The 144,179-nt window shown below is 44.2% G+C and overlaps 6 protein-coding genes and 1 long non-coding RNA gene across 13 annotated transcripts in view; 2 read left to right on the forward strand and 5 right to left on the reverse strand.

Moving 5' to 3' along the window:
* Positions 1-5,086: 5,086 nt before the first annotated feature.
* On the reverse strand, positions 5,087-36,053 carry LOC121575156 (protein timeless homolog). 2 transcript variants are annotated; one of them, XM_041888064.2, is made up of 31 exons: positions 35,914-36,053; positions 30,096-30,152; positions 28,224-28,331; positions 27,803-27,956; positions 27,539-27,653; positions 20,199-20,261; positions 19,950-20,051; positions 19,445-19,600; positions 19,062-19,195; positions 18,607-18,694; positions 18,223-18,399; positions 16,838-17,055; positions 16,551-16,654; positions 16,267-16,436; positions 15,280-15,405; positions 14,724-14,875; positions 14,348-14,445; positions 13,788-13,908; positions 13,382-13,583; positions 9,691-9,836; positions 9,492-9,577; positions 9,215-9,338; positions 8,955-9,037; positions 8,557-8,717; positions 8,172-8,412; positions 7,904-7,972; positions 7,620-7,738; positions 7,120-7,366; positions 6,703-6,748; positions 6,539-6,603; positions 5,087-6,337 (listed from the first exon to the last, which is right to left on the reverse strand). In XM_041888064.2, exons 3-31 carry the CDS (start codon positions 28,318-28,320, stop codon positions 6,216-6,218), a joined length of 3,786 nt encoding a protein of 1,261 aa, XP_041743998.1. In that variant the 5' UTR covers positions 28,321-28,331; positions 30,096-30,152; positions 35,914-36,053; the 3' UTR covers positions 5,087-6,215. The 2 variants fall into 2 exon arrangements, with proteins under 2 accessions (XP_041743998.1, XP_041743997.1); XM_041888063.2 differs by having other exon boundaries at positions 28,224-28,360.
* Positions 36,054-57,503: 21,450 nt separating this feature from the next.
* Positions 57,504-64,865, reverse strand: LOC121575155 (plasticin-like). Its single transcript, XM_041888062.2, has 9 exons — positions 64,142-64,865; positions 61,486-61,546; positions 60,131-60,226; positions 59,825-59,989; positions 59,582-59,707; positions 59,028-59,248; positions 58,891-58,940; positions 58,635-58,708; positions 57,504-58,478 (listed from the first exon to the last, which is right to left on the reverse strand). Exons 1-9 carry the CDS (start codon positions 64,705-64,707, stop codon positions 58,380-58,382), a joined length of 1,458 nt encoding a protein of 485 aa, XP_041743996.1. The 5' UTR covers positions 64,708-64,865; the 3' UTR covers positions 57,504-58,379.
* A 9,382-nt stretch (positions 64,866-74,247) lies between these two features.
* On the reverse strand, positions 74,248-84,721 carry LOC121575154 (tubulin alpha chain). 5 transcript variants are annotated; one of them, XM_041888058.2, is made up of 5 exons: positions 84,609-84,721; positions 83,250-83,472; positions 82,717-82,865; positions 81,684-82,610; positions 74,248-74,441 (listed from the first exon to the last, which is right to left on the reverse strand). In XM_041888058.2, exons 1-5 carry the CDS (start codon positions 84,609-84,611, stop codon positions 74,394-74,396), a joined length of 1,350 nt encoding a protein of 449 aa, XP_041743992.1. In that variant the 5' UTR covers positions 84,612-84,721; the 3' UTR covers positions 74,248-74,393. The 5 variants fall into 5 exon arrangements, with proteins under 5 accessions (XP_041743992.1, XP_041743994.1, XP_041743995.1 ...); XM_041888060.2 differs by lacking the exons at positions 81,684-82,610; positions 82,717-82,865; positions 83,250-83,472; positions 84,609-84,721 and adding exons at positions 75,485-75,633; positions 75,723-75,945; positions 79,295-79,388 and having other exon boundaries at positions 74,248-75,368; XM_041888061.2 differs by lacking the exons at positions 81,684-82,610; positions 82,717-82,865; positions 83,250-83,472; positions 84,609-84,721 and adding exons at positions 75,485-75,633; positions 75,723-75,945; positions 79,076-79,244 and having other exon boundaries at positions 74,248-75,368.
* A 6,060-nt stretch (positions 84,722-90,781) lies between these two features.
* On the forward strand, positions 90,782-99,374 carry LOC121575153 (tubulin alpha chain). Its single transcript, XM_041888055.1, has 4 exons — positions 90,782-90,880; positions 97,530-97,752; positions 97,843-97,991; positions 98,100-99,374. The coding sequence occupies exons 1-4, from the start codon at positions 90,878-90,880 to the stop codon at positions 99,078-99,080; spliced, it is 1,356 nt and encodes a 451-aa protein (XP_041743989.1). The 5' UTR covers positions 90,782-90,877; the 3' UTR covers positions 99,081-99,374.
* An 11,123-nt stretch (positions 99,375-110,497) lies between these two features.
* On the reverse strand, positions 110,498-117,946 carry LOC121575152 (protein QNR-71-like). The gene is made up of 12 exons (XM_041888054.2): positions 117,801-117,946; positions 115,234-115,329; positions 114,989-115,135; positions 114,703-114,849; positions 114,287-114,448; positions 113,800-114,105; positions 112,741-113,652; positions 112,450-112,629; positions 112,232-112,334; positions 111,908-112,113; positions 111,688-111,778; positions 110,498-111,455 (listed from the first exon to the last, which is right to left on the reverse strand). The coding sequence occupies exons 1-12, from the start codon at positions 117,856-117,858 to the stop codon at positions 111,302-111,304; spliced, it is 2,562 nt and encodes an 853-aa protein (XP_041743988.1). The 5' UTR covers positions 117,859-117,946; the 3' UTR covers positions 110,498-111,301.
* Positions 117,947-138,417: 20,471 nt separating this feature from the next.
* Positions 138,418-144,179, forward strand: part of LOC121575150 (cyclin-dependent kinase 2) — a 27,435-nt gene continuing 21,673 nt past the window's right edge. Inside the window, exon 1 of the mRNA XM_041888053.2 lies at positions 138,418-139,059. Coding sequence (XP_041743987.1) covers positions 139,040-139,059 — 20 coding nt within the window. The 5' untranslated portion in view covers positions 138,418-139,039. The remainder of the gene's footprint in view (positions 139,060-144,179) is intronic.
* The window catches only part of LOC121575151, an 11,360-nt gene continuing 6,247 nt past the window's right edge, over positions 139,067-144,179 (reverse strand). Inside the window, exons 1-4 of one of the 2 annotated variants that reach the window (XR_006002292.2) lie at positions 139,822-139,930; positions 139,567-139,648; positions 139,345-139,437; positions 139,067-139,231 (exon numbers count right to left, since the gene is read on the reverse strand). This is a non-coding gene — a long non-coding RNA (uncharacterized LOC121575151). Of the gene's footprint in view, positions 139,232-139,344; positions 139,438-139,566; positions 139,649-139,821; positions 139,931-144,179 lie in introns of those variants that run through there. The other variant, XR_006002293.2, reaches the window with a different exon arrangement.

The raw sequence follows: 144,179 nt of genomic DNA on the forward strand, positions 1-144,179 counted from the left end.
ATACAAGACAATAAATTAGGAACAGGCAGGGGACCTGCTTGCACATGGGGGGATGGAGGGAGATATTGGCAAAATACTCTTGAAAAACAGCCTGGACTCCAACCCCACCTCCCAACCATCAAAAATCAACAGATAATTTTACACTTTCCATGTCAAACCTCAACCCTGTTCCTAACCCTACCACCACCACCCTCCTACTACACCTGGCCATAGAAGCCTTATCACCAGTAGCTTTACTACATTGAGGACTCTAACCCTTAACCCCTTTCTCATGACCTGGGGTTAATCTCAGCCTGAAAACCAACTGATTATAAATCAGTCACCCCACTAAAACAAAGCCTTACAACTTTTGCTTTTCAAAAGGTCCTCTGATTGTATATAATTATCTTGTTTTTAGGGGAGCAGTGTTCAAGGATGCAATATAATTTTAACTGAATTGTCTTTATACACAACCAATTTTAAGAGAAATATAAGTAAACATAGAACATTGCATTTTCTTGAGTCATATTTCTAAATTTTCCTAAATTCTACATCAAGCTCAAGAGGACATCTGCACGCAATGGCATACCTGTACTGTTCAAGAAGCTGAAGTACAGTATCATTCTGTGGTCAGTATTTGTTTGTAGTGTAGGTGTCGTCATTGTAACATTAAACCCTCATCTCTCTGTTCTGCAATGTTTATAAAGGTCTATGGCTCTATTTACTTCACCTGGGTTTGACTTGAAGCCATGTCATTTTGCATTCTTCTCTGTCAGCTCTGTGCAGTCCTGGGGTTCCAGTGCCATGAAAGACAGGCAGCATGGCCAAACGTAGAGTCTATAGGGGGTTGACGTGTCAGAGCAGTAGGTTAGTGTTCTGTACTGTAGCCTATACATATGGCACACATATGGGTACACAAGAAGAAGGGGGATTTGGTGTTCATGTTTACGAGGCATTCTGTTTGACTGGAGGTGCAAAGGCTTTGAACTGCCTATAAAACAACAGCTTTTCTGTACTGCAGCACAGGGAGGTGGGAGGTTCAGTCAATTTGAAGAGTAAATTAGTTCATGAGGGAACAGAACACTTCTAAAAAGAGAATCAAAGAACACAGCTAGATAACATCCCTACTTCTTGAAAATATCCTTCACAAAATATGCTCTTTCATACTTTTATACAGTCTTATAGACACCGGTTGACACTTCTCTTTTGATATTACAACTTGAAATATGTTGGTTTATTCACACTAATTTTTTTAAAACTAGCCAAGTCAATTAAGAACACATTTTTATTTACAATGACGGCCTGCAAAGAGGCAAAAGACCGGGGGCTGGGATTAAAAATATAAATGTATGACAAAACACACATCACGAGAAGAGAGACACCACAACACTACATAAAGAGAGACCTAAGACAACACCGCATGGGAGCAACACGTCAACAACATGGTAGCAGCACAACATGGTAGCAGCACAAACATGTTACAAACATTGTTAGGCACAGACTACAGCAAAGGGCAAATAGGTAGAGACAACAATACATCACGCGAAGCAGCCACAACTTTCAGTAAGAGTGTCCATGATTGAGTCTTTGAATGTAGAGATGGAGATAAAACTGTCCAGTTTGAGTGTTTTTTGCAGCTCGTTCCAGTCGCTAGCTGCAGCAAACTGAAAAGAGGAGCGACCCAGGAATGTGTGCGCTTTGGGGACCTTTAACAGAATGTGACTGGCAGAATGGGTGTTGTACAGTGAGGGAAAAAAGTATTTGATCCCCTGCTGATTTTGTACATTTGCCCACTGACAAATAAATTATCAGTCTATAATTTTAATGGTAGGTTTATTTGAACAGTGAGAGACAGAATAACAACAAAAAATCCAGAAAAACGCATGTCAAAATTTTTATTTATTTGCTTTTAATAGTGACCCCTCTCAATCAGAAAGATTTCTGGCTCCCAGGTGTCTTTTTATACAGGTAACGAGCTGAGATTAGGAGCACACTCTTAAAGGGAGTGCTCCTAATCTCAGCTTGTTACCTGTATAAAAGACACCTGTCCACAGAAGCAATCAATCAATCAGATTCCAAACTCTCCACCATGGCCAAGACCAAAGAGCTCTCCAAGGATGTCAGGGACAAGATTGTAGACCTACACCAGGCTGGAATGGGCTACAAGACCATCGCCAAGCAGCTTGGTGAGAAGGTGACAACAGTTGGTGCGATTATTTGCAAATGGAAGAAACACAAAGTAACTGTCAATCTCCCTCGGCCTGGGGCTTCATGCAAGATCTCACCTCGTGGAGTTGCAATGATCATGAGAACGGTGAGGAATCAGCCCAGAACTACACGGGAGGATCTTGTCAATGATCTCAAGGCAGCTGGGACCATAGTCACCAAGAAAACAATTGGTAACACACTACGCCGTGAAGGACTGAAATCCTGCAGTGCCCGCAAGGTCTCCCTGCTCAAGAAAGCACATATACAGGGCCGTCTGAAGTTTGCCAGTGAACATCTGAATGATTCAGAGGAGAACTAGGTGAAAGTGTTGTGGTCAGATGAGACCAAAATCGAGGTCTTTGGCATCAACTCAACTCGCCGTGTTTGGAGGAGGAGGAATGCTGCCTATGACCCCAAGAACACCACCTTCACCGTCAAACATGGAGGTGTAAACATTATGCTTTGGGGGTGTTTTTCTGCTAAGGGGACAGGACAACTTCACCACATCAAAGGGACGATGGACGGGGCCATGTCCCGTCAAATCTTGGGTGAGAACCTCCTTCTCTCAGCCAGGGCATTGAAAATGGGTCGTGGATGGGTATTCCAGCATGACAATGACCCAAAACACACGCCAAGGCAACAAAGGAGTGGCTCAAGAAGAAGCATATTAAGGTCCTCGAGTGGCCTAGCCAGTCTCCAGACCTTAATCCCATAGAAAATCTGTGGAGGGAGCTGAAGGTTTGAGTTGCCAAATGTCAGCCTCGAAACCTTAATGACTTGGAGAAGATCTGCAAAGAGGAGTGGCACAAAATCCCTCCTGAGATGTGTGCAAACCTGGTGGCCAACTACAAGAAACGTCTGACCTCTGTGATTGCCAACAAGGGTTTTGCCACCAAGTACTAAGTCATGTTTTGCAGAGGGGTCAAATACTTATTTCCCTCATTAAAATGCAAATAAATTTATAACATTTTTGACATGCGTTTTTCTGGATTTTTCTGTTGTTATTATGTCTCTCACTGTTCAAATAAACCTACCATTAAAATTATAGACTGATCTTGTCTTTGTCAGTGGGCAAACGTACAAAATCAGCAGGGGATCAAATACTTTTTTCCCTCACTGTATGTGGAGGATGAAGATTGCAGCAGGTATCTCAGATAGGGGGGGAGTGAGGCCTAAGAGGGTTTTGTAAATAAGCATCAACCAGTGGGTCTTGCGCCGGGTATACAGAGATGACTAGTTTACAGAGGAGTATAGAGTGCAGTGATGTGTCCTATAAGGAGCATTGGTGGCAAATCTGATGGCGGAATAGTAACGAACATCTAGCCGCTCAAGAGCACTCACCTTCCAATCTATAAATTAAGTCTCCGTAATCTAGCATGGGTAGGATGGTCATCTGAATCAGGGTTCGTTTGGCAGCTGGGGTGAAAGAGTAGCGATTACGATAAGAGGAAACCAAGTCTAGATTTAACCTTAGCCTGCAGCTTGGATATGTGCTGAGAGAAGGACAGTGTACCGTCTAGCCATACTCCCAGGTACTTGTATGCGGTGACTACCTCAAGCTCTAAACCCTAAGAGGTAGTAATCACACCGGTGGGGAGGGGGGCATTCTTCTTACCGAACCACATTACCTTTGTTTTGGAGGTGTTTAAGGGTAGAGAAAGCTTGTTGGACACCAAGAAAGCTTTGCTGTAGAGCGTTTAACACAAAATCCAGGGAGGGGCCAGCTGAGTATAAGACTGTATCATCTGCATATAAATGAATGAGAGAGCTTCCTACTGCCGGAGTTATGTTGTTGATGTAAATTCAGAAGAGCGTGGGGCCTAGGCTCAAGCCTTGGGGTATTCCCTTGGTGACAGGCAGTGGTTGAGACAACAGATGTTCTGACTTTACACACTGCACTCTTTGAGAGAGGTAGTTAGCAAACCAGGCCAAAGACCCCTCAGAGACACCAATACTCCTTAGCCGACCCACAAGAATGGAATGGTCTACTGTATCAAAAGCTTTGGCCAAGTCAATAAAAATAGCAGCACAACATTGCTTAGAATCAAGGGCAATGGTGAAATCATTTAGGACCTTTAAGATTGCAGTGAAACATCCATATCCTGAGCGGAAACCAGATTGCATACTGTAGAGAATACTATAGACATCCCCTAAAGTGTAACACATCAAAATAAACAGTTCATTCTATCATCTAGTATGCTACTCTACGGTTTCTTTACATCCCTCATTGCCCCAAAACATGTATAACAGGACACACAATCGTCGTGTTTGTACAGGCCCGGACCACTCCTGTGCCTCTCCCATCCCGACTCTGGATCTGTGGGATAGGGGCCTGACCGGATGCCAGCGACAGGAAGTGGCTAACATGCTCCAGATGTAAGGACCAGAGGGACAACCCCCACCGCAGCTGGGAAAGGTGGGAGATCGCAGGCCCTGACTGTAAACAGACTGGGATCCCTCTGAACCCACCCACCCTCTCCCTTCCTAACAGCAACAGGGTCTGGGGAAATAGAGATAGGTAAGTAGATGGGTAGAACCAGTAAAGAGACAGACAAATTAAGCCTACAGTTCAGAAGAGTTATTTTGCTCATTTGAGATAATTAACAAGGGGATAGTATGTAAAGCTTAGGGATCTTAAAATGTTTAAGGATTATGAAGAAAAAGGCATAAATGCTCATCTATTCAGTAGGAGAGAAATACTTTTAATATTGGTTCTTTCATCCACTGAAATATTTTCTGCTTTGCCCCTGAAAAAATCCACCAGGAAATTTGGAGAATCGACTCTATTCAGTAAAACAATTAAATGTGCCCCCTAGAGGTGAAAAGGGCACGGTGCTGGTGTGTGAAATCAGCAGGAGTGGATGAGTGTACTCCACAGACAACAAACTTTTCACTAACATTTCATTACTATTTCATTTTTTAATCAACATACGCAGGTTTCACCCTGAACTCTATATGCAACATGAGAAACAACATTCTGAAAATAGCTTTTTTTTTAAACAGAGCAGATATATTATTTCCCCAACTTGGATAAAAGTTTACTAGTAATCTGCTGATTACGGAACACCTGCAGTTGAAACAATCTTGAGTTTATATAGTTTGCGTCCCAAATGTCACTATTCCTATATAGTGCACTACTTTTGACCAAAACCCTATAGGCCCTGATCAAAAGTAGTGCACTATAAATGGAATAGGGTGCCATTTGGGACACACCCATGGAAAGAACAACCTAGTTTTTGAAGTAACACATTCTAAAACCTGGGCATTGACAGTACAATCCCTATATTGGCTAGGCTGGTCCTTTGAAATGCATACAAAACATTTTAGGATACTCAAAAAAGAGAGACTGAATAATATAAACGACAAACGCATCACAAAACATCCTTGAACGAACCTCCTACACTTCCTCATACTGCAAGACATCATTACTGCCAAAACAAAGAAAATCAATACACTCGCCCCACTATGGAGTGTGTGTTCTTATAAGGATAGTAAAATTTTGGGATGTGAAAACAGTGGATACAATAAGTGACTAGACCACACAACCAACCAGTCTTGCTTTAACCACATTAATTATACAATAACCTTACCATCCGCTCCTTACAACAATGATGAAACAAACGCATGAAAATATTTATAATGAGTCAACAGTGAATTGTCAATCAGGACTACAATCTCTTCCAAATTGGTCAGTCCATGCAACGGGGGAGGAGTCATCAACACATCATGTTACCTATAAACCTGGAGCCCTCTCCCTCTCTGGTCTTTTCTCTGTGAAGACTTGTATTCCGCCTTCTCTGAGAAATATCTGGTAAGTGAGGGTCCATGTTTCCCCATCCTCAGTCTGCACACAACCCTGTAGAGGCATGGTGCATGATGATGCTTCAATCAAATTGGGTCCAAATAGATGCCTCACATTGCTGGTGGATGAGGTGAGCTTCCCCATTTCTATATAAAGCACTTTGAGCACATAAGTGGAAAAGCGCTATACAGTATAAATCAAATCAATCCAACTGAAGACTTCTCCTCTAATCATCTTCATCACTCAGGACCCTCTGTCGTCTGCGCTTGGCAGGGGCAGAGTGAGCCTCCTCCCTGTCTGAGTCAGCGTCCCCATCTGCCCCCAGGTCCATAGTGAGGGAGTCCTCCTCTGTCAGGAGAGGAGATGGCAGTGTTAGCAAAACAGCCCCATGTTGAAATGTCGTACTAATCCTTTTTTAGCCTGGATGCCAGTCCGTTTCTTTATAACAAACAGCCGTCATTGCCTAAACAGACTGGCATCCAGGCTATCATTTCTAGTTTGTGGGTAAAACTAACATGACTAGATTATGAATAGACAAAAGCACAGTACCTCCATCCTCATCGCTGTCCAACACCACTCGGCTTCTCTTGGTGGAGGTCTTCTTCTCTGAAGATCTGTGATGGTAAAGGAGAAGAGAAAAGTCAGAACAGAACAGGCAGAGCTATGCTATTACATAATAGATACACTATGTACAGAACAGAGAACTGTCTCACCTCTGAGGTGCACTGTCTGAATCTATATCCTCAACAGGTGTGAAATCTGTGAAAAGAAAGACAGAAATGGCATGTCAGATATAAGTGGGTGTTAGCGAATATAAAGTAGTTATTCATATTCCCATTTTTGGTAAGACAAAATAGCATCAGTATAAAACTTTGACATTTATAAAGAGTTTGATGGAAATATTACCTCCCCTCTTAATAAAGTTATGGTTAACAAAGCAACAACCTTGGATCAATTCTACGAGACCTCCACAGTTCCTCAGTTACAATAGTTATAAACGGAGTATGATATAATGGCTAATATATAGTGCACTATTTTGGACCAGGGCCCATAGGGTTCTGGTCAAAAGTAGTGCACCATATAGTGAATAGGGTGCCATTTCAGACGCATCCAATGTCTAATCTGCTGACCTGTGTGTTCTGCTGAGGCAGAGGGCTGTTTCCTCTTGCGGGCCAACAGCAGGGCTCGGAGGGCCTGGGCTCTCTGCTCGTGAGAGTCTGCCTCCCCCTGCTGCTGCTCCTGGATGGGGCTCCCTGGGGCTGGCCGCTCTGACTCCTCTGCCCCCGCCGCTGGGGCATCCTGACTGGGGCTCAGGGCCTCCGTCGCTCCCCTCAGCTGGGACGGTCTCATCTGGGCTGGGATCCTCCAGAACGACTCCTAATCGAGCACCAGACACACAGAGGAAACAAATTACCTATACAGTAGTCTATGGGAAAGCATGTTGAAGTATTGAAAAACACATATCACTTCACTGCCTTTTCTAAATGCAACTTTTCCTAAGTTTGAGTGCCTCATATCAGCTGAATCTTGCATTATTAACGCCTTTAGTAAGTAAATAAGTTTAGGCTTATTCCTACCATGTGGGTAGGACAATTAACAACAAATAACAGAGTTCCCTTCTAAAACCCACCTGCTCATTAGCTGGTGCTCGGACCCCAATTTTCCGTAGTAACCTTTGAAAGCTCTTTTTCTCCATGGCATCCTCGTTCTCCTCCGTCAGAGGGACAAGCGGTACAGGCTGAGACAAGCCTGATGGCAAAAATAGAACATTAACTACCACAATAAATCACAAATGTCCTCAACCACACTTCAAAGACGCAGCAATTCACAATGATAAAGGAACACATACAAATGCTCACTAGTGCGTTGTTTTTCCCAATATTTTTTAGATCAAATTTTTGGATTTCCACTCACCTTCTTCCTCACGGTCATCTGCCGTTCTGTTCAGGCAGTTCTGTAGCCACAACAGGGGTCCTGACATACCTGTTACAAAGTACAGCTTGAGGGACCATTTATCAACTGTTGACCAACACCAACTGTTATGTGGCCTTCTTTCCCATATGAAATCTTCTTTGATTGGCTTGTGTGATGTTAAAATTAAAAGAACATATTACTATACAGATGCAGAGAAGGGGTAGTCTGTATTGAAAACGTACTGTGAACATGAATGCTCTGCTCTCACCTTCCAGCTGTAGAGTGTACACCATGGTCCTCAGGCTGGCATTCTTCTCAACCATGCTCTCCCGCTCTGCCACCCTGCTTTTCCTCCCTCTGGCTGCCGGAGCCTGCCTCTCCCGCTCCTCCCCCTCGCTCTCCTCTTCCTCCTCTTCTTCTTCCTCCTCCTCCTCCTCCTCCTCGTCATCTCCATCCATGTGCTCTTCTGTTAGACCGCCAGTGAGGTCAGCCAGGAACTCTTCTTCAGTCTAACAGATTACACACAAATACTTTCTTCAGTCATAATAGCGGTGTTAGTTTTATGACATTTCTAGATTGCCAACCTATTCTATAATACTGGACAGCCAGTATTACAATAAGAGACAAAAAAAGGTTAAATAAATTCCCGTCACCATTCCCATTGCGGAGCTCTTCCCTGGAGCGTTAGGGTTGTGGCGTCTCTTCTTGTGGAGTTCCCGTCGGTCGGAGACCAGGCCCATGCTGAGCAACTTCTCCACCAGGCGGGCACGGGAACGTTTAGCAGTCACCTTCTTCAGGATGTTCCCCAGCACATCTACGGAAATGTAACAACCACTCAGAACTGGGTTCAAATGCTATCTGAATTAAAAATACTTTAGCTGGGCTTGATTGAACTGTAATCAATAGAATGGTCACAAAACAGCAAACTTTGAAAGCTTTCCAACACAGGTCTGCAACCATTATCTCCACGGAGACAAAAAATACTGCAACCGTTATATCACCACGGTAACATGGTTATAGCATGGGAATCAAGGGCACCTTCAGAACATACCATCTGAGTCTCTGAACTCCTCAAACAGCATCTGTAGCTCTTCTTCCTGCTCCTCTGTCCACAGAACAATACGAGTGCCTTTCCTTCAGGGATGTCAGATCAGAGGCTATAGGTCAGGCTTTGTCCTTTCCATACTCTAACTAGCACTGACATGTAAACAGTATGTTACATCCACAGACATTAATATTGAATAGGATCTCTATAGTAAAAGCTTTCAGGTGTCAGGATGTAGCCTAGACATGAAGCCCCCCCAGACAGACCTCTGTTTCTTCAGGTCTTTTACACTGTCCACCAGTCCCATCGCCACCAACTGGGCCACCACCTGCCGACGAGTATGGGTGGTGTTGCTAAGCAACGGCAGCAGAGTCTCAACAATGTCTGGCACTGTATTAGAGCAAGAGTCAAAAGTTCAGAGACAATATGGGACAAGCATTCATGAACATATGTATGGGATGGTTACGCCATAAAACTGCAGTTAGATGAAAGGATTGGTGATAAAAGGACAGGAAATGAAGAGGAGTGATGTCCTCTGTTTACCTTCAGAGTCGCGGTGCTCCTCGTAGAGTGTTCGCAGCTCATCCTCTTCCTCTGGCGTCCATTTTACTTTCTTCTTGGAACCCTCTCTGAGACGAACATGAGAACAATAAATTACTTTTAAAAATGGAAACCTTAAAAAGCGTTTAATATATGAGCACACACACACTTATTTAATTGACACCCAGGCACATACACACACCCTTCTCCAGGCTTGCTGTATCCCTCGGTCATCTCGCGTACAGCGCCCACATTCTTCCAGAAGAGCAGCTCTACAAAGGCCTTGTTGTTTTTAGCCGCCAGGGCAAAGAAACGGTTCAGCACAAACTTAGCAAAGGTCACCAGCTCCTGTAGGTGGAAGAGAAAGATATTGGAACATGTAAGTGTAATATATTCCATGTACCTGGGTTACAGGATTTTATATCCAAACGGACGTGATATCAATGAATATAATTTGAGTTACATGTGAGTATCTCAGGTAACGATTCAGCACAAAGACGTGTCTTCACAGCTGGTCCGCTTGCTTACAAATGAACTTGTCTTTACAGTTCATCGGTTCATTAATCAACTTCAAAACAGCATCACAAGGAGTCCATTCCTCCCTTACTTGTGAGATGACACTAGAGCTCCCAGGGTGACACCCATCTACCCTGGTGTCTTGGTGGTTCAGGTTCATTCATTAGGCACCAAACGGGAGAAAACAGATCGAAACAGGGAGGGACTACCTGAACATTTTGCTATGGTGTTCCCTACAAGGCCCAGATCCCCGTCATTCGCGTGAGGAAGAGACGGAGATATCGTGGACGCAGATCCGGGTGCCTTGTAAGGATCCGACGGCGAACGAGTAAACTGCCTCTCCCATCAATCCTATTAGCCAACGTTCAAGCTTTTGAGAATAAAATGGACGATTTAAGATTACGGTTATCCTACCAACGGGACATTAAAAACTGTAATATCTTATGTTTCACGGAGTCGTGGCTGAACGACAACAATGACAACATTCAGCTAGCAGGCTATACGCTACATCGGCAGGACAGAACGTCTGACTCTGGTAAGACAAGGGGCGGCGGTCTGTGTATATTTGTAAACAACAGCTGGTGCACAAAATCAAATACTAAGGAAGTCTCGAGGTTTTGCTCGCCTGAGGTAGAGTATCTTATGATAAGCTGTAGACCACACTATTTACCAAGAGAGTTTTCATCTATATTTTTCATAGCTGTCTATTTACCACCACAAACCAATGCTGGCATTAAGATTGCACTGAATGAGTTGTACAAGGCCATTAATCAACAGGAAAACGCTCATCCAGATGCAGCGCTCCTAGTAGCCGGGGACTTTAATGCAGGGAAACTTAAATCCGTTCTACCTCATTTCTACCAGCATGTTAAATGTGCAACCAGAGGGGAAAAAACTCTAGACCACCTTTACTCCACACACAGAGACGCATACAAAGCTCTCCCTCGCCCTCCATTTGGCAAATCTGACCATAACTCTATCCTCCTGATTCCTGCTTATAAGCAAAAACTGAAGCAGGAAGCACCAGTGATTCGGCTAATAAAAAAGTGGTCAGATGACGCAGATGCTAAGCTACAGGACTGTTTTGCTAGCACAGACTGGAACATGTTCCGGGATTCTTCAGACAGCATTGAGGAGTACACCACATCAGTCACTGGCTTCATCAATAAGTGCATCGATGATGTCGTCCCCACAGTGACCGTACGTACATACCCCAACCAGAAGCCATGGATTACAGGAAACATCCGCACTGAGCTAAAGGGTAGAGCTGCCGCTTTCAAGGAACGGGACTCTAACCCGGACGCTTATAAGAAATCCCGCTATGACCTCCGACGAACCATCAAACAGGCAAAGAGTCAATACAGGTCTAAGATTGAATCATACTACACTGGCTCTGACGCTCGTCGGATGTGGCAGGGTTTGAAAACTATTACAGACTACAAAGGGAAGCACAGCCGCGAGCTGCCCAGTGACACAAGCCTACCAGACGAGGCTAAACCACTTCTATGCTCGCTTCGAGGCAAGCAACACTGAAGCATGCATGAGAGCACCAGCTGTTCCGGACGACTATGTGATCACGCTCTCCGTAGCCGATGTGAGTAAGACTTTTAAGCAGGTCAACATTCACAAGGCCGCAGGGCCAGACGGATTACCAGGACGTGTACTCCGAGCATGTGCTGACCAACTGGCAAGTGTCTTCACTGACATTTTCAACATGTCCCTGACTGAGTCTGTAATACCAACATGTTTCAAGCAGACCACCATAGTCCCCGTGCCCAAGAACTCTAAGATAACCTGCCTAAATGACTACCGACCCGTAGCACTGACGTCTGTAGCCATGAAGTGCTTTGAAAGACTGGTCATGGCTCACATCAACAGCATAATCCCAGAAACCCTAGACCCACTCCAATTTGCATACCGCCCCAACAGATCCACAGATGATGCAATCTCTATCGCACTCCACACTGCCCTTTCCCACCTGGACAAGAGGAACACCTACGTGAGAATGCTATTCATTGACTACAGCTCAGCATTCAACACCATAGTGCCCTCTAAGCTCATCACTAAGCTAAGGATCCTGGGACTAAACACCTCCCTCTGCAACTGGATCCTGGACTTCCTGACGGGCCGCCCCCAGGTGGTAAGGGTAGGTAACAACACATCTGCCACACTGATCCTCAACACGGGGGCCCCTCAGGGGTGCGTGCTCAGTCCCCCTCCTGTACTCTCTGTTCACCCATGACTGCATGGCCAGGCACGACTCCAACACCATCATTAAGTTTGCCGACGACACAACAGTGGTAGGCCTGATCACCGACAACGATGAGACAGCCTATAGGGAGGAGGTCAGAGATCTGGCCGTGTGGTGCCAGGACAACAACCTCTCCCTCAACGTGACCAAGACAAAGGAGCTGATCGTGGACTACAGGAAAAAAAAGAGGACTGAGCACGCCCCCATTCTCATCGACGGGGCTGTAGTGGAACAGGTTGAGAGCTTCAAGTTCCTTGGTGTCCACATCACCAACGAACTATCATGGTCCAAACACACCAAGACAGTCGTGAAGAGGGCACGACAAAGCCTATTCCCCCTCAGGAGACTAAAAGATTTGGCATGGGTCCTCAGATCCTCAAAAAAATTCTACAGCTGCACCATCGAGAGCATCCTGACTGGTTGCATCACCGCCTGGTATGGCAACTGCTTGGCCTCTGACCGCAAGGCACTACAGAGGGTAGTGCGTACGGCCCAGTACATCACTGGGGCAAAGCTCCCTGCCATCCAGGACCTCTATACCAGGCGGTGTCAGAGGAAGGCCCTCAAAATTGTCAAAGACTCCAGCCACCCTAGTCATAGACTGTTCTCTCTGCTACCGCACGGCAAGCGGTACCGGAGTGCCAAGTCTAGGTCCAAAAGACTTCTCAACAGCTTCTACCCCCAAGCCATAAGACTCCTGAACAGCTAATCATGGCTACCCGGACTATTTGCACTGCCCCCCCCACCCCATCCTTTTTACGCTGCTGCTACTCTGTTAAGTATTTATGCATAGTCACTTTAACTCTACCCACATGTACATATTACCTCAACTAGCCGGTGCCCCCGACATTGACTATGCAACGGTACCCCCTGTATATATAGCCTCCCTACTGTCACTTTATTTTACTGTATATATAGCCTCCCTACTGTCACTTTATTTTACTTCTGCTCTTTTTTTCTCAACACTTTTTTGTTGTTGTTTTATTCTTACTTTTTTGTTTAAAATAAATGCACTGTTGGTTAAGGGCTGTAAGTAAGCATTTCACTGTAATGTCTGCACCTGTTGTATTCGGCGCATGTGACCAATAAAATTTGATTTGATTTGATTTGATTTAATGAACAGGACCTTATAGGCAGCGGCGGCAGGGTCTCCTAGGATCTTGTTAAAGAGGCAGAAGACAGAAAGCTGGAAGAGCAGGGCGTCCATCTTAAGGTCGACGGCCAGGCGGTGTAGCAGGCGCGTGATGCAGTGGTTGGTGTGGGGGGTGTTCTGGGAGTAGGACCGGAGCAGGAGCAGGTAGGGACGCACGATGTTGGGGTTGGCAAACCTGGTAGGCGGGGCACATTGGACAGTGAAGAGTTAAAACGGTCAGTGTTATCAAACGGCAAATGGAGTGTCTGGGGCTTATTTATTATAGTTTTAACGTTCTGTTTTATAAAAATAAAATAATCTCCAGTTCTTCACATTCAGGACACTGGTGATGCAAATCTGAGAGCAAGTGTACTGTAAACACTGAATTTGTGTCCCTCACCTCTTGATGAAGTCCAGGAAGTTGAACTCTGTCTCAGACACGCGTACAGATTCCAGCTCCTCCTCCTCCTCCTCCTCCTCGCCATCCTCCTCCTCCATCCCAGGTTCAGGGGGAGGTGGCCCTCAAAACAAAACAAAAACAGTGTTTCTTAATCTACTTTATTTTAGTAGATATTAATGCATCTGCTACTGTACACATGTCAGATTAAATCATATTGATTCCATGTTTTATAAAGTACCACAGACCAGTGATTTAGTCAAGTCACTAAATCTCGAGTCCAAGTCCTTTATACTCGAGTCACTTGGTAGTGCTAAAAGCTGCAGTACAACCATTTTTAAAAGGTACATTTTGTTACATTGTTGCACATTTGTAAGGCTAACTACATAATACAGCTATATAACATTTTCTGTTGTAGCTAGTATGTTTAATTATACAAAAGATAGAGTCACCACTGGTCGAGTCCTAGTCGAGTCACGAGTCATGAAAATTGTGAATCGAGTCAGAGTCGAGTCAGAGTCCTGGACTCGAGTACTACAACAGTACCACAGACAGACACTCACTGGGCAGGTTGGCAATGAGGATCTGTTTGAGGAGCTCCAGTTCCTCCTCTGGCTCCACATCAGCTGAACCAAACACATCTCCCTCTGGCCACACCTCCCTATGAATAGAAATATAGAGAGAGAATTATGATTTATGACAACCATCATTTTTGTTATTGCTAAGTCAATGGCTCAAAAAGTGGGCTCAGAGCAAGATGCTGTTTTGACTATTGGTGGACCCACGTGGATGTAGGGCACTTTGAGTTTAAGAAAAGCACTACCGTATGTACATAAAACAAAAATATATATATAGTAGTGTTCAATGGCAGATGCATCTATAACCGACTTTCCCAAAAGAAGTCTATGGGAGCAGAGTCAGATTGAGTGTGTGACTGACCTCGCGGCTCGTAGCAGGCCCAGAGCCTCAGGGCCCTGTCTGTTGAGCAGGGCATCCTGGACACGCACCATGGCCTCAGTCCTCTGCTCCTCCAGGGGAGTCTCAGATGCAGCGTCAAATGGCACAGCGCTCTCTGTCAGAGCCTCCGACAACTGCAGCCACACAGACCCAGATTTAGCACTCGTACACGTACGGACAGCAACACACTAGGGCTGCAGCTCAATAGATATAACAGTATTCCTCTACACATACAATACGGGAAACCAATATGGCATTTGGAATTTGCTTTCACCGGTCCAGCTCTTTCCGACCAGTGAATATTATGAAGGAAACGAGACAAGGAGAGGAAGCCACTTTAGACAACTGAGATGCACCCATGAACTCTTCCCTAGCTGTCTGTTAACAGTGTAATGCTACAACATGAAGCCATGAAGGCGCCAAGCAACAATCTGCCTCAGTAAATGGAATGGAGTCTGGTGAGTAGACAAGACAAGCTAGCTGCTCCACGTGTTAACTGTCCCCTGGCTGATCCCTAAGGCTGATCCCCAACAATGACCTGAAAGCTGGTGGCCCTCAGCTCCTCTGCCACGGCCCCCCATGTCTCCTCCAGTGCCTCGGAGGTGGTCTCTGCTGCAGTCGGATTTTTCCGGCGGTTAGACTTCTTACGCTTCACACGCTTCTTCTGCAGGAGGAGGAAAGCAGAGTTGGATTTTTGTATTTATTTATTTTATTTTATTTCACCTTTATTTAACCAGGTAAGCCAGTTGAGAATAAGTTCTCATTTACAACTGCGACCTGGCCAAGATAAAGCAAAGCAGTGCGATAAAAACAACACAGAGTTACATATGGGGTAAACAAAACATAAAGTCAAAAATACAACAGAAAATATATATACAGTGTGTGCAAATGTAGCAAGTTATGGAGGTAAGGCAATAAATAGGCTATAGTGCCAAATAATTACAATTAGTATTAACACTGGAATGATAGATGTGCAAGAGATGATGTGCAAATAGAGATACTGGGGTGCAAATGAGCAAAATAAATAACAATATGGGGATGAGGTAGTTGGGTGGGCTAATTTCAGATGGGCTGTGTACAGGTGCAGTACAGGATAATGGTCCTCTGTAGCTCTGCTGGTAGAGCACGGCGCTTGTAACGCCAAGGTAGTGGGTTCGATCCCCGGGACCACCCATACACAAAAATGTATGCACGCATGACTGTAAGTCGCTTTGGATAAAAGCGTCTGCTAAATGGCATATTATTATTATTATTATTATTATAATGGAGGTGAAGATAAATAAATCATATGAAGTGGAACTGAATTGATATTTAGCCAGATACCCATGTGTAACTTTGTTGTTCATTAATTTTCTAAATAACAAACTGCTGGGCTGTCATTTGATGTATGTTCAAGTCAACAATAATCACTGTTTTCAGAAACAGAAAGTTCATCAACTTCACTATTTGACATAATATCACCTTGCACTTATTCTTTTCACCCCTCTAGTGGCCCCTATCTGTCTGTGAGTAGAGTGAGGCTGACCTGCACCACCAGGTTGTTGCGTCCCTTGCAGAAGCGCTCCAGCATGCGCAGGAAGAGGTGGGTGGACTCCACCAGGTCCCTGAGGAATGTGCACGGCTGCTTGGTCTCATCAAACTTCCTCAGCAGGGTCAAGAAGATCTCCCTGTACTCCATCAGGTAGAAAATGTTACCTGGAGGGGAGACAAAGGATTTAGATGTTTAGTTTAGAAAAATAATGAAAGAGGAAACAAAGAAGAGAAGAGGAAACGACAAGACGAGGAGAGAAGAGAGTAAGAGTGTCTCACTCTTGATGACGTTGGCGCTCTGTCTGATGTTCTCGTCTCGGGAGCGGTCCATCTCGTTCACCGTCAGCAGCAGCTCCTGGTACGCCTTCAGAGCCAGGTGCATCCTAGAAGAAACACGCAAAAATTTATTTCTTACACGTTCAAAACCAGAGATGCACAGAAATGTATAAGCCATCCTCCATGTGGGCTCCAAATGATCCATGATGATAACATTCTAATTAGACTTCAAACTTTTAGTGCCAACATGGCTCCCTTAAAACAATAATAACCCAGTTTGCCACACCCACCTACGGGACCAGGACGTGGCCTCCTTGCGGTCGGTGAGCATCATCTCGTAGTAGTTGGTGATGTTGCGCTCAATGAAGTGGAAGGCACGGATGGACATTGTCTCGGAGACCAGGTCGGCACGGAAACCATTGCCGCGGTTAAAGGCCATGAAGAAGCTGAGGGCCCAGAGGTAGTAGGTCTCGTCGTGCTGCTGCGCCTGTTCCCTGATCAGTCCCTCCTGTGGAACCAGACAGAGAGACCAGCTGTGAGTGCTGTAGCAAACTGCACTGAGATCAGATCTGTTTGCATAGATAGGATTGAGAGTCTAATGTGACCGCTGTGGCTAAACAGGCCTCAAACCACAATTGTGAATAATTCTATCTTGTGCAACAAGACAGCGCTTTATTCAGTCAAAATGTGGTAACTGAGTTTCTGGGATGAAGTTAAAAAAAATTACATTATTTCACCATCCAAACATGCCTTCTCGCAGTGCAGGAAGAATGTTGCTTTTGACTGGGCCAGGAACCCAGTAACTCAATTTGGATTGAACTGGATCCACAGTGTTATACAGCAACTCCCAGGAAAATATGGTTATTTTGAATCTTTCAGAATTAGTCACAGAGTCCTTGTGTACCAATAATCTCTCCTTTCTCCACAGTGTGCACTTGTTCACTTCCCTTCAAGGATTTGAAAAAAAAAAAAGACTGGTATATGGAACTCCCTCTAGGCCAGTGTTATCCAAACTTTTTAAGCGGGAACCAAATTTTCCCCCCAATAATTTCTCGTGACCCCCCCCCCCCCAAAAAAGTGTTTTATTTTATTAAATAAAAACAAATAAAATCGGTAAATTACTATATTTTTTACGTTTTCATCTAAAAGAAACCAATAAATATATTTACACAATAAAATTGTATTTTTTTTCTTTAAAAAAAGGTGCAATATGCAGAAATCACTCCTCGATGTCTTTTCAATAACCCCAAATATCGTATTTTCAGCTGTTTGAAGCTTGTGTACAAAAAAGAAAGTAAGACGCAAAAACAATTACGAACGGGAAGCATAGAAATAGGGCACATAAAACAGATCTACCATGTCTTAAACTTGCTTGCAACAAGAATGACAGATCTATAACTCAGATTTCTATGCGAATTTGGTCACGTCTCCCAAAAAGTTACATATTGCAACATTAAATCTTGACGACCCCACTGACCCCAACTTTGAATACCACTGCTCTAGGCCATGCCAACACCAATCCAAAGCTTTTAAATATGTGAGTAATGAACGAGTACACACTTCAGGAGGAAGGAGAGATTGTTGCGACGCACACCCTATCTTGGGCAGTACACCCCCTCCAGTGTGATAGTCATTTTTTGGGCCATCATGTAGTGTTGTGACCCATTCTCCTCACCTTGACCAGGTACATGAGGCGGTTGTAGCAGTTCTCCAGGAAGTCCACGCAGAACTCACGCAGGAAGAGGCGCACGTTGAGGGCTGAGCGGCGTTTGCCCTCCGAGTCCCGAGCGCGCAGCTTCCGCTTGGGCACACGTCTCACCGCCTTGCCTTCATCGTGGGTGTAGTTTTTGAACTAGGAGAAAAAGACCAAAGACATGTAAGTAGGGACCGGTAGGATAACGAGTAAGGACAGATTTAACTACTTGACATTTCAGCTTGGCAATGCAAATGTTTTTTCCATTCCTTAAAATGGCTTTGACCTTTATCTAGGATTTCTGCTTCAAATGCCAACTCCGTGGTAATACAATTTTGGGGCACTGCTCCAGGATTTCACACTCACGTTGTGAAGGCCTCGGTGGTAGATCACGTCTTTCTCGCCAATGGACTTGAGTCCCTGAACCACATACGAGCCTCCAAAGCGAGAGTGTCTGAAGGAGAGGGAAAGGCATCAGACAATAGGAAAGCATTGCAAATCACATGTCTTTTAACCTGGCATCTCTCTAGAGCAGTGGAGGCTGCTGAGGGGAGGACGGCTCATAATAATGGCTGGAACGGAGAGAATGGAATGGTATCAAACACAAGGAAACCATGTGTTTGCTGTATTTGATTCCATTCCACCTATTCCGCTCCAGCAATTACCACAATCCTGTCCTCCCCAATTAAGGTGCCACCAACCTCCTGTGCTCTAGAGCATGTCACACTCTCTTCAACTGCTCTGAGGTCAGTTTGTATATAATCTACCTCTAAAGAGCATGTCTCACTGACAAAAAAGTGCCCTGAAATCGGTGTAGTTACCTGGTTCCTCTCTGGAGGGTGCGGCTGCGTTTCTCCGCCTGCTCTTTCTGTCGTAGAGCCTCCAGCTCCTGGGCATCTCTCTGTTTCTCCTGAGCTGAACGAGCCTGACCCGCACTCACCAGGAGCTCCGGCGTCTACAGGGAGGGAGAACATAGAATCAGAATCAATAGAACGGACCCTTTCATTAAAAGTAATATTCTGCGGGCTGTGTATTGGCAGCCACATTGGGTGTAGGAGAAGCTGGAATGTTTGATTAATGAATTCTCAGCCTTTTAGATCATAATGCATTAGATTACACGGACAGGTACCTAGTCCTAGATCAGCAATCCTACTCTGAGACACGTTATGGATATGGGCCCAGGTGTCTCCCTCTCTGGTCTCACCTGGTCTCTGAACATGAGGGAGATGACCTCCAGCACATGCATGCTCCACTGCTGCTCGCTCTGTGCAGAGGCCAGGAACTTGATCAGGTCGTCCAGACCACTCATGTGGATGGCCCACAGCAGCTTGTCATGCACACTGGCATCATCATCCACGTTCTACAGCCATACCAGAGGAGAAAGGAGGGAGGAAGCAGAAAAGGATAGGAGATTGGGAGGGGATAGGGAGAGGAAAAAGGGGATAGGTAGACGGAGAGAGAGAGAGAGAGAGAGAGAGAGAGAGAGAGAGAGAGAGAGAGAGAGAGAGAGATGGAAAGAAGAGAGGCAAGAGAAAGGAGGGGGAGTAGTGAAAGGTAGGAAAACAGACAAGACACAGTGAGAAAAAGAGAGCGTTCAATATGGTGAGAGATGGACAGATGAAGCAAGGCTAAAAAAAACTCAGCAGGAGCTGCTGCCTGGGAATGTACTGAACGGGGTCACAGCACGACCTGACACAGTGAACTCTGACCTTCTCCTCGTAGGGGTCAGCGGGGACATGCAGTACATTCCTGACCAGCAGCAGAATCCTCTCAATCAGCAGGTTGTCCTCCTCCTGCCTCTGCTCCCAGTCCTGACCCACAGAGAGAGAGAAGAGAAGCAGATAAAGGGAGAGAGAATAATTTAACACACGGCCAACGTTTCTCACTCTTTTTTGGAAAAGACCAGGATTATTTGTGGGGGACTCTGTGGTGTGGTAGTCTGAAAGTGCAACACTCACCAGTTGCAGCAGGTTGTACAGGGTCTCACTCAGAACTCCAAACACCTTTTCATTGGCAAAGGCCTGAGGACAGGGAGAGACATAAGGAGACAAGTCAACCATACATATTATACTGCTACATACAATCATACCGTACTCCTCCATTCTTCCCCCTTAGAGTGGGCTCAAATAGATAATCACAGAGGATGCGTCCCAAATGGTATAGGGCTCTGGTAAAAGGTAGTGCACTATAAAGGGAATACAGTGTAGGGCTGGGCGATATACATCAAATTATACTGAACAAAAATATAAATGCAACATGCAACAATTTCAAAGATTTTACTGAGTTACAGTTCATTAAAGGAAATCAGTCAATTTAAATAAATTCATTAGGCCCTAATCTATGGATTTCACATGACTGGGCTGGGGTGCAGCCATGGGTGGGCCTAGGAGGGCATAGGCCAACCCACTTGGGAGCCAGGCCCAGCCAATCAGAATGAGCTTTTCTCCACAAAAGGGCTTTATTACAGACAGAAATACTCCTCAGTACCCCACAACCCCCCTCAGACGATCCCACAGGTGAAGAAGCCAGATGTGGAGGTCCTGGGCAGGCGTGATTACACATTTCTTTAAACGATGTTGGAGGCAGCTTATGGTAGAAATGAACATTCAATTATCTGGCAACAGCTCTGGTGGACATTCCTGCAGTCAGCATGCCAATTGCATGCTCCCTCAAAACTTGAGATATCTGTGGCATTGTGTTGTGTGACAAAACTGCATATCTGTATTCCCAGTCATGTGAAATCCATAGATTAGGGCCTAATTAATTCATTTCAATTGACTGATTTCCTTATATGAACTGTAACTCAGTAACATCTTTGAACTTGTTGCATGTTGCGTTTATATTTAAAATCAGTATAGCTGTCTAATCTGTGTTTTATAAAATGTGCAATGAGCATATAAATATGTATTTGTATAAGGAATTGGCAACACGTTCTCATTCTGAGAAATAAGCATTTTCTTATCCACTTGATTTCAACATGTAAACAAAGTCAACAGGCTATGTTGTTCAAACCGTTGGAGACTGACAGGAGGGTGTATTCATAACAGTTCAACTGTTCTACCTTGTTAGCAAGCAAATAGATCCAAGTTGGCTATACTTTAAATATAAAGATTATCTGGCTACTCACTAGCAGTGGGCTTGTGCTTGAGAGATTGTTTATGAGACCTGTGTTAATTTTCTATAATGCCTGCTACCAGAAGTTAGTCATTATTAGTGGATGTGTGCATGTGCATGTGCATTTACCACATGTGCATTTACCACCACAAACCAATGCTGGCATTAAGATTGCACTGAATGAGTTGTACAAGGCCATTAATCAACAGGAAAACGCTCATCCAGATGCAGCGCTCCTAGTGGCCGGGGACTTTAATGCAGGGAAACTTAAATCCGTTCTACCTCATTTCTACCAGCATGTTAAATGTGCAACCAGAGGGGAAAAAACTCTAGACCACCTTTACTCCACACACAGAGACGCATACAAAGCTCTCCCTCGCCCTCCATTTGGCAAATCTGACCATAACTCTATCCTCCTGATTCCTGCTTATAAGCAAAAACTGAAGCAGGAAGCACCAGTGATTCGGCTAATAAAAAAGTGGTCAGATGACGCAGATGCTAAGCTACAGGACTGTTTTGCTAGCACAGACTGGAACATGTTCCGGGATTCTTCAGACAGCATTGAGGAGTACACCACATCAGTCACTGGCTTCATCAATAAGTGCATCGATGATGTCGTCCCCACAGTGACCGTGACGTACATACCCCAACCAGAAGCCATGGATTACAGGAAACATCCGCACTGAGCTAAAGGGTAGAGCTGCCGCTTTCAAGGAACGGGACTCTAACCCGGACGCTTATAAGAAATCCCGCTATGACCTCCGACGAACCATCAAACAGGCAAAGAGTCAATACAGGTCTAAGATTGAATCATACTACACTGGCTCTGACGCTCGTCGGATGTGGCAGGGCTTGGAAAACTATTACAGACTACAAAGGGAAGCACAGCCGCGAGCTGCCCAGTGACACAAGCCTACCAGACGAGCTAAACCACTTCTATGCTCGCTTCGAGGCAAGCAACACTGAAGCATGCATGAGAGCACCAGCTGTTCCCGGGACGACTATGTGATCACGCTCTCCGTAGCCGATGTGAGTAAGACTTTTAAGCAGGTCAACATTCACAAGGCCGCAGGGCCAGACGGATTACCAGGATGTGTACTCCGAGCATGTGCTGACCAACTGGCAAGTGTCTTCACTGACATTTTCAACATGTCCCTGACTGAGTCTGTAATACCAACATGTTTCAAGCAGACCACCATAGTCCCCGTGCCCAAGAACTCTAAGATAACCTGCCTAAATGACTATCGACGGGGCTGTAGTGGAACAGGTTGAGAGCTTCAAGTTCCTTGGTGTCCACATCACCAACGAACTATCATGGTCCAAACACACCATGACAGTCGTGAAGAGGGCACGACAAAGCCTATTCCCCCTCAGGAGACTAAAAAGATTTGGCATGGGTCCTCAGATCCTCAAAAAATTCTACAGCTGCACCATCGAGAGCATCCTGACTGGTTGCATCACCGCCTGGTATGGCAACTGCTTGGCCTCTGACCGCAAGGCACTACAGAGGGTAGTGCGTACGGCCCAGTACATCACTGGGGCAAAGCTCCCTGCCATCCAGGACCTCTATACCAGGCGGTGTCAGAGGAAGGCCCTCAAAATTGTCAAAGACTCCAGCCACCCTAGTCATAGACTGTTCTCTCTGCTACCGCACGGCAAGCGGTACCGGAGTGCCAAGTCTAGGTCCAAAAGACTTCTCAACAGCTTCTACCCCCAAGCCATAAGACTCCTGAACAGCTAATCATGGCTACCCGGACTATTTGCACTGCCCCCCCACCCCATCCTTTTTACGCTGCTGCTACTCTGTTAAGTATTTATGCATAGTCACTTTAACTCTACCCACATGTACATATTACCTCAACTACCTCAACTAGCCGGTGCCCCCGCACATTGACTATGCAACGGTACCCCCCTGTGTATATATAGCCTCCCTACTGTCACTTTATTCTATTGTATATATAGCCTCCCTACTGTCACTTTATTTTACTTCTGCTCTTTTTTTTCTCAACACTTTTTTGTTGTTGTTTTATTCTTACTTTTTTGTTTAAAATAAATGCACTGTTGGTTAAGGGCTGTAAGTAAGCATTTCACTGTAATGTCTGCACCTGTTGTATTCGGCGCATGTGACCAATAAAATTGGATTTGATTTGATTTGATTTGTGCATGGTTCTGGTTAGATTTGTAACAAAAAGGGCATTTTCATAGACAGACTTGAAAGACATATCAGAGACTATGGCAAAAGAGCAGGTTAAACGAATTTTTATAAAATAATTTAATTATTAGTGGTCTTATGGTTGGAGGCTTATATTTAGCCTATGTATAATTTTTACAAGCCCTGAATTCATTAGATTATTCCTGACTGTTTGAAATGCAGTGTATTGTTGACTAATATACAGTGGGGGAAAAAGTATTTAGTCAGCCACCAATTGTGCAAGTTCTCCCACTTAAAAAGATGAGAGGCCTGTAATTTTCATCATAGGTACACGTCAACTATGACAGACAAAATGAGAAGAAAAAAAATCCAGAAAGTCACATTGTAGGATTTTTTATGAATTTATTTGCAAATTATGGTGGAAAATAAGTATTTGGTCAATAACAAAAGTTTCTCAATACTTTGTTATATACCCTTTGTTGGCAATGACACAGGTCAAACGTTTTCTGTAAGTCTTCACAAGGTTTTCACACACTTGCTGGTATTTTGGCCCATTCCTCCATGCAGATCTCCTCTAGAGCAGTGATGTTTTGGGGCTGTCTCTGGGCAACACGGACTTTCAACTCCCTCCAAATATTTTCTATGGGGTTGAGATCTGGAGACTGGCTAGGCCACTCCAGGACCTTGAAATGTTTCTTACGAAGCCACTCCTTCATTGCCCGGGCGGTGTGTTTGGGATCATTGTCATGCTGAAAGACCCAGCCACGTTTCATCTTCAATGCCCTTGCTGATGGAAGGAGGTTTTCACTCAAAATCTCACGATACATGGCACCATTCATTCTTTCCTTTACACGGATCAGTCGTCCTGGTCCCTTTGCAGAAAAACAGCCCCAAGGCATGATGTTTCCACCCCCATGCTTCACAGTAGGTATGGTGTTCTTTGGATGCAACTCAGCATTCTTTGTCCTCCAAACACGACGAGTTGAGTTTTTACCAAAAAGTTATATTTTGGTTTCATCTGACCATATGACATTCTCCCCAATCCTCTTCTGGATCATCCAAATGCCCCTCTAGCAAACTTCAGACGGGCCTGGACATGTACTGGCTTAAGCAGGGGGACACGTCTGGCACTGCAGGATTTGAGTCCCTGGCGGCGTAGTGTGTTACTGATGGTAGGCTTTGTTACTTTGGTCCCAGCTCTCTGCAGGTCATTCACTAGGTCCCCCCGTGTGGTTCTGGGATTTTTGCTCACCGTTCTTGTGATCATTTTGACCCCCACGGGGTGAGATCTTGCGTGGAGCCCCAGATCGAGGGAGATTATCAGTGGTCTTGTATGTCTTCCATTTCCTAATAATTGCTCCCACAGTTGATTTCTTCAAACCAAGCTGCTTACCTATTGCAGATTCAGTCTTCCCAGCCTGGTGCAGGTCTACAATTTTGTTTCTGGTGTCCTTTGACAGCTCTTTGGTCTTGGCCATAGTGGAGTTTGGAGTGTGACTGTTTGAGGTTGTGGACAGGTGTCTTTTATACTGATAACAAGTTCAAACAGGTGCCATTAATACAGGTAACGAGTGGAGGACAGAGGAGCCGCTTAAAGAAGAAGTTACAGGTCTGTGAGAGCCAGAAATCTTGCTTGTTTGTAGGTGACCAAATACTTATTTTCCACCATCATTTGCAAATAAATTCATTAAAAATCCTACAATGTGATTTTCTGGGGAAAAAATGCTCAATTTGTCTGTCATAGTTGACGTGTACCTATGATGAAAATTACAGGCCTCTCTCATATTTTTAAGTGGGAGAACTTGCACAATTGGTGGCTGACTAAATACTTTTTTTTGCTTACTACATGATTCCAAATGTGTTATTTCATAGGTTTGATGTCTACACTATTATTCTTTAATGTAGAAAATAGTAAAAAATAAAGGAAAACCCTGGAATGAGTAGGTGTGTCCAAACTTGACTGGTAGTGTGTGTGTGTGTGTATACAGTGGGGAGAACAAGTATTTGATACACTGCCGATTTTGCAGGTTTTCCTACTTACAAAGCATGTAGAGGTCTGTAATTTTTATCATAGGTACACTTCAACTGTGAGAGACGAATCTAAAACAAAAATCCAGAAAATCACATTGTATGATTTTTAAGTAATTAATTTGCATTTTATTTATTGTATTAATATTGTATTAACTGCACCTGTTTGAACTTGTTACCTGTATAAAAGACACCTGTCCACACACTCAATCAAACAGACTCCAACCTCTCCACAATGGCCAAGACCAGAGAGCTGTGTAAGGACATCAGGGATAAAATTGTAGACCTGCACAAGGCTGGGATGGGCTACAGGACAATAGGCAAGCAGCTTGGTGAGAAGGCAACAACTGTTGGCGCAATTATTAGAAAATGGAAGAAGTTCAAGATGACGGTCAATCACCCTCGGTCTGGGGCTCCATGCAAGATCTCACCTCGTGGGGCATCAATGATCATGAGGAAGGTGAGGGATCAGCCCAGAACTACACGGCAGGACCTGGTCAATGACCTGAAGAGAGCTGGGACCACAGTCTCAAAGAAAACTATTAGTAACACACTACGCCGTCATGGATTAAAATCCTGCAGCTTACGCAAGGTCCCCCTGCTCAAGCCAGCGCATGTCCAGGCCTGTCTGAAGTTTGCCAATGACCATCTGGATGATCCAGAGGAGGAATGGGAGAAGGTCATGTGGTCTGATGAGACAAAAATATAGCTTTTTGGTCTAAACTCCACTTGCCGTGTTTGGAGGAAGAAGAAGGATGAGTACAACCCCAAGAACACCATCCCAACCGTGAAGCATGGAGGTGGAAACATCATTCTTTGGGGATGCTTTTCTGCAAAGGGGACAGGACGACTGCACCGTATCGAGGGGAGGATGGATGGGGCCATGTATCGCGAGATCTTGGCCAACAACCTCTTCCAGCATGACAACGACCTGAAACACACAGCCAGGGCAACTAAGGAGTGGCTCCGTAAGAAGCATCTCAAGGTCCTGGAGTGGCCTAGCCAGTCTCCAGACCTGAACCCAATAGAAAATCTTTGGAGGGAGCTGAAAGTCCGTATTGCCCAGCGACAGCCCCGAAACCTGAAGGATCTGGAGAAGGTCTGTATGGAGGAGTGGGCCAAAATCCCTGCTGCAGTGTGTGCAAACCTGGTCAAGACCTACAGGAAACGTATGATCTCTGTAATTGCAAACAAAGGTTTCTGTACCAAATATTAAGTTCTGCTTTTCTGATGTATCAAATACTTATGTCATGCAATAAAATGCAAATTAATTACTTAAAAATCATACAATGTGATTTTCTGGATTTTTGTTTTAGATTCCGTCTCTCACAGGTGAAGTGTACCTATGATAAAAATTACAGACCTCTACATGCTTTGTAAGTAGGAAAACCTGCAAAATCGGCAGTGTATCAAATACTTGTTCTCCCCACTGTATACACACACACACACACACTACCAGTCAAAAGTTTGGACACACCTACTCATTCCAGGGTTTTCCTTTATTTTTTACTATTTTCTACATTAAAGAATAATAGTGTAGACATCAAACCTATGAAATAACACATTTGGAATCATGTAGTAAGCAAAAAAGTGTTAAACAAATCTACATTTATTTTATATTTGAGATTCTTCAAAGTAGCCACCCTTTGCCTTGATGACAGCTTTGCACACTCTTGGCATTCTCTCAACCAGCTTCATGAGGAATACTTTTCCAACAATCTTGAAGGAGTTCCCACATATGCTGAGCACTTGTTTGCTGCTTTTTTGGTTATTACATGATTCCATATGTTATTTCATAGTTTTGATGTCCACTATTATTCTACAATGTAGAAAATAGTAAAAATAATGAAAAACCCTTGAATGAGTAGGTGTGTCCAAACTTTTGACTGGTACTGTATATATCGTCCATAAGTTTGAAAAAAATGGAGATATGATTTTTAGGCCATATCGCCCAGCCCTTATAGGGTGCCATTTGGGACACAGCCATAGTGACACCACACCTACCTCCTTATAGGCCTGTAAACAGGACACCACTTCCAGGAAGTGATGTCTGACAGTGGGGTCATCTGGAACTTTCCCGAAGCAGAGCAGTGCAGGTTGGGTAAGGTTGACCATAAGCCTGTGGGGGAACAGAGACAGCATCAGAACCACACTCCAACCAAAACACAACCCCACAAGATCCAATATCCAACATCCATCCAGGCTTCTAACAACCTGTTTAGAGGATGAACTACATTACACATGTTCTAGCTATTTAACTTAGTGTACCTGATGCAGGCATCAAACAGGGCCTTGTCCTGGCTGTGCTGGGTGATTATGGGCAGCAGGTCGTTCTGGAGGATCTGGCCCGCCCCCAGCTGCTGACGGGTGTCCCGCGTGTCATCCTCATGCCGCAGGTACCGGATCAGGTCCTTCACACTCTCTACAGGGGACACATACACACAGGGTCAGAGGTTACACATGCAGTGTGTATGAAAGCCCTATACATTAATTACATTACTTATTTAGTGCAGTTAGGCCTAGCTCAGATTAATACAAGTAACTTAAGTTGCTTTGACAGTAAATATACTGTAAATCCTCCCTAAACACAGTAGTTCACATCAAGACTGGGTCCAAGTACACAGTACTACCTTCAGCACTTTGTTTATAGCCCAGCAAGTGTTGTTAGCCAGTGTGTGAAGCAGCTCACCTAGACAGTCAGGTTCTCTGTGGTAGATGTCTCCCTCCAGGTACCCGAGGGCACTGCACGTTGCTAAAAGCTCACAGTTCATAATGTACAAGTCCATACATCACCAGCCTGGCAGGGGGGAAGAGGTGGTGCTCAATCTGACAGACAGCAAACAGGAAAATGAGAGAGAGATTTATAATGATGTGGGGAAGGAAGAAGTCTTATAATATATACAGTGGGGGAAAAAAGTATTTAGTCAGCCACCAATTGTGCAAGTTCTCCCACTTAAAAAGATGAGAGAGGCCTGTAATTTTCATCATAGGTACACGTCAACTATGACAGACAAAATGAGAAAAAAAAATCCAGAAAATCACATTGTAGGATTTATGAATTTATTTGCAAATTATGGTGGAAAATAAGTATTTGGTCAATAACAAAAGTTTCTCAATACTTTGTTATATACCCTTTGTTGGCAATGACACAGGTCAAACGTTTTCTGTAAGTCTTCACAAGGTTTTCACACACTGTTGCTGGTATTTTTGGCCCATTCCTCCATGCAGATCTCCTCTAGAGCAGTGATGTTTTGGGGCTGTCGCTGGGCAACACAGACTTTCAACTCCCTCCAAAGATTTTCTATGGGGTTGAGATCTGGAGACTCCAGGACCTTGAAATGCTTCTTACGAAGCCACTCCTTCATTGCCCGGGCGGTGTGTTTGGGATCATTGTCATGCTGAAAGACCCAGCCACGTTTCATCTTCAATGCCCTTGCTGATGGAAGGAGGTTTTCACTCAAAATCTCACGATACATGGCCCCATTCATTCTTTCCTTTACACGGATCAGTCGTCCTGGTCCCTTTGCAGAAAAACAGCCCCAAAGTATGATGTTTTCACTCCCATGCTTCACAGTAGGTATGGTGTTCTTTGGATGCAACTCAGCATTCTTTGTCCTCCAAACACGACGAGTTGAGTTTTTACCAAAAAGTTATATTTTGGTTTCATCTGACCATATGACATTCTCCCAATCCTCTTCTGGATGCACTCTAGCAAACTTCAGACGGGCCTGGACATGTACTGGCTTAAGCAGGGGGACACGTCTAGCACTACAGGATTTGAGTCCCTGGCGGCGTAGTGTGTTACTGATGGTAGGCTTTGTTACTTTGGTCCCAGCTCTCTGCAGGTCATTCACTAGGTCCCCCCGTGTGGTTCTGGGATTTTTGCTCACCGTTCTTGTGATCATTTTGACCCCACGGGGTGAGATCTTGCGTGGAGCCCCAGATCGAGGGAGATTATCAGTGGTCTTGTATGTCTTCCATTTCCTAATAATTGCTCCCACAGTTGATTTCTTCAAACCAAGCTGCTTACCTATTGCAGATTCAGTCTTCCCAGCCTGGTGCAGGTCTACAATTTTGTTTCTGGTGTCCTTTGACAGCTCTTTGGTCTTGGCCATAGTGGAGTTTGGAGTGTGACTGTTTGAGGTTGTGGACAGGTGTCTTTTATACTGATAACAAGTTCAAACAGGTGCCATTAATACAGGTAACGAGTGGAGGACAGAGGAGCCTCTTAAAGAAGAAGTTACAGGTCTGTGAGAGCCAGAAATCTTGCTTGTTTGTAGGTGACCAAATACTTATTTTCCACCATAATTTGCAAATAAATTCATAAAAAATCCTACAATGTGATTTTCTGGATTTTCTTTTCTCAATTTGTCTGTCATAGTTGACGTGTACCTATGATGAAAATTACAGGCCTCTCTCATCTTTTTAAGTGGGAGAACTTGCACAATTGGTGGCTGACTAAATACTTTTTTTCCCCACTGTAGTTCTGGGAAGACAAAGTGTACACAACACTAAACAAAAAAAACTATACTGAATAATACGCCTATAGGCTAATAATCACCTGGATTCCAACAGCAGAGCTGAGGTCTTTAGACGTCAGTTCATAGGCCGTTCAAACCTGTAGGAGACCGACACAGTCTGAGACATTGTTATATGGCCTTTTCCAGTGTATGCACTAGCAACAACAATTCAGTTCAAATGGTATTAGAAAGTCACAGCCGCAAGGAATAATCAAGATAAGTTCTAGTGCTTTTCTTGGTATATCCTTAACCAATAATTGAGCAACAACAAGTCTGGAATTGCAATCTGCAATTTTTTCAGTGTGAGAGACTAATTAAATACCAAGAGGACATCTTTGCAGCACAGCGGGCATGCTGCTTGGCTGTATGTCTCAATCTCTCCCTCAAACACATACCTGCACGCACAAAAACACACACCTTTACTATGACAAGACCCAAGCGGACAGTTGAGTTGAAAGGCCTACGCTCAAATCACACTTAAGGACAATTCCAGCAGTTATCTGGTCCTGGATTAGCTCAGACTACAGGACCTAGTGACATTAACCATCTGACCTCACCTAACCTGGCCAGTAGGTCACTGAGTTCAGGTAAACAGAACAGTAACATCATTAGGAAACGGTGTGGATGAGAAGCAGCCTTTTGTTTTGTACACAGAGCCGCTCATGTATCCGTGCTCTCCTCTGAATGGTGAGAGAGGGGCTATGGCCAATTTACAGAGAGATTTTATTTCAGCCTCTGGCTAACCTGGTTATGTAGGCTAACTGAAAATGGAAATGTAACTGAAAAAGCTATGAACCATGAACAGGGCCACAAGTTCTCACAGTTCCACCCTTTTACCGCTACACAGGCATACAAAGGACTACTCCACTTGAAATGAGATTCCCATCAGCTCCTCTTGGCTTGTTCACACACCTAGTACTGCTACAGGCTATAGTAAACCAACATGAACCCAATTGACCGTCTCTTATCTGAGACTGCCAGTGAGAACCTCTATTCCTCTAAGTACTAACAACGCACAGTGAGACTAGGGGCAACCCTGAGTGGCGCAGTGGTCTAAGGCACTGCATCACAGTGCTAACTGTGCCACTAGAGATCCTGGTTCAAATCCAGGCTCTGTCGCAGCCGGCCGCGACCGGGAGACTCATGGGCGGCGCACAATTGGCCCAGCGTCGTCCAGGGTAGTGGAGGGAATGGCCGGCACGTATGTAGCTCAGTTGATAAGCTACGGTTGTGGGTTCGATTGTAGCTCAGTTGATAAGCTAAGGTTGTGGGTTCGATTCCCACGGGGGGCCAGTATAAAAAAAATATAAAATATGTATTCACTAACTGTAAGTCGCTCTGGATAAGAGCGTCTGCTAAATGACTAAAATGTAAAATGTAACCCAGGGGAGAACGACTGACCCCTCTCATTGAAGTTTAAACAGGATCCCCCATTATAGTGAACAAAAGAATTGCAATATTTGTGATCAATCTTTGTAAAAATACAAATCGAAGACAATCATGGTACCAATAATTACTTCTTACACCAGATGTGTGTCCTTGAACCTATTATTTTAAAATCGCACACAGAAGAAGTTAAGGATAATTAATTTAGTAGCTACTGGCAGTCAGCAGTAGCTCGGTCAGCCTTCAACTTCAGTTACTCAATGAGAGGGAGCAGCACTGAGCTAGCCTGCAACGTAACTTACTGCGCATGTTATGTCTCCATGAGACGCCATCTTAACGTACTTCATTTGGCTTCAATGCTCTATTGAGTCTTTACATAGGAATGAATGGTGTCACGTGATCAGTAACTTTGTCCATTCATACACTGTGTATACAAAACATTAAGAACACCTGCTTTTTCCATGGCATAGACTGAACATGTTAAACCAGGTGAAAGCTTAGATCCCTTATTGATGTCACTTGTTAAATCCACTTCAAATCAGTGTAGATGAAGGGGAGGAGACAGGTTAAAGAAGGATTATTAAGCCTTGAGACAATTGAGACATGGATTGTGTAAGTGTGCCATTCAGAGTGTGAATGGGCAAGACAAAATGTAAGTGCCTTTGAACGGGGTATGGTAGTAGGTGCCAGGAACTAGATGGTAACTTTCCATGAAGAAACATTGGTGGGACTTGCTTGAACTTTAATTATTTTTGTGGTAGTGGAAGAAGTTTAAAATGTTTTACTTAGGCCAAGAAGTTCAATATAGTCAAAGTTAAATTTAGTCAAATAATATGTCTGATTACTTTGATAGACTACACTATCAACCTTATTACTTTGGATTGTGGGGCAGTTAGATCACATATTACATCACAAATAACTACACTCAGACTAGCCTACTACACTTGTATACACTCCTACTAGAATACCACAGTATATGCAAACTGTAATAAGAATACAAAAGACGAGGCGAGGCACTGTTGAAGTTTAAAATACATTTAAAAACGATTTTATCCCAAACATTTATCCCTTACATCAACCACACATTAATTTATTAATCAAAAGGATAAAGCTGTTAAAAGAAAGTTATGACTGGATCGATAAATAGCACAGATAAATGGATAGATAAATAAAGTAAGGATACAGGGATGGAAGACCTAATGGATGGAGGGCTAAAGGGATAAAACAAGGTTCAGTTGGACAGATTGGTATGATAAAGAATTAATGTATGGTTGAAGGTGTGGATGGTGTGTGAATGTGTGTGGGGGAATTGGTAGTAGTTATTGCTGTTCTGATTTCAGATTTGAATATCAGAGTAGTAGACAAAGGTGCCATACCCCTTTTGTCTACAACACGTTGTTGAGAAAAGTGGTCAAGGTATCAATTAGTGTCAAAAGTCACAATGTTTACTCTGTCTCATGCTTAGAATGTGCTCCATTATAATTTGAAAGTTCTGAAAAGTTCCATGGCCGTTAATTCAACAGTGGGAAGTTAGCTAAATTAGTTGATGTGGTTACTAAAACAGCTGTACCTCTTGATTGGTAGTAGACATTTCTGTTCTTATTTCCAGATTTGAATGGCACATAAGTACACCAAGATGTCATACCCTTTACGTTTTTGTCTAAAGTGCTGGGAAAGTGGTCAAAACTGCAGTTGTTTGAAATAATTAAGACGTAAAGTTGTTGATGCGGTTACTAAAACAGCTGTATCGTTAGATCTGTACAAGGTATTTCTGTTCCGATTCCAGATTTGAATAGCAGAGAAGTAGACCAAGATGTCATACCCTTTAACTTTTTCATACCCTCTAACTTTTTGTGTAAGTGTTTGGCAAAGTGGTCAAAGTAGCTGATTTGTGTCAAAAGTTTTATTTACAGTGAATGGAAGTTGGAAGTGATGATGCCAAAATGGGGAGCTTTCAAATGTTTAAAGTGAATGAAAAATTGTTTAAAAAGTATCAATAATATCCAAAAGTTGTATACAAGCACACTATTCCAAACCAGTCTGCACATTTTAAAGTTTGAATGGCATTTCTAGCTTAAACGGTGTAAGGAGTAGTTAGCACAAGAAAAATAAGAAGTATGACGAAGATTTAAAGTCTGGACTTTTGCTTCGCAAGTCCCACCTAATTATTCCATGTTTATTGTTTTAAAGTTATTATACGATAAACCAAACAAACAGTTCCTATATGATTCTTGTCATCAGGTTAAATGCAAATAGGGATGATGAGAAACCAATATCCACGATGTTCATAGACGGTTTCCCATAGGATTTTTTTCAGCAGTGGTGGCAAGGATAGCTGTTCCCATAGACTTCCCGTCATAGACAACTATTTAGCAGCAGTGGGCAGCCGCTACTAAATGAATAGGGGAAACACCGTAGATAGGCATGCTCCTTTTTCTTACACAAACAACTGGATTCATAGGTCAAAACTCAAGTATATCAAATTTATGATACATAAACCAGATGTTTCACTACAACCATACAACATTTGATCAAATAGGCTACACATGACATCACAACCAAGACAAAAAAAAATGCCTTTGAGAAGTTGAATCTATTCTACTATGATTTTAGAGTAGTTCTTGTCTTGCGAAAATTAGAGAGGGTCCAGAGAACTCACATTATTATCTAATCCTTCCAGACAGTCATAGAAGCCAAGCTGACACCATCTGGTCTGAAATATAGCACAGGGGAACACGGTCTGTCCCAAATGGCATCCTATTCCTTACTTAGTGCACTACTTTTGACCCCTGATCAGGGAATAGGGTGCCATTTGGGACCCACCCACTGATGTTAAGATAGTGTCACTGTAGTGTGTCTCCAGATGGGTGGATGGACGGGGCACTACCTTAAACAGACAATCATAAAAGCAAGTAGGTAACCAAAACCACTGACCTTTGTCATACAGGCCCCTCACATTGACAGCTGGATAAACTGTACTGAGAAGTGGTAAGTGAAGCTTTACATGATCGACAAAAATTGAATGAGACCCTGGTCATATAACTATGACTGGCCTAACTAATACAGAAACAAGTGCTGTGTGATTGTGGCATTTACAAAACAGAACCAAGCTGTGACAGGTTACATAAGGGAGACCTGACTGCCATTGAGCAAGGGCGTAACAGACCACTCAACTAGGTCACAAAAGGCAACTTATTGGTGCATTATCGGTTTGGAAACACCAGAAGAAAAAAATAGTTGCTTATTTTCTGGCCCAAAAAAGCCCAAGACTATTCTGCACTGCAATCAAATGAAGTCATTCACTTTAAAATGGAGAAGACTGGCTATGTAACAGCCTAACTATTTATAGCAAGGCTTTGATGTACACACCATGATGGGACCTAGCATTTGAAGCAATGACTAGGCAGCCTAAATGATTTGCTGTTATCCTTTTGATAGCATTCATTCAAGTCATAAGGGCTCCAATGCATATATTTTGCCAACCAGCTGACAATGTGTCAGTCTGTTTTGCAAACAACATATTTACTTTTGGGACTTGGCTGTATAAATCTCTAAAGATTGGCAGGCCCCTGGATAGTGATAAACCCCTGCTGAGTCTAAAAGGATGATCATCTCAGACACTTAATAATATTATTATAACACTGCAATGTATTGAAGTACATTGCAGTGTTATATATTTTATTTACAATTTATCTTCTTAAAATAAAATTTTAAACCTTAACCACACTTCCCAGCTGGACATTTCTACAACTCCGCTAGTCTGACTGATCAATTCATTGTGTATTACTGTGGTCCTCTGTAGCTCAGCTGGTAGAGCACGGCGCTTGTAACGCGAAGGTAGTGGGTTCGATCCCCGGGACCACCCATTCACAAAAATGTATGCACGCATGACTGTAAGTCGCTTTGGATAAAAGCGTCTGCTAAATGGCATATTATTATTATTATTACTGCCGGATTAATCAGACAACTCACCTTGCAATGCTGTCAAAAAAATACATTAGTAAAAAAACTAACTGCAGAGACAGCATTTAACTTCTGAAAGTAGGATGATCACAGAATAGCAGTTGTACTTGTAACTGCATGCAACATACATTCAGTGTTCAGTAAACGACTCCTGGCGGGAAGATACAAGCCCGCAGGGTTGAACAAGCAGGACAGGCATGACTTGACTTGGACAGTGTGGCTGCTAGGGAACTTTAGCTAAATGAAGCAAGTGTTGACAACGCATTTCACTCCACTGTTATGGAAGATTAAACAGATATGATACACACACATTATAACATGATTTATAAGTGATTATATCAGAAAAAAGAAATGACCATTAAAAAACAAGCAATTTCCTAGTTTGCCGATGCTGTGGCTGCTAAATTAGGTAGCTAGCTACTAGCTAAGCTAGCAGAAAATACTGTAGCCTGTGTGTGTTCGTTCGTTTACACAATCATTCAATCACACAAAGTTGGCAACTATACATACCAGACCGTAGTGATGGTAAAAGGGACCTTTGTGGTCTGACTACAGTAATCAATATCTTTCTCTAGATATTAGCTAGCTAAGTAATGAAAATGCAATTTTCACAATAAGAAGAGTCCATGCACGGTCCAGTTTAGCGCCTAAACGATTCTAGGCGGATGTTCTTCTTCTTCAGTGGGGTTTATCAGCTGTTGGCATCCAACGTTATGGTGCATTACCGCCACCTACTGTACTGGAGTGTGGGCCAGAGACAGGGAGAAACTAAATCCTACCTGCCAGCCCCGTTGCTCTTAAAAAATATAACAAAATATTTGAGACTATATCTAATGACGTTCTACTCAATATACTCTTTAAACTAATTTCCTGTATCCCCTTCTCCCTCATACTAGATCTCATCCGCTCTCTTTCCCTCTGATACTGCCCACACTGTAGCAATACATGCTCCACGGTCTCTGTTTCCTGACAATAATCACACTTTCCTGTTGGATGCTTTCCTATCACATTAATGTCTTATTCAACTGGCTGTGTCCCACCCTTAATCTTGTAAAAATAGCCTCCTCTCTTCTGTCCCTTCCTGCCGTCCTCCCCTCCCCAACTTTCCTCTGTACTTGAAATAAATGCCTTCCCTTATTATCTCTATTCCAATGCACCTGCCATCTTTGCACCATCACTATATATATATATATATATATATATATATATATATATATCAGTCTTTTTGCCTCTGCCTTGCTCATTGAAACTTCAACATCAACATATCCTCTACTAAGTGCTTGTTTAGCCTGTTCATCTACTGCCTCGTTCCCCTCCACCCCCACATGGGCTGGGACCCAAGTAAATCTTATCTGTATACCCATCTGTTTAATCCTGCCATGGGTTTGTAGCACCTCATAAAGCAGGTCTTGTCTGCTACGTGAGCTAAAGGACTGGAGACTCATTAACACTGCACATGAATCAGAGCAAATAACTACTCTGTCTTGTTTGACTTCCTCCACCCACTGCAAGGCCAACAGTATGGCCATCAGCTCCGCCGTATATACAGCCAGATTATCTGTAATACGTTTCCTGACTTCCACCCCACATTCCTACACTACAAATGCTGACCCAGTACATCCTGTCCTTGGCTCTTTTGAACTATCTGTGTAAATGGCCACAAAATCCTGATACACAGTATCCAGATGTCTCTTAAACAAATCAGATGGATCAACACCCTCCCTATCTTTCTGTAGTCTCTCCAACACTTCTAGATCAACTACTGGAGGCGGGAGTAGCCATGGTGGATTTACAGAAATAACTATCATTGGACTAATAACTATCAACTATCCTTCGCCTGGGTATTACCCACCCACCCAAAGCTTGTGTTCTGTCTTCGCTCATGTTCCCAGCATGCCTGTAAAATCCCTTTCGCAGGATGAGACACCCCATGTCCTTATAGGTTGACCCAATAATTAACTGCCAGCTGATGTCTCCTAATCTGCAATGGCATATCCCCCATCTCCACCTGTAATGCAGCCACTGGGGACGTCCGAAACGCCCCACTACATATTCTGAGTCAGATGGATGTTCACGCTATTGGTTAGTTCTTAAAGGGGCCAACACACACAATGATCAAACACTGGTAGCTTGATACATTGTATAACTACTGCCTACTCAGGCTGTCCACACTTGACACTTACATGCAACTTCTGCTATCAGAATATGAAGATTCAGCCTGCTCTCATAGACTAGACATAACATAGTAAACGTAAATCCGGGATACGCGATTTTAGCATGTCAATCTTGGTGGGGCAAACTCAACTATTTTTTTTAGATGCATGCCAGCAAAGCCACTACACAACACAACAATAAACAATACATTAATTGCACTATAATGGTGACAACAAAACAAAAAACAACCCTCGCAATATCAACTGGATATTACATGGGTCTATTACTGAACTTTTTGTTGAAAACAAATATTTCAATGGGAAGAGACTGTCACTGGCAAACATGGTTACAGACTCAACAACATTATACAGTATCCCCTCCTCGTCAAGAAAAGCACATGAGCTAATTTATGCAGCAGCAAACAAAAAATGTTTTGGCTCACCGTTGTTGTGCTGTGCTCACTTGAACAGGAAGGTGGCGCAGCAGTCCTTTTTGTCGGCAAATCTTGGCATCAAGGTGCTTTCAAGAAAACTGGGAACTCTAAAAAAACAAGGTCGAATCATGACGTCAGTGATCTTCAGGTCGGAGCTCTAGAAAGAGGCCCGAGTTCCCTGTTTGGAATTCTGTTTTTTTCAGAGTTCCCAGTTGTCTTGAACTGAAGTCTGAGATTTCCCAGTTCCGAGTTTCCAGTTGTTTTGAAGGCGGCAGAAGCCATGCTGGATTTACAGCATGGCCAATCTATTCAAACTTTTCTGGCCGATGGTGTTGCGAGTGAATGTTTACAGTGCATTCGGAAAGTATTCAGACCCCTTGACTTTTTCCACATTTTGTTACGTTACAGCCTTATTCTAAAATTGATTCAATTTGGGGTTTTTCCCCCTCATGAATCTACACACAATACTCCATAATGACAAAGCAAAAACAGGTTTAAAAAAACAACAACTGAAATATCACTTAATTAAAAAAAAAACTGAAATAAAGCTTAATAAAGAGTAGTGATATTAGCAAGAGCAGTGTGCAGGTTTCTTCTTTTTTCTCATCGTACTGTTACCATGCACCTGCAACAAAGGTAGCTCAGATGTGCGAGTGCCTTTTGAATTTTGAAGCTTGGAAAAGAGACCATTTCAGACAGATGTTTTAAATCCTTAAACCCAGACTTGGACCACACACCCTCTCCACCGAATTGCAGGCAGGCAAAGCAAAATAGTTATTGCTTTGCAACGCTTGCAGTTAGCCACTGATTCCTTCCAAACCACTCATTGTTGAATTTGCGATTTCCAACTTGTTGTATAATGTTTATGAGCACCGATACCTTTTATCTATAATTTATGGATTGAAAAGGATTTACCGGTAGATTGTCGACGTGATTCTTGATGATGACTGCTTGTGTAGCTTGCTAGCTAAGATTTTGAAAGTAAGATGATCAGTCCAATCAAAGCTATGGTAGATATAACGTGATTTGACATAATTTTATCTGTGGCAAATGACCTTGAGCCTTCTTCGATTGGGCACTTCTAATATAAATCTATGGCAGCTATCCCTGTAGATTCTGCAGTGACGTAGTGTCCCCATGAATGACAGAACACCTAGCCAATCACGGCGCAACTAAAGAAGATTAGCAACGGCTATGCTCTGTATATTCCGCTGGCTGCCCCTCCACAACAGAAAGCATTGAGCTAGGCTGAAACACCTGCATTTTAGAGCTGCCTTACTCAAGAAAGAGACCATGTTTGTATGCTGCTTTATTAACTAAAAATTATTATTTTTTACATTGTTTGCAAACTGATACGTGACATGAATGAATGCCAAAATAACATGCATATCAGGCAACCCCCCCCCGCCCCAAACAGATGGGGCTCAAAGGAGGTGGGGCTCTGCGCCACCTGCCCTGAATGACGGGTTGCCACTGCTCAAATTATACTGAACAAAAACATAAAAGCAACATCTAAAGTGTTGGTCCCATGTTTCATGAGCTGAAGTAAAAGATCCCAGAAATGTTCCATACGCACAAAAAGCTTATTTCTCTCAAATTCTGTGCACAAATGTCTTTACATTCTCCTTTTCCAAGATAATCCATCCAGCTGACAGGTGTGGCATATCAAGAAGGTGATTAAACAGCATGATCATTACACAGGTGCACCTTGTGCTGGGGACAATAAAAGGCCACTCTAAAATGTGCAGTTTTGTCACACAACACAATGCCACAGATGTCTCAAGTTGAGGGAGCATGCAGTTAGCATGCTGACTGCAGGAATGTCCACCAGAGCTGTTGCCAGGGGATTGAATGTTCATTACTCCACCATAAACTGCCTCCAACATCATTTTAGAGAATTTGGTAGTACGTCCAACCGGCCTCACAACCGCAGACCACATGTAACTACGCCAGCCCAGGACCTCCACATCCGGCTTCTTCACCTGCGGGATCGTCTGAGGGGGAGGGTGGGGTGCAGAGGAGTATTTATGTCTGTAATAAAGCCCTTTTGTGGGGAAAAACTCATTCTGATTGGGCCTGGCTCCCTAGTGGGTGGGCCTGGCTCCCAAGTGGGTAGGCCTATACCGTCCCAGGCCCACCCATGGCTGTGCACCTGCCCATTTATGTGAAACCCATAGGTTAGGGCCTAATTTATTTATTTCAATTGACTGATTTCCTTATATGAACTGTAACTCAGTAAAATCTTTGAAATTGTTGCATTTATATTTTTGTTCAGTGTAGTATGATACTGTATGTTACATATAACGCAAACGTCTACCAACCCAAAGCTTGCATGTTTGAATCTCATCATCAACAACTTGAGCATTTTATAAATTGTTCAACTACTTACTAATTTGTAGCTACTTTGCGAACATCTAGCAACCCAAAGGATGCGTGTTTGAATCTCAACACGGACAACTTTAGCATTTTAGCTCATTAACAACTTTTCAACTACTTACTACATTTTAGCTACTTTGCAACACCTTAGCATGTTAGCTAACCCTTCCCCTAACATTAACCCTTTAACCTAACTCCTAACCTTAACCCCTAGCCTAGCTAGTGTTAGCCAGCTAGCTAATGTTAGCGTTAGCCACCTAGCTAACGCTAGCCACAACAAATTAACATTTGTAAAATATTATACGTTTCTGCAAATTTAGAACATTTTGTACATTTTGCACATTTTGCAAATTCGGATCAAATCATCATTCGTAACATATCATACAAACTGGATGATGGACATCCACAAATTAATACATACCATACATATAATATTAAATGTGGTGGCTTGGATTTACGTACAGAATCATACAAAATGCTCTGAGACCAGGTTGGAAGATTACATTGAAGAGACAGGTCTAGATGCACAAAGGTTGCAGATCTGGCTGACCACTTCAAGAGGTGGTTGTGTGCAGATTTCTCCTCAGTCTGGACAACAATCAGGCTACCGAAAGCGCATAGTGGTCAATGTAATCAGCACTCAGCCCACAAGTCTCCATAAAACCATTGTTTTGGGATCGAGAGGCACATTTTTTCATTAAACGTTGGATGAAATACATTCGTAGTGTGTGAGGAATGTGTTTGCTGGCTTCATAAATGCTAGCCAGCTAGCTTATTTGCTCATGTAAGTCGCTCTGGATAAGAGTGTCTGCTAAAATGACTAAAAACAACAAAAAGACAAAAAATGGTTTGCCTAGAGTTGGGGAGAGCCGGGACAAAAGTAACACGCCTATTTTCTCAGATAACACAGAAACTAGAATGACATAGTGAAGTCAGCACGTTCCTAATGTGGAGGATGACCTCCCTGCAAAAAAATAGCCCAGTCTGACCATGTTTCTCCAAGTTATCAACAAAAAGTGGTTTTGAGCGATGTAAGTAAAAAGAAACGGATCCGGAAGTGTTTTTCGGTTGTAGAGTTGTGTTTAGTTGTTTAAGCTTCCAAACATATGTCATTTTCTTAACCCATCTAGTGACTAAATGACAGCATAGGTTTCAAGTATCATTTTAGCTAGGCTTGGGTGTTAGCCTGGGAGAAGTTACAGGAGAGACGGGTGGGACAAAAGTAACACAATGTAAACTGATGACCTGGAATAAAATAAGAAAACGTTTAAGCACAGGCCATTGTCTCTGGTTCACAGGTAGCTTAGTAGTTAAGAGCGTTGTGCCAGTAACCGAAAGGTTGCTGGTTCTAATCCCCGAGCCGACTAGGTGAAAAATCTGTCGATGTGCCCTTGAGCAAGGCACTTAACCCTAATTGCTCCTGTAAGTCGCTCTGGATAAGAGCGTCTGCTAAATGACCAATTAATTATATAATGTTAGCAAAATATCAACAAGTGACTGAATGTTTGAAAATTATATGACATCATTAGAATTATGCCTTAATCCACGTGTCAAACTCATTCCACTGAGTGCCGAGTGTCTGCGGGTTTTCGCTCCACCCTTGTACTTGTTTGATGAATTAAGGTCACTAATTAGTAAGGATCTACCCTCACCTTTTGGTCTAGGTCAGGGTTCCCCAACTGGCGGCCCGCAGGCTGAATTTGGCCCGCAGGGTTTTTTATTTGCCCCCCCACCAGGAAATCAGCTCTAAGTGATTTTAATTTAAGAAATCTGTTCCCAAGTATTCCCACGCATAATAGAGAGACACGTGATCTTATACAAATGTAAGCAAGGTTTGAAATGATCATGTTTTAGTCAAACATCATATCTGTTTGGGCTTCTTGCGGTCAATTTGCACTCTACAAATTATTTGTAATTATGTTCCGGCCCCTCGACCATCCGCTCAAGAAAAAATTGGCACCGCGGCTGAATCTAGTTGATGATCCCTGGTCTAGGTCTTAATTGAAAGGAAAAAAACAAAAAAACTAACCACAGACACTCGGCCTTCCGTGGAATGAGTTTGACACCCCTGTCTTAATAAATTGACTTGATGGATCAGCTTCTCACATACAGTAAGCTTTTATCGACAGGTTAGTGGTTAGAAAATATATATCTTTATGATTCTGGGGGTCAATTACCTTTTGTCAAGCCATGTAAATGTGATGAGCATGATGAGTTTCCTGTTTGTGAAGAGAATAAAGATGTTTATTCTATTAATACACGAGGAGCGGGCATGACAAGGACAGCTGGAGTGCACCTGATTGGTAAGGGCTAAGCATGAATAGTTGTTGAAAATTGTGAAAAACATCTCCTACTACATTCTCATTAAAGTGAGAAGAGAAAATGAGGGTTAATATAGCTATTATGTGATCAATTTCAGTCCGATTAATATTGTAAGAATATATATTGTGGTTGCGCAACATTGCGATGTTAACGCATGGTTCATTTTCATACATTTCGAACCTATAGCATTAATTATTAAAATTGACACGAACATGAAATTATGGCTGATAGTACATTTGTTGAAAGTAACAAGCATTACAAACTACAAACATAGAGATAAGACAGATATTGTGAACTTCTCGCCAGGTGTAAAGGTGTTTGCATGTTTCCCAGCCGAAACAGTTCGGTAGAGGTCGAGCATATATTATGACGACGTTTTGTGATGTTTTTGTTCGTTTTGGACTTCGGCTAAGGTTTTTTCGGCTGTTCGGGCCGAAGTTCGGAGCCGAAGTCTACGCCCCTTTGTCATGTCAACAGTTGGGATTCTATAATAAAGTATTTGTTGTCATTCAAAGAGACGACTCGTTTTCATGCACATTTTTTCATAGAAAAATACTGCACCAAACATCTTAGCTAGATGTAAAATTGTGCGACTAAGATCTCTTTGGCAAAAACGTCAAAATGAATGACAGATTTCTTGAGTTATCTTAGATTCTGACTATTTTTAGGAAGTGTATTGTGGCTACGGCGTCTCAAAATGGACAAATAGTACTATTGCCGCTATTTTCTCATTTTTCAAGCAAAGGACCCTTTTTTTCAATTTTCACCTAAATGACATACCCAAATCTAACTGCCTGTAGCTCAGGACCTGAAGCAAGGATATGCATATTCTTGATACCATTTGAAAGGAAACACTTTGACGTTTGTGGAAATGTGAAATTATTGTAGGAGAATATAACACATTAGATCTGGTAAAAGATAATACAAACAAAAAAACATGCGTTTTCTTTTCTTTTCTTTTTTATCATCTTTGAAATGCAAGGGAAAGGCCACAATATAATTTTGCAGTTTAGGCGCAATTTAGATTTTGGCCACTAGATGGGAGCAGTATGTTTGCAAAGTTTCAGATTGATCCAGTGAAGCGTTGCAATACTGGACTATTTTGTATCAAGTCTGCCCAAATGTGCCGAATTGGTCAATTGATACATTTTGAAGTACATAACTATAGAGAACATACAAAAATGATATGGTAATACAAAATGTAAGTTTACAAACTCCCAGGAATGTCATACATGATTGATCATTAGCTTATACACTAACTTTCACACATCTAGATGGCCGGGCGGGGTGGGTGTGGAGCCAGAGACAGCAGGGGTTCAAACTGTAGAACACAGTTCCTACATTTGAATATAAAAGTGGATTTTATCAAACAAAACTATGCTACATTTTATCTCTGGGACCCTTAGGATGACAAATCAGAGCAAGATTACTGAATGTAAGTACATTATTTACCTTCAGAGTTGAATGTATCAAACCAGTTGCCGTGATAAGTTTTTTGTTGTTGTGCACTCTCCTCAAACAATAGCATGGTAATTTATCACTGTAATAGCTACTGTTATTAACAATAATGTAAGCTTTCTGCCCATATAAGACATGTCTATGTCCTGGAAAGTTTGCTGTTACTTACAACAGTCATGCTAATCACATTAGCGCACGTTAGCTCAACCGTCCCGTATACGGGACACCGATCCCGTAGAGGTTAAGGGAGTATGCGAGCACACTCGTTCAGTTCGGCTAGCCAAGTTCGGCTAGGCGCCAGACAAACTGAAGCATGCCGACACCTTTACTCCCGCCCCACCGGCAGGTACAGAAGTAACATTGCTGTAGTTCTGTTCTCAGCCTACTTAATTTCAACTCATTTACCCTAGAAATGAAACTAAAGTTGCTAATGGTAGAGGACATATATAAGTTGTTTGTCATAAAATATGGCGTCTCTAGCTCTATCGATCTCTGAGTAATTAGGAAAAAAACGAAGTGTTACTTTCGTCCCGGTTCTCCCCTTATGCTAACCTGTTTGCAATCTCTTAGCTTTGCTGGCTAGCTTGCTGGCTAGTTACAGAGGTTAGCTGGCTAATTAGCTACAGTAGTTGGCTATTGCCATCAAGTTGTTATATTATCAGATTTAGCCTGTTCCACCGTTTGCAGAACGCATACAGGCATTTGAATATAGCGCAGGAAAAGGGAATCCGGACACAATGTGGACACGGTCGACACATTTACAGTGGGGGAAAAAAGTATTTAGTCAGCCACCAATTGTGCAAGTTCTCCCACACGACGCCAGGACAGCGGAGTCACTCACCACCTTCCGGAGACATTTGAAACCCCACCTCTTTAAGGAATACCTGGGATAGGATAAAGTAATCCTTCTACCCCCCCAAAAAATAAATAAAATAAATAAAAATAAAATTGTAAAGTGGTTATCCCACTGGCTATAGGGTGAATGCACCAATTTGTAAGTCGCTCTGGATAAGAGCGTCTGCTAAATGACGTAAATGTAAATGTAAATGTTAAAAAGATGAGAGAGGCCTGTAATTTTCATCATAGGTACACGTCAACTATGACAGAGAAAATTAGAAAAAAAAAACAGAAAATCACATTGTAGGATTTTTAATGAATTTATTTGCAAATTATGTTGGAAAATAAGTATTTGGTCAATAACAAAAGTTTCTCAATACTTTGTTATATACCCTTTGTTGGCAATGACACAGGTCAAACGTTTTCTGTAAGTCTTCGCAAGGTTTTCACACACTGTTGCTGGTATTTTGGCCCATTCCTCCATGCAGATCTCCTCTAGAGCGGTGATGTTTTGGGGCTGTCGCTGGGCAACACAGACTTTCAACTCCCTCCAAAGATTTTCTATGGGGTTGAGATCTGGAGACTGGCTAGGCCACTCCAGGACCTTGAAATGCTTCTTACGAAGCCACTCCTTCGTTACCCTGGCGGTGTGTTTGGGATCATTGTCATGCTGAAAGACCCAGCCACGTTTCATCTTCAATGCCCTTGCTGATGGAAGGAGATTTTCACTCAAAATCTCACGATACATGGCCCCATTCATTATTTCCTTTACACGGATCAGTCGTCCTGGTCCCTTTGCAGAAAAACAGCCCCAAAGCATGATGTTTCCACCCCCATGCTTCACAGTAGGTATGGTGTTCTTTGGATGCAACTCAGCATTCTTTGTCCTCCAAACACGACGAGTTGAGTTTTTACCAAAAAAGTTATATTTTGGTTTCATCTGACCATATGACATTCTCCCAATCCTCTTCTGGATCATCCAAATGCACTCTAGCAAACTTCAGACGGGCCTGGACATGTACTGGCTTAAGCAGGGGGGACACGTCTGGCAGTGCAGGATTTGAGTCCCTGGCGGCGTAGTGTGTTACTGATGGTAGGCTTTGTTACTTTGGTCCCAGCTCTCTGCAGGTCATTCACTAGGTCCCCCTGTGTGGTTCTGGGATTTTTGCTCACCGTTCTTGTGATCATTTTGACCCCACGGGGTGAGATCTTGCGTGGAGCCCCAGATCGAGGGAGATTATCAGTGGTCTTGTATGTCTTCCATTTCCTAATAATTGCTCCCACAGTTGATTTCTTCAAACCAAGCTGCTTACCTATTGCAGATTCAGTCTTCCCAGCCTGGTGCAGGTCTACAATTTTGTTTCTGGTGTCCTTTGACAGCTCTTTGGTCTTGGCCATAGTGGAGTTTGGAGTGTGACTGTTTGAGGTTGTGGACAGGTGTCTTTTATACTGATAACAAGTTCAAACAGGTGCCATTAATACAGGTAACGAGTGGAGGACAGAGCAGCCTCTTAAAGAAGAAGTTACAGGTCTGTGAGAGCTAGAAATCTTGCTTGTTTGTAGGTGACCAAATACTTATTTTCCACCATAATTTGCAAATAAATTCATAAAAAATCCTACAATGTGATTTTCTGGAAAAAAAAATGCTCAATTTGTCTGTCATAGTTGACGTGTACCTATGATGAAAATGACAGGCCTCTCTCATCTTTTTAAGTGGGAGAACTTGCACAATTGGTGGCTGACTAAATACTTTTTTCCCCCACTGTAAATGTAAGTGTAGACATGGCCTAAGTGATGGGAACATGATTGTTGTTACATTTTATGATAGCGCACGATGAAACTTTGTATTGATACTTGCCAAAAGTAGTAGCAGCCCAACTTCGCTTCAAGTGCTTTTTAAACAGAACATCGAATTGTGTAATAAACATTGAAAAAAATATATAAACGCAACATACAACAATTTCTAAGATTTTACTGAGTTACAGTTCATATAAGGAAATCAGTAAATTGAAATAAATTCATTAGGCCCCAATCTATGGATTTCACATGACTGGGAATACAGATATGCATCTGTTGGTCAGGGGAAAAAAAGGTAGGGATGTGGATCAGAAAATCAGTCAGTATCCGGTGTGACCACCATTTGCCTCATGCAGCACAACACATTTCCTTTGCATATAATTGATCAGGCTGTTGATTGTAGCGTGTGGAATGTTGTTGGATATTGGCGGGATATTGGCGGGAACTGTAACACACTGTCGTACATGTTGATCCATAGCATCCCAAACATGCTCAATGGGTGTTGACATGTCTGGTGAGTATGCAGGCCATGGAAGAACTGGGACATGTTCAGCTTTCAGGATTGTGTTCAGATCCTTGTGACATGGGGCCGTGCATTATCATGCTGAAACATGAGCGAATGGCGGTGGATGAATGGCACGACAATGGGCCTCAGGATCTCTTCACAGTATCTCTGTGTATTCAAATTGCCATTTATAAAATGCAATTGTGTTCGTTGTCTGTAGCTTATGCCTGCCCGTACCATAACCCCACCGCCACCATGGGGCACTCTGTTCACAACGTTGACATCTACACAACGCCAAACACACTGTATGCCATCTGCCCTGTACAGATGGCATACATGAAGAGCACACAGACCCCATGAAGAGCACACATCGCCGTGCCAGTGGCCATTGAAGGTGAGCATTTGCCCATTGAAGTCGGTTAGGACACCAAACTGCAGTCAGGTCAAGACCCTGGTGAGGATGACGAGCACGCAGATGAGCTTCCCTGAGACGTTTCTGACAGTTTGTGCAGAAATCCTCCGGTTTTGCAAACCCACAGTTTCATCAGCTGTCCGGGTGGCTGGTCTAAGACAATCCCACAGGTGAAGAAGCCGGATGTGGAGGTCCTGGGCTGGTGTGGTTACACGTAGTCTGCGGTTGTAAGGCCGGTTGGACGTACTGCCAAATTCTCTAAAATGACGTTGGAGGCGGCTTATGGTAGAGAAATGAACATTAAATTCTCTGGCAACAGCTCTGGTGGACATTCCTGCAGTCAGCATGACAATTGCACACTCCCTCAAAACTTGAGACATCTGTGGCATTGTGTTGTGTGACAAAACTGCACATTTTAGAGTGGCCTTTTATTGTCCCCAACACAAGGTGCCCCTGTGTAATGATCATGCTGTTTAATCAGCTTCTTGATATGCCACAATTGTAAGGTGGATGGATTATCCTGGCAAAGGAGAAATGCTCACTAACAGGGATGTAAAAAAATGTGTGCACAAAGTTTGAGAGAAATACGTTTTTTGTGCATATGGAACATTTCTGAGATCTTTTATTTCAGCTCATGAAACATGGGACCAACACTTTACATGTTGCTTTTATCATTTTGTTGAGTATAATTTAGACTCGTTGTGAATACGATTACAGCATATGAAATCATAACTGCGTATGAAGGTACATGTTATCAACATAATTTATCATCATTTAAATTATGCTTGTATAAATATAATAGTTAGCCTATAAGCTTTCTATCACATAGGCCAGGGATAGGCAACGAAAAATCTGAACTCATGAGGGGCCGCAGTTTGCGTACCCGAGAAATTAGAGTTAATTACATTTTAGTCATTTAGCAGACACTCTTATCCAGAGCAATTAGGGTTAAGTGCCTTGCTCAAGGGCACATTGACAGATTTTTCACCTAGTTGGCTCTGGGATTAGAACCAGCGACCTTTCGGTTACTGGCACAACGCTCTTAACCACTAAGCTACCTGCCACCCCGCTAAGCTACCTGCCGTTAATTTCGTGCAATTCTACTCATTTTGCCATGGGGTGTAGAGAAAATGTTGAAGTTTTAAAGCTAATTTCCTGCAATTCTACACATTTTGCGATAGGGTGTAGAGAAATGTTTGCAGTTTTTAATATGATATTTATGTGAGGCTGACTAACAAAATCAATGGGGCCAGTAATTCGACCATGATAACAAGTTTAAATAGCTTGCCGCTAAACTAATTTAGCGATCGCAAAAAATGTAGCTGACATCGGCTAATTGACTGACTATCAGTGACTGACTTAACAAGAGAAAAACTGCTGATGCCCAACCAAATTTCGAAATTGCACCTTGTGTATTGTACTATTCTAACTCACAACAGTAAGTTGAGACACCGACAAAGTAAAAAAAAAAAAAAGAACAAATATGTTTTTTGGTGTGGAATCTTATCCGGGGGCCTTCTAAAGGGGGGCCGCATGCGGCCTGTGGGCTGCCAGTTGCCCACCCCTAACATAGGCTATATTCAGTCTGCCATTCTTTAGGGTGTTCACTCACTGCTGTACAATGTAGAGACAAACGGGGCAATTCAAGAGGTTACTACGAAATTAATGTAAAAACGTTTGTCACGATCGTCTGAAGAAGCGGACCAATACGCAGCGCGTGGAGTGAACATGATGACTTTATTTAATAAAGCAACCACGAAAAACAACAAATGACGATAGTGAAGTCCTCTGTAACACTGACAGAAACATGGAACAACAGGAACAAAAACCCACAAAAACAAGGTGAAAAACACACAGAATATATATGGCTCCCAATCAGAGATAACGAGCCGACAGCTGACACTCGTTACCTCCGATTGGGAGTCATTGACCAATCACCACTAAACACAAACAAAATGAAACTCACCCATCCCCAACACCACCAAATGAAATACACCCTGGCTCTAACACACAGTCCCGGAGCCAGAGTGTGACAGTACCCTTCCAAAGGCGCGGACTCCGACCGCGCCTAACTCAAAAAATGGGGAGGGCTGGGTGGGTGTTGCTCCTCGGAGGCGGCTCTGGCACTGGTCGTGGTCCCCACCCCACCATAGTCACTACCCGCTTTAGTAGCCTCCTCCATTTGACCACCCTACAACCTAACCCACCTGGATTAAGGGGCAGCACCGGACTAAGAGGCAGCACCGGACTAAGGGGCAGCACCGGACTAAGGGACAGCACCAGGATAAGAAGCAGCACCGAGCTAAGGGGCAGCACCGGACTAAGGGGCAGCACCAGGATAAGGGACAGCACCAGGCTAAGGGGCAGTACCGGACTAAATGGCGGATCCTGGCTGGCTGGCTCTGGCGGATCCTGGCTGGCTGGCGGATCCCGGCTGGACGGCTCTGGCGGATCCTGGCTGGCGGAAGGCTCTGGCTGATCCTGTCTGGCGGAAGGCTCTGGCTGATCCTGTCTGGCGGAAGGCTCTGGCTGATCCTGTCTGGCGGAAGGCTCTGGCTGATCCTGTCCGGCGGAGAGCTCTAGCGGCTCCCGGGTCTGGCGGACGGCTCTGAAGGCTCATGGCAGACGGGCGGCTTTGCAGGCTCAGTACAGACGGGCAGTTCAGACGGCGTTGGGCAGACGGACAGTTCAGACGGCGTTGGGCAGACGGGCAGTTCAGGCGCCGTTGGGCAGACGGGCAGTTCAGACGGCGTTGGGCAGACGGACAGTTCAGGCGCCGTTGGGCAGACGGGCAGTTCAGACGGCGTTGGGCAGACGGACAGTTCAGGCCCCGTTGGGCAGACGGCAGACTCTGGCCGTCTGAGGCGCACCGTAGGCCTGGTGCGTGGTGCCGGAACTGGAGGTACCGGGCTGAGGACACGCATCTCAGGGCTAGTGCGGGGAGAAGCAACAGGGCATGCTTGGCCCTGGGGACGCACCGTAGGCCTGATGCGTGGTGCCGGAACTGGAGGTACCGGGCTGAGGACACGCATCTCAGGGCTAGTGCGGGAAGCAGCAACAGGGCATGCTTGGCCCTGGGGACGATCGTAGGCCTGATGCGTGGTGCCGGAACTGGAGGTACCGGGCTGAGGACACGCATCTCAGGGCTAGTGCGGGAAGCAGCAACAGGGCATGCTTGGCCCTGGGGACGTACATAAGGCCTAGTGCGGAGAGCAGGAACAGGCCGGGCTGAGCTGGCGACGCGCACCGTATCCCTGGTGCGAGTGGCCGGAACAGGCCGGGCCGGGCTGGCGAAGCGCACCGTATCCCTGGTGCGTGGAGCAGGAACAGGCCGGGCTGGGCTGGCGACGCGCACCGTCTCCCCTGGTGCGGGTGGCCGGAACAGGCCGGGCCGGGCTGGCGGCGCACCGTATCCCTGGTGCGTGGAGCAGGAACAGGCCGGGCTGGGCTGGCGACGCGCACCGTATCCCTGGTGCGAGTGGCCGGAACAGGCCGGGCCGGGCTGGCGAAGCGCACCGTATCCCTGGTGCGTGAGTAGGAACAGGCCGGGCTGAGCTGGCGACGCGCACCGTATCCCTGGTGCGAGTGGCCGGAACAGGCCGGGCCGGGCTGGCGAAGCGCACCCTATCCCTGGTGCGTGGAGCAGGAACAGGCCGGGCCGGGCTGGCGTAGCACACCGTGGACCTGGTGCTTGGAGTAGGAACAGACCGGTCCGTTACCGGGAACACACACCACTGGCCTCAACCGAGGATCAGGAACGGGCCGGACCGGACTGGCAACACACATCAGTCTTTCACGCCGTGCCACAAACACTTCCCTCCCTCTACTCGCCAATGGCTCCCGTACTCCGTTAGCCTTCTCTCCTTTTCTCCCTGTGGCAGCCTCCTGCTGCCCAGCCGCCCAAGCCATGTGCCCCCCCCCAAATTTTTTTTGGGGTTGCCTCCCGTCCTTCCGACGATGGCCCTGCCGATGCCGTTGCTCCTCTCGCCGTCGCCTCTCCACCGTCTCGCTCCATGGTCGGCGATCCATACCATCCAGGATCTCCTCCCAAGTCCAGGACCCTTTACCGTCCAACAGTTCCTCCCATGTCCAGACCCTTTGCTCCTGGACGCGCTGCTTGGTCCTTTTGTGGTGGGTTTTTCTGTCACGATCGTCTGAGGAAGCGGACCAATACGCAGCGCGTGGAGTGAACATGATGACTTTATTTAATAAAGCAACCACGAAAAACAACAAATGACGATAGTGAAGTCCTCTGTAACACTGACAGAAACATGGAACAACAGGAACAAAAACCCACAAAAACAAGGTGAAAAACACACAGAATATATATGGCTCCCAATCAGAGATAACGAGCCGACAGCTGACACTCGTTACCTCCGATTGGGAGTCATTGACCAATCACCACTAAACACAAACAAAATGAAACTCACCCATCCCCAACACCACCAAATGAAATACACCCTGGCTCTAACACACAGTCCCGGAGCCAGAGTGTGACAACGTTTTCTTTGCTCTATGTCATTATAAATTACATTGAATTAATCATTAGATTGTTCTCTACAATATTATAACCTTAATATACTTGTAATTGACAGTGTTAATGAAATAAGAACGATAATTTGCTGTGACCGTTGCTAGTTTAGACTGCGACGCTCTTGGTTGTATTTCTTCCATATTTGGTGTTGTGAGGTGGTACCATTGGGAGGTGTTTCCACTGGTTGGACCAATCAAAATCAACTTGATATCTTCGTAATTTTCACCTCCAGATCATTGGCTTTCATTGCCTATAATGGCTATCAATCTAAACGCAGCAAAAAAAGAAACGTCCTCTCACTGTCAACTGCGTTTATTTTCAGCAAACTTAACATGTGTAAATATTTGTATGAACATAACAAGATTCAACAACTGAGACATAAACCGAAAAAGTTCCACAGGCAAGTGACTAACAGAAATGGAGTAATGTGTCCCTGAACAAAGGGGGGGTCAAAAGTAACAGTCAGTACTGGTGTGGCCACCAGCTGCATTAAGTACTGCAGTGCATCTCCTCCTCATGGACTGCACCAGATTTGCCAGTTCTTGCTGTGAGATGTTACCCCACTCTTCCATCAAGGCACCTGCAAGTTCCCGGACATTTCTGGGGGGAATGGCCCTAGCCCTCACCCTCCGATCCAACAGGTCCCAGACGTGCTCAATGGGATTGAGATTCGGGCTCTTCGCTGGCCATGGCAGAACCAGTGGCGGCTCCTGAAAAAATTCTCAGGGGGGGCAATTTTTCTGATGATTTAGGTGACCTACACACATTTTAAAAAAGATATGTCCAGCAACAACATGAAGACAGGGGCAGCATATAAGTCAATACCAGAAGCATTTATTGACTGATCTCAAAAGTGTTGGCTTACCAGGGTTGGTGGAGCCCTCAGTTTCATCTTTGCCTCGCAAAGCTAACTCAAACACTCCGCAAAACTTCACACACTGGATTAGCCGGCTGAGGATGTGGCGGTTCTTGCTAATGTCGTAGTAAATATATTTGTTATAGTGAATATGGAATATGATATGTTGAGTAAAATGTTGTGCTAAGATCTATTTAGGTCAGGAGCTGGTTATAAGTTATGTTCCTATCCAATAACAATGGACAAAAGGGTCCTATCTTGTCAGCCTTGTCAGTTTCAGTTCTCCAGTAAACTTGTGATTATCAACACTAACCTCATCGTTGTGGCGGCGGACAGCTAGCCTGTATCCCTCATCCAGTTGAGTGGGAATGTTCACTCTCCCCAAAGCAGACAATCTCAAACAGCTATCCATGTGGGTCTTTGACAGCTCATGTTTCTTAATCTTTCCTGAAAGATGGTGCATGTCCGTTACACACCAGTCGCTGTCCAAGCGGTGCTGTCTGCCGTGCCGCCTTCAGGGTGAAAGAGTAAGCAGGGGGTAGCAGAAGACTGCATTAGCTACATCGCAGCCTGCTAGCCAGGTTTTTCGTTCGTACCAATTTTTGGAAAATCCTCGGGTGTAGGACTTCCCCCCCTTTAGTAGAAACCTGTTGAATTATTAAATTTGGTCTGGGAGGTCCTAATTGTTTCGTTGCCAATTTATCTTGATTTGTTCGCCGACAAAAAGTAACTTATTTCAAAGAGACAATCGAGTTGCACTGAACGCTATAGCCATCTTGATAGTAGTACGTGAATTGATTGATGAGGCTACCCGCTCTTTTCTTAGTTACGTTCATGGTTACGTTACGTATGACGAAAGCGCGTAAGTGCAAGCCCTCAGAAACCCATAGAGATTGTATTGAAAGCTCTGATATTTGAAAAAAATAGATTTTACATGGGAGTCTATGACAGACTTCTGGGCGATTTTCAACCTGACTGAAATCGCCCCAAAAGGGGGGGGGGGCATTTGAAGCACGACTTTAGCCTGATTGGACATTTAGTGGCACTGTGGCAGATCAGACGTCTAGATTACAACACTGATAACTACTGTTGCCGTGATATAATTGATTAGAAAAAAAATCCCTTCCTTTTCCCGTTTGGCAGTGCGTCGCCCATATCGCCCTATTGAACACACCGCCCCTGGGCAGAACACTAACATTCCTGTCTTGCAGGAAATCACGCACAGAACGAGCAGTATGGCTGGTGGCATTGTCATGCTGGAGGGTCATGTCAGGATGAGCCTGCAGGAAGGGCACCACATGAGGGAGGAGGATGTCTTCCCTGTAACGCACAGTGTTGAGATTGCCTGCAATGACAACAAGCTCAGTCAGATGATGCTGTGACACACCGCCCCAGACCATGACGGACCCTCCACCTCCAAATCGATCCCGCTCCAGAGTACAGGCCTCGGTGTAACGTTCATTCCTTCGACAATAACCGCGGATCCGACCATCACCCCTAGTGAGACAAAACCGTGACTCGTCAGTGAAGAGCACTTTTTGCCAGTCCTGTCTGGTCCAGCGACGGTGGGTTTGTGCCCATAGGCGACGTTGTTGCTGGTGATGTCTGGTAAGGACCTGCCTTACAACAGGCCTACAAGCCCTCAGTCCAGCCTCTCTCAGCCTATTGCGGACAGTCTGAGCACTGATGGAGGGATTGTGCATTCCTGGTGTAATTCGGGCAGTTGTTGTTGCCATCCTGTACCTGTCCCACAGGTGTGATGTTCGGATGTACCGATCCTGTACAGGTGTTGTTACACGTGGTCTGCCACTGTGAGGACAATCAGCTGTCCGTCCTGTCTCCCTGTAGCGCTGTCTTAGGCATCTCACAGTACGGACATTGCAATTTATTGCCCTGGCCACATCTGCAGTCTTCATGCCTCCTTGCAGCATGCTTAAGGCACGTTCACGCAGATGAGCAGGGACCCTGGGCATCTTTCTTTTGGTGTTTTTCAGAGTCAGTAGAAAGGCCTCTTTAGTGTCCTAAGTTTTCATAACTGTGACCTTAATTGCCTACCATAATAATAATAATAATATGCCATTTAGCAGACGCTTTTATCCGAAGCGACTTACAGTCATGCGTGCATACATTTTTTTTTGTTGTGTATGGGTGGTCCTGGGGATCGAACCCACTACCTTGGCGTTACAAGCGCCGTGCTCTACCAGCTGAGCTACAGAGGACCACGCCGTGCTCTACCATCTTTAAGCTGTTAGTGTCTAACGACGTTCCACAGGTGCATGTTCATTAATTGTTTATGGTTCATTGAACAAGTATGGGAAACAGTGTTTAAACCCTTTACAATTAAGATCTGTGAAGTTATTAGGATTTTTACTAATTATCTTTGAAAGACAGGGTCCTGAAAAAGGGACGTTTCTTTTTTTGCTGAGTTTATGTTGAGAGGGGCCGTTTCTATGACGATTTAAAGGGAAAGACTCAGAAATAACCTACACAATGAAAACAGGAACAGATTGTCTTTGCGGAGGGTGGATATTTAAATTCAGTCTATTAGCTTTATAAATAAATATATATTTAGTCCCTATTTAGTTTTTTATTCTGCGGATTTAATTTAGAAAAAGCATTTCCACAGAGTTCTATCGAGCAGTGACCACTATTTGATCATGCCTGGGATGACATTCCAATATTCCATTCACTCTAAACATGCTAAATTCTCAGAGTAAATCGTCGGTAACTTTTGAACCTTATATGGTAGAGACATGCGGTTTGGACTATTGTTTTTCTGACGGAATGTTCTATTGTATAAACCTTGAATGAATTAATAATTTTATGGGTGAACACCCTACATTCTTTCATAGGTAAAACGCAGCCAATAAACCCCTTTGTTCCTCATCTTTATTTATAGCATAGGCCTACACATTGCGTCTTAAATAAAAATGTTAATGCTGTTTTATTAATGCAATTATAGACCAAGTCTATATACATAAAAAAAATTCTCTCTTAGGTTATGAAAAGCAGCAAACAAGTAGAGTCACCGTAGCTGGCCATAAGGGGGTAGCCCTAAAGTGGCCGGTTTCTACATATCGAGCAATAACAGGCCATATACCGGATTATCAATAGCCTACATTATCATTATCATCAACATACCTGTCAAAAACCAGGTGTAGACTAATTGAAATGTTGTGATCACCACTTGTCCCAGCTAAATATATTTTTGCCGACAGCCGTCATATACACTGATCAACTGTAGGCCTATGTAGGAACATTGCTCAGTTCATGTCGGGCTGCTGAAAGATACTTGAAGGGGTAGAAATGTGTTGTTGTATGAATTGCAAATGTTATTCATGGATCATTGGTTCACTTTTATTGCATGTAATTATTAGGTCATGTGTAAAATGTGCACGTCTTTCTGTAAAACTATACAGACGGTAAGATTTTTTTGTGTAAAATAGCTCCACATGATACTATACTGCACCTGTTGGTTTCTTCCAAGAATCACACTTAAGTTCAGCGTGACCACCGCCGATGCTGCGCTCTCATGAATTGTAGCCTTCACTGCTGTTAAATGGTAGGTCATGCACTTTAGTGTCATCAGTGGCTGCTAAGAAATAGTTGTTAGCCCCTCACGTTAATTAGCCTACACCTACTATTGACATTTCTGGACCAATTAGGATAACATCAAAACAAACGTTAGGGAATGATTTGTTACATAGACATGTTATTATAGGGTGGTATACCTACATTATAAAATAGATCATCCCCACTTGCATTGCATGCCAACAGGTTAGCCTACAGGTAGAATATGCTCTTGTTTTGCAGGAAGAATTGATATTGTCAATGTGTGTGATTAGATTTTTTGTAATCATTTGCATGAAAATGATGTCAGATTACATGTCAAGCCTTAGAAGTGACAACAACCAGGTGCACCTGTTTAGAGTATGTCAGGCTATTTCAGCATGAACACCGGAATGAACGGAACAGTGACTATTTTCGTCTCTAGTTGTATTTTGGTCCCAGTTGCTCTGTTTAAAACATAAGTACATTAAGAGATTTCCATGGGGGCGCAATGACCAGCCTCTGCATTACTCACCGGAAGTTCCTTGGCTGCATTTTGTCCCACAAGGTGCCAGTCTCCATGGTGATTAACTAGTAATTTATCTATATTTTCTATTTTTTAAAAGTACACTTCACACAAAAGAGCACTGGAAATATTTTCTTTTTCAGATTTCTTAGTTATTATGAATTATTACTGTGTCAAGTTCATGTTGAACACATTTCTGCTGTATAACACTTGTAGATTGATATGTTTCACTTATGCAAATACACATTCATTGTAATTGTCAAACTTATCTCCATTTTATACATGATTTTGTAGTAGTATGATAATATACAATACAAATGAATAAAGATACACTCCATAGCTCTGTTCCAGATTACTTTATTAGCATTTTCTTTTTTCTTTTCTATTGTTGTCAGAAACACATATTCCCATGTAAGCACATTTCCCTTGTATTTTGAGGTGAGTGCAATGTGAGCAGAGTATGTGGTGCTGCTACTGTCGCCTTTGACTGTTCTGTATGTATCTATAATCAATCCCATTGGTGGTCCCTCTCTGGCAGGATATTTTACATTGAGAGTTCCATGACACTATACAAAGACCCTCTCCCTTTCAAATTGTACTGATCGTTGTCCACTGTCTCTCAAAGCTAAATCAGATCATGTCCTTCGACTGGAGAGAATACCATGTCAGAGTTGTTTTTTTTTGTGGAGGGATTACAAAAAACCTGTTGCTTTGTTATGCCTCTTTCCATTTACCCGTTTTATTGAACGAGAAGTTCAGCTACAAAAAAAATAATATAATTTAACTGTAAATCAAGGCCTCAAGTGGTGTATCTATAAAAAGGTTAAATTTGACCCAGGAGCTACTCAAGTCTTGTGTTCATTCACTGCATGATATGACTATCGTGTCTGTGTATGCTCATGTATGGCTGTCTTTGTTTTGTCTTTTTTCTTCAATGAGGAATGATCGGTTATTGAAAGTAGCACCACGATCACATCCTGTGATTAAGTTTGCTATTTAAAAGAGATTTCGTCAACTTTTAACATTGCACAAATATATACTACAGGCTCTCTGCTCTACAGAAAAATGAGATCTTAAAGGGTGAAAGGTGAGCAACAATTAAAGAGTATGAAGCTTTTAACTATTTATAGATTTTTTACTTCTTGCTTTTTGGTTTCCATCTTTTGTGTTGTATTGTTACATCTGAATCTGGAACAGGTGATTGGTACCTAACTATTCTAGTCATCGTGGTCATCCCTGCCATGATCCCTGTCATTACTGTCATGGTTGCCATCCCTCTCGCTCCTCTCCTTCTCCTTCTTTGACTCCTTCACCACCTGGAGGAAGAGAAGAAGAGAAACAGACCTCAGTCCAATTACACCACTTCCTGCAAATGCTGTATAGTGAAGTTACACTGTATAATGAATATCAAGGTGGACATGGAAAGTATGGAACACATTTTCTTGATACCAGGAAATATTTGGAATGTTTACCTCTCCTTCACGAGTCTCCACTGTCTTAATCACCACGGGCTTCCTGCTAGGGGTGTCTGGGGTATGGTCATAGTCTATGAGAGGATAAGCCAGATTTAGTGACATAGATACTGTGCATGATCATTTATATAAATGTAATAGATTATGGATATGTTAAATCTAAAGATAATACTGGCAAGTATATGTGTATTTGCTTGGAGAGGGAAATAAATAAAGCGATAAAGACTATTATTATTGGCAATATGATGGAACTCACCCCTATCGACACTACGGCCATACTGGGAGGGATGCATGGGAACCATAATCCTAAAGGGAAATGAAGCAATAGGTTAGCTCCGGAATGTGTTTATAATCAGATGCGAGTAAGGATGTCCTAACCCTTATCCTCCTCACCTGCTCTCCTCTCCCTCCAGCAGCTTGCGGTAGGTGGCGATTTCTATGTCCAGGGCCATCTTGACATTGAGCAGGTCCTGGTACTCCCTCAGGTGGCGGGCCATCTCATCCTTCAGGTGGTGGATCTCCTCCTCCAGGCGGACCACGTTGTCCTGGTAGTTATTGGCCTCCACGCCAAACTGGTCCTCCATCTCACGCATCTGCCTCAGCAGAGCCTCGTTCTGAAAAATACACACATACATACAGTGTGGGCAGGAGGAAATGGGGGATTTTATTTTATTATTAGAGTATCTTGCATCTTCAGGATGCCCAGCCCACATGGGCTTATAAGACACTGTATTCCATCACTGGAGGATGATTGTGGGAGATTTGTGTGGGAGGAAATTATGAAGGAATTTGCTCACTCGCATCATCCTCTACTTACATGCATGACCCACTTGGGTGATTCATGGCATTTTGGGCTAAGCCTGAGATCATTGTACTCTTGTTGCTCACTCAGCCAGTGTAAACTGGGGATGATTACAGATAAATAGGCAGGTTCTGTGAGGCCTCACCGTGCTCTTCAGTGCATCGATCTCACAGTTGAGGGACTGCATCTGCCTCCTATGCTCATTTTGCTCCTGCTTGGCCTGCCTCAGAGCATCAGTGTTACGCTTGGCAGAGTCCGTCAGGTCAGCAAACTGCAGGAGCACAGAACAAACACACAAATAAGAACAGGTGTTACTCTGTGTGCATGAGTGTGTGTGTGTCGTTAGGTAGTGCAATTTTTGTGTGTGTGTCCATTGTTCCCCCCTCACCTTGGACTTGTACCACTCCTCAGACTCATGCATATTCTTGGAGGCGATGTTCTCGTACTGGGCCCTGATGTCCTTGAGTGCAGCGGTCAGGTCAGGCCTGGCGGTCTGGTCCACCTCAATCTTCATCTGCTGGGTCTGGAAACTCACCTGCACCTCCTGGATCTCCTGAGAAGACCGCAGAGCAAGTGAGACGTTAGTTGAAAAAAAGGCCTCTAAATGGCAGGTTGAATCCAAAAAGGTATGATGATGCATGGATCATTATGAAGACCATGATTTGTGGTCGACCATCTCAGCAGCGGCATCTACCTCATCATGTAGCTTCTTGAGGAAGTCAATCTCATCCATCAGAGACTCGATCTTCCTCTCCAGCTCCAGGCGAGACAGAGTTGCATCATCCACATCCTGGTTTCAGATCAAACTGCTATTAGTAAGTATTTAATCAACCCCCAAACAGGTTAAACAAATCTTATTGGCTTCATTCGATAACTCTTAACAGTGAGTGGGATGCATATATAATATAATAATATATAATATGCCATTTAGCATATGGTTTTATATCAACAATGCAGTGCTATCAATATTGTGTTTTGTCATACGTATCCTAGTTTGTATTAGCGCACACTGGTGCAAACCATATAAAACAAATTGTAACGAAAACAAGCATTTCTTATTGGAGTAGTTCAGATTAGTCCCTCGCTGTTTTGGTCTGTTTGTTTCTGTTTGGTTCCTACAGATGTAGGATCTTAATTAGATCACCCTGTTGCAGGAGAACTTTCCTGCAATGCAGGACATTTAAAACGTGTAGTGTATTTGAGATTTAAAAGGCTTCTGAAGTTTGTAACTTCCACTTTGACATTTTAGACTTGATTTCCCGTTATGAAAAATGTATCGACCCCTACAAAAAGGTCCATGAATTATAATTCACATAATAATTCACATTTCCTGTTGCTGCAGGATTATTTTCCTGCTGTAGCAAACTGGCTCAAATTAAGATCCTACATCTGTAGTGAATACCCATGATTTCAGGGTTCTCAGAGCTGTTCAGGGTTCTCAGGCCGGCTCCAGGCTCTGCTGTAGCCGGCCGCAACCGGGAGACCAATGGGGCGGCGCACAATTGGCCCAGTGTCGTCCAGGGTAGGGGAGGGAATGGCCGGCAGGGAGGTAGTTCAGTTGGTAGAGCATGGCGTTTGCAACGCCAGGGTTGAGGGTTCGATTCCCATGGGGTATGAAAATTAAAAAGAATAATGTATGCCCTAACTGTAAGTCGCTCTGGATAAGAGCGTCTGCTAAATGACGTAAATGTAAATGTAAATGTAATGTAATCATAATAATCAGCTCTATCTCAGCCAACCAGAAGATGTCACTGTTATGCAGGGCTATGAGGAAAGGGAAGCTTTGGGTTGGGCTCTGACATCACAACCGGCGAGCCAAATGTGATTCCCACGGGAGGCCAGTATGAAAAATAAAAAAAATAATGTATGCACTCACTAACTGTATGTCGCTCTGGATAAGAGCGTCTGCTAAATGACTAAAATGTAAATGTAAAATGTAATTATCCAGGCTGAGTGATTCAATCAGACTTTTACCGTCAACTATTGACTCGCTGCCCAAAATATTGATTTGGTGTACATTGTGATGGTTTGAGTCTAGGGTGTGTTTACCTTGCGGAAGACAAGCAGGTTGCTCTCAGCCTCAGCCCTCTTCTGATTCTCCTCATCCAGCCTGTAAGAAGGAAATACACACAAGGAGAAATTATGTATTACAATCATGCATAGGCCTATGGAAATTAATGTTGTAGATTCATATTATCTATTTGTGGAACCTCAGACCTCCACCTTAGAATAAATAAATGAATGGAAATGAAATACACATTACAATCATTAAATATTTTACACCATATATTATAGAACTTTGTAGTTAATAAACACACATTACCCTATGTATCTCTTTATGGCACTTCAGAACTAATTTTATATCGTTCACAATACTTGGGTTTTAGTCTAGGTTTAGTCAAGCTCTGGACAAAGGAAGCTGAAGCCTTGGGACAGGACGGAACACAGTGCTAATTGCATAAGTGCTATCTGAGGTTTCGTCCCAAATCGCACGCTATTCCCTACATAGGGCTCTGGTCAAAAGTTGTGCACTTTATAGGGAATAGGGTGCCATTTGGGATGCAACACGAGTATGTCTGGCTGGGTGTCATAGGCCTCCTCCTCAGAAAGAAGCATCAGCTGGCAAAAATCCTTTGGATCAATTTGGTAATTCACTGTCCTGTAAAAGGATTTGGGAGCATATCCAATGGGGTCAGCAGCTGCTACACTAAACAAATTTGACTAATCACCCCTTCTTGGAGGTCATCTGGACACACCCTGTCTTAAGCCTGATAGCTCTGGGCATTCTGCTGCCAAAGTCTATACTATGTAAGCCTAATAGTATACTGACTGGTCTGACTAAGCCTTCGCTTTCCCAAATGTCAAATATACATAATGTTTTATAAGCAGATTTAAACTGTAAAAATATAAAGCCTGGTTGAATAGATATTCCAATAGGTTAAAACAGCTTGATAAAGCTTTTGGTTTTGTATTAGTCATCATAGGACAGGGTCATAGAACAGGGAGTGTCTCTTCCACTGTCGTGATGAGTCATAAAAAATGATATCATAAGTCCAATGAAATCATTCAGTGCACACCATGTCCTCTCCGTATCTAACATGGAATCACAGCAGGCTCGCTGGGGATTGGTTGTCCCTGTGGTCAGTCACTTGATTGCTGGTTGTGGGGGAGGGGATTACTGCATGTGTGGGGCTTGCTGCCTCACCTCATCTTTAATTCATGCCATGTCGCAGGGGTCCTTTTTTCCTAATGGGGTCCCAGGCACCGTCCCATCAGCCAAGGGGGACACTGAACATCCCCTAATGGAGCCACTCTCATTGAGTCACATTGATTATTCCAGATGCTATTTTTCTCCCCACCTACACCTCCCCCTCTTCCTCCTCTACTGCCTCTTCCCTCTCTCATCCCCCTCCCTATGTCTTTCCTGGCTCCATTGTGCGCAGTCTATCCATCCTCCACTTCTGTCCTCTCTCTCCCCCTCTCTGGGGCAGGGAATTGACATGGGGAGTGTTTGTGCGTTTACATGTAGCTAGTGTATGTCTACAGAAATTGTTCTGATAATCTAAGTAACTCAAATGGGGAAAAATACTGTTTCCCATAACTGGTTGTCTGGTTCTTCTCAAGTTTGAGTTTGAAAGCAAAATATTTTGGTTTGGTTTGAAAGGGCTGATGGAACTGCAGTGTAATTTCAAATTAAATGTGTTATTGTCTATATTTACATTCCATGCAGGAAGTTTCATCTTCCATTTAATGAAATGTGTTTGATTTAATAAAACAGATGCTAAGATGTCCATTGAAAGTTTGTAAATACTGTATAAATGGTCAAGTAGAAATGTTCTGACAATGTAGAAATGTTCTGATACTGTAGTGCCTTGTTTTCCTTGGTGTTCCATTCATTGCTTGGTTATGATATGCTGAAGCACTTCATCTTGTTTTATGTTGGATCCTTCCTGTCCAATGCCATGACATTTAGCGTGTACACACACACACACACACACACACACACACACACACACACACACACACACACACACACACACACACTGCAGTAAAGCACAGAGTGCGGTAGTATGCTGCGGTGCTTTTGTGTTCATCCTTCTAAAGTGCCACACCCCAGCCAGCCCACCACTGCTGGTCTGGAGTTTTTGGCTGGAGCCCAAAGACCCCCTGTCCTGTATCAGTGTTTAAAATACAGCCCATGAACATTGTGGTGTAAGGGTATGTTTAAAGATTAGGGGGGTTGAGGGGAGGGTGGTGATTATGTGAAAGTCACAGACTGTACACAGTCACACACCCTGTCCCTGTCCCCTCCCCGACAGGCTCAGCCCAGAATGTGTCTATCAACATCAGAGTCCAAAAAACTGCTAGTCCCCTGCTACCTCTGCCAACTTCCTGAAATACACTCCCAATCGTTACATCCCCCTTTTCAAACACCACTACCTCCCAAAATCTCTCTACATCACTCATGTACATCCCAAACAATCCCCCCCACTTCTTGCTCCCAAAATCTTTCCACATTATCCATGCCCCCCAAAACTTTCTCCAACCCCCTTTACTCCAACCCTATTCCCAAAATCTTTCTACGTCACCCACGCACCCATGCACTACCCAAACATCCTACAACCCTCCCTTACCTTAACCCTCACTCCCCAAACATCCTCAACACCCCACCCCTCCCTCCCACTCTCTCCTCCGTGTCACCAACCTCTGTTTGATAAGGTGAATGTCTTCTGCCAGGTTGTCCCTCTCCACCTGGTACTGGTCCCTCTCCTTGCCCACATGGTCCAGCTGGCGCCTCAGCTCCCTCAGCTCCTCCTGGAAGAGCTCGGTGGCCCGGTTGGGCTGTCCCTCCTGCTGCTGGCCCTTGAACTGGCTCAGCTCCTGCTGCAGCCCGCTGTTCTGCTGCTCCAGGTAGTGCACCTTGTCGATGAAGCTGGCAAAGCGGTCGTTGAGGTCCTGCAGCTCCACCTTCTCGTTGCTGCGGGTGGCCAGGAACTCGGCGTTGACCGTGTCGGCCAGCTGGAAGTCCACCTTTTCGTAGGTGAGACGGGGCGGCTGGGTGCTGGAGCGCTGGCGCTGCTGGTGGTGGTAGTTGGAGGAGCGAGAGGGCACCACGGGCGATATGGAGCGCATGTAGTGCCCGCTGGACATTGGCATGCGGGAGTATGAAGGCGAATAGGAGGACATCGAGATGGGGTTGGGGCCCCCGAACGTGCGGCGGTAGGAGGTGGAGGCACGTCCTGAAGGGTGGTTCATTGAAGGGTGGCTCATGGTTGAGATTTGGCAGCCTCTAATTTTGCTAACTATCTATTTCTAACTATATCTCCTTCTTACTGTCTCTGTGGAGCCGAAGGTGCCTGGGAGCAGGGAGTGAAGCAACAGGGTGTCCGACTGAGGAGCGCTGGGGCTTTTATACACACGAGCTGGACATCCCATCTGCCTCACCCCCATCCCCCGCTGCCTCTCTGCAAACACCCCCTCCTCACCCACACCCTACTTCCCTCCCTCCTAGTCTCCAGAGCCCCTGCCCCCTTCCTCTATCCATCACTCCTCAACATACATGCAGTCTTAGGCCACACCCCGGCCGACAGCAGCAGGCCCTCTCCCCCCTGTGTTTTCTCTCTCTCTCTTCCACCTGCCCCTCCCTTTTGTCCATAGCAGGAGGCCAAACTGTTTCCCACGTTAATGCCTCTATCTCTAAAGATGTCTCCATCGCCCACCTCTCCCTCCTCACCTTGACAGCTGATATATCCTCTGTAGGATGCTGTGTCTGCTCCCTGCTTTTTTTTCCTGCACTTTTCCTCTTCTTTTTTTTGCAAATAATCTCCTCCTGTTGCTCTATCCCACTCCTTGTCACTCTATCATCTGTCTTCTCTTTCACTGTTAATGTCCTTCATTTAACTGTAATGGTACAGTAGATTATGTAAGACATTGTAAAGTTGTTCAACAAAGTAGTTTGTCCAAATAAATCCCAAAACAGACATTTGTTTTATTAATCAGGTTCTTATATCACAAAGCTCATTTGGTTATGACTGCAGCGCTGAATTTATTTCCCCTCTCTGTCTCTTCCCTTTATTTCCACGGTAATGGAATATTATATTGATGTTCTGGCAGGCAAGGGCAATGACTGTGCAATTTTATCCTGCATGGCTGACTGGTTTAGAGTGATCTCTGTTTGAATCCTGTTTTCGAAATTAGGATGGGCGAGATCTACTCAGCAGCTCAGCAGATTTCAGAACAACACTTTTCTTATACTTAAGATCCTGTCATGTCCTCTGAGCTCAGACATAATGACAACATCTAAATCTCATATTTTTGTGGGTATTTTGTTCAAACTGAGACAAAGGGTTTTAGAATCATATTGGTCGAACAGTCTAACTTTTATTGTAACAAAATTAATTAAATACATAATGCTTAACTTACTTTGCAGTACATGGGTAGGCTCTGGACTGAGTAAGCCTTGAGAATCTGAGGGAGAAGCAGCAGTGTAAGGGATTGGGGTTTGGCAGGATCTAGACAGAGTCTGACACTTCCCCGATCTACTGAGAGGGGGAGTCATCAGACTCGATCTGGTTCACCTGAGTTCTGAGCACACCTGTCAGTAATTAGTATAGGATTTAAGGTGTGCTCAGAAGCTCAGTCGGCGCGAGGTATTGTTCCATTGTGACTTGCTAAGCGTTTTGTTCCGAGTGAGAGAGAGAGAGTTTGTTGTTTTGATTACCCGTGTATCTGACCAGTGCCTTGTTATTTGACTCCCCGTATTGCTTAATCCTCTACTTGTCTACCCCAGTGATTACCGTTCTCGGATCCTGTGCCTGTGACCTCGACTACGACTAAGCCCGCTCCTTTGGTACCCCTGCCTGTCTATGCCTGGCCCGGTTTTGACCACAGCCCGCCCGACCACGATTAAGCCTTTCCCTTGTCTGTACTTTAATAAAGCATCGCTATTCTGCGATTGGATCTTACCACTCTGTCCGAGTATTCATTACAGAATACCTCGCCCTTACCATGGATCCAGCGGAATTACAGAGGCGATGGGAGATACAGGAGAAACGCATGGATGAACTCCTACAGCTACTCAACGCTGGTGCAGCGGAAGGCACCACCCCGAGTACGGTCAGTCCTCGTCATGCACCTCCGATTTCTATACCGACAAGGTACGACGGGGAACCTGGCAAATGTCAGGGGTTTCTACTCCAGATGTCCCTGTATATGTCGTATAATCATTCCATGTTTTCCGATGACCGTAGCAGGGTGGATTTCATGATTTCTCTGCTAACGGGAAGAGCACTGGATTGGGCTACTGCGCTTTGGGCAGCTGAGGTCCCCGAGCTGAATGAGGAAGTTCAGTTCAAGAGACTGTTTCAAGAGGTGTTCGACCACCCAGTATCTGGGCGTAGTGTGGGAGATCAGCTATGCGAACTTCAGCAGGGCCGTCGCACAGTAGCCGACTACGCTTTAGAGTTCCGTACTATAGCAGCCGGTAGCGGATGGAGCGAGACTGCTTTGCTCACAGTTTTCCGTAGAGGGCTGCGCAAAGACGTACAGACTGAGTTGGCTTGTCGAGGAGATATCACTACGCTACATGAGTTTATCAAAATTGCCATCTCTATTGATAATCTTATAGTGCAACACAAGGCATCCACAGTTCGGGAGCCCTCGATCACTGGTCCTATGCAAGCGACAGAGCGGAGGAGAGAATCTGAGGAGGAACCTATGCAACTGGGACGGTCACCTCTACAAGGGTCGGTGAGACAACAACGTCGGCAAGACGGACTATGCCTGTATTGTGGTCAGTCGGGTCATTTCGTGCGTCAATGTCCGGTACGACCTAACCGTACCTCAGGATATCGCCTCGGAACTGCCAAACCGGTGAGTGAGACTCCCGTTTTGAACATTACAGCTAAACAAATGTATGTACCTGTTACCTTATCTGTCGGAGAGAAAGTGCGCAGGTTGGAAGGACTTATTGATTCCGGAGCGGCGGCCAGCTTTCTGGATATGGGTCTTGCAGAGGAGTTGGGAGTTCAACTTATTCCTATTCAACCTCCCCTGCGAGTCAACGCGCTAGACGGTGAGCCCATGGGCACTGGGTTCATTACGCACCGTACCGGGGAGATCAAGTTACAAGTGGGCGCCATACACCAGGAGAACATTTTTTTTCCCGTCATCTCCGCTCCACGGGAGCCACTAGTTCTCGGCCCCCCCTGGCTCGTCCTCCATGATCCGGTCATCTCCTGGAAATCTGGCGATATCACAGCTTGGAGTGAGGTATGTAGGGCAGAGTGCCTCAATTTACCGTGCAAAACGTCTACTGTGGAGGATGCGCAGGGTGCGGTGTCTACTGTGGTCCCTACAGAATACCAGGATTACGCGCAGGTGTTCTCCAAGGAGAGGGCTACCGTGTTACCACCTCATCGGGACTGCGGGATTGATCTACTATCCGGAGCTACACCTCCTCGTGGAAGAATCTACCCGTTGTCACAGCCTGAACGAGAAGCGATGAGTCAGTATGTTGATGAGGCGCTACAGCAAGGGGCCATTCGCCCATCGACGTCTCCCGCCGCATCCATTTTTTTCTTTGTGAAGAAAAAGGATGGCGGACTGCGTCCTTGTATCGACTATCGAGGGTTGAACGATATAACCATAAAAAATCGTTACCCCCTTCCTTTGATTCCAGCCGCCCTTGAACAGGTGGGACAGGCCTCCATGTACAGTAAACTGGACCTCAGGAGTGCGTACAATCTGGTGCGTATTAGAGAGGGGGATGAATGGAAGACCGCCTTCATCACACATCGAGGACACTACGAATATTGTGTCATGCCCTATGGACTTACCAACGCGCCCTCAGTATTTCAGGCGTTCATGAATGACATTTTCAGAGACATGATTGATCGATTTGTCATAGTATACATTGATGACATCCTCATATATTCTAACTCGCTGAGTGAACATGTGTCCCATGTACGACAGGTTCTGGATCGGCTCCTACAACATTCTCTGTTTGTGAAGGCAGAAAAAAGCGAATTCCACGTCACTACGATTTCCTTCCTTGGGGCCATACTCACTCCCGACGGTGTTAAACTGGATGAATCTAAGGTGCAAGCGGTACAAGACTGGCCTCAACCCAAGACGGTGAAGGAGCTCCAGAGGTTCTTAGGGTTTGCCAATTACTATAGACGGTTCGTGCGTAATTTCAGCACAACCGCAGCGCCTCTGTCGGCGATGACCAGCTACAAGGGTCGCGGTCTGAACTGGACGGAGGGGGCAGTGCGTGCGTTTGAGACGCTGAAGCAACGTTTTACCACCGCTCCTATTCTATGTCAGCCGGACCCTACCTTACCGTTTATCGTGGAAGTGGACGCTTCGGAGGTTGGAGTTGGAGCCGTGTTATCCCAACGCCAAGGTGAGCCGCCTAAATCACGACCCTGTGCTTTCTTTTCCCGGAAATTGAATGCTGCCGAGCAGAACTATGACGTGGGTAATCGGGAATTACTGGCGGTGAAGTTAGCCCTGGAGGAGTGGAGACATTGGTTGGAGGGAGCAGAGCATCCGTTCCAGGTGCTCACGGACCACCGCAACCTGGAGTATCTTCACAGCGCCAAACGACTGAACTCCCGACAGGCCAGGTGGTCTTTATTCTTCAACCGGTTCCGATTCACTGTGTCTTATATCCCCGGGTCCAAGAATGGTAAGGCGGATGCGCTTTCCCGACGGTTCGAGCGCACGGAAAGACCCGTGGAGCCAGAAACTATTCTCCCCATGAGTTACCGTGCTGGACCGGTGAGGTGGGCTATTGATGACACGATTCAGGAGAGCTTACAAGCGGAACCAGCCCCTCCAGAAACCCCGGAGTCTAAGGTGTTTGTGCCAGCTTCTCTTCGCCCTCAACTGATGGAATGGTGCCACACGTCGCTGGGATCTGGTCATCCTGGAATCACTCGAACTACACGACTCATCAGCCGAAAATACTGGTGGGATTCCCTCGCAGATGACGTCAGAGACTATGTCTTATCCTGTCCAGTATGTGCCCAGTCCAAGGTACCTCGTGCACTACCGGAGGGTAAGCTGATGCCATTGCCAACTCCTCAACGACCATGGTCGCACATTGCTATGGACTTTATTACCGACCTACCTGAATCAGAGGGCCATACTGTAATTCTCGTGGTCATCGATCGTTTCTCCAAGATGTGTCGGTTAGTACCTATGACCCGTTTGCCTAACGCCACTCAGATGGCTGAGACTATGTTTACCCAGGTGTTCCGGCAGTTTGGTGTCCCGGAGGATATTGTTTCCGACCGGGGACCCCAGTTTGTATCCCGGGTATGGAAGGCGTTCTGCGAACGCTTGGGCATTTCGGTTAGCCTAACCTCCGGATATCATCCCCAGGCCAATGGGCAGACAGAACGGCTCAACCAGGAAATTGGGAAATATCTACGGCAACAATGTTCGCGGCAACCGCAAGAGTGGAGTCGATTCCTTCCTTGGGTAGAGTATGCTCAGAACTCACTCATTCACACCTCCCTACGTTTAACGCCCTTCCAGTGTGTTCTAGGGTATCAACCTCCCCTGTTTCCGTGGGATACCGCATTAGGGATGGTACCGGCGGTGGACGAGTGGTTCCGTCGGAGTGCGCAGGTCTGGGAGATGGCCCATCAACATCTCAGCCAAGCCTCACAACAACAAAAGACCTACGCCGACCGACGCCGGAGACCTACTCCCATTTATCAACCCGGGCAACGAGTGTGGCTGTCTACCCGAGACCTGCGGTTCCGACGGAGCTGCAAGAAGCTCCAACCCAGGTACATTGGTCCCTTCAAAGTACAGAGGCGTATTAACCCTGTCACCTACCGTCTGTTCCTCCCTCGACACTACAGGATAAACCCTACGTTCCACGTCTCCCTGCTGAAACCTGTCCATTATAGCCCGATGTATCCACCAATCGCTCAACAACCTACTACACCACCTTTGGAGGATGAACAGGACACCATCTATACAGTCCACGAGATACTGGAGTCAAGACGGAGACGAGGGGGAATATCTCGTGGACTGGGAGGGATATGGACCTGAGGAACGGTCCTGGGTTCCGGCTAAGGATATACTGGATCCCGCTCTCAAGGCCACTTTCCACACTGAGCACCCAGATCATCCAGGACCCCGACCTAGAGGAAGACCACCCGGTAGAGGTAGAAGGCCGTCAGGAGCCGGCCCTGGGGAGAGGGATACTGTAAGGGATCGGGGTTTGGCAGGATCTAGACAGAGTCTGACACTTCCCCGATCTACTGAGAGGGGGAGTCATCAGACTCGATCTGGTTCACCTGAGTTCTGAGCACACCTGTCAGTAATTAGTATAGGATTTAAGGTGTGCTCAGAAGCTCAGTCGGCGCGAGGTATTGTTCCATTGTGACTTGCTAAGCGTTTTGTTCCGAGTGAGAGAGAGAGTTTGTTGTTTTGATTACCCGTGTATCTGACCAGTGCCTTGTTATTTGACTCCCCGTATTGCTTAATCCTCTACTTGTCTACCCCAGTGATTACCGTTCTCGGATCCTGTGCCTGTGACCTCGACTACGACTAAGCCCGCTCCTTTGGTACCCCTGCCTGTCTATGCCTGGCCCGGTTTTGACCACAGCCCGCCCGACCACGATTAAGCCTTTCCCTTGTCTGTACTTTAATAAAGCATCGCTATTCTGCGATTGGATCTTACCACTCTGTCCGAGTATTCATTACAAGCAGGATTCCAAGGCGATAGACTCATGAGTCCAGGGTGTGCTGCTGCAGGACGTAGAATTAGAGGTCTGGAGACAAAGAATTTAGAAAGTGACTAGGAGGAATGCTATGTGTCCGGGAAGGTGTCATTAGCAAAAACCACCCCCCAGTAGTGACAAGGAATCTAAGAAAATAAGTCAAGATTTACATTTTAAACAACTTAGTCATATTCAAAATATACAGAAGCATAATATGTTGATAATGAGTGAAAGAATAACTTCTTACTGTATTAAAAATGTTATACTACACTGCCTATTGCTCAGCTGTTGCTCAATGTTATTGTACTGCAGTGCATAGCCTCAGAGCAAAACTTAGAAAGTACACTGTGAAGTTCCAGGAGGCCAAAATGCATTCTACTGCAGAGGCAAATTAGTTGCCAGCTCTGTGTGTTGGGTTGTGTGGGTTAGTGTGCATGGAAGACATTTACATTTACGTCATTTAGCAGACGCTCTTATCCAGAGTGACTTACAGTTAGTGAGTGCATACATTTTCATTCTGGCCCCCTGTGGGAAACGAACCCACAACTCTTGCAAGCGCCATGCTCTACCAACTGAGCTACAGGGGACTGTAGCGTACCTGTGCTAATTAGCGATTTGCATCTCTGAACACCTGTGTGTAAACGGAAGACGGACGCCACAAATGTGTTGTCACTGAATAATACTGTCAGGTGCAACTGTGTTAAAACCGGTTAAAACAGTGTACAGTAAGGGTATATTTTGCATTTGTGAAATTATTTTGATGTGATGTGAAAGTAGAGGGCTTCATGTTTCTAGAACTGTAATGCAATTGAGAATCGATTCACGTTTAGATGGAGTATTTGGCTGTTTTGGCTACCAGAGCCAATTGGCCTCTAAACAGAACATGTAAGGTCCTTGACTACAAGGAGTAACGTTAGGCTCCTTTAGTCCATTATTGGGCAAGGCAAAGACATGCTACCGATCCATTTTAATGTTGAAGCAATGCTGAGCATGCACCTTGTCAACTGTGGGAGGTTATCCCTCTCTTTATAGTACATCCATCCCTCCCGGTCTCTCTCTCCCTCTCTCCCTCCCCATCCTCTCATGATCTGTGATTTGCTCCCTCCCATTCCTCTTCAATTCATTTCGAGATCCAAAGACACAACAACATTTTTGCTCCCAATTATTCAACAATCTCTTTAAAACATTTCATACATCAAAGTCTCTCTCTATGTATGGCTGCATGAGTGCAGCAGTACAGCAATTGGCCAGCTGCTGCCCATGTCTGGCTTTCTTGGTAATGAATTTCCTGTGTGTTGGGCCTTGCACCATAATCTAATCAACCTGCCTTATAGTAAATGAGTTTTCTCTTTTGCTCCCCCCCTCTCTCTCCCTGCCTCTGTCTTTCCTTAATGGAAGAGTACACACTGTAACAGCAATCTTTCACTGTTCCTTTTTTCCCGATGAAGACCAATATTCTCAAATGGCAGCTGATCTGGTTTCCCATGTCCTGAGTCTCTATCCCCTCCCTTTGCACGCACGCACACGCACAACCCCCCCCAAAAAGCTATCTTGTCTCACTGTAAAATCTAGGACACAATCATCTTCTGATGTATAGACCTCATATATCTTGTATTAGTGCTTCCTCCCAGCAGACATACCAAGCAGCGTCAATTTCAAAGACATGAGTGTGTCTAGCAGCTCGTAATTAAAGCAGCCATGACATGCTTCATTTTTCACTTGGCTACAGCTGCAGTTAACCATCTATCAGCACCGGCTACACAGGTCAGACCAGGTAGGTAATGACAGTGTAAATGTGGCGGGAAACACATGGTGGCATATGAGGCAACATGCTCTCAGTATGTTGACATCATTCTCCTCCTGCTTATCTAACCTCAACAGTCAAGCTCTAAGTTAATGATCTGAAAGTAAGAACAACAAAAATTATATTTAAAAAAAAGTATAAATCATTCATAAAGTATTTATGTGTTATAACAGCACCGTAAACCATTGATAAGAAAATGCCATGCTAGTCCCCATTGTATTATTTTATTTTGTCATACACAGATGACTCCATATTCATACATGATAATGGAGCTGCTGTCTGGAATGTTAAAAGAATGTGGTCTCAGACTTTGGATGCATAGCCGCGGGAAGTAGTTTGGGGGTGCATTCTGTCCTTATCTCTGGCATTACAGCTGAGCCAAACAAAGGCCAGGAATATATCAGCCATACCTCTATTCAATGTATGATACTGAGGATTATTTAATCAGACCCAGACCCCCTCCACAAAAGGCAATTTAAATATTCCCACATAATCAATCTCAAGGTTTCAAAAATAATTTGCATACAGTAGACACCCTTTACTCTTCACCGAAGACCTTGTATTCAAAGTTTAGGCCTACTTTCTCGTTTCACCTCAGCTGTCTATTGCCTGTAAAGGAAGGGGATAGGAAATGCTGTTGTAGCTTGTTTTAAACATGTTCACTTCACTCACAAGGAGTTGACACTGGCATGAATGTAATAAGCTGCTGCACTTTTCTTTTATAGCTCTGAAGTATGGGTCAGAGGTCTCTAATACTAACACTGCCAACAGTAATTCCAAGGATGACTATTTGTAATAGAAGGGTATGTGGATACCATCCAAAAGGCCCCTTACTGACATCAAATTACTGAGGCTAGGTAGCTAATGTATATACAGCCTAAGCGCACTATTATCGATGACGTACACACACACTTCCTTTTTAAATCAAACCGGAATGCTTCAAATGCCATAAATGTTCCATCAAGAACAAAGGAGTTTTGTTGAAGGGGATCAAAAGACTGTTGTCCCACATTTCTATGCACCAGTATTTTCAGTTCTCCTATTCCGACTATATTGGCATAGATTTTATGAAACAGTCCCAATTTTCAGCCTCATTCAGGGCAAGCTGCGATATCCAACACAGCAGAGCAATCATAGTAAGTGCTGTATTTTGTATTATGAGACATTCCTTTGTGGATGTCAAGTTGTCATTTGATTATGTGCAGTGCAGAACATATGACCTTCATATTGTATGCAGGGTGATGAATCACAAACAACTTTACAAACACTGAAATTGACTTTTATTGCAATAAAGAAGAGCGCAAGATTTAAAAGTGAAGGTTACAAAGGGACAGCAAAACATGGTTGCATGAGGAATGTTTAGAGGGAAATGGTTGAATGTGTTGCGACAGGCTGACATGTCCTGATTCTTAGTATTCTTCTCCCTCATCCTCTCCTTCCACGCTATCTGCTCCCACCTCCTCATAATCTTTCTCCAGGGCAGCCATGTCTTCCCTGGCCTCAGAGAACTCTCCCTCCTCCATACCCTCACCTACGTACCAGTGCACGAAAGCACGCTTGGCATACATCAGGTCAAACTTGTGGTCAAGGCGGGCCCAAGCCTCTGCCACTGCAGTGGTGTTGCTAAGCATGCACACTGCCCTCTGGACCTTGGCCAGATCTCCACCAGGTACCACAGTTGGGGGCTGGTAGTTGATACCAACCTTGAAACCAGTTGGGCACCAGTCTACAAACTGGATGGAGCGTTTTGTTTTGATGGTGGCAATGGCAGCGTTAACGTCTTTGGGCACAACGTCGCCACGGTACAGCAGACAGCAGGCCATGTACTTGCCGTGACGTGGGTCACATTTCACCATCTGATTACATGGCTCAAAACAGGCGTTTGTGATCTCTGAAACAGTCAGCTGCTCGTGGTAAGCCTTCTCTGCTGAGATCACTGGGGCATAGGTGGCCAGGGGAAAGTGGATACGGGGATAGGGCACCAAGTTGGTCTGGAACTCTGTCAGATCAACATTGAGGGCACCGTCGAATCGAAGGGATGCAGTGATGGAGGACACAATCTGGCTGATCAACCTGTTCAGGTTAGTGTAGGAAGGACGCTCGATATCGAGGTTTCTACGGCAGATGTCATAGATGGCCTCATTGTCTACCATGAAAGCACAGTCAGAATGCTCCAGGGTGGTGTGGGTGGTCAGGATGGAGTTGTAGGGCTCAACAACAGCTGTGGACACCTGGGGAGCTGGGTAGATGGAGAACTCAAGCTTGGACTTCTTGCCATAGTCAACAGACAGGCGTTCCATCAACAGGGAGGTGAAACCAGAACCGGTGCCACCTCCGAAGCTGTGGAAGACCAGGAAGCCCTGGAGGCCAGTGCACTGGTCAGCCTGGAGAGAGAGGGAGGAGAAAATGTTTCACGTTTTAGGTTATTGTTAATGGAAGACAGTAGGCAGGATGTACCATGTACAATAAGACATCACTAAAGGTTATTGGAGATTCTCACCAGTTTGCGGATCCTATCCAGAACCAAGTCTATGATCTCTTTGCCGATAGTGTAATGCCCACGGGCGTAGTTGTTGGCTGCATCCTCCTTTCCAGTGATCAGCTGCTCAGGGTGGAAGAGCTGGCGGTAAGTTCCAGATCGCACCTCATCTGGAGAAAGATCCGTTAGCTTTTCTCAAGAATAAGGAGCTATACCAATGTTACCAGAACCTCATTGTTTTAAAACAAAGTGATCTTACCAATGACAGTGGGCTCCAGATCCACAAACACAGCCCTGGGGACATGCTTGCCAGCTCCAGTCTCACTGAAGAAGGTGTTAAAGGAGTCGTCTCCTCCTCCAATGGTCTTGTCACTGGGCATCTTTCCATCCGGTTGGATCCCATGCTCAAGACAGTACAGCTCCCAGCATGCATTGCCGATCTGGACGCCAGCCTGGCCCACATGGACGGAGATACACTCACGCTATGGGAGAAAGAACAATCATGTAAAATTGAGTGCTCAGATATTGGTAGTCTTTCCTACATAAGAGTTTCAGTTATAAAAAAATTAAAATAGCCTTCATGTGTACCTGTATGTTTTCAAGTTATGCATAGCTTTGGCTCTAATACCAGCACACCCAGGTCACCTGACTCAGTGATTATATGCAGCTATGGGTGAGACAGACCTGCTCTGTGTTGGTGCTGCTGAGAAAGCGCATGACCACAGGCAGCAGCTTTTGGAGTGGAGTAAGTCTACTCATGGCCCTAAATCATTGAGGGGTTTAACCTCTTCTGAATTTAATCAAGATTTAGACACAATTTAAGGATACACTTCAAGACCATTATTAAAACTAGTTTGGGTGACTATTACTGTATAATTTAGGCTACTACATGTCAATGACTGTCATTTTAATGATTTAAATATAAATGTGGCCTAATCAAACAATGAGAAATAATTGACTCAGGATTGACCTGTTATATCTGTGTTATTGGCTATGGCACTGTCCTCTGAGTCATGTCATAACCATGCCATCACCATTTGGTGCTCATGACAATGGGAGTGATTATAGCTGTCCCTCAATGTAAGGTTGATGAAAATCAGCATGGCAAGGATTAGCGCGATGTATGGGGCGGAAAAAGATCGCTGATATTCCACAACTGTGACACTGTAGCCTACTCTGAAGAGAGGAGTTTTTTTTTTCAGTGGCCCTAAAAAAATTGAATTGAATCTCAATTTATTCAGATTGAGGCAAATAGGCTATGCCATTTAATGGGCAACTCTCCTTTCCAACTAAACGAAATGGCGTAGTCTAAAATAAAGTGTACTACAGGTCTCTGCCTCTGGACTATAAGGGACTATAAGGGACTTAGGGCCTACTATAGAATCGGGTTATAATGATTGATATAGGCTGGAACAGCCAGTCTAGTTTCCTTTATTTACACAAGATGAGAAAGCACCACGTGGTCTGAATTGCCCGGTTTATTCAGGTATTGACAAGAATGTCATGACACCTGCCTTATTATTCTATAAAAAGGTCCTGCCCCTCGAACTTTCACCGGCGACAGGCTATAAATAAAAAATCTCACCTATAAATCACATGATTAAGTCATCTCGATGGTGTGTCAAATCATTTCCGATTTTACTGCTTTTGCACTGTATACTAGTTATAAATATGACCACGACACATGTATGCTACAACCGCGTGCCACTTTCCGCAATGCAAAAAAAGCAAGAATAGCCTACTATGGTCAAGAAGCGAGGGGAGAGAAGGAAAGAAGCCTATGCGCCGCCCTACATAAGGAATAAAAGGCCTTTGAATATGTGGCGCAGCACTAGAACTGACAGAGGAGTCATCCTACAACGTGTTAAAAGCGTCACTTTTGTAGCCTAACACAAAGGAAATCATAATATGGAATTTTCAAATGTAGGCTATTTGTGTCACATCGGATAATGTCTGATTGTCACGGTGTGAAAAAAAAGTATATTTTACAACAACAACAAAAAATATGTGTGTATTAGACAACAGAAGATAAAGGCAACAGGTATTAATTATGGTGTCATGTTTGATTGATAATCCATAACCTAATCTTATTATGCGACCATGACACCACATTTAAAGAAGTCTACATCACAATTCCAGTCATTTTCATATTCAAACTTACCATGTCTAAGATGAGGAGTTTTAAAAGAGCAGTAAAGATGAAATAAGAAACCGTAGATTAACGACAAACTCTCACAGACCGACCTTTAGGAGTCTAATGTGAGACGTTTCAGCAATGTGTCAGGGTGGGACTTTATATAGGCTACTGATTATGACGGTTCGCTACATTTGGGCGGCCTTTGGACTGAAATGTACCGCCCACCTGGAAAGAAATAGGCGTTTTTGCTCGTTCTATTGGACCATTTGAACATGTAGGACTGCGTGAATAGTGATGACCACGGAAGAAGGAGAGGCGTGAAAAGAGTGTTAACCCTACGACCAACCATGTTATGTCTAGATGGGATCCATCTTTTGTAAAATTTACGTCAAAAGTTGTTTTTTGTTTTTGTTTTTTGGGGAATTTTAGCTAACCCTAACCTTTATCCTAACATGCCATGTTAATTCACCTAATCTGCTGGGTAAACTCTCCTAAACCTGCTACGAAAAGTCAATTCTGACAAAAGCTGGATTCGTTCTAGCCATGACCCTACAACCAAAGTGCAATGCCGTGAAGATAAGCAAATTCACACATCAAGAGTGAGGTTTGAAAACTATTTTGATAACAGATTGCTTTGAAAATGATAACAATGTAGGCCTAACCTTTGAAACCATCTTCTGATATAGGCCTATTCGTGGTAAAAAAAAAAAAGAAGAAGAAGAGAAAAAGTCTGCTTGGTCACAAGGTTATTATAATTTGGGGTTTTATTTAGTTAAGTTTTTATTTATATTAGTTTTTCGATTTTAATTTAGTTTCAGTTAGTTTTCAGACCTGATTTTCTACTTTTTATTTAGTTTCAGTTATATACAAATATGCATATTTCGTTTTTGTATTATTTAGTTTTAGTGTTATGGACTGAAAGCATGCGTGGGCCAGGCTAGGAGCCATTTGTCTTGTATAGTTTTTTGGGATGTCACTTCTTTTAGCTTGGGGGCAGTAATACATAAGGTGGAGGGTCAGGTCATAGGTTTTGTTAGGTTAAAAGGGGCAATCATCAGTTGCTTCATCCATTTTTGGACTTATAAATTAATGATATGTACCCATTGATTCTTGAAGAATATAACTTATACGTGCCTCATGAGCTTAGTTCAAATGTCGTTACCCATCAGAACCCAACATATAAGCTTGTTTACTCCAATGTTTGTAAACAAAGTAAATATAAACAAACATTGTAAAGCCTCAAAACATGGGTAAAACAATAATTTTGGATATCATGGATGGTCGGTCTTTGTATCCATAGCTCTCTCTATGCATTTTAGAGTGGTTACATTTCTCCAGCCCCATCCCTCAGCTTTTTACGAAAACTGCTGATTAGCCCTTTGACTTTATAATTTAATCTCAATATGACTTGGATTTAATAGGAATAGCGCTGAGACTGGTTTTTAAAAAAATATGGTGAAAGGAAACTCTCTCACCCATGTTTACACCAATCCAATGCTTTTTCACCTCAGTAGAGACATATAAGAAGAATCAAGTTAGCTACCTAGCCGATTCTTTCAATGTTAGCTAGTGATAGCTGATAGTGATGTAGTCTCGAGTATCCCAGACCTTGGAGCACCGTAAACTAGGCAAGCAACCCGTCTGTCTAGAGCTTAGACTGTAAAAAGAATGGACGGAGCCATCGATTACATCACCTCATTGTTTCCTTTGTGAGGTCTTAGTGGCGCATTTGAAGATCAGTGTCGCCATCTTGCTTCATGGAGGCTTTTTTGGAAACGTTGCATGCAGTTTGAGCTACTCTAGGAGGTGACGTTGCAGGCTAGCTCAGTGCTGCCCCCTCTCTTTGAGTATCTCAAGTTGAAGGCCGGCCGGGGTACTGCAGGCTGCAAAGGATCCTTATAACTTCTTCTGTGTCCAATTTTTTAAATAATTGGTTCAAGGACATACATCTGGTGAAATAGAAGCAAGTATTGGTACCATGATTGTGTTCTGATTTTTGTTTATACCCATTAATATTGACCATGATCCTGCTTTCGGAAAACATTGCCTGTAGTACCCCGGTAGGCCTTGAACTTGAAGTCCTCAATGAGAGGGGCAAGTTGTTCTCCGCTGGTCTAGAGAGACTAATAGTGATGCACAAACTAAGCCTATTTCAGACATCGCCATCTCCTGGCAGCATTTACCCGCCAGATTCAGTAGCTTGAAATATTAAACTGAACATAATTCATGATGGTTTTAAATTTGATTTTAGTTAGTTTTAGAGTCCAGGATAATAGTTTCAGTATAGTTTTAGTTTTTCAAATGGGTTTATTAATTATTTTATATATTTAATAAAATATTTCATTTTACTAAATAGATTTTTTCATGATTAGTTTTAGTTTCAGTTTTAGTTTACTATAATAACCTTGCTATTGCATGGACAGTGATCTGTCAGTGGAGTACTTCTGGTACAGTGTAGGCTTACTCAGGAAACAGCAGACACTAGAACCATCGCAAACCACAGAAGGGTTTCCCGAGTGGCGCAGTGGTCTAAGGCACTGCATCGCAGTGCTAGCAGTGCCACTAGAGATCCTGGTTCGAATCCAGGCTCTGTCGTAGCCGGCCGCGACCGGGAGACCCATGGGGCGGCGCACAATTCGGTAGGGGAGGGAATGGCCGGCAGGTATGTAGCTCAGTTGGTAGAGCATGGCATTTGCAACGCCAGGGTTGTGGGTTCGATTCCAGTATAAAAAATATATATATATGCACTCACTAACTGTAAGTCGCTCTGGATAAGAGCGTCTGCTAAATGACTAAAATGTTAAATGTAAAGGGAGCCAGAGTTTTTGATTATGAATCTCGTCATAGATATTGTTTATAAAGTCTTGCACCAGTCCATAGAGAATGATAGAGGCCTCTAGTGGCCAAATATTAGCATGGGCAGCGCCATTGGGGGCTTCCACCATTTTAATGTAGTCAACTGGGTGGGACTTCCAACTTCATTGGCTGATCCCGCCTGGTGACCCTGTTACAGTCATGGGGTGGCAGGTAGCCTAGTGGTAAAGAACGTTGGGCCAGTAACTGAAAGGTCGATGTGCCCTTGAGTAAGACACTTAAACCTAATTGCTCCTGTAAGTCGCTCTGGATAAGAGCATCTGCTAATTGGCAATTTTTTTTTACAAATGGATCAGCCAATTATGAAGAACAAAATGTACTACTTCAAAATGGACTTTGCCTCAATGGCGCTGCACATACTGTCACAGACGCTTTAATGGCACAGATACAAAGATGAGTCCTCTATCTATCTCTATCTACCAGTTAAACTACATTAGCAAACTGCTGAGGATAACAATATGTAAAATGACCTGCTGAAGAATATAACATTACAGATGTCTCATCAGTATGAAAACAGAACTTTGCCACATACTGCATTGACAGAGACAGACATGCTTAGTCTAGATAAAAGTAATGTTAGCTAAATAATTATTTCACTTGCGTATATAAACCTACTGATATCAATTTACTCTGTGGTCACTTATCTGTATGTGACTTATAACATTGCTACTGGATGTCATAACAGAGACAGAGAACAACCTTCTTTATTGATGATCATTTTATTAGGCTCTCGCTACAAAAGCACAGATGAAGCAAGGACATCAGCCTTTGTGAGTGAGCATATTTTAAAAGAGTTGTAGACTACACCTTACCATCCTAATACTTCATTATATTGGTTGTTCAAGGCAGAATCATACATTCTTAGAAAAAAAGGTGCTATCTAGAACCTAAAAGGGTTCTTTGGCTGTGCCTGTAGAAGAACCCTTTGAAGGGCCCTTTTTGGTTCCAGGTAGAACCCTTTTGATTCACGGTTGAACCCTTTTGGAACTCAAAAGGGTTCTACCTGGAACCAAAAATGGTTCTACCTTGAACCAAAAAGGGTTATCCTATGGGGACAGAATCCTTTTGGAACCTTTTTTTCTAAGAGTGTAGTGGAAACAATTCAGTCATTCTCAGCTCTGGGTCACATAGGAATGTGTGAATTTGGCATAGTATTTAATACTCCTCTCCCTCCTCTTCTCCCTCTCCCTCAATGGAGTCGACGCCCACCTCCTCATAATCTTTCTCCAGGGCAGCCATGTCCTCCCTGGCCTCAGAGAACTCTCCCTCCTCCATACCCTCACCTACATACCAGTGCACGAAAGCACGCTTGGCATACATCAGGTCAAACTTGTGGTCAAGACGGGCCCAGGCCTCTGCAATAGCAGTGGTGTTGCTAAGCATGCACACTGCCCTCTGAACCTTGGCCAGATCTCCACCAGGTACCACAGTTGGGGGCTGGTAGTTGATACCAACCTTGAAACCAGTTGGGCACCAGTCTACAAACTGGATGGAGCGTTTTGTTTTGATGGTGGCAATGGCAGCGTTAACGTCTTTGGGTACAACGTCGCCACGGTACAGCAGACAGCAGGCCATGTACTTGCCGTGACGTGGGTCACATTTCACCATCTGATTGGCTGGCTCAAAGCAAGCATTGGTGATCTCAGACACTGAGAGCTGCTCGTGGTAAGCCCTCTCTGCTGAGATCACTGGGGCATAGGTGGCCAGGGGGAAGTGGATACGGGGATAGGGCACCAAGTTGGTCTGGAACTCTGTCAGATCAACATTGAGGGCACCATCGAATCGGAGGGAAGCAGTGATGGAGGACACAATCTGGCCAATCAACCTGTTAAGATTAGTGTAGGAGGGACGCTCAATATCAAGGTTCCTACGGCAGATGTCATAGATGGCCTCATTGTCTACCATGAAAGCACAATCAGAATGCTCCAGTGTGGTGTGGGTGGTCAGGATGGCGTTGTAAGGCTCAACAACAGCTGTGGACACCTGTGGAGCTGGGTAGATGGAGAACTCAAGCTTGGACTTCTTGCCATAGTCAACAGACAGGCGTTCCATCAACAGGGAGGTGAAACCAGAACCGGTGCCACCTCCAAAGCTGTGGAAGACCAGGAAGCCCTGGAGGCCAGTGCACTGGTCAGCCTGTGGAGAGGGAAGAGAGATGTTTCAGATCATTATGGTTGGACAACGACAAGAAATATACAGGATGTACGATAAGGCATCACTAGAGGTTGTTGGAGATTCTCACCAGTTTGCGAGTCCTGTCCAGAACCATGTCAATGATCTCTTTGCCGATAGTGTAATGCCCACGTGCATAGTTGTTGGCTGCGTCCTCCTTCCCAGTGATCAGCTGCTCAGGATGGAAGAGCTGGCGGTAAGTTCCTGTGCGCACCTCATCTGGAACAAAGAAAGCGCTTTTATCTGAAGAAGTCAAGACTGATACACACAAAAAAATTAGGGTTCCTCAAAGGTTCTTTGGGAAGGGTGATGGTTCTATGTGGAACCATACTGACCCAAATAACCCTTTAAGCCTTCCATGGTCCTTTGCAGTTCAAAAAAGGGTTCTTTACTCTTTTAGTGATAATTAAAATGTGGCTGATTATAATATTTGGGGGCGTGGTTTGCGCACAGTTATTTTTGTGTAACCGTAAGTGAGAGTGTCATTCCAATTGATCTAATCTGTTGTGTTATGCTATTACATGTTTGGCACTATATAGAACCATTTGTTTTTAGTGTGTTGCACAGTGTCATCATCATTGTTTCAAGACAAAGTGATCTTACCAATGACAGTGGGCTCCAGATCCACAAACACAGCCCTGGGGACATGCTTGCCAGCTCCAGTCTCACTGAAGAAGGTGTTGAAGGAGTCGTCTCCTCCTCCGATGGTCTTGTCACTGGGCATCTGACCATCGGGCTGGATCCCGTGCTCCAGACAGTAGAGTTCCCAGCATGCATTGCCCATCTGGACTCCAGCCTGACCCACGTGTACTGAGATACATTCACGCTGGTTCAAAAAATAGAAAAGTATATAATTCATTTAAAAAATAAATGTAATTGAGGCAAGTGTCCTAACTTCTCATAATCACATTCCAATAAATGTATAGTAAATTACAACCAGACCATTAAAAAAAAGATGTAATAATGAGACCTTTGGAGTCTAGATGTGTTCTTTTGGGCCGGTTTCCCGGACACAGATTAATCTTAGTCCTGGACTAAAAAGGTATTTCAATGGAGATTCTCCATTGACCATGCTTTGTAATCCAGGACTAGGCTTAATCTGAGTCCGGGAAACCTGCCCTTGATGTCTGAATGTGTTCTACACAGAGTCACTCTCAATATGCTAGCCTAGCACCTGCTAGAAGGGTCATAACTGCTGATACCATTAAAAAAATACATTTTTGAAATACCAAGTCAGATTTGGTGCCATTCTGCAGGGACAAAAACATGCTGAGAGACTAAAAATAAATGTAGTGTGCTAAATGGTGTGGTGGATGTTAGCCTACCTCACTGAGTGCAATATTAATAATTAATGTGACATTTCTGAATTTCAGCAAAAATATTTACCTTACATTTATTTCATTTTTCTATAACAGGCTATTTCTCTGATAAATTACACATAACAGCCTATTATAATGATATTATACATAGGCATAAACAAACTGGTTGGATTTGGCCAACACATGCTTCGCCTTTTATATGACTGAATTCACACCCTTTCCAAATTTCTTTAGGGAGTGGCTTGGTTTGTGTGGCAGAGCAGTCCATTACAGATGGCTTTCGATTTGCGTGTGTTTCTAAATTAGCCTACACTTGTTTTAATATAGATGCCATTTAGGATGTTCCTATAAAAAACGTGGGTTTCAACACTACAAACCATCTTTCAACAAAACTCAACATCAGCACCAACTCTCTAGGCAACTACTAAACGCACGCGCGTTCAAGAATAATAGAACATTCTTGACCTACAAGATCCATGCATCCTTTCTAGCAGCCCATAATCAAAATGTCGACAATGTCATTGCAAATGTACCATAACCACTGTCTCATTATGGAACATCTCACAATTTGTATACCCAATTGTAATAAATAAAAAATTATACTATACAAATATTTTTTTAAATAATGAAATGAACGGCTCACCATTTTGATTGCTTTATGAGGAAAGGTATGATAGAGGCGCCGAAAAGATGAACAGTGCACTCTTCTCTAGACAACAGCAGTGAGGGCGCGGGCCACTGCGGGAGGAGGCGGAGGAAGGGGAGGAGGAGGGCGGTGCTTTCTCATTCATTGAACCAGGCAGCGACACACAGCCACAGCCCAGACTCGCTGACAAAAGACAAAGCATGTTTGCAGATAATGACGTTATTTTTAATTTTATTACTATATTATTATAATTTTGAAGGCGAAATAAAATATGTAGGCCTAATAAACACTGTAGATCGAATATAGCTCAATGAGAGTGAGAAAGTGACAATAATGAAAAAGGGTTAGCAATGTTTTGTAAATTATGTTCTGTAGTCTGTTAAGCCATTACAGAGGTCTAAATAGCAGTAATGGACACACCCTTTATAGAGTGCTTTTTGCTGGATGACACTGCACATAAGCCTACATGAGATACTATAAATCCCATGTGTAGCTCAGTTGGTAGAGCATGGCGCTTGCAACGCCAGGGTTGTGGGTTCGTTTCCCACGGGGGGCCAGTATGAAAAATGCATGCAAGTCGCTCTGGATAAGAGCGTCTGCTAAATGACTTAAATGTAAAATAAAGAAATGAAGACAGGCCTGGGTAAGATGATCAAATCTAACCCCTTCAAAACAAACACACGGCCCCACATGCACTCTATTTTGTAAGTCAATTAATTATTTAGTCCCAAATCTCCTTGAGCTTTGTGTGCTGAACTAAATTCTGTGCCAACAATACAGCGCTGTTCTAAAATGTAGAGTAGAATATCTAGCACCACATTAGACATATCGCCTCTGTCATTAGATGCCATTCAAATACAAAGTAAATTAATTGAGATGGAGAGGATGCAAACCAGTATAAAATCTCACAAAAGACAGCATTTTCATTCAAGTGCATGAAAATACTTTCATGCCAATTTAACATAAAATTGAAAAAGGGTAACAAAATAGGGTTCCATCAAAATAAATATAAAAATTGAAAGGATGAGAAGTTATAGATGCTTGACAGAAATTTGAAGGGGCCAGACTCTTAAAAGGAGTTAATTCATGTATTACAATAGAGTATGACTTTTTCTGCACCAACCTCCTTCTTCTAACCCCCGCTTCCCCCCTAGTCTGCCTGGCCAGACCTCCGCCCCTCTTTGTTCAAGATTTTGCTGCAGTGACGTCGCTCCTCTGCAGTGGATCATGTGACTGATGTGTCACTGTGGTTAGTTACCAGCAAACACATGGCCCCTCAGCTGTCTGCCCTCTCCTCTCCCTGTGAATACCCCTCGACACACACACACTCACATGCACACACACACACTGAATACCCCTCGACACACACACACACTCATAATTTCAATAATATCGGACTGAGGGCGAGGGGATTAAGGAAGAGATGGGGGCTGTGTTTGAACGAGACAGCTGCATCAGATTCTCCTGACTGCCCCTCCCTGCTCGTCTGCCTGACTTGCATCCCATCCCAACTCAACAATCACAGACAGATGGACCACTTACACTTTCCTCCCCTTTAGGATAGACTGAAACATGGATGAAACCCCGTAACAAATATCAAGATGTTGAGCATGAATGAGTAAATAGCCTAACTGTGTTCTTAGTGTATGTTAGCAGGTGCATACCCATCTTATTTATGGTCAGGAAGAATGCTGTTATGAAGAATTTATTTTATTTTACTCCTATACCATGAATCTATAGCTACTAATCAAATCAAATCAAATCAAATTTTATTTGCCACATGCGCCGAATACAACAGGTGTAGACATTACAATGAAATGCTTACTTACAAGCCCTTAACCAACAATGCATTTTTTAAAGATAAAAAAAATAAAGTGTTAAGTAAATAAAATAAAAGCAAATAACTAAAGAGCAGCAGTAAAATAAAATAACAGTAGGGAGGCTATATACGGGGGTACTGGTGCAGAGTCAATGTGCGGGGGCACCGGCTAGTCGAGGTAATTGCGGTAATATGTACATGTAGGTAGAGTTAAAGTGACTATGCATAAATAATAAACAGAGTAGCAGCCGCGTAAAAGAGGGGGGTGGGGGTGGGGGTGGGGGTGGGGGGGGCAGTGCAAATAGTCCGGGTAGCAATGATTAGCTGTTAAGGAGTCTTATGGCTTGGGGGTAGAAGCTGTTGAGAAGCCTTTTGGACCTAGACTTGGCGCTCCGGTACCACTTGCTGTGCGGTAGCAGAGAGAACAGTCTATGACTAGGGTGGCTGGAGTCTTTGACAATTTTGAGGGCCTTCCTCTGACACCGCCTGGTATAGAGGTCCTGGATGGCAGGAAGCTTGGCCCCAGTGATGTACTGGGCCGTACGCACTACCCACTGTAGTGCCTTGCGGTCGGAGACCGAGCAGTTGCCATACCAGGCGGTGATGCAACCAGTCAGGATGCTCTCGACGGTGCAGCTGTAGAACCTTTTGAGGATCTGAGGACCCATGGCAAATCTTTTCAGTCTCCTGAGGGGGAATAGGCTTTGTCGTGCCCTCTTCACGACTGTCTTGGTGTGTTTGGACCATGATAGTTTGTTGGTGATGTGCACACCAAGGAACTTGAAGCTCTCAACCTGTTCCACTACAGCCCCGTCGATGAGAATGGGGGCGTGCTCAGTCCTCTTTTTTTTTCCTGTAGTCCACAATCATCTCCTTTGTCTTGATCACGTTGAGGGAGAGGTTGTTATCCTTGCACCACACGGCCAGGTCTCGGACCTCCTCCCTATAGGCTGTCTCATCGTTGTCTGTGATCAGGCCTACCACTGTTGTGTCGTCAGCAAACTTAATGATGGTGTTGGAGTCGTGCCTGGCCATGCAGTCATGGGTGAACAGGGAGTACAGGAGGGGACTGAGCACGCACCCCTGAGGGCCCCCTGTGTTGAGGATCAGCGTGGCAGATGTGTTGTTACCTACCCTTACCACCTGGGGGCGGCCCGTCAGGAAGTCCAGGATCCAGTTGCAGAAGAAGGTGTTTAGTCCCAGGATCCTTAGCTTAGTGATGAGCTTTGAGGGCACTATGGTGTTGAACGCTGAGCTGTAGTCAATGAACAGCATTCTCACGTAGGTGTTCCTCTTGTCCAGGTGGGAAAGGGCAGTGTGGAGTGCAATAGAGATTGCATAATCTGTGGATCTGTTGGGGCGGTATGCAAATTGGAGTGGGTCTAGGGTTTCTGGGATAATGGTGTTGATGTGAGCCATGACCAGCCTTTCAAAGCACTTCATGGCTACAGACGTGAGTGCTACGGGTCTATAGTAATTTTGGCAGGTTATCTTAGTGTCCTTGGGAACAGGGACTATGGTGGTCTGCTTGAAACATGTTGGTATTACAAACTCAGTCAGGGACATGTTGAAAATGTCAGTGAAGACACTTGCCAGTTGGTCAGCACATGCTCGGAGTACACGTCCTGGTAATCCGTCTGGCCCTGCGGCCTTGTGAATGTTGACCTGCTTAAAAGTCTTACTCACATCGGCTACGGAGAGCGTGATCACATAGTCATCCGGAACAGCTGGTGCTCTCATGCATGCTTCAGTGTTGCTTACCTCGAAGCGAGCATAGAAGTGATTTAGCTCGTCTGGTAGGCTTGTGTCACTGGGCAGCTACTACAAGCCTTTGATGATAAACCATGGATGAATATGACAGGAACAGTTGAATTTGAATCAATATCCCAATTAAGTGTATGAATGCTGAACAAAGAGAAACTGCATTTAGGCCTAAATATGACAGAAGTCAAACCACATGGCCATATAAAAAACAAAACCAAGTGATGATGATGATTATGATGATGATGAATATGTGTTAGTGATTGTTATGCATGGTTTGTAAGTGGGGCTCTGCAGGGTGTGTGGCAGACAATAGGGTCATTGGTAACATCTGCTAGTAGAACCTGAATATTGAATGTGATTCTCTCTAATAGATCAGCAGGGTTCCAGAGGAGCTGGGTTTCCGTTGGTTGTGTTTATTCATGTACTTATCTCTGCAGCAAGATGCTTTAATACTGTACAAAATGAGTCATGCAAGTCTCTAATGGAAGAGATTTGAGCAACTCAAGTACATGGGATTAAGGCCCCGAATCAGTTGCTTAAATAGGCCTAGAATAATTATCGGATGTTTGATTGCATGGCAGATTTACGTTTATTGGGATGAGTCTTGTCCTGGAGGCAGAACTGAGTGATATCCGCTAGATGGGCCAGCTGCAAAGTCAAAATTGGCTATATTGTAAACATTTATTTGTTCTTAATTTAAGGTTAGGGTTAGGCATTAGGGTTAGAAGTGTGGTTAAGGTTTGGGATAGGTTTAAAACAGTGGAAGGTGCTGAGGGGAGGCCAGCTCACAATAATGTCTGCAACGGAGTCAATGGAATGGCATCAAACACATGGAAACCATGAATTCCGCTCCAGCCATTACCACGAGCCCATCCTCCCCAATTAAGGTGCCACCAACCTCCTGTGGTTTAAAATCTGATTTCATGACTTTGTGGCTGTGCCAGCTAGTGACAATTCTGCAGAGCTGCCTCCAGAACAAGATTCATGACGAAAACGCTAACCTGCCTTCATGGTGGCTTCTAAACAGCTTCTACCCCCAAGCCACAAGACTCCTGAACATCTAATCAAATGGCTACCCAGACTATTTGCATTGCCCCCCCCCCCTCTCTTTTACACTGCTGCTACTCTCTGTTTATTATCTATGCATAGTCACTTTAATAACTCTACCTACATGTACATATTACCTCAATTACCTTGACTAACCGGTGCCCCCGCACATTGACTCGGTACCGGTACTCCCTGTATATAGCCTTGTTATTGTTATTTTTACTGCTGCTCTTTAATTATTTGTTACTATTATTTCGTATTATTTTATATTGTATATTTTTGTGATTTCTTTGGGTATTCTTTCTTAAAACTGCATTGTTGGTTAAGGGCTTGTAAGTAAGCATTTCACTGTAAGGTCTACACCTGTTGTATTCGGCGCATGTGACAAATAACATTTGATTTGATTTTGATTTGGTGCTGAAAGGGGTTGATGCCAGACTAGGTCTTTGTGAACAGGATCCCTGTATATAGCCTATATCTGAACGTTTTTTAGCCTGGTATTGACTACAGAGTGGGGTTCTAAAATTGCAGATGCTGTGGTTCAAATTTCACTGACTCAAATAAACTAACAAAGAACTCTGTAATATAAAATAATAAATAAACAATTAAATAATATCAAAATAGGCCTACATGTACAGTGCATTCGGAAAGTATTCAGACCCCTAGACTTTTTCCACATTTTATAACGTTACAGCCTTATTCTAAAATTGATTAAATTGTTGTTTTTTGTCATCACACACAATACCACATAATGACAAACCAAAAACAGGTTTACATTTTTTTTGCAAATGTATTAAAAATAAAAAACTTAAATATCACATTTACATAAGTATTCAGACCCTTTACTCAGTACTTTGTTGAAGCACCTTTGGCAGCGATTACAGCCTCGAGTATTCTTGGGTATGACGCTACAAGCTTGGCACACCTGTATTTGGGGAGTTTCTCCCATTTTTCTCTGCAGATCCTCTCAAGCTCTGTCAGGTTGGATGGGGAGCGTTGCTGCACAGCTTTTTTCAGGTCTCTCCAGAGATGTTCGATCGGGTTCAAGTCCGGCTCTGGCTGGGCCACTCAAGGACATTCAGAGACTTGTCCCGAAGCCACTTCTGCGTTGTCTTGGCTGTGTGCTTAGGGTCGTTGTCCTGTTGGAAGGTGAACCTTGCCCCAGTCTGAGGTCTGTTTTCGCTTTGTCATTATGGGGTCATTGATGAGGACAAAAAAATATAAAAAATTAGAATAAGGCTGTAACATAACAAAATGTGGAAAAGTCAAGGGGTCTGAATACTTTCTGAAGGCACTGTATATGCACTGTATATGCTGACCATACTCCAAATGGCTCTCCTAACTCTTGTTAAAACAACAAACAGGACCAATGCAACTATTTTCACAGGGCTGGGGGAACTGTACAGTGTTACCTGCTGCATCTCTCCCACCATAGGCCTCACACCTAGGCCTTCCGTTTTGACCCTCTCCTCTTCCTAATATATTAATTTATTCATGTATGCTGGATCAGCCCTCCTTGCTATACTACAAATACTAGCGCGCCACGGTGTTTGAGGTCAGTTACTACATCGACTCTTAGCTGTCGCATAAAGTAACATCGCTCTCATCCGAAGATAAAATTGTAGAAACTTTAAAAATGGTGAGTACAGATTACCACAGAAATGTAGAAAGTAGTCTGTTGATTTCTTTATGTGGTGTGCATCTCTCATTTTAGTGATGGTGGTGCTATAGCAACTCATCCATTCCATCAATGTAACTTTACATATCCTAACATTTTGTTGCATACTATGTATACGGCGACATTCAAATTGTGGCTGGAATTTCATATTATGGCTGAAATCAGTGGACACTGATTTATTTGACCACCAGAATATAATAGGATAGGCTATGGTTCAAACTGTCTGCCTATGGAACCCTATTTTCAATTGTAGGTTTATTACGAAATGATACAGTGAAAGTGTATCTCATGTCGACTCAATTAAAAAAACCATTACATTGTCGCTTTGCTGGAAAATGAAAGCTGAAAGGTGATTGAGGTGAATTGATGCCCGTAACATTTGGCGGGCTACGGACGGAGGATGATAAATACACTTTGGTTTCAATTAACCCCAATTATCTTATACTTACTTGTAATTTAACATAATTTGCTATCATAAAATACTGCCAAGTTCAAGTTTGACTACCGAATATCTCAATTTGCGTTTAACGAACCTGGGATAGAAGTTAGAACATTCCAGATCTCTTTTAATCGTAACCTCTTCCGCATTGATGGAATTCGGCGTTTTCATGGTCGTGTGACGTGCACCTTGAAATGTGTTACGCTGAGAAGAGCTTTATTCTAATAGTTAGCATTTTTCACCCGTTTTGCCTGTTTAATAGCTAGTAAGAATACTGTAGTCTATTAATGAGTCTATAATATGCGTTATATAAGAGACTCCTATCTTTGGTGCCTTAGCACGTATGGACGTTTAGGCATTCTGTTGGCATCTCCATCAAATGTCTTATGCATAGCCGCGGGAAGTAGCTTGGGGGTGAGGGTGCTGCTATATTGGTCAGCTAATACAGGACTAGTAAAGGCCCAATGCTGATAATTATCTGTACAAAACAGTTAATCTGATAATACTTGTGGAATATACAAATACTTGCTTGATATACAGTAGCAGTCAAAAGTTTGGACACACCTACTCATTCAAGGGGTTTTCTTAATTTTTTCTATTTTCTACATTGTAGAATAATAGTGAAGACATCAAAACTATGAAATAACACATATGGACTCATGTAGTAACCAAAAAAGTGTTAAACAAATCAAAATATATTTTATATTTGAGATTCTTCAAAGTAGCCACCCTTTGCCTTGATGACAGCTTTGCACACTCTTGGCATTCTCTCAACCAGCTTCACCTGGAATGCTTTTCCAACAGTCTTGAATGAGTTCCCACATATGCTGAGCACTTGTTGGCTGCTTTTCCTTCACTCTGCGGTCCAACTCATCCCAAACCATCTCAATTGGGTTGAGGTCGGGTGATTGTGGAGGCCAGGTCATCTGATGCAGCACTCCATCACTCTCCTTCTTGGTCAAATAGCCCTTACACAGCCTGGAGGTGTGTTGGGTCATTGTCCTGTTGAAAAACAAATGATAGTCCCACTAAGCGCAAACCAGATGGGATGGCGTATCGCTGCAGAATGCTGTGGTAGCCATGCTGGTTAAGTGTGCCTTGAATTCTAAATAAATCACAGACAGTGTCACCAGCAAAGCACCCCCACACTATCACACCTCCTCCTCCATGCTTCACGGTGGGAAACACACGTGGATATTATCCGTTCACGTACTCTGCATCTCACAAAGACATGGCAGTTGGAACCAAAAATCTCAAATTTGGACTCATCAGACCAAAGGACAGATTTCCACCGGTCTAATGTCCATTGCTAGTGTTTCTTGGCCCAAGCAAGTCTCTTCTTCTTATTGGTGTCCTTTAGTAGTGGTTTCTTTGCAGCAATTCAACCATGAAGGCCTGATTCACTCAGTCTCCTCTGAACAGTTGATGTTGAGATGTGTCTGTTACTTGAACTCTGTGAAGCATTTATTTGGGCTGCAATTTCTGAAGCTGGTAACTCTAATGAACTTATCCTCTGCAGCAGAGGTAACTGCGGCGGTCCTCATGAGCCAGTTTCATCATAGCGATTGATGGTTTTTGCTACCTGCACTTGAAGAAACGTTCAAAGTTCTTGACATTTTACGGATTGACTGACCTTCATGTCTTAAAGTAATGATGGACTGTCGTTTCTCTTTGCTTATTTGAGCTGTTCTTGCCATAATATGGACTTGGTCTTTTACCAAATAGGGCTATCTTCTGTATACCACCCCTACCTTGTCACAACACAACTGATTGGCTCAAACACATTAAGAAGGAAAGAAACTCCACAAATTAACTTTTAACAAGGCACACCTGTTAATTGAAATGCATTCCAGGTGACTACCTCATGAAGCTGGTTGAGAGAATGCCAAGAGTGTGCAAAGCTGTCATCAAGGCAAGGGGTGGGTACTTTGAAGAATCTCAAATATAAAATACATTTTGATTTGTTTAACACTTTTTGGTTACTACATGATTCCATATGTTGTTTCATAGTTTTGGTGTCTTCACTATTATTCTACAATGTAGAAAATAGTAAAAATAACGAAAAACCCTTGAATAGGTAGGTGTGTCCAAACTTTTGACTGGTAGTGTATGTTTTCCAGTTTCTTGAAATACTTTGCAAATGCAACTTATTTCTATGTGAAAACTGAAATGGTCTATTCATTCCTTTTTAGTAAACACTCTTATCCAGAGCAACTTACAGCAGTGAGTGCATACAGTTTCGTAAGGGTCCCCCGTGGGAATTGAACCCACAACCCTAGCATTGCAAGCGCCATGCTCTATCAACTAATCCACATCATCACAAACCACTTGATGTCTCAATGTACTCAATTACTGTATTGTGCATTGTTTTCAGACCCCTTGACTTTTTCCAAATTTTGTTACATTACAGCCTTATTCTAAAATGGACTAAATAGTTTTTTCCCCTCATCAATCTACACACAATACCTCATAATGACAAAGCAAAAACAGGTTTGTAGAATTTTTGCTAATTTATTAAAAATAAAGAACTGAAATATCATATTTACATAAGTATTCAGACCCTTTACTCAGTACTTTGTTGAAGCACCTTTGGCAGCGATTACAGCTCTGTCAGAGTGACCATCGGGTTCTTGGTCACCTCCCTGACCAAGGCCTTTCTCCCCCGATTGCTCAATTTGGCCGGGCGGCCAGCTCTAGGAAGAGTCTTGGTGGTTCCAAACTTCTTCCATTTAAGAATGATGGAGGCCATTGTGTTCTTGGGGACCTTCAATGCTGCAGACATTTATTGGTACCCTTCCCCAGATCTATGCCTCGACATAATCCTGTCTGAGCTCTACGGACAATTCCTTTGACCTCATGGCTTGGTTTTTGCTCTGACATGCACTGTCAACTGTGGGACCTTATATAGACAAGTGTGTGCCTTTCCAAATCATGTCCAGTCAATTGAATGTACCACAGGTGAACTCCAATCAAGTTGTAGAAACATCTCAAGGATGATCAATGGAAACAGGATGCACCTGAGCTCAATTTTGAGTCTCATAGCAAAGGGTCTGAATACTTATGTAAATATGGTATTTCTGTATTTTATTTGTAATACATTTGCAAAAATGTCTCTAAACCTGTTTTCACTTTGTCATTATGGGGTATTGTGTGTAGATTGATGAGGACATTTTTTTATTTAATCAATTTTAGAATAAGGCTGAAACCTAACTAAATGTGGAAAAAGGGAAGGGGTCTGAATATTTTCCGAATGCACTGTAGATGACCAGCCTATAATACAGTAATGTACATTTACATTAAGTGGTTTGTAAGGATGTTAAATTAATACTGCACAAAAAGTGGTTGTTTTCCATGTTATTTGATCAAGAAAAATATGTAATTCGCCTCCTGAGTGGTGCAGCGGTCTAAGGCACTGCATTGCAGTGCTTGAGGCGTCACTACAGACCTGGGTTCTATGCCAGGCTGTGTCACAGTCGGCCGTGACTGGGAGACCCATGAGGCGGCGCACAATTGGCCCAGCGTTGGCTGGGTTAGGGGAGGGTTTGGCTAGCCTGGATTTCCTTGTCCCATCGCGCTCTAGCGAAGCCTTGTGGCGGGCCGGGCACCTGCAAGCTGACTTTGGTCCCCAGCTGGACGGTGTTTCCTCCGACACATTGGTGCAGCTGTCTTCCGGGGAGTTTTGTGTCTTTGCCCATAACTTTGCACCTTTTGATGTAAATGTTTGAGGACAGGGTTTTGTTCTTTCTGGATTCCATTAGAATCACGATCGCAGAGCAAGGCAACAGTTCTTACAATTCCAGCTATTGAATCCTGTAAGACAGTGTTCTTAATTTTACAATTACCTTTTTTGCCAAAGCGAAGATCCTGAAAAAAAATTGGGGCCTGCGCTACAGATGTCTATTTCGGGCCGCTAATACTAGTAAAGGCCCAGTGAACTACTTACGTGAACATTTGTATTTTTTATTATATATTTTTTTATTTATTCTGATTGTTCAGGGGGTGCTGCAGCACCATCAGCACCCCTACTTCCCTCGGCTCTGTCCTTATGGCCGTCCTTCAAGAGATAGGCCTACAAGGCAAGATTAATGAAGTAGAAAGGGGATCACATTGACAAAATGTACCCAACAGTTCTAACATAGGAACAAACCAACATTACCAACCCATTACAGATATTGTGGAACAGGTTCATCCATATTGAAGTTCCAATGGCCATTTTAAATTATCTAACTCTTTATTTGTGGAGGAAAGTGTAGACATTGTAATATTCATAGGAAAAGAACAGACTCAGGTGAACTTTATTAGTTAACTGTAAATGAAGGCTGGTAGGGAGCTTCTTCATCCTTAATCTCCGCTGGTGCATATGGTCTCCAGAATGAGACCTGACAGGGGGAGGGATAAGATCTCCGTCTGAAGTGGTCTTATGCAGATGGATTTGTAAGTCGCTCTGGATAAGAGCGTCTGCTAAATGACTTAAATGTACATTTGTGTTTAAACCATTGTAGCCAGCTGCACCCTTGTCTTTCCATGTTCATGATTAGATTAGCCCTCTAGGCAGCTGCTTTCCAACCAGAGACAAGCACTTTTGATATAACAGTCACAGGTTCAAGTGTACTCGCTGCACATAAAGGCTACAATTCCTATAATGGCATTACTGTTAAATCAATGCACTGTAGAACCTGTATAGTCTTCCATTTTGCAACATGAGACGTCACGTCAACTAGTGTCAAGTTGCTTAGCAACGAAATATGTAAGCACATCGCTTGGTAACGGCAGGGTGAAGCTGGGGCGAGGAAGGGAGGGGGAAGGAGAGGAGAGGAGAGAGTGGGTGGAGGTGGGGGGATGGTTACGTGATTCGTCATGGTCATGCTGCAGCTTTTGGTCCTCTCGCTCTCTCTCTCTCTCTCACCTCCTGCAGACTGCAGTTCAGGGTGGTCCCTCTTCATGGCATAATTCCCACTTTCTCAAACCCATTTATGCGCTCAGAACAGAGGGGATGATTGTGTGGAATAGCTGCAGTGCTGCAGTGTGGGAAAAAATGCAACCTTACTGTATTTCATCCCAGCCCCCTGCAAATCAAATCAAATTTTATTTGTCACATGCGCTGAATACAACTGGTGTAGACATTACCATGAAAGGCTTGCTTACGATCCCTTCCCAACGACGCAGAGTTTAAAAAGAATAATAGTAACACAAGAGGAATAAAATAAAATGCACAAGAATGGAGCTATATACAGGGAGTACAGTACCAGGTCAATGTGCAGAGGTACGAGGTGTTTGAGGTAGTACTGTGTGTACATGAAGGCAGGGTAAAGTGACAAATCATCAGGATAGATAATAATAAGAGAACAGAGTAGCAGCAGCAAATGATGAGTGTAAAAGTGTGTGTGTCGGTATGCGCGCAAGCGTATACATTTACATTTCAGTCATTTAGCAGACGCTCTTATCCAGAGCAACTTACAGTAGTGAGTGCATACATTTTCATATGGTCCCCCGTGGGAATCGAACCCACAACCCTGGTGTTGCAAGCACCATGCTGAGCTACACGAGACCGTATGTAGTGCATGTGAATTGTGTGGATCTTGTGTGGGAGTGTCAATGTAGTGTGTGTGAGTGAATGTGTATATGGTTTGTATATATAGTCTAGTGAGTGTGCGTAGGGGTCAGTGCAAGATAGGGTCAGTGCAGATAGTTTGGGTACCATTAATTGACTATTTAACATTCTGGCTATTTAGCAGTCTTATGGCTTGGGGGTAGAAGCTGTCTCTGAGCCTGTTGGTCCGAGAGCTGATGCGCTGGTACCGTTTGCTGGACGTTAGCAGAGTGAACAGTCTATGGTTTGGGTGGCTGGAGTTTTTGGCAATATTTTGGGCCTTCATCTGACCCCATGATATAGGGGTCCTGGATGGCAGGGAGCTCGGCCCCAGTGATGTACTGGGCTGTCCGCACCACCCTCTGTAGCGCTTTGCGGTCGAGGGCGGTGCATTTGCCATACCAAGTGGGGGTGCAGCCAGTGAAGATGCTCTCGATGGTGCAGCTGTAGAACGTTTTGAGGGTCCGAGGGCCCATGCCAAATCTTTTCAGCCTCCTGAGGGGGAAGAGGCTCTGTCGTGCCCTATTCACGACTGTGTACAGTGTGATCCAATTAAATTGTGCTCTCTCCTCTTTCTCCAGCGTGAGTGTATCTCCATCCACGTGGGTCAGGCTGGTGTCCAGATTGGCAATGCCTGCTGGGAGCTCTATTGTCTGGAGCATGGGATCCAGCCGGACGGTCAGATGCCCAGTGACAAGACCATCGGAGGAGGAGATGACTCCTTCAACACTTTCTTCAGTGAGACTGGAGCTGGCAAGCACGTACCCAGGGCTGTGTTTGTGGATCTGGAGCCCACTGTCATTGGTAAGATCACTTTGTCTTGAAACAATGATGATAACACTATGGTATCTCCTTAGTCTTGAGCCCCCAGGTAACAGGTATTTCTTTTTACAGATGAGGTGCGAACTGGAACTTACCGCCAGCTCTTCCACCCTGAGCAGCTGATCACTGGGAAGGAGGATGCAGCCAACAACTACGCCCGTGGGCATTACACCATCGGCAAAGAGATCATAGACTTGGTTTTGGACAGGACCCGCAAACTGGTGAGAACTTACATTTATATGATGTCTTACACTCTACCCACATCTCTGTACATTCTGCATCTTTATCCAACCATAATGATCTGAAACATCTCTCCTCCTCCTCTCCAGGCTGACCAGTGCACTGGCCTCCAGGGCTTCCTGGTCTTCCACAGCTTCGGAGGTGGCACCGGTTCTGGTTTCACCTCCCTGTTGATGGAACGCCTGTCTGTTGACTATGGCAAGAAGTCCAAGCTTGAGTTCTCCATCTACCCAGCTCCCCAGGTGTCCACAGCTGTTGTTGAGCCTTACAACGCCATCCTGACCACCCACACCACACTGGAGCATTCTGACTGTGCTTTCATGGTAGACAATGAGGCCATCTATGACATCTGCCGTAGAAACCTTGATATTGAGCGTCCCTCCTACACTAATCTTAACAGGTTGATTAGCCAGATTGTGTCCTCCATCACTGCTTCCCTCCGATTTGATGGTGCCCTCAATGTTGATCTGACAGAGTTCCAGACCAACTTGGTGCCCTATCCCCGTATCCACTTCCCCCTGGCCACCTATGCCCCAGTGATCTCAGCAGAGAGGGCTTACCACGAGCAGCTCTCAGTGTCTGAGATCACCAATGCTTGCTTTGAGCCATGTAATCAGATGGTGAAATGTGACCCACGTCACGGCAAGTACATGGCCTGCTGTCTGCTGTACCGTGGCGACGTTGTACCCAAAGACGTTAACGCTGCCATTGCCACCATCAAAACAAAACGCTCCATCCAGTTTGTAGACTGGTGCCCAACTGGTTTCAAGGTTGGTATCAACTACCAGCCCCCAACTGTGGTACCTGGTGGAGATCTGGCCAAGGTCCAGAGGGCAGTGTGCATGCTTAGCAACACCACTGCAGTGGCAGAGGCTTGGGCCCGTCTTGACCACAAGTTTGATCTGATGTATGCCAAGCGTGCTTTCGTGCACTGGTACGTAGGGGAGGGTATGGAGGAGGGAGAGTTTTCTGAGGCCAGGGAAGACATGGCTGCCCTGGAGAAAGATTATGAGGAGGTGGGCGTCGACTCCATTGAGGGAGAGGGAGAGGAGGAGGGAGAGGAGTATTAAAGTGAAGTGAATTGATTCACCCTAGTCATATCACTAGCATGCTTATCACTGGTCAGAAGTTTACATGGCTCAGCTTTCCTTATTAGCGTTGGAAATGGCTAGCAAACACTGTCACACATCATAGATATTCATGTTTTCTGTTGGCACCGAAAATGGTTAATGAAATGTGCTGTGGTTGTGTTCAGGGAATGTTATGGTGTTGCAATGGTTTTACCTTTCACGGTTTCATATTCTTTTACACTTCAGCAGTCTGTCATCTTTTGTCTGTTATATACAATAAATTACTGGAGTTTTTTTGCTTCTTGTCTTTCTTTCTTCAATTTATTTATTTTGTTCTTTCTTCACTCACTAAAACTTACCACAGTATTTCTCAAGAAGGAATAATTTGATTGTTGCAGTGTAATAATATTATTTGTTGCCATGGGGCAGAGAGAGAAATGCAGTTGTATAGCTAATATCTTGCTATTTTACACATTTTGCCATGAGGCTGAGAGAAAATGTTGCTGTTTTAAGTTCAGGGATTCTTGAAAGACGGGACAATCTCAACTTTTTTTCCACAAATATTTGTCTTAATATTAACAAAATTTGAAATATATATTTTGATAGACCAAAGTATCAGTTATCACACCATGTAAAGGAACAACCTTTTTTTGTAACTAACTGGATAGGCATTTCATTTTTACAGTCATGTCCACAAATGTTTAAATGCCTTGATTGTTTAATTCTAACGTTAGATTATTCAAATATGTAATACAAATCTCCAAACTTATTTTTGTTTTGTTTTATAGCACTAATGCTCCAGGGTTAATTTCGTTACCATTTTGGCAGGTTTTCCTAGATTTAGAACATTAAACAACATTTATAAAGCAAACAATATCCCTTAGGTCTAGCACAGCAAATATATCAAATGTTTAAGCAGATGTTACAGAACAGTGATACAAATATTTATTTCTGAATATTGACACCAAAAAAAGATCTTAAGGGGGTTAGCCATCAGTGACAGAGTTGAAAATCCCCAATAAAACATAACCATTCGATCAGATATTTCAGCACTGACTGAGTTGACAAAATGTCATTTTTCTTCTTCAAGTGGTTTACACGGCAGCAATTTATAAAACCTAATTAAATGTAACATATTTGAACCAAAATGCATGTTCTATCAGGCAGATGGAGTTTACAGTTTATGGTTGTGAACTTGTGATCATGGTGATTCCAATATTGTTTGTTGAATTATTATTCTTTGCCTAATTTATTGAAAATGAAATTAAGAAATGTCTAATTTACTTAAGTATTCACAACCCTGAGTCAATACTATGTAGAAGCACCTTTGGCAGTGATTACAGCTGTGAGTCCTTTTGAGTAAGTCTCTAAGAGCTTTGCACACCTGGATTGTACAATATTTTTCCCATTATTCTTAAAAAAATTATTCAAGCTCTGTCAAGTAGATTGTTGATCATTGCTACACAGCCATTTTCAAGTCTTGAAATTGATTTCTCACGCCTATTTAAGTCAAAACCGTAACTAGGCCACTCAGTAACATTCAATGTCGTCTTGGTAAGAAAATCCAGTGTAGATTTAGCCTTGTGTTTTAGGTTATTGTCCTGCTGAAAGGTGACTTTGTCTCCCAGTGTCTGTTGGAAAGCAGACTGAACCAGGTTTTCCTGTAGGATTTTGCCTGTGCTTATAGCTGTATTCTGTTTTTCCTTTATCCAAAAAAACTCCCTAGTCCTTGCTGATGACAAGCATACCCATAACATGATGCAGCCACCACCATGCTTGAAAATATGAAGAATGGTACTCAGTGATGTGTTGTGTTGGATTTGCCCCAAACATAACATTTTTAGCAGTATTACTTAAGTGCCTTTTTGAAAACATGATGCATGTTTTGGAATATTTGTATTATGTACAGGCTTCCTTCTTTTCACTCTGTCATTTAGGTTAGTATTGTATAGTAACTACAATGTTGTTGATCAATCCTCAGTTTTCTCCTATCACAACCATTAAACTCTGTAACTATTTTTAAATCACCATTGGCCTCATGGTGAAATCCCTGAGCAGTTTCCTTCCTCTCCGGCAGGAAGGACGCCTATATCTTTGTAGTGACTCGGTGTATTGATACACCATCCAAAGCCTAATTAACAACTTCACCATGCTCAAAGCGATATTCAGCGTCTGCTTTTACATTTTTTACACATCTACCAATCGGTGCCCTTCTTTGCGAGGTATTGAAAAACCTCCCTGGTCTTTGTGGTTGAATCTGTGCTTGAAATTCACTACTATCTTACAAATAATTGTATTTACAGAGATGGGGTAGTTAACCACTATTATTGAACACGGAATGAGTCCATGCAACTTATTATGCGATATGTTAAGCACATTTGTACTCCTGAACTTATTTAGGTTTGCTATAACAAAGGAGTTGAATACTTATTGACTCAATACATTTCAGCTTGACATTTTTTAGACATTTCTAAAATACAATAATTCCACTTTATTATGGGGTATTGTGTGTAGATCAGTGTCACAAAATCTAAATTTAAATCATTAAATTTAATTCAGGCTGTAACACAACAAAATGTGGAAAAAGTAAAGGGGTGTGAGTACTTTCTGAAGGCACTGTGGCTGACCCTGCTCATTCCTGATTCTTTTAGGATATTAGACAAATCTGACGGAGTTGACCATGTCTCCAGACACATCTTTTTGGAATCAAAGTTTTGAGACAGATATTCTTTAAAGTCACAGAGGGCTGTTGCAAGAAACTACATAAGATCATTTTTCGGTTAAAATCCATTTTGGACAGTTTTTAGAACATTTTTTTTGCTCTGGACATGGGCATTTCCAAGAATAAACCCTACATGGAAACCAATAATATTGAAAGTGTTTAGAAAATTCCAAAAACTAATATTTTCCCTTATAAAATTTCCCTAAATGTACATTTTAATCTTAAATAATATACCAAAATTATTATTTTTTAACTATAAAAATAAAGTTTCCCTGCCGGACAAGGATTGTCCCGACTTTCAAGAATCCCTGAGCTAATTTCCCTGAGCTAATTTCCTGCTATTCTTTTTTAAAATCTGAAAAACATAACATAAAAGCAATAGCTTGTTCTTTATATTTAATGAGCATTCATGAAAAAATCATATCATCTTACAGGAAATGGGTTACAATAAGAAGAGGACGCTTTATTATTGAATGTGATGACAATTAGAGCTCTATTCAGTCTTGAGATCATTTTCCTTAACTTGTTTGGACTTAATTTCATTCCTTTCAATACCTATATTTTCCTTAATTAGACTTCAATCAATTCCTTTTAATGCTACAGTACTCCTACCATGCCACCCTGTGGCCAAGCCGCTGTGCTACTTCAGGAATGGGTTCCCTCTCTTTATTCGTGGCAATGTAATGATAAAACCCCAAACAGTTAAATGTTGAATAGACTTCAAGAGTTTACATTTCAACAATAAGCCACTCACATAATATAATATGCCATTTAGCAGAAGCTTTTATCCAAAGCGACTTACAGTCATGTGTGCATACATTTTTACATATGGGTGGTCCCGGGGATCGAACCCACTACCCTGGCGTTACAAGCGCCATGCTCTACCAATTGAGCTACAGAGGACCACATACAGTGGGGAAAAAAAGTATTTAGTCAGCCACCAATTGTGCAAGTTCTCCCACTAAAAAAGATGAGAGAGGCCTGTAATTTTCATCATAGGTACACGTCAACTATGACAGACAAAATGAGAAAAGAAAATCCAGAAAATCACATTGTAGGATTTTTAATGAATTTATTTGCAAATTATGGTGGAAAATAAGTATTTGGTCAATAACAAAAGTTTCTCAATACTTTGTTATATACTCTTTGTTGGCAATGACACAGGTCAAACGTTTTCTGTAAGTCTTCACAAGGTATTCACACACTGTTGCTGGTATTTTGGCCCATTCCTCCATGCAGATCTCCTCTAGAGCAGTGATATTTTGGGGCTGTCGCTGGGCAACATGGATTTCAACTCCCTCCAAAGATTTTCTATGGGGTTGAGATCTGGAGACTGGCTAGGCCACTCCAGGACCTTGAAATGCTTCTTACGAAGCCACTCCTTCGTTGTCCGGGCGGTGTGTTTGGGATCATTGTCATGCTGAAAGACCCAGCCATGTTTCATCTTCAATGCCCTTGCAGATGGAAGGAGGTTTTCACTTAAAATCTCACGATACATGGCACCATTCATTCTTTCCTTTACACGGATCAGTCGTCCTGGTCCCTTTGCAGAAAAACAGCCCCAAAGCATGATGTTTCCACCCCCATGCTTCACAGTAGGTATGGTGTTCTTTGGATGCAACTCAGCATTCTTTGTCCTCCAAACACGACGAGTTGAGTTTTTACCAAAAAGTTCTATTTTGGTTTCATCTGACCATATGACATTCTCCCAATCCTCTTCTGGATCATCCAAATGCACTCTAGCAAACTTCAGACGGGCCTGGACATGTACTGGCTTAAGCAGGGGGGACACGTCTGGCACTGCAGGATTTGAGTCCCTGGCGCGTAGTGTGTTACTGATGGTAGGCTTTGTTACTTTGGTCCCAGCTCTCTGCAGGTCATTCACTAGGTCCCCCCGTGTGGTTCTGGGATTTTTGCTCACCGTTCTTGTGATCATTTTGACCCCATGGGGTGAGATCTTGCGTGGAGCCCCAGATCGAGGGAGATTATCAGTGGTCTTATATGTCTTCCATTTCCTAATAATTGCTCCCACAGTTGATTTCTTCAAACCAAGCTGCTTACCTATTGCAGATTCAGTCTTCCCAGCCTGGTGCAGGTCTACAATTTTGTTTCTGGTGTCCTTTGAGAGCTCTTTGGTCTTGGCCATAGTGGAGTTTGGAGTGTGACTGTTTGAGGTTGTGGACAGGTGTCTTTTATACTGATAACAAGTTCAAACAGGTGCCATTAATACAGGTAACGAGTGGAGGACAGAGGACCCTCTTAAAGAAGAAGTTACAGGTCTGTGAGAGCCAAAAATCTTGCTTGTTTGTAGGTGACCAAATACTTATTTTCCACCATAATTTGCAAATAAATTCATTAAAAATCCTACAATGTGATTTTCTGGAATTTTTTCCTCAATTTGTCTGTCATAATTGATGTGTACCTATGATGAAAATTACAGGCCTCTCTCATCTTTTTAAGTGGGAGAACTTGCACAATTGATGGCTGACTAAATACTTTTTTCCCCCACTGTATACACTACCAGTCAAAAGTTTGGACACACGTACTCATTCAAGGGTTTTTCGTTATTTTTTACTATTCTTTATATTGTAGAATAATAGTGAAGACATCAAAACTATGAAATAACACATATGGAATCACGTAGTAACCAAAAAAGTGTAAAACAAATCAAAATGTATTTTATATTTGAGATTCTTCAAATAGCCACCCTTTGCCTTGATGACAGCTTTGCACACTCTTGGCATTCCCTCAACCAGCTTCATGAGGTAGTCACCTGGAATGCATTTCAATTAACAGGTGTGCCTTCTTAAAAATGTATTTATTGAATTTATTTCCTTCTTAATGCGTTTCAGCCAATCAGTTGTGTTGAGACAAGGTAGGAGGGGTATACAGAAGATAGCCCTATTTGGTAAAATACCGAGTCCATATTATGGCAAGAACAGCTGAAATAAGCAATACGGAACATTTCAAGAACTTTGAACGTTTCTTCAAGTGTAGTCGCAAAAACCATCAAGCGCTATGTTGAAACTGGCTCTCAAGAGGACCGCCACAGGAATGGAAGACCCAGAGTTACCTCTGCTGCAGAGGATAAGTTAATTAGAGTTACCAGCCTCAGAAATTGCAGCCCAAATAAATGCTTCACAGAGTTCAAGTCACAGACACATCTCAACATCAACTGTTCAGAGGGGACTGTGTGAATCAGGCCTTCATGGTCGAATTGCTGCAAAGAAACCACTACTAAAGGACACCAATAATAAGAAAAGAACTGCTTGGGCCAAGAAACACAAGCTATGGACATTAGGCCGGTGGAAATGTGTCCTTTGGTCTGGAGTCCAAATTTGAGATTTTTGGTTCCAACTTCCTTGTCTTTGTGAGACACGGTGTGGGTAAACGGATTATCTGCGCATGTGTAGTTCCCACCGTAAAGCATGGAGGAGGAGGTGTTATGGTGTGGGGGTTCTTTGCTGGTGACACTGTCTGTGATTTATTTAGAATTCAAGGCACACTTAACCAGCATTGCTACCACAGCATTCTGCAGCGATACGCCATCCCATCTGGTTTGGGCTTAGTGGGACTATCATTTGTTTTTCAACAGGACAATGAACCAACACACCTCCAGGCTGTGTAAGGGCTATTTGACCAAGAAGGAGAGTGATGGAGTGCTGCATCAGATGACCTGGCCTCCACAATCCCCCGACCTCAACCCAATTGGGATGTTTTGGGATGAGTCAGACCGCAGAGTGAAGGAAAAGCAGCCAACAAGTGCTCAGCATATGTGGGAACTCCTTCAAGACTGTTGGAAAAGCATTCCAGGTGAAGCTGGTTGAGAGAGTGCCAAGAGTGTGCAAAGCTGTCATCAAGGCAAAGGGTGGCTTTTTGAAGAACCTGTTCATTTGTTTAATACTTTTTTGGTTACTACATGATTCCATATGTGTTATTTCATAGTTTTGATGTCTTCACTATTATTCTACAATGTAGAAAATAGTAAAAATAAAGAAAATCCCTTGAATGAGTAGGTGTGTCCAAACTTTTGACTGGTGCTGTATACAGTGAGGGAAAAAAGTATTTGATCCCCTGCTGATTTTGTATGTTTAATCACTGACAAAGAAATTATCAGTCTATAATTTTAATGGTAGGTTTATTTGAACAGTGAGAGACAGAATAACAACAAAAAAATCCAGAAAAACGCATGTCAAAAATTGTATCAATTGATTTGCATTTTAATGAGGGAAATAAGTATTTGACCCCCTCTCAATCAGAAAGTTTTCTGGCTCCCAGGTGTCTTTTATACAGGTAACGAGCTGAGATTAGGAGCACACTCTTAAAGGGAGTGCTCCTAATCTCAGCTTGTTACCTGTATAAAAGACACCTGTCCACAGAAGAAATCAATCAATCAGATTCCAAACTCTCCACCATGGCCAAGACCAAAGAGCTCTCCAAGGATGTCAGGGACAAGATTGTAGACCTACACAAGGCTGGAATGGGCTACAAGACCATCACCAAGCAGCTTGGTGAGAAGGTGACAACAGTTGGTGCGATTATTCGCAAATGGAAAAAACACAAAATAACTGTCAATCTCCCTCGTCCTGGGGCTCAATGCAAGAGCTCACCTTGTGGAGTTGCAATGATCATGAGAACGGTGAGGAATCAGCCCAGAACTACACGGGAGGATCTTGTCAATGATCTCAAGGCAGCTGGGACCATAGTCACCAAGAAAACAATTGGTAACACTACGCCGTGAAGGACTGAAATCCTGCAGCACCCGCAAGGTCCCCCTGCTCAAGAAAGAACATATACATGCCCGTCTGAAGTTTGCCAATGAACATCTGAATGATTCAGAGGAGAACTGGGTGAAAGTGTTGTGGTCAGATGAGACCAAAATGGAGGTCTTTGGCATCAACTCAACTCGCCGTGTTTGGAGGAGGAGGAATGCTGCCTATGACCCCAAGAACACCATCCCCACCGTCAAACATGGAGGTGGAAACATTATGCTTTGGGGGTGTTTTTCTGCTAAGGGGACAGGACAACTTCACCTCATCAAAGGGACGATGGACGGGGCCATGTACCGTCAAATCTTGGGTGAGAACCTCCTTCCCTCAGCCAGGGCATTGAAAATGGGTCGTGGATGGGTATTCCAGCATGACAATGACCCAAAACACATGGCCAAGGCAACAAAGGAGTGGCTCAAGAAGAAGCACATTAAGGTCCTGGAGTGGCCTAGCCAGTCTCCAGACCTTAATCCCATAGAAAATCTGTGGAGGGAGCTGAAGGTTCGAGTTGCCAAATGTCAGCCTCGAAACCTTAATGACTTGGAGAAGATCTGCAAAGAGGAGTGGGACAAAATCCCTCCTGAGATGTGTGCAAACCTGGTGGCCAACTACAAGAAACGTCTGACCTCTGTGATTGCCAACAAGGGTTTTGCCACCAAGTACTAAGTCATGTTTTGCAGTGGGGTCAAATACTTATTTCCCTCATTAAAATGCAAATCAATTTATAAAATTTTTTACATGCGTTTTTCTGGATTTTTTGTTGTTGTTATTCTGTCTCTCACTGTTCAAATAAACCTACCATTAAAATTAGCAAACTTACAAAATCAGCAGGGGATCAAATACTTTTTTCCCTCACTGTATATACACTGCTAAAAAAAATAAAGGGAACACTTAAACAACACAATGTAACTCCAAATCAATCACACTTCTGTGAAATCAAACTGTCCACTTAGGAAGCAACACTGATTGACAATAAATGTCACATGCTGTTGTGCAAATGGAATAGACAACAGGTGGAAATTATAGGCAATTAGCAAGACACCCCCAAAAAGAAGTGGTTCTGCAGGTGGTGACCACAGACCACTTCTCAGTTCCTATGCTTCCTGGCTGATGTTTTGGTCACTTTTGAATGCTGGCGGTGCTTTCACTCTAGTGATAGCATGAGACGGAGTCTACAACCCACACAAGTGGCTCAGGTAGTGCAGCTCATCTAGGATGGCACATCAATGCGAGCTGTGGCAAGAGGTTTGCTGTGTCTGTCAGCGTAGTGTCCAGAGCATGGAGGCGCTACCAGGAGACAGGCCAGTACATCAGGAGATGTGGAGGAGGCCGTAGGAGGGCAACAACCCAGCAGCAGGACCGCTACCTCCGCCTTTGTGCAAGGAGGAGCAGGAGGAGCACTGCCAGAGCCCTGCAAAATGACCTCCAGCAGGCCACAAATGTGCATGTGTCTGCTCAAACGGTCAGAAACAGACTCCATGAGGGTGGTATGAGGGCCCGACGTCCACAGGTGGGGGTTGTGCTTACAGCCCAACACCGTGCAGGACGTTTGGCATTTGCCAGAGAACACCAAGATTGGCAAATTCGCCACTGGCACCCTGTGCTATTCACAGATGAAAGCAGGTTCACACTGAGCACATGTGACAGAGGTGACAGAGTCTGGAGACGCCGTGGAGAACGTTCTGCTGCTTGCAACATCCTCCAGCATGACCGGTTTGGCGGTGGGTCAGTCATGGTGTGGGGTGGCATTTCTTTGGGGGGCCGTACAGCCCTCCATGTGCTCGCCAGAGGTAGCCTGACTGCCATTAGGTACCGAGATGAGATCCTCAGACCCCTTGTGAGACCATATGCTGGTGAGGTTGGCCCTGGGTTCCTCCTAATGCAAGACAATGCTAGACCTCATGTGGCTTGAGTGTGTCAGCAGTTCCTGCAAGAGGAAGGCATTGATGCTATTGACTGGCCCCCCCGTTCTTCAGACCTAAATCCAATTGAGCACATCTGGGACATCATGTCTCGCTCCATCCACCAACGCCACGTTGCACCACAGACTGTCCAGGAGTTGACGGATGCTTTAGTCCAGGTCTGGGAGGAGATCCCTCAGGAGACCATCCGCCACCTCATCAGGAGCATGCCCAGGCATTGTAGGGAGGTCATACAGGCACGTGGAGGCCACACACACTACTGAGCCTCATTTTGACTTGTTTTAAGGACATTACATCAAAGTTGGATCAGCCTGTAGTGTAGTTTTCCACTTTAATTTTGAGGGTGACTCCAAATCCAGACCTCCATGGGTTGATAAATTTGATTTCCATTGATAATTTGTGTGTGATTTTGTTGTCAGCACATTCAACTATGTAAAGAAAAAAGTATTTAATAAGATTATTTCATTCATTCAGATCTAGGATGTGTTGTTTAAGTGTTCCCTTTATTTTTTTGAGCAGTGTATATATACATAAACTCAGCAAAAAATGAAACGTCCCTTTTTCAGGACCCTGTCTTTCAAAGATAATTTGTAAAAATCCAAATACCTTCACAGATCTTCATTGTAAAGGGTTTAAACACTGTTTCCCATGCTTGTTCAATGAGCCATAAACAATTAATGAACAGGCACCTGTGGAACGGTCGTTAAGACACTAACAGCTTACAGACGGTAGGCAATTAAGGTCACAGTTATGAAAACTTAGGACACTAAAGAGGCCTTTCTACTGACTCTGAAAAACACCAAAATAAAGATGCCCAGGGTCCCTGCTCATCTGCGTGAACGTGCCTTAAGCATGCTGCAAGGACGCATGAGGACTGCAGATGTGGCCAGGGCAATAAATTGCAATGAGACGCCTAAGACAGAGCTACAGGGAGACAGGATGGACAGCTGATCGTCCTTGCAGTGGCAGACCACATGTAACACCTGCACAGGATCGGTACATCTGAATATCACACCTGTGGGACAGGTACAGGATGGCAACAACAACTGCCCGAGTTACACCAGGAATGCACAATCCCTTCATCAGTGCTCAGACTGTCCGCAATAGGCTGAGAGAGGCTGGACTGAGGGCTTGTAGGCCTGTTGTAAGGCAGGTCCTCACCAGACATCACCGGCAACAACGTCGCCTATGGGCACAAACCCACCGTCACTGGACCAGACAGGACTGGCAAAAGTGCTCTTCACTGACGAGTCGCGGTTTTGTCTCACCAGGGGTGATGGTCGTATTCGCGTTTATCGTTGAAGGAATGAGCATTACACCGAGGCTTGTACTCTGGAGCGGGATCGGTTTGGAGGTGGAGGGTCCGTCATGGTCTGGGGCGGTTGTGTCACAGCATCATCGGACTGAGCTTGTTGTCATTGCAGGCATTCTCAACACTGTGCGTTAAAGGGAAGACATCCTCCTCCCTCATGTGGTACCCTTCCTGCAGGCTCATCCTGACATGACCCTCCAGCATGACAATGCCACCAGCCATACTGCTCGTTCTGTGCGTGATTTCCTGCAAGACAGGAATGTCAGTGTTCTGCCATGGCCAGCGAAGAGCCCGGATCTCAAATGCATTGAGCACGTCTGGGACCTGCTGGATCGGAGGGTGAGGGCTAGGGCCATTCCCCCCAGAAATGTCCGGGAACTTGCAGGTGCCTTGGTGGAAGAGTGGGGTAACATTTCACAGCAAGAACTGGCAAATCTGGTGGAGTCCATGAGATGCACTGCAGTACTTAATGCAGCTGGTGGCCACACCAGATACCCCCTTTGTTCAGGGACACATTATTCAATTTCTGTTAGTCACATGTCTGTGGAACTTGTTCAGTTTATGTCTCAGTTGTTGAATCTTGTTATGTTCATACAAATATTTACACATGTTAAGTTTGCTGAAAATAAACGCAGTTGACGTGAGAGGACATTTCTTTTTTTGCTGAGTTTATATATAATAAACCACTCAACACACTTATATTTCTTGATATATGGACAGGAAAATCAGTACTAGTTTAGTAAGGGCATGGAGGACAAAATCAAGGATGCAAGATTAGTTAGGACTAGGAACGTTCTAATTTTGAGTTATAGTTGAAAATTCTTACATCATTGAAATTGAAATGCTTTCTTTTGAGGTGACACTAAATATGTTATAAAAACAAAAGTGCTGTGATGTTATTGGCAATACAAATTAGACCAGTTAGCAAAGCAAATTAATATGTTGGAAGCTTAAAAGAGAAAGTCATTCATTGTTATGATTACGTTCTAAAGAAGAGTGCGTAACAAGTACAGAAAAAGCACAGCATAAATTATTCAATTTTTGAAAACTTTAATCAGTTTTTCTTTTTCTTAAACAAAAAAAGTATGTGGGTCAAAATAAATATAATATTTTGTCACAAGTGATGCAATGCCAGAAACAAACATATATTTTGGCTTTTGGGGTTTCTTTTTTGTTCCGTGTTGAAAAACATTAGCAATACATGATAGTTTTTATTAAATTCGCTTTCAGTGTAACAATACATAATACAACTGCTTTATATTGCTTGCTCTTGTTGCAGTTTGTGTCTGCATTAGAGTGGCTGTGTGTGTCTGAGTCTGCAAGTGTACAGTATGTGTCTTTATGGGTACACATGCATGCAAGTTGGAGAATGTGTTAACATGTACAGTATATCTGCATTTTACAGTTGCTGAGTGGATGTGTGTGTCTGAGGGATATTTACCTGTTAACATACATGCATGGGTGTGTGCTGTATCAGTGCAGATGGTTATGAGTGTTCACACCACCATTCCCTGAAGCAGTGGGCTTCTTTCTCCTGGTGACTGTCGGATCAGAAGATTCCACAGCAGCATCGGCACAGACGTGATTCCAGAGCTGCCCATGCTGCCGCTTGTTGAGTCCTTCCTCAGTGGACGGTACTGCTTAAACCGCCTGGTTGGAAAACACAAGTTAGCTGGCATTCATTCTACAGTTTCTAAAAAATATAAGATTTGCATTATATTGTATAAGACCGCACATAATAATGGCATGGGATATTTTCTTTTTGGACCACTTTGTGTCAATACTTTTTGTGGATCATAAATCAATTTGGAGAAACCAGGAAGTGTGTGACTTTCATTGCATCATGCGACTTTTATGGTGGTTAGAACTGTCTTTCACTCACTTGTAGGTCAAAGCAATGGCACCAACAACACAGACAAGGACCATGACACCCAGAACCGCGGCCACAGTGCCTGCTGTGGAGGAGTTGGAGCCTGCAACCACAACACACAGTATGAGGAAGGTATGGTACAGTACACTCCACAGATCAGTGAAATTTAATATAAAACCGTTTTTTAAAGTTCATAAAGCTTTCTGTACAGTTGTTCGTTAATTTCACTCACCCACTGTCACACTGACTTTAGCACTGGCCACAGCCAGACTAACATCATTTGTCAGGGACACATTGATGCAGAACACTCCAGATTCGTTGAAAAACTGGCGAAGTATCATCTGACAATCTGGGGAGGGTGTCACGTTGTTACAAACGGTCTCCACAGGTGTGATGCAGTCTGCGTCCGAGATAATGGTGCACACTTCATTGGGCAGACTAAGCAAAGAGAAGGTGGAGATATAAAGTGCAGGGGATGGCAATGTTCAAAATGCAAATTTCAATAGAATGTGCACGGTCCCTTGGGTCCTGTCTCCACTGCTGGCTGGCTACTCACCTCCCCTGGCAGGTGATGGTCAGGTCCACAGCATTCTGTACCACCTCAGTGGCCAGAGACACCACGTTAGCCATCTGGGTGATCTCCACACTCTCAATACCCTCTGAGAAATTAGATTGATTGAGAGATCATTATCAGCAACCATCACCTGCATTGTACATCTCAGCTGCGACTGTATTGAAAATACATATACAGTATATGGACATATGTGTACTTACGAACGACATCCACTGAGGTCGAGAAGGAGCCGTAGCGGTAGATCATACAGTTGTCAGTCACTGTAAGTTCCGGAACCTGCCTTTTAGCCACAACAAGAGCCACCTGTGTCTCTGTGCCTGCCTCTATCTCAGCCTCTGCTGCTACCTCACTCTCCACTGGAGCAGTCACTGCTGCTGGCGCTGAAGAAAACAAAGACACAGTAAGTTATTCATATTATGAAATGGCTCAAATTATTGCTGAAGTGTTTTTGTTTATATATAGAATGAGTAAGTAACTAAGTAAGTGATCACCGGCAGTGTCGTCAGCTGCAACCTCATTCACAGTCTCTACGACCTCTGCCTCTAGCGCTGCCTCGGTCTCAAGAGCAGGTTCAGCTGGCACCACCTCCACCACAGCTGCAGCCTCTGTGTCGGCAGAAACAATGACGTTAGCAGCAGGGGCCACCATCTCAGCCTGGGCCACCTCTGTAGCAGCCGCAACCTCCACTACAGTATCGGCAACTAAGGCCTCCTCCACCGTGGCAACAACGGTGTCTACGACTGGGATCTCTGGGAGGACTGTGGCCACCAGGTCCACTATGGCCTCCTCTCCCTCTGCAACTGGAGCAACTGAAGCAGCAGCGTCGATGGCGGGCACATTTGCGGCTGTAGCCTCTACCACCGCGGTTTCAGCAGCTGCATCGGCCGAATCTGCAGCAGCTACCTCTTCAGTTGCTGGAGCGATGGGGGCAGTTGTGGCTCCCTCCACAGTGGCGGGGTCCTCAATGGTTGCAGCAGCCGTGTCTTCTGCTGTGTCATCGGCTTCTACTGCAGGGACAGCGGCATTGTCTTCTGTTGCCGAGACGACAGCTGGATCTTCTGCTGCTGGGACAACGGTGGCATCCTCTGCCGCAGGGGCCACTGAGGCAACCACCTCCACTCCCTCTGAGGCGGTGCCTTCGGCTGCGGGTTCGGCTGTGGCATCGGCTGTGTCTGCGGGTTCGACTGCGGCACCGGCTGTGTCTGTGGTTTCGGCTGTGGCATCAGCTTCAGCTGCGGGTTCAGATGCGGCTGTCTCTTCGGCTGCGGCTGCATCATCGGCTACAACTGCTTCTGCAGCCTCAGCAGGGGCAACGTCAGAGGCGAGTAGATTCAGGGCGATGTCAGCTGGAGCTGCCCCTGGGGTAGAGACCACCACAACCACGGCAGGGGCGCCGGTCAACACTGGTTGAAAACACAAAAACAAAGGCAACAAATGTAACTTACAACTGTTACGTATGTTATATGCACCGAATATGCATTGACTTTGGTAAAGGAAATATTGGATCAGATAAATGGATACGCTGTAAAATAGAAAATGATGTCTCTCACCAGTGGGGCTGGCAGCGGTGGGGTCTGCAGGTGTGTCACAGCCATTGGGGATGCTTGCCATCAGGACCACCTGAGGCCTGTAGGTGCCGGTGGTGAGGTACATGTGTGAGACCTGGCGCTCCCTGGAGATGAGGGTGCCGCTGTTGTCACCAAAGTCCCAGTTAAAGGTGACGTCTGAGGTGCTGAGGTACTGGCTGGGGTCGTGGAGGCTGATTCTGAAGGAAATGGCCCTGTTCTGGATGAATCTCTGGTCAGCCTGGTTCACATCGTTAATTTGGGTCAGCGACACTGTGAAGGGGATCTGGTCTGGGGAGGCACAAGGCAAAGGCAAAACATGTCAAGTTGATGTTGTGAAAGATTGTGAGAATAAATGCAAAATATTTCAAATGATCAATTGAAGTCAAATTAGGGTTGATTGATTTTCTGTTTAAAATAAGATTTTGTGCATTTAAATTTGGCAAGTGTTTCCTCTTGAACAGCTGCCCACCTGTGATGGAGAAGGTTGTGGAGGCATAGCCCAGAGGGATGAACTTGTCCTTGCCGCGGCAGTGGTAGATGACCACCTCCATGTTGTAAGAGCCTAGGGGCACATTGTCTGTGCCGATGGTGAGAGAGGAGGAGGGCCCGCCTGCCACCTGCCAGTAACGTCCTGGGATACAAAGCAGCAGTGGTTAGAAAACACAGCAACGGTTATAAAACTTAACTGAAAGGCCTGATGATCAAATCTTGAGTTGACAAAGCTCAGAAGAACAATAGCTGCTTTATTACTCCTTTCAACCCTCTTATCAAAGGAATGATTTCACAGTGTACACTGCGTACAGCTTTGTAAATACCAGAAAGCATTGGGTTATTGTGTTAGCACTTTCTCACATGAATGTCTGTAAATTAAAGAGCTGTTTCTACCCCATGTCTTCCACACAAACACGTAGTGGGGTTTCATGTCTGCGGTTCCAGTGAAGGGGGTGCCATCAGGGAAGACTCCACTGTACTCTCCTGAAGGACCAGAGACCTTGTCGGGGTACACAGCCTGGCCCTGACGGTACTGTGTTCCTGTAGGAGAAGAGGACCACACCCAGTTCAACATAAAAAGGTTAGGGACACTAGAAAAAGACTGTAGGCCTATACGACCAACAAAAAACTGTGGGGTCGATGGTATGGTATCGTTGTTGAATTTGAAAGGAGAGCTCACCATTGACAGTGCAGTTACGCGCCCACACCACCTGTCCATCAGGACGTGCTTTCTGGTTCGATGGGAAGCGAAGGTTGATGTTAAAGGTTGCCTTTGAGCCAGTCAGGATGGGTGCATCGTTTTTCACATTGAATGTAACTTCTCCACCTGGTGACAGAAAGTGATAAATACATCAATAGAAAGTGGTAAACGTTTCAATATACGTTCATTGGTCTATAAAAACGTGCAGTAAAGTGAGAACGCACCAGTCCAACAGTCTCTGTATCGGGAGTCCCCATCTTTCCACTCTGGATACATCCGTGAGTTCCATGAGCGGTAGCGTGTGAAACGTGTTTTAGGCTCTGAAAAAAGAAAGGGATGAAGTTTTAGGGTACTTCTTCTCCCATTCTCCTAATTGAAACAATGTTTTTGTTGATCACACTTTGACATATAGTGAACTACTTCTACTACATTCATATTAATCCTATTATTGAGGTTTTATAAGTTATGTAACATCTCCAGTGGCAGTGGGTTCCCAGTTCCCAGTTGACCATTGCACAATTAAATCTGGATGTAAATCTGAGGTTGAACATTTAATTTGATTAGGACTTTGCTATTGTCTAGACATTGGTCAGGAACAAGATCATGGCACCCAGAACTCATTACCTACCATGCTAATTAATTAGCATTTACTTTTATAATGTCCATTCGGTGAATGTCATGCACAAATCTACTACTCAGACCTGGAATCTTTATAACCCTGGCACAAATGCTTATTGAAAATGTTGACACAATTTCTACTTTTCCTAAATCTATTTATCTCCAAACCTACAGTATCTGACCCTTCCTTACTGAAAATACAATCATAGCTATTCCATTTTATGACCATATGATTATACGTTGAAGTGTTCTCTGCCCTGTTGCCTACCCAGGGTAGAGGAAAAGTTATCATCATAACGTTACAGTTTGGCATATGGGTGCAAGATGGGATGTGGACAAAGACATTTACCAACATTTTACTGAAAGAAGGATCAAAAATAGTTATTTGAGGGAGTAGTTAGCGGTGGTGGGTAGTTCAGGTATTTCATTGATGGTTGTGGAAGGGGGAGGAGTGAACGAGGTGGAGGTTCCAGGCGGTGTGAGTCACACGGCCCCTGCAATCCCTGTCAATCCCTTTCATGTGACTGTCAGTTGAGCACAGGCAGCCGTAATCCCAAATGCTGGAATGAGGGGAGCCTCTGTGGAGTTCAGACATCAGGGCAACCTTACTCTGCTACTGCCGTGCGTGTGTTTGTGTGTGCATGTCACACATGCAAGTGTGTGTGCGAGTGTGTGTTATATGACTGAAATCGGGATGATGTATCATAAGGTGCAAGTTCAGGATTTAGGAAACCGCAACAACTACATTATCTTCTGTTATTATGAGCCCCTTGTATTCCCATTGGCATAATACAGTCCTATCATACTCAGCTTCAACAATCTTAGGAATGCATCCTCTAAAATAACTAATTCATAATGACAAGCCTTAATATCGTTATCATGTGCAGTCATTAAATCAGATAGTCACACTTCAAACTAATTGCCAATGAAAAGACCGATATCTCCAACCAAGTTAACCAAGTTAATTACAGTTTGTGGTTTGGTTTGGATATCCATCAGATGCAACACATTGGTAGATAATACACTTTGAACCTCATGATTGATAGTGAAACACCAACTTTAGTACTAATGTTCCCTCAGGGAAAAATATAGTTATTCTATTCTATTGTTGAGAGCTGAGAATTTTAGGGTTTGGAGACCAAATTGGCATGTGATTGTGTTATTCTTGATTACAAGCATGTAATCTGTGGCCCACTCTGTCAGTAGTTATTAGACATGCTATTCTACTGTATATTACACAGTGGCTGAATTCTTGCTAATGTGAGATTAATGTAGACAAGGCACGCAAATGAGAGATTTTTTGGTCTACAGAATTTCACATTTGATTAATCACCAAATGTACTACCAAACTTAAGTGCATGATGAGCTCATATCAAAGCATAATGTGCATTTACTCAGGATTTTCTTTATGAAATTCTCCACACTTTAAAGCTGAACTGACCTGCACAAAATTATGGTGTTATTTATAAGATTATACTGGTATACTATGCTCTTTTGAAAATGTTGTAATTACAGACACTGGCAGTCCTGTAAATTCACCAGGTATTGAAACGTTTTGCTATATGCAGATATTTATAGAGTATATATGCAGTGTATTGAGGAGGCAGTAATGCATAGATTATTATTAATCCTGTTCAATGGCAATGCTCAACCTATAGCAAAATATGTAACACCATATTCCAAAGTTCAGGCTTTAGAGCTCAGTTTCTATAAAGACCCTCAGAATAAAGGAAACCATTTAAAAAAATTATATCACTTAACAATATGAGGGAGGCCACTTACTCGCTTTTACTTACGTTTGTTTTGCTTGTCCAAGTTCCATTAGTGTGTAAACAACCATACAATGAGTTGTTATTGTTTCTCAATAATATGATGATTGACAGATCCTCAGACAAGTTATATCATATGTATTGATTAGTCAAATGTAAGAGTTTTTGAAATACAAAACATGCAATTAGTTTATATAATGGGGAAATATAGAACAAACCTTTCACTACTAAAAGGGATTGTTTGCAGAAATGTCATTGCTCAGTGAGTATCTCTTCCATTATTTCAATTAATCCTACCTCAGCCCCATCTCCCCTCCAACACTGCACATAACTCAAGAAAGAGGGGATGGAGCAACCAGTGTTTTATCAAATAGTCATTTAGAAAGTAATACATATATACTCACTTGCTTCTAAAGCTGCTGATGAGATAGCCAACACCAGTACCGCCAGTAAAGTCCTCATTGTGCGTGGTTGTGTGTCCTTCTTTCTCTGCCCAGTTCCTAACCCTCGTCCTAGTCTTAAAAACCCAACAACACACCTCCCAGAGAGACTTGTGGTAGGATTTCTGATTCCCTATAAGAGAGTCGGACCCTTAATTACCATAAACTTGCCTCTCACCCCTGATCATAGAGGAGGCTACAAACCAGCCCCCTCCCACTATAATCAACTGTGTGAATAGACAGACACACTTTGTTAGCAATGCTACTATGTTTTCGAATGTTTTATTGGATAATTACAGTAGCTAAAAGGATTAACCTTAACGTAGTGTTACCATCAATACAGAAAACATATTTCCACATGTCAGACTGTATTTAAAAAAAGCATCAGTAATGCTATCTTTGCACTGGATAAAGATGAGGCATAAAACTCTTTCATTTATTTTGAAGAACTGAGGAAATTATCCGATTTCGGACATATAATTTTCTCCAACAAGTACAGAATGATAGTTTTCCCATTTTCATAAGACAGTGGGAACCTTATGGAATTAGTGGCCTAGTGGTTGTGATAGAAAAACGCTAAAATCTAACTTTATTGGTCGCCTACACAGATTTGCAGATTTTACATTTTGGTAATTTAGCAGACGCTCTTATCCAGAGCGACTTACAGGAGCAATTAGGGTTAAGGGCACGCCCTTGCTCAAGGGCACGTCGACAGATTTTTCACCTATTAGGCTTGGGCATTCGAACCAGCGACCTTTCAGTTATTGGCCCAACGCTCTTAACCGCTAGGCTACCAGATGTTATCGCAGTTGCAGCAAAATGCTTTCTAGCTCCAACAGCGCAGTAACATCTAGCAATACAATACATACATAATCCAAAAAGTTACAAAATATCAGTAATATCAGAACGAGCAATGTCAAAGTCCAGACTAGAAATAGAAATAGAAATGGTGTGTATTGACAGTATGGACAGTTTATGAATAGAAAATATGTGTACAGCAGTAGTTATATAGGATGAGCCATGACTAGAATACAGTATATACATATAAAGTGGGTAAAAAAGTGTATTGGTCCCGGCTTTGATACACCTGTACGGTCTCCGTCTACTAGATGGTAGCAGGGTGAACAGGCCGTGGCTCGGGTGGCTAAGGTCCTTGATGATCTTCTAGGCCTTCCTATGACACCGGGTGCTGTAGATGTCCTGGAGGGCAGGGTGTGTGCCCCTGGTGATGCTTTGGGCTGACCGCACCACCCCCTGTAGAGCACAGGAGGTTGGTGGCACCTTAATTGGGGGAGGACGGGCTCATAGTAATGGCTGGAACGGAATAAATGGAATGGTATTGAACTCATCACACACATGGTTTCCATGTGTTTGATACCATCCCATTCACTCCATTCCAGCCATTATTATGAGCCGTCCTCCCCTCAGCAGCCTCATGCGCTGAAGAGCCATGCGGTTGTGGGCGGTGCAGTTGCCGTACCAGGCGGTGATGCAGCCCGACAGAATACTGTTGATGTTGCATCTGTAGAAGTTCGTGAGGGTCTTGCCGAATTTCTTCTGCTGAGGTTGAAGAGGCACTGTTGCACCTTATTCACCATGGTGTCAGTGTGGTGGGACCATTTCAGGTCCTTGGTGATGTGCACGTCAAGGAACTTGAAGCTTTTGACCCTCTCCACTGTGGCCCCGTCGATGCTCTCTCTGCTGTTGTAGGCTCGGGCCTAATTTATGTGTTCTCTGTCACCTGTAGCAGCATGGAAAATGGTCCATGAACGAAAGGACAATGCCTTCCCCCTCTGAGGGGCCAAAATGCATCTCTCTGTTATAGTATCCAGAGGACTGACTATTGAGTGTGATAGAATAATACTATATTATCCATGTTTGGTATCTATCTGAAACTTGTTCACTGAGGATAACTCTGATGCTATCTATATGGATGTATGATCTCTGTGGTGACTTGTATCTTTACAGGGTGAACTCTAAATTACTCTCAAGGAGGTTCTATTGTCCTCTCAGGAATTCTGTCTAATTTACAGTGGTCTCATCCCCCATCCCCCCCCTGTGGAGATTGGGCCTTTCTGGTCTGGTTACACTGTAAACTTGGTATAGTTTGATTGGTCAAAGGTAGTTGGTTTTGGGTTGAAAGATTACACCTTCAGATGTTATAAATGGAATTAAATGCCTTGTTCTCTCTCTTATCCTGTATCCAGCAATGGAGGAAGGTTGTATGATCAATTCTCATTTCTTAGGTCTGGCCTAGTAAGCGTCTTTGTTCATGCTTTGTCTTCTAAGTTAACCTTAGGATCTATATGCCTAGAAGTATGGTTTGTAATGCTTGTTAATACTTATAACTTAAGCTTTATGCCTCCATTCATTGTACAATGTTATTAAATACAGTGGGGAAAAAAAGTATTTAGTCAGCCACCAATTGCTTAGTCTTATTACAAGTCACATGCAAGGTATCTATAATATCATATATACTGTATATACACATGTAAAATATTACTACCCACTACACTATCTCCTATAGTCCACGATCAGAGAGGGAGGAGATGTGAGGTTCTGGTCAGGCTTAGGCGGCGAGCAAACCATCCACCACTTCCGAGTATTGTATTCGCTAACATTCAGTCCCTGGACAATATAGTAGACGAGCTCAGGGCGAGGATCTCCTTTCAGAGAGACAAAAGGGACTGTAACAAACTCTGTTTGACGAAATCATGAATCTCTGCAGATATAATGTCCCCGTCCATACAGCCAGCGGGGTTCTCCATACATTGCGCGGACAGAAAGAAAGAACTCTCCGGGAAAAACAAAAGTGGAGGGGTATGTCTCATGATTAACAACTCATGGTGTGATTGTGGTAACGTACAGCAACTCAAGTCCTTTTGTTATCCCGATCTGGAATACTTCACCATCAAATTTCGACCGCATTACCTCCTGAGATAATTGTCTTTGGTTATTGTCACTGCCATGTATATTCCACACCAAACCAACACTGTGACGGCTTTAAAGGAACTACACTGGACTTTGTGCAAACTGTAAACCGCATATCTTGAGGCCGCATTTACTGTACCTGGGGACTTTAAAAAAGGAAATCTCGAAATTCTACCAACACATCTCCTGTGCTACACGCGGAGAGAATGCGCTTGACCATTGATATTCTCCCTTCCAGGATGGCTACAAGGCCCTCTCCCACCCCCCTTTGGAAAATCAGATCACACCTCCATCCTGCTCCTATAGGCAGAAACTTAAACAGGAAGCACCCATGGTAAGGACTGTTCAACGTTGGTCTGATCAATCGGAATCAATGCTTCAGGATTGTTTTGATCACGCAGACTGGGAAATGTTCTGGGTCGCCTCTGGGAATAGTATTGACGTATACACTGACTCGGTGACTGGTTTCGTAAAGAACTGAATAGAGGGTGTTGTTCCTACTGTTAACGATTAGAACTTACCCAAACCAAAAACGATGGATAGATGGCAGTATTCACGCAAAACTGAAAGCGCGAACTACCGCATTTAATCACGTAAAGGTGACTGGGAATATCGACGTATACAAACAGACCAGCTATGACCTCTGTAAGGCAATCAAAGAGGCAAAACGACAATACAGGGACAAAGTGGAGTCGCAATACAACGGCTCAGACACAAGACGCATGTGGCAGGGACTCCAGAAAATCATGGATAATAAAGGGAAAGCCAGCCACGTCCCGGACACCGACGCCTCACTCCCGGACAGGCTAAACACCTTCGCCCACTTCGAAGAAAACAACACAGAGCCGCCGATGTGGGCCCTCACCGCTCACGAGGACTGTGTGCTCCCAATCTCCGTGGCCGAAGCGAGTAAGACATTCAAGCATGTTAACCCTCCGGCTTGCAAGGCTGCCGGGCCAGACAGCATCCCAAGCTGTATCCTAAGAGCATGTGAAGACCAGCTGGCTGGAGTGTTTACAGACATATTAAATCTCTCCCTATCCCAGTCTATGTGTCCCCACTTGCTATAGATATCCAATATATTCCTGTACCCAAGAAAGTGAGGTAACTGAACTAAATGCCTATCGCCCCCTAGCACTCACTTCTGTCATCATGCTGAGAGGCTAGTTAAGGACCATATCACTTCCACCTTACCCAACACACTAGACCCACTACAATTTGCATACCGCCCCAACAGATCCATGGACGACGCAATGGCCATTGCACTGCACACTGCCCTATCCCACCTGGACAAGAGGAATACCTATGTGAGAATGCTGTTCATTGACTCCAGCTCAGCCTTCAACACCATATTGCCCTCCAAGCTCATCACTAAGCTCAGGGCCCTGGGTCTGAACCCCTCCCTGTGCAACTGGGTCCTGGACTTCCTGACGGGCCAACCCCAGGTGGTGAAGCTAAGCAACAACACCTCCGCCACACTGATCCTCAACACGGGGGCCCCACAGGGGTGTGTGCTCAGCCCTCTCCTGTACTCCCTGTTTATCCATGACTGCATGGCTATGCACGTCTCCAACTCAATATCAAGTTTGCTGATGACAACAGTGGTAGGCCTGATTACCAACAACGCTGAGACAGCCCCATGTAGGGGGTGAGATCCCTGGTGGAGTGGTGGCAGGAAAATAACCTCTCCCTCAACGTCAACAAAACGAAGGAGCTGACCGTGGACTACAGGAGACAGCAGAGAGCACGCCCCCCATCCACATCGACGGGCAACAGTGTAGAGGGTCAAAAGCTTCAAATTCCTCGCCGTGCACATCACGGAGGACCTGAAATGGTCCCTCCACACCAACACCGTGGTGAAGAAGGTGTAACAGCGCGTCTTCAACCTCAGGAGGCTGAAGAAATTCAGCTTGGCCCCTAACACCGTAACAAACTTCTACAGATGCACCATCGAGAGCATTCTGTTGGGCTGTATCACCGCCTGGTACAGCAACTACACCGCCCGCAACCGCAGGGCTCTCCAGAGGGTGGTGCCCTCCAGGACATCTACGGCACCCAGTGTCACAGGTTAACAGTGTCACAGGAATGGCTTTAGAATAAGAATGTGAAAGTCCTTGAGTGGCCCAGCCAAAGCCCAGACTTGAATCCCATTGAAAATCTGTGGAAAGATTGCTGTTCACCACCGCTCCCCATCTAACTTGACAGAGCTTGAGAAAGTCTACAAGGAAGAATGGGAGAAGATCCCCAAATCCAGATATGCAAAGCTGTTACAGAAATACCCAAGACGATGCAAAGCTTTAATCAACGCCAAAGGTGCTTCTACAAAGTATTGACTCAGGGGTGTGAATACTGTATTTAATTTTAAATACATTTGCAAAAATTTCTAAAAACATGTTTTCACTTTGTCATTATGGGGTATTGTGTGTAGATAGGTGAGTGAAAATACACTGCTCAAAAAAATAAAGGGAACACTTAAACAACACAATGTAACTCCAAGTCAATCACACTTCTGTGAAATCAAACTGTCCACTTAGGAAGCAACACTGATTGACAATACATTTCACATGCTGTTGTGCAAATGGAATAGACAACAGGTGGAAATTATAGGCAATTAGCAAGACACCCCCAAAAAGAAGTGGTTCTGCAGGTAGTGACCACAGACCACTTCTCAGTTCCTATGCTTCCTGGCTGATGTTTTGGTCACTTTTGAATGCTGGCGGTGCTTTCACTCTAGTAGTAGCATGATACTTTCTCACTTTCATTATTCACGATTCATTCAGGATTATCCGTAATCATGGTAGCATACACATTAATGGAGAAGTGTTTAGAAACATTCTATTCTTATTTACATTAAAAGTGACTCCAAAATGACACATTATTTAGCATTAATTTATATTGGGCACAAAATACTCTGAAACACAACCAAAACAAACAGCAAATGCATCCAACAAATTTGTAGAGTCACAAGCTTGATGTAATCATTGCGTGCTAGGAATATGGGACCAAATACCAAACTTTTGACAACTTTATTACACAGTGTAATAAAGGGGGGGGAGGGGGGACGGACGACTGACTATGTACAAAAAGTGCTGTAATTTCTTAAACAGTTCACCCGATATGGATGAAAATACCCTCAAATTAAAGCTGACAGTCTGCACTTTACCCTCAGTCATTGCATCATTTCAAATCCAAAGTGCTGGAGTACAGAGCCAAAACAACATAAATATGTGTCACTGTCCCGATACTTTTGGAGCTCACTGTATAAGTAGGAAAAAGGTATGCACAGCAGTAGTTATATAGGATGAGCTACAGTGCCTTCAGAAAGTATTCATACCCCTTGACTTATTCCACATTGTTGTGTTAAAGTCTGAATTCCAAATTGATTAAATATACACTGCTCAAAAAAATAAAGGGAACACTTAAACAACACATCCTAGATCTGAATGAATGAAATAATCTTATTAAATACTTTTTTCTTTACATAGTTGAATGTGCTGACAACAAAATCACACAAAAATTATCAATGGAAATCAAATTTATCAACCCATGGGGGTCTGGATTTGGAGTCACCCTCAAAATTAAAGTGGAAAACCACACTACAGGCTGATCCAACTTTGATGTAATGTCCTTAAAACAAGTCAAAATGAGGCTCAGTAGTGTGTGTGGCCTCCACGTGCCTGTATGACCTCCCTACAACGCCTGGGCATGCTCCTGATGAGGTGGCGGATGGTCTCCTGAGGGATCTCCCTCCCAGACCTGGACTAAAGCATCCGCCAACTCCTGGACAGTCTGTGGTGCAACGTGGCGTTGGTGGATGGAGCGAGACATGATGTCCCAGATGTGCTCAATTGGATTCAGGTCTGGGGAACGGGCGGGCCAGTCCATAGCATCAATGCCTTCCTCTTGCAGGAACTGCTGACACACTCCAGCCACATGAGGTCTAGCATTGTCTTGCATTAGGAGGAACCCAGGGCCAACCGCACCAGCATATGGTCTCACAAGGGGTCTGAGGATCTCATCTCGGTACCTAATGGCAGTCAGGCTACCTCTGGCGAGCACATGGAGGGCTGTGCGGCCCCCCAAAGAAATGCCACCCCACACCATGACTGACCCACCGCCAAACCGGTCATGCTGGAGGATGTTGCAGGCAGCAGAACGTTCTCCACGGCGTCTCCAGACTCTGTCACGTCTGTCACATGTGCTCAGTGTGAACCTGCTTTCATCTGTGAAGAGCACAGGGCGCCAGTGGCGAATTTGCCAATCTTGGTGTTCTCTGGCAAATGCCAAACGTCCTGCACGGTGTTGGGCTGTAAGCACAACCCCCACCTGTGGACGTTGGGCCCTCATACCACCCTCATGGAGTCTGTTTCTGACCGTTTGAGCAGACACATGCACATTTGTGGCCTGCTGGAGGACATTTTGCAGGGCTCTGGCAGTGCTCCTCCTGCTCCTGCTTGCACAAAGGCGGAGGTAGCGGTCCTGCTGCTGGGTTGTTGCTCTCCTACGGCCTCCTCCACATCTCCTGATGTACTGGCCTGTCTCCTGGTAGCGCCTCCATGCTCTGGACACTACGCTGACAGACACAGCAAACCTTCTTGCCACAGCTCGCATTGATGTGCCATCCTGGACGAGCTGCACTACCTGAGCCACTTGTGTGGGTTGTAGACTCCGTCTCATGCTACCACTAGAGTGAAAGCACCGCCAGCATTCAAAAGTGACCAAAACATCAGCCAGGAAGCATAGGAACTGAGAAGTGGTCTGTGGTCACCACCTGCAGAACCACTTCTTTATTGGGGGTGTCTTGCTAATTGCCTATAATTTCCACCTGTTGTCTATTCCATTTGCACAACAGCATGTGAAATGTATTGTCAATCAGTGTTGCTTCCTAAGTGGACAGTTTGATTTCACAGAAGTGTGATTGACTTGGAGTTACATTGTGTTGTTTAAGTGTTCCCTTTATTTTTTTGAGCAGTGTATATTTTGATTTGTTTAACACTTCTTTGGTTACTACATGATTCCATATGTGTTATTTCATAGTTTTGATGTCTTCACTATTATTCTACAATGTAGAAAATAGTAAAAAATAAAGAAAACCCCTTGAATGAGTAGGTGTTCTAAAACTTTTGACCGGTAGTGTACTGTTCTGTGCTGTATTCTACTGTACTCTACTGAGCTCTACTGTGTTGTACTTTGATGTCCAAACTTTTGAAACATAGACGTCCATGATTGGTTCAGATTTGGTCTGGACCAAATTGTCTTGTTTGGTGCTCATTAAAATAATAGGCAGTGTGTAGAATAATACCCATATATACAAAGGATATTGCATATTTCTACCTTTGTGTACTTATTCAGGTTACATCACCATGAAGAGAATGGCATTAATATCCATAATTATGCATTTCTGTATAGTACAGATCAGGGACCCATGATGAAATTCTGTTACCGCAATTCTGTTATCGGGTATAAATCCACTTCACTTACTGTAGTTCAATAACCAAAAGCGATTTTTTCTAATTCAAGGTGTCATGTCATAGCTGACACCCCATTATTTCTGCAGAAATCTTTGAATCTTAATTCGGAGTAGATATTTAACAGAGTTTTTGGAAAATGTGGTCACATTTACCGAAATTCGGTTACCAAACATTGCATCTGCACAGTTCTTCCAGTAAATGTGTTTTTGTAAAATGTTCAGTGTAAATAGTTAAAAGTAGTCATTGTGCATAGGGTTGTATGGTTTGTTGAACTTTGAAAGCAATGGTTTTTGTTTGGCATATATTTTAAGTGAGAAATCTGATGTCGTATGGAGTTGCAAAGGTCATTCTAGGAAGTTGAGAATTTAATTGAGGTGTGTGTCCCAATAATCTCTCCTTTCTCCCGAAGTGTACACTTCATGAATTTGAATGGTAATAACTGGTATATGGAAACTCTCTATATCCAATGCCTACACCAATCCAATGCTTTTAAATGTGTGGGCAATAGTGAACAACTGTACACCTCACAAAGAAGGAGAGATTATTGGGACGCACCTATTCTGTGGCGTCCTTGATATGAAGTCATAGTTAGGTATTGTGGACTGGTGTTCCTTACACCCCCCCTCCCCAGGAAGGGCCATAAAGAAACATAATGTTCTATCTCCTCTGTACTCCTATGTTACTTATTTGACCCTTTCAAGTTTAAACTCTTACTTTTTGCATAATGTATTTGTTCTAATATCACAATTTCCATGCATAAATGGACACTTATTCCTTTGATGATTTGCCCTACATTTGTTTTAAAGAAACATTTCAGCCAGATTCCATGACTCTACCATATGCTCTAACGTCGCTCAAACTTCACAACTTCTCATTAATATCGCATTTCAAATATGAGCACCAATATCATATTCTGACAGATTTTGAACAAATGTAATTTAATGTACTATATGTAATGTCTGTTCCTTATGGGGATGCCTGGAAGATTTGGATTAGCTGCAATCATGCCTGCCCTGACGTCCGACCTTACAGCTGTGCGTGCATGGGGATCACAAGATGAGTGTGTGGGGATGGCAAATCAATAGCATCCTTTTACTCCGCTCTTTCCCCATATTCTCCTTTCAGTGCCCTAGGCCTCATACCAAGTCAAATTATCTACACTCGTAGCAATCCACACACGCTGGGAAACACTCGTGCTTGCTCTATAATACTTATTCCGCATTCCAGAACGTTTCAGTCAAACAAGACTAAGACATTATTTAACTAATGGGGTAGAAATAAAGGTCTTAATGTCTAGCTCTGGACCCTAGGATACTTGGTTCAAATCACGTCTCGGAACTTTGTGCTACTCCCTAGTTTCGGTACAGTATTATCAAAGGTTTAATATAATTATTCCAAAAAAAAAAAAAGTGTTGTTGTGGTAGCCAAAATAACATACATGCAACACAGTATATACTTAAATCAGGTAAAATATTTCAACAAATTATTCAGTTGATGTATGGACACACAAAGGCATGAGTATGTGGAGGCTAACAATATTGCTTATGGCTCACTAAAGCACACAGAGCACCTGACCAACCACACTGCACAGCACTGCAAGATACCACCACAGAACACTGGCTTAGACAAAGCCCACGCAAACCAGATTGAAACTAGCTGTACGGTTATGATGAGAGAAAAAACGTTTTCTAAATTTGAGAGTAGTGTAAAAGCATGTTTCTGGAGACACATTAAACTGAAGAGGCATTCAACGGTTCCCTTTCAGTCGGTCAACTTCATACAACACAGATATGGGGAGTTCGCACGCTAACTCCCTCCACTGAAGAACAGAATAATCACGCCTGACAAGGCCAATGAACACAGTGCCTCACCAGAAGCCCCGCTTTCCACTAGTGATAAACCCAAGGCATGGATTAATTCCTTCAATTCTTCCGCTCTTCATTTCGATCTTTACAGAACAATTTCACGCATTCTTTCAAATAAACATGTTAACGCAAAATCAAATTTAACTGTCCCACTTAAGGAGGGTGTGCCCATCCTTCTGGGCGATGTGTGTTAAAGCTTGGTAACTGGTTTCGTGAGTGTCCTGATTTATTTGTTAGTTATTCTTCTGCCGGTTTAGCCTGGCTAACTGGTTGATGCTGCGTTTAGACGAGGGACACAAAAAAACATCATACCAGCCGGCATAGCTGGACAAGAAAGCAAGAAAGAGGGTGACGGCAAAAGCAAGCCAGCCCGACGGTATGCGGTGCTATGGTGATTTCAGTAAACAATCAGTGCAAATCAACATCCGGTAGAAACAACGCTACGGCAGACAGCAAATGTTGAAATATTTGAACTTTGGCGGCAAGCCCGTCTACCATGGCGGCTGATGGCATTTACCGTCATGCTCTCATTGAAAACAATGACATCTGGTTTGCCGTCTACCTCGTACCATGTAAACGAGGCACGAGTAAGATAGCTAAAGCAACCAAAACGACAAAGGCTAACAAGCTCGGTTCGGGTTCAAGACCATGCGCAAATAAATTAAAAGACACACACGTTTTGCTGTCTGGTATGTCTCGGCACGCCCCCGCTTGGGTCAGCTTGTGTGCGGGATGAAAGGACGGTGCCAGTAACAGCAGCTGGCACTGTTCCCCTAGTCCACGGTGCACACAGGTTCCCTTGGCAAACGTGGAATTCTTATGACTTCCTCTCATGGGTGCCTGTACCTCGGCTGAGTCAGTTACGGAACCCGGGGAGGAATTGGGGCTTTGGTCCGATAAAATGTATTTTCACAGTACCCTATGCTAGCCGATGCAGCTTCTCAGTCTTGCTAAACCAGTGCCAGGGGTGTCCGTTTGTGTGACCAACTTTTTGTCTGTTTTGCTAATCCGGCTCGTGGTAGAGCGCTTTCTAAACAGCGTCTCTCCCGCTGGATTGTGGAGGCTATTTCTCTGGCATATGACAGCAAAAGGCAGGAAACGATTAGTTACCGGAGTGTAACTCCAGTTCTATGAGTGGAGCGGAGCCCCATAGGGGAGCTCTGCTCCTATTGGTTTACCCACTGCCCTAAGGCAGCATCAGCCTGAGACAAAATTATGCACACATCTGCAGCCAATAGGAGTACAGGTGTCCCTATAAGAGGGGATGCCTCCCCTTAATCAGCCTCCCGAGATATTTATCTTCAGCGAGACTAGAGAGGGTCGGCAGGGCCTTAAGTCCTATGGGGCTCCGCTCCACTCATAGAACTGGAGTTACACTCCGGTAACTAATCGTTCTATATCGTGGAGCTCCGCCTCATAGGGGAGCTCTGCTCCTATTGGTTTAAGGCGGAGCGTAGCGCTCCAAAATGTACTCCCTGCCGAGCCCAACACTTCCCATCAAAATGAAAAGGTCAGGCTTAGCAATGGCTGCAACCAATTGCCGCAGTACTGTAACCACTGTCACCCTACAAGTGTCACAATATACTATGTCATCGGTTAAAAACCCGCCCCACCTAGTCCAATGGCAACACCAATGACTAGTGGGCAGATCACCAGAATACAGGCCATACTAATCTGTACTAGCAGATAGATGGTACCTCAATATCCTGTTACAATACTACCGACCACTAATGGAATGACACAAAGTGTCACTCTACATTGTGTACACGGTAGGCCGCCTCACTCAATCAATGGAACCCCAGAGATTAGTGGGCAGATCCCAGAACATGATTCATACTAATCTGAACAAGCAGATAGATGACGTCACATTCCGTCAAATTATCATGACCGGTCTAATAGTATCGTAACCCATGTTACTACTATTATCCCTCATCATTCCGCCTCACTCCAGTGAATCACTGGTGGGCAGATCAATACATGCCCTCTACTGTACTGAACCTGTCAGTCAGGAGTCATGCCAAAAATATGTCCTTCTATCAGAAGCGGACCTGATAGAGACCCTGTCTCCACAGTCCTGCATTCCTCTCCTCCTAGCTCAAAGTCTCCCCTCAGCCACGCTGAGTACAGACTGAGCCAAAGAGTTAGAAGACATATCCAAGAGATAGAAAAGGATAAATGGAGACGGTGTTGACCATGACGCCGCTCTACATATATCCTCTACCCCTGTTCCTCTGAAAAGGGCAGTAGAAGCTGCTACTCCACGAGTGGAGTGAGCTCTGATACCCTGAGGCAATTGTCGCCCTGCTGCCTCATAAGCTGTCTCAATGCCCTCACAGAGCCAATGAGACAGACGCTGTTTCGAAAGTGGTTTACCTAGTGCAGCAGCACCATGACACACAAACAGCTGAGGCGATGACCTAATCGCTGCTGTGCGCTCAACGTAACACGCCAAGGCGCGTACTGGGCACAGGCGATGGAGCCTTTCCTCACTCCTCTCTCTATGAGGAGGAGGAGAAAAAACCCACAGCTCCACGGTCTGTGATCTATATGAACTCCTTATAACCTTCGGCACAAATGCTCGCCATTAAATGCTCGCCATCAGATCGCCATTAATGGCCAGGCAGTCGGGTCTCGTCGAAAGAGCACACAAATCACTAACACGCTTAGCCGTAGTCAAAGCGAGCAACAGCGCTGTCTTCAAAGACAGCATCTTGAGGGGTATTTGATTCAATGGCTCGAACGGCGACTTACATAGCGCTTCGAGTACCAAAGCCAAATCCCACTGAGGAAGCGTGGCTCTAGGTGTTGGCCTAAGCCGCCACGTTCCTAATAGGAAGCGTTTCACTAGAGGGTGGCTAAAGACATTGTCTCTGCCAAACCCCTCGTGACAAGCTGAAATCGCCGCTGCAAACACCTTAATGGTGGTCTACACCTTGTGTGACACACCATTGTGAAAACACGTTCCATCTACTGGCATACATCTTAGAAGTGGAACTGGCACGTGAACCCTGTATGGTCCTGATCACCGCATCAGATAACCCACGGCGCTCTAGCCTGTCCCTCTCAGCAGACAGGCCTTCAGTGGTTGGCCGATTATGGGCAACTGCCCTATCATGCCCCCCGCCTGAGACAACGCGTCCCGTCGATGTGGAATTGGCCAAGGTGGCGCAATCAACATCTGACTCATCTCCGCAAACCAAGGAGCCCCTGGGCGATCGGGGGCTACCAGTATCACTGACAGCCCTCCTGATCTCACCCTGGCTAACAGTGGGAGAATGCAGGACAGCGGAGGGAATGCATACAGAAGAACTCTCGGCCACGGGTGATGCGCAAAGGCGTCTCTTCCTAGTGGCGGTTCTTCCTGTTCCCTTAGAGAGAACCATAGGGGACATTGCGCGTTCACACGTGACGCGAATAGATCCACCTCGGCTCTCCCGAACTGTTCCCAAATTTGGAGAACAATGTCCGGATGCAGACACCACTCGTCGTCTCGAGGACCCCCTCTTGACATGAGGTCTGCTCCTACGTTCAAGTAGCCCGGAATGTGTGCTGCTCTCAATGAGCGAAGGTGCTCGTGAGCCCACAGCCACAATTCCTCTGCCGCCCGATGGAGAGCAGGAGACCTGACTCCTCCCTGGCAATTTATGTGGGCTACTGTGGTCCGGTTGTCTGACCAGACCAGCACATCGCGACCCCGAAGGGTAGACGCGAAGTGGGTCAAAACCAGTCGAACCGTTTCCAACTCCAAGAGGTTGATGTGGCGACTCGAAGGAGGCCACACACCTCCTATCGCTTGGGTCTGACATGTCCCTCCCCATCCCGTCAGAGACACATCTGTGAACACTGGGATGTAAGAGGACACTTTGCCTATCGGGACTCTGTGCGTGAGAACGTGCGGGTTTCTCCAATAGTTCAGATCTGCACTGAGCGAGAGGGGAACCACCACCAACCGATGACGTTGACGCAATGGGTCTAGTCTTAGTTGGGCGAACCATCGCTGCATCCTGCGCATGTGCAGGAGTCCCAGCGGAACCACAGAGTGGGCTGACGACATGAGACCCAAGAGTGACATGATCGACAGCGCCGTCACCGTGTGATTCGGACGACACTTCCTCAGGGCTAGCAACAAGGCTACCCTTCGGGGTCCGAAATTCGAGCCCTCATCATTACAGTATCTAGCTGTATCCCCAGGTAGACAATCTGATGACTGGGCCAGGGCGCACTCTTTTTCCAATTCACAGCGAACCCCAGACGTGTGAGATGAATCACTGTCTGTGTTGTGTGAGTGATCGCCAGCTCTGCTGACGGGGCGAGAACCAGTAGGTCGTCTAGGTAGGCTAGTAGCCGTATTCCCTGATGACGCAACGGTTCCAATGCCGCCTCCACACACTGCCAGGGCGTACCCGAATGGCATCCTCGTGTATTCGTACGCCACCCCTTGAAAGGCGAATCGCAGAAACTTCCTGTGACGCGGCTGTACCGGCACATGAAAGTATGCATCCTTTAGGTCTATGCTCGTACAAAAGTCTCCTTTCTGGACACATTCCAGCAGACGTTTTGTCGTTAGCATTCGAAAGGGCCGTTTGGTTACGCTCTCGTTGAGAATGCGTAAATCCAATATTGGCCTCATTCCCCCGTCTTTTTTGGCACTAGGAAGTAGGGCGAATATAGCCCCTTGTTCCTTTGCTCCTGGGGAACCACTGTGACCGCCTCCTTCGCCAAAAGTTCCGTAATCTCTGAAACCAGAGCGGCCACTTTTTCGGGCGTTTTCATCACCGTCTCCACCACTCCCCTGAATGGGGGTGGGGTCCGATGGAATTGGAGAGCATAACCCTTCTGCAACGTCTGTTGTAGCCAGCATGAGAGGGTGCAGCTTTGCTGCCACTGCCAGCAATACAGAGAAAGCGGCCGAGCGCGAAGCGGTGGTACATTCAGTAGGAAGGACCTGTATTCCTCTATGGCCCTTGCCGCCACTGTTCCCCAACACTGAGGTGGTGGAACAGCCCAAGGCGGGCCTCCCATGAAAGGGAGAGGAAGCATTAATGCGTTCTGAACCAGAAGGGGGGGCAGAGACGTCAGTTAAACCCGTAACCGTCGTATTCCTGCCCTCCGTGAACGCAGCGCAGGTCTGAATTGCACTGACCGAGGCCACAGCCTGCGACAGGGCACCATCCGCAGCGAGCAATTGCGTCATCGTAGGTGACTGCAATTCGCTCTTAGAGTCCCTCACTACAATACTCCTAGGAGTCTGTAATATGAGGTCTCTATGAGGTAACACAAGGCGGCGCCTTGATACCTTCTTAACCTTCACCTTCTGTGTGTGTTCAACTCTGCACCTCTGGTGGGTTGAGTCACGCTCAGTGTGGTGAGTATTAGCGCGTTCAAAAGGAAGTGGGGGCGCCGATACACTGGGCATCCTCGTGACCGTGGTAATCGGGCCCTCTGTGAACGCAGCATGGGTCTGAATCGCACTAACCGAGACCTTAGTCTGCGATAGTGCGCCATCCCCAAATAGCGGCTGCGTCATCATGTCTCCTGACTGAGACTACAGTACTCTTTGGAGTCTGTAATGTGAGGTCTCCTTGAGATAAACCAAGACGGCGTCTTGGTATCTTTCCTCCTTTCACCTCCTGTGTGCGTTCAGCTCTGCACCTCTGGTGGACTGAACAACACTCAGTGTGGTGAGCATTGGCGCGTTCAGAAAGAAGTGAGGGCGCCGATACACTGGGCACCTTCGTGACCGTGGTAATCGGGCCCTCCGTGAACGCATCATGGGTCTGAATCGCACTAACGGAGACCTTATTCTGTGATAGTGCGCCATCCCCAAATAACGACTGCGTCATCATGTCAGAGTCTGACAGAGACTGCCGTCTGCTATGTGAAGCACTTCTTATACCTGAAGTGTTATGTGAACCTACTCAATGCCTGTTCAGCAGCGCACCTTTGGTGGGCTGAACGGCGCTTAGAGTGATAGGGAAGAGAGGGTGAGATTTGAATGCTCTCGGACGTATTATGGAAAAGGGGCTCTTTTTTGACAAAGTCAGGTGGAGCCAACTCTTTATTCAACACATCAACAAAAGCATTTACATCATCACCCATCCCTTCAACCGAAGGGTGGGGGGGAACAGTGGTCACGTTCAAAGATGACGTGTCCTCCATTCGCTCCCCCGCGTCCCGTCATGTGCGCCTCCTCTTGTGGCCTCCCTTAGGGGCCCAGGTCGGCGCTCTCACCACCTCCCTCGCCGGCTGCAATGGGGCCACCGTGGCTGCTGGGGGGGCCCGCTCTCCTGCCTCCTGCGGCCGCCGACTGGCGCCGGATACGCCGCCTCGCTGTAGATCCCTGTCTACTCTGGGGGGCGGAAGTGGATGGTTTACGAGATGGTGCAGGGCCTAACCTCCCTGCCAGTGGCAGGTGTCTGGCCAGCTGCTTCTTTTCCTCGTCCAACTTGGAAAACCTCTCAGTCGCATCTTTGACGGCGACTCCAAAGAGCCCGTCGTCAGAGAGGGGGGCATTCAACAGGGACGTTCTGTCTGCTTCCTTCATGGTTGTCAGGGACAACCAGAGGTGTCGCTCCGCGACCACCGAGGTGGCCATGGACCTCCCCGAGCAGATGGCCGATGCCTGTGTTAGGTGTAGGATGGCGCCAGAAATTCTAGACGCCTCCTCCACCTCCAGCGCTGTCTTACCCGTGGTTAAACTGGACAGAGCGGCTGCCAAGAGGGCAATGTTGTTAGCTGCTGCTACAGCTTGGGCTCCCAAATTGAAGGACTTCTCTAACAGCTGTGCTGTGAGACGGTCCTTCTGAGATGGCAATGTGGCCTTCCTGGAAGAGGGCCAGGGACTCGAACCCGGTACGAGATACGCCGCCATGGCGCTCTCTAACCTGGGGATTCCCTTAGCTTGGCCCTGGAACCTTCCCTCCACTCTAGTGAATGGGAGGTACGTTTTAGCCAGCGAACGTGCCGCTAAAGGTGCCTCCCATGAGCCCTCTACGTATTTTGCCAATGAAGGCATGGCAGGAGCTAGTGGCTCTGCCGCTCTTCTTGGCCTGGAATAAGGGCCGCCCTCCATTAAGTCAACCTCCGGTGCGGAGGGAATAGGGGGCAGCGGTATTTCCAGCCGTCTAGCAGCTCTCTCAATGAGACCCGGAAAGTCCGTTCTCAGAGACGCTGCGGTGAAGGACAGGGCTTCTGATTCTCAGAGCCCGTGTCGTCATCACCATAGGAACTACAAGCCCTCTCGCTAACCAAAGGAAAGTGGGGCTTGAATGTATGAGGGACGGGGTCTGACTGTTCCATAGGAATGTCAGCCTCCTCCTCATAGTCCCCATCATCCCCTGAGTCTGCGCCGTCAGATGACGCCTCTGAAGCAGAGGCTAGTATCGACAACACGTCCTCTAGGGGGATATCCTCCCTAAAAAACGCCCAACGCTGCTTCCTCTCCTTTGTAGAAAGGAGGGCGCAGGAGGCGCAGTTAGGGGGACTGCAGACGCCCTCTTTGGCATGCTGGGACCCTAGACACACGAAACATAAGTCATGGGAGTCGCCAGCCGCCATGGAGGAGCATCTGCATTGAGCTCTGAAAAGAGCTTTTGGGGGTGGAAAATCTCCTGGCGTGCTCATTTTAGGACGACGTCGATGACTGGAAATCCGACGGCGTTCTCGTCCTGAGTCTTCTCTTCTTCTCTTTGTCTCTTCTTGGCTTCTTCAGTCTAGTCCAGTCGCTGAAGATAAAGGGAGGCTGATTGAGGGGAGGCATCCCCTCTTATAGGGACACCTGTACTCCTATTGGCTGCAGGTGTGTGCATAATTTTGTCTCAGGCTGATGCTGCCTTAGGGCAGTGGGTAAACCAATAGGAGCAGAGCTCCCCTATGGGGCGGAGCTCCACGATATAGAACTCAATTGTATTGAGTTGACCGACTGAAAGGGAACTTACAGTTATGACTATAACTACTGTTCCCTAAAGGAGGGAAACGAGGTACATCTGGTCGGCCTCCGGCCGTCCAAGTCTGGGCTCAGTGAAGAGAGGTACTTAATTGAAGGAATGAATCCGTGCCTCTGGGTTATCACCTGTGGAAAGCGGGGATTCTGGTGAGGCAGTGTTCATTGGCCTTGTCAGGCGTTATTCTAATGTTCTTCAGTAGAGGGCGCCAGAGCATGAACTCCCCATAGCTGTGTTGTACCTTGCTTCCTTCCATCAGGCAACAATAGTTATAGTCATAACTGTACGTTTCTAACATGGCTTCATTCAGTTACAGTATTACCATTTACACATACTTGACTTGATATAATTGAAATGAAGGCAACAAGAACCCAAAAAGGCGTTACAGCTTCCTCCTCTTGGGTTCTCAGCTGAAGGTATGAACCACAGCTGGCTCCATGTGAACTACAATCCCGACGCTCCGTTTAAAAGTTTTCGAACCTGTTCTTGGCGTTACTTTCTTCCTTTTCGATTCGGAAGAAGAGTATTTCTTATAAAAGTCTGTGTCCAGTTGAAGGTGGTTCTCCAAAAACCAGATAATATTCAAAAGATATTAAATCCACACATGGAAACCATGTGTTTGATACCATTCCACTTATTCTGCTCTGGCCATTACCATGAGCCCGTCCTCCCCAATTAAGGTGCGACCTACCTCCTGTGGTTTCTATGGGAAGTGGAGAAGTACATGACAACGCGTTACACAGTGTGATCAAAACAAAGATGTTCACACAGGCAAGAGGCATTTCTCAGTGAATAGAAAACGACAGGTACATTGAAAAATTCCTCCCGGCAGTTTACATTAGCTAAGCTGTAAGAGGTAATGGAGCATTACATATCCCATTACAATTCTGTAGCTAGTCTCTCTCTCTCTCTCACTCACTCACTCACTCCGGCATCAGAGTGGAAGACTGATCAACCCCTAAGGAATATCAGGTATTTTAACATAATCCGGATCAAGTCAACAGGAAACAGTGTGCGACTTCCCAAAAGTAACTTTTCTAGAAAACATAAAATCATGTTTGGTTATTGGAATGGTGTTGACTATTAAAGTCTTAATGAGATAATAATGAAACATGTCTCAGAGTGCAAATTGTCACACTAGCTAGGTTCCCATCTAATTGGCGAAAGATTTCCATGTGTACTTTCTAGAATCCACATAAAGAAAATAATATATGCATTTTCCCAACAGTGGTGTTTCCACCAAATGGAGTTGTTGCAGATAAAAATCAGCGCATGATGAAGTAGTGCACACAAAATCAGTTCGTGATGACGTAGTGCACACAAAATGTACTTTTTCAATTAAGTTTTCATGTACAGAATGAACATCTAAAATTCTGTTTCCATCGCATTTTCAATTCTACCACTAGTTTTGTCACAAAAACTATTGAGTTAAATAGAAAATGTGCCTACTCTGGTCTTGGCACCTGCGCTCTAGCCAACAGCTCCCAGATACTGTGTGGATAGGCTGTGCAGGTAGGCTAGTCTACATGATGAGATTATTATGGATAAGAGCGAGAATATTTTTATTAGTTAAACGGAAGTCAAGCATCGATCATCATGTCACCAGAATAAGACCCTCGATACTTATTGGAAAGGAGCATCAAGATCACTGTGCACTTTCACCACCCTGTGAAGTTCATAATTTATTTAATCTGTAGCCTAATAAACTGCATAGTTTTCCCAAGTCATAGTGGGAGGACCACACATCATATCATCATGTGACTCCAAGTTTAGTTCAATATGATGGTCCCAAGTAGCAAAAATACATTTTATAAAAGTTTTTTTTAGGTGTTGGATTGGTTGTCTAAACATTCTGAATGCATTCTAATAAATGTTCGGTTTTGGTTCAAGTGTAGGGGACAGATTACGTTTTGTAAACATTTGTCATAGGTGTTATCAACATTTGGTAAACGTTGGTATTAGTGTAATTTACAACGTTGGCTATTAGTTCCTTTTTAAACGTTAATGAACATCCAAAATAGGTGATTTTACAACATTGGTTTGGTTGGGTTTCAAACCTCAATCAACATTCGCCAATGTTTAACAAATGTGAAGATGGCTTCAACTAATAAAGGCAGGAAATGTCAACTATATATATATTATTTATTTATTTTAACCAACAAGGAAATACAAAATACAATATAAAACTGTTAATTACTAACTCTTGATGAACTATAATTGGATTGGTAACTATTTACATGACTAAAACTAACATTTTATTTATTTAACCAACAAGGAAATACAAAATACAATATCCCCTGTAGCTCAGTTGGTAGAGCATGGTGCTTGCAACGCCAGTGTTGTGGGTTCGTTTCCCACGGGGGGCCAATATGAAAATGTATGCACTCACTAACTGTAAGTCGCTCTGGATAAGAGCGTCTGCTAAATTACGTAAATGTAAATATACAACTGTTAGTTACTAACTCTTGATGAACTATAATTGGATTAGCAACTAATTACATTACTATTTCCCTTTCTTTCTTTTTTTTTACCACTTGACACATTTAATAAACTCCCTGGAGTTACAAAATGTCCTCTTTAGTCAAAAAGCATTAGGGTCGACTCAGTGCTTGTGCTCCTTCTGTCTCTTGGGCTCGTGCTTAAACTTCAGTCTCTCTCCATTATTTCAGGTGCTGTGGCCTGAAACAAAGTTACTGAGTGTTAAAACTCATAATTGGACTAGTAACATTTATTTGAGGGGCACAGTCAGCTCGTGCTCTCTCACACCATTTGGGCACACAGAGCTCTTTCTGTTTATCTGCGACTCTTCTTCTCTGGAGACAGATGTGTCAATTTTGACAAGTAACGTTACAGAAGAAGAAAGTTACCAAGCTTTATGGGATAGTGGTGAAGTAAACAACGGTATTTAGCTAGACTAGGCTAAACATCCAGCTGTTGTGTTAGCGAGCTACGACAGAGTCGATCATACAAATGAATTATTCAGAGAAATTACAATGAAGAACAACATGTTCATGTAAGTAAAACACTTGTGCTACTGTTGCGTATTCCATAGCAATCTCTGACTCCGCAGGATCGATATGCCTTTCTTGGCCTGGCCTATTTAAGCTACAGTCCTTTAGTAGCTTTCTCCTTGAGGCAATCCATTTCCTGTTGTAGCAGCGTTTTCTCGCTCTATCCATTATATCCTGAAATAAATGTATTGGTTGTGTCATTGAGATGTAAACACAGTGGCAATGGGTGCTTAGTTGAGTAATTGGGTGGGTTAATTCATTTCAATAATTCAGATAAATCGCCTTACGTTAGCTGGCTGGAGGAGGAGGAAGACTCTTACGAAGAGTAAGTTACCAAGGGCTACAGCTGGTTCGTTGACTGGCTGGTTGGCAGGCTGTAACTGTAGACAGAAAACATAGATTGCCATGTTTCAGTGCAAGGTGACTTGATCTAAATTACATTGGAACATCTGTGTAAGTGTTAGCGAACACACCCGGGGCTTGAGAAATCCGAGGCAGCAGTAACTTACTTGGCAAAAGGAGAATGATGATCCGAAGAACACAAGGCAAGGGGGTAACGTAACGTTACGGCTGGTCAGCTGGCTGTACTAACTAGCGGAACGGTAAAGTTAGTGTTAATAAACCTAGTTTACTAGTGAGTCAGGTAAGCTAACGTTACCTTGTACTAAAACGTTAACTTACTTAACGCTAGCTAACACCAGGCATTCAGTTGTTTAATAATCTAACATCAACACTGATTACATGTTATTACATATAGAAATTACCAAGTGACCCGACGACGTTACTGCAGTGAATTCACTTAAGTGACAGTTAGAAAAGAGAGTCTTATCTGCGCGTGTCGGCATTCCACAAACAAGTTGATGGAACTGTGCATTTCTATGTCAATGGGAGTGCAAGCAAAAGTTCATTTTGAAAACTAGTGACAACGTTTATAAACGTCAAGAGTTCCCTTTCGTACGTGTCAAACAGTACCAAATCCCTATTGGCTACGTTGGAATAGGTTTCAAATACATTTATTTTTAAATTTCATTTTGAAACCTCCTGACAACGTTTAGAAACGTTGGCCAAGAGTTACTTCTTGTAAGTGACAAACAGTACCAAATCCCAACCTATTAGCTACGTTGGAAAGGGTTCAAATGCATTTATTTTGAAACATTCATTTTGAAACCTCCTGACGACGTTTAGAAATGTTGACCAAGAGTTCCCTTTCATACGTGTCAAACAGTACCAAAATGTCAACCTATTGGCAATGCTGGAATATGCCGGTTTCAAATACATGTATTTTTAAATGTTTATTTAGGAATGTTGAGAGAACGTTGTTACGTTTGTTATTGCAACACCAATATACAACCTTTCCCAAACTAAGTCCAAAGTTGGTTTAGGTTCCAGGAACGTTTTGTGCTACGTGAGTTATTATATCAATATTAAGGCATAAAGGCGTTTCCACCGCCATTTCTCGCATAATTCATTTTACCGACACAAAAAGATCCCACCATGTCAAATTATATGTCTGCATTTATAAAATTGTACCAAAACTTCCTGTTTCCATCACAGCTGTCGTGATTTTTTTGCATATGGTATGACTTTACTCACATAAAAGCTTTGAATGGAAACGTGGTTAATGTAACCTGAGAGAGCAAGGGAAGGGAGGGGCATTGTTATAATGAGTTTCTGGTATTGAGAAGTTCAAGATGCAAGAATTTACTTAGACATTCTATGGAGATTTTACGAAGTATTTATTTGATCACGAGCCCGTGGGTTCATCTAACAAACGGACATAGCCTTGCCCCCTTGTCAGTTGAACTGCCCACACAAACAAATCTCACAGCTTTTATACTCTCTCGTTACACGTTTCTTCAACCACATCTGGCCATCGTCAATGAGCACTACCCCTTCTATGTCATGACCTCTTACCCCAAGCAAGATATTCCCTCCGTACATAATTCTAATATAAACCCCACTATCTTCCTTGGACAGATTGGAATTTCTGCTTCAGACTTAGTCACCAATACTCACTCATCCATGCTAACTTTAACATAGTTATACACACTCATATGAAATGGCCTCATACCCTCATCATATCAGGCATTCAATCATTATTTACCAGTTTCAAATGGAATGATGACATAAGCATCAGCCAAATGTAGGACAGAGAGGTGACAGGCTTCAAAGAAGAGTATATTGTTAGCTACTTTCTTGAAAGCAATAACTTATAAATCTCTGGAGGGAAGATCAACACTTTCATATCAACTGAAGGCAGGCGATTATAAGCGCCTCAAATTTGAACCTTTCACAAAAACGCCAGACTGCCAGAGAAGCTTTTCTAGTAACGCTGATTCTGACTGAAAAATAGGGTCCAATGTTCCATCCATTCTGCGTTAGTTTCTGTGTTGAATGGGCGTGTCAGTCTTACTTTTCATTTTTTTAACCATTGGGCTGTCAGTGATTGGTCGTATATTGAAAAGGGTTGAGTCGCGGTCGTTCAAGGAAGAGACAGGCTGTGACGTCGGGGGTTGTGAATCTAGAGGGATTTTTTAAATAGTTGAAAAACAAACAAACTTCACTCGGTGTGGTGGAGGTTCGGGACGGCCGTGCTGTGAATGGGTCAGAGATGGTAGGAGATAGTGATGGAGAGGAAAGTGAAGCAAGTATGGAACATAGTGGTACAAATAAAGGAGGGAGTAAGAAAGAGAAAAAGAAAGCGGGAGAGAAAGGGAGTAGGGGTATGAAGGGGAGCGAGAGGTCTACGGAGGTAGAGGAGGCAGAAAAGGAAGTTTGAGGAGAGCAACCTAGCTTCCAACGCTAGCGGAAGTTCGGAGGTAGAAAGTGCAGAGGAAGAGCAAGATAAGACACGAGAGGAACATGGAGGTGAGGAGGAGCATAAAGTGATTATGAAGTTTAGGGAGGAAGGGGGAGTTGGGGCGATGAGTCCGATAAGGTTGACGGCTGTGATAATAGTTGATTGGGGAAGTTGTCAATGCTAAAGTGTTAAGAGATGGGAGCCTGTTGGTGAGCTGTAAGGACATGGCGCAGAGGGAAAAAGCTATCGGAGTGAAGCAAATAGGGAAGTGTAAGGTGGTGTCAAGCAGCTGGACTGATCAAGCAGGGAAGCAGTGGAGTAAAGGGGTGATAACAGGAGTGCCGGTGAGTGTTAGCACTACAGAGGTAAGGGAACATTTGAGAGGAGGCGTTCTAGTGATTGTACACAGATTGCAAGCAACAAGGGGTGGAGATAGGGTAGATAGCACGTCAATGCTGTTACATTTTAAGGACTGGGTACTGCCAAATAAGGTAACAATAGGATATATGAGTTATTATGTGAGGGCTTATGTACCGAAGCCTTTAAGATGTTATAAGTGCCAGAGGTTTGGGCATGTGGCAACAGTCTGTAAAGAGAAAAAGAGGTGTGCCAGGTGTGGAGGAGAGCATGAGTATGGGAAGTGTGGAGATGGTGTACAACCAAAGTGCTGCAACTGTGGGGGTGCTCATAGTGTGGCATATAGTGGGTGTGTGGCTATGAAGAAGGCAGTTGAGGTGCAACAAGTGAGAGCGGAGAGAAGGGTGTCATATGCTGAGGCAGTGAGGGTGGTCCAGGAGAGAAGGGTGTCATATGCTGAGGCAGCGAGGGAGGTCCAGGTCCAGGGAGATACAGGTTCAAGGGAGAGATGGGTAGGAGCATCTAGACCGGGGATTATGGGGCAGGTGGGCAGCGATATGGTGTACATAGAAAAGAGAAAGCTGGTGACGTTCATAGCAGGAGCTATCAATAGCACTGATAAAGTAGAGTCTAAAATGGAGAGGATTAAACTAATAGTGAAAGCTGCTGGGAGACATTTGAGTATGACAGGGTTGACATGGGAAGAGGTTTGAGATGACCTCAATCAGCCGATGGTGGAGTCATGTATTACTGGATCTTAGTTATGGTGGTAGTACTACAATGGAATGCTCGAAGCCTGTTGGCTAATGGGCAGGAATTCAAGCAGTTCATTGTTGATATGATAGTTAAGCCTGATGTGATTTGTGTGCAGGAAACATGGCTCAAACCGAATGTGGAGTTTATCATACAGGGATATGTTGTGGTTCGTAGGGACCGAGATATAGGGGGAGGGGGGGATGTGCCACCTTCATAAAGCAAGGAATTCCCTACAAGATGATAGGCAAAGGTATTGAACAGGAGTACAGTGAGGGAAAAAAGTATTTGATCCCCTGCTGATTTTGTACGTTTGCCCACTGACAAAGAAATGATCAGTCTATAATTTTAATGGTAGGTTTATTTGAACAGTGAGAGACAGAATAACAACAAAAAAATCCAGAAAAACGCATGTCAAAATTGTTATAAATTTATTTGCATTTTAATGAGGGAAATAAGTATTTGAACCCCTCTCAATCAGAAAGATTTCTGGCTCCCAGGTGTCTTTTATACAGGTATGAGGCTGAGATTAGGAGCACACTCTTAAAGGGAGTGCTCCTAATCTCAGCATGTTACCTGTATAAAAGATACCTGTCCACAGAAGCAATCAATCAATCAGATTCCAAACTCTCCACCATGGCCAAGACCAAAGAGCTATCCAAGGATGTCAGGGACAAGATTGTAGACCTACACAAGGCTGGAATGGGCTACAAGACCATCGCCAAGCAGCTTGGTGAGAAGGTGACAACAGTTGGTGCGATTATTCGCAAATGGAAGAAACACAAAATAACTAAATCGTCCTCGGCCTGGGGCTTCATGCAAGATCTCACCTCGTGGAGTTGCAATGATCATGAGAACGGTGAGGAATCAGCCCAGAACTACACGGGAGGATCTTGTCAATGATCTCAAGGCAGCTGGGACCATAGTCACCAAGAAAACAATTGGTAACACACTACGCCGTGAAGGACTGAAATCCTGCAGCGCCCGCAAGGTCCCCCTGCTCAAGAAAGCACATATACAGGCCCATCTGAAGTTTGCCAATGAACATCTGAATGATTCAGAGGAGAACTGGGTGAAAGTGTTGTGGTCAGATGAGACCAAAATGGAGCTCTTTGGCATCAACTCAACTCGGCGTGTTTGGAGGAGGAGGAATGCTGCCTATGACCCCAAGAACACCATCCCCACCGTCAAACATGGAGGTGGAAACATTAT

The sequence above is a fragment of the Coregonus clupeaformis genome, chromosome 10 (assembly GCF_020615455.1).
Source record: "Coregonus clupeaformis isolate EN_2021a chromosome 10, ASM2061545v1, whole genome shotgun sequence".
NCBI lineage: Eukaryota > Metazoa > Chordata > Actinopteri > Salmoniformes > Salmonidae > Coregonus > Coregonus clupeaformis.

Coding starts and splice junctions, on each gene's coding strand:
- LOC121575156 (XM_041888064.2), bottom strand. CDS start 28,320: ATGGACTTGTACATTATGAACTGTGAGCTTTTAGCAACGTGCAGTGCC. Junction 20,262..27,538: donor GTTTACAGGCCTATAAGGAG/GTAGGTGTGGTG, acceptor CCCTGTCCTCAG/GCCTTTGCCAATGAAAAGGT. Junction 9,578..9,690: donor TACAGCAAGCCTGGAGAAGG/GTGTGTGTATGT, acceptor TGTTCGTCTCAG/AGAGGGTTCCAAGAAGAAAG.
- LOC121575155 (XM_041888062.2), bottom strand. CDS start 64,707: ATGAGCCACCCTTCAATGAACCACCCTTCAGGACGTGCCTCCACCTCC. Junction 59,990..60,130: donor TCAAGAAGCTACATGATGAG/GTAGATGCCGCT, acceptor CGGTCTTCTCAG/GAGATCCAGGAGGTGCAGGT. Junction 59,708..59,824: donor AGGAGTGGTACAAGTCCAAG/GTGAGGGGGGAA, acceptor GTGCTCCTGCAG/TTTGCTGACCTGACGGACTC.
- LOC121575154 (XM_041888056.2), bottom strand. Junction 82,866..83,249: donor TCTGGAGCCCACTGTCATTG/GTAAGATCACTT, acceptor TCTTTGTTCCAG/ATGAGGTGCGCACAGGAACT. Junction 82,611..82,716: donor TGGACAGGACTCGCAAACTG/GTGAGAATCTCC, acceptor CCCTCTCCACAG/GCTGACCAGTGCACTGGCCT.
- LOC121575153 (XM_041888055.1), top strand. Junction 97,753..97,842: donor TCTGGAGCCCACTGTCATTG/GTAAGATCACTT, acceptor TTCTTTTTACAG/ATGAGGTGCGAACTGGAACT. Junction 97,992..98,099: donor TGGACAGGACCCGCAAACTG/GTGAGAACTTAC, acceptor CCTCCTCTCCAG/GCTGACCAGTGCACTGGCCT.
- LOC121575152 (XM_041888054.2), bottom strand. CDS start 117,858: ATGAGGACTTTACTGGCGGTACTGGTGTTGGCTATCTCATCAGCAGCT. Junction 112,114..112,231: donor ACCATCACCTGCCAGGGGAG/GTGAGTAGCCAG, acceptor CTCTTTGCTTAG/TCTGCCCAATGAAGTGTGCA. Junction 111,779..111,907: donor TAAAGTCAGTGTGACAGTGG/GTGAGTGAAATT, acceptor TTGTGGTTGCAG/GCTCCAACTCCTCCACAGCA.